The sequence below is a fragment of the Populus trichocarpa genome, chromosome 5 (genome assembly GCF_000002775.5).
Source record: "Populus trichocarpa isolate Nisqually-1 chromosome 5, P.trichocarpa_v4.1, whole genome shotgun sequence".
NCBI lineage: Eukaryota > Viridiplantae > Streptophyta > Magnoliopsida > Malpighiales > Salicaceae > Populus > Populus trichocarpa.
This window is the reverse complement of record NC_037289.2, coordinates 18,220,201-18,332,830: the sequence shown is the minus strand read 5'-3', so window position 1 is coordinate 18,332,830 and position 112,630 is coordinate 18,220,201. Positions and strand designations below refer to the sequence as shown.

At 33.4% G+C, this 112,630-nt stretch overlaps 11 protein-coding genes across 18 annotated transcripts; 4 read left to right on the top strand and 7 right to left on the bottom strand.

Moving 5' to 3' along the window:
* Positions 1–8,600: 8,600 nt before the first annotated feature.
* On the bottom strand, positions 8,601–13,499 carry LOC7460950 (uncharacterized). Of its 2 annotated transcripts, XM_024602144.2 has the most exons (10): positions 13,228–13,499; positions 12,848–13,084; positions 12,615–12,751; positions 12,403–12,469; positions 11,923–12,022; positions 11,548–11,711; positions 10,209–10,255; positions 10,086–10,136; positions 9,225–9,456; positions 8,601–9,182 (listed from the first exon to the last, which is right to left on the bottom strand). In XM_024602144.2, exons 1-10 carry the CDS (start codon positions 13,298–13,300, stop codon positions 9,052–9,054), a joined length of 1,239 nt encoding a protein of 412 aa, XP_024457912.1. In that variant the 5' UTR covers positions 13,301–13,499; the 3' UTR covers positions 8,601–9,051. The 2 variants fall into 2 exon arrangements, with proteins under 2 accessions (XP_024457912.1, XP_024457911.1); XM_024602143.2 differs by having other exon boundaries at positions 8,601–9,456; positions 13,228–13,494.
* An 18,724-nt stretch (positions 13,500–32,223) lies between these two features.
* On the top strand, positions 32,224–37,017 carry LOC7469152 (UDP-galactose transporter 1). Its single transcript, XM_002307396.4, has 5 exons — positions 32,224–32,746; positions 34,132–34,381; positions 34,494–34,701; positions 36,004–36,235; positions 36,580–37,017. Exons 1-5 carry the CDS (start codon positions 32,636–32,638, stop codon positions 36,805–36,807), a joined length of 1,029 nt encoding a protein of 342 aa, XP_002307432.1. The 5' UTR covers positions 32,224–32,635; the 3' UTR covers positions 36,808–37,017.
* Positions 37,018–37,329: 312 nt separating this feature from the next.
* Positions 37,330–39,278, bottom strand: LOC7469151 (uncharacterized). Its single transcript, XM_024601425.2, has 3 exons — positions 38,466–39,278; positions 37,780–37,901; positions 37,330–37,667 (listed from the first exon to the last, which is right to left on the bottom strand). Exons 1-3 carry the CDS (start codon positions 38,847–38,849, stop codon positions 37,517–37,519), a joined length of 657 nt encoding a protein of 218 aa, XP_024457193.1. The 5' UTR covers positions 38,850–39,278; the 3' UTR covers positions 37,330–37,516.
* Positions 39,279–43,840: 4,562 nt separating this feature from the next.
* LOC7469150 (uncharacterized) lies at positions 43,841–52,196 on the bottom strand. Of its 2 annotated transcripts, none has more exons than XM_024600544.2 (16): positions 51,709–52,196; positions 51,376–51,552; positions 51,105–51,245; positions 50,685–50,852; positions 49,983–50,300; positions 49,738–49,823; positions 48,916–49,000; positions 48,608–48,820; positions 47,980–48,039; positions 47,691–47,770; positions 47,229–47,557; positions 47,035–47,126; positions 45,614–46,954; positions 45,252–45,532; positions 44,480–44,647; positions 43,841–44,376 (listed from the first exon to the last, which is right to left on the bottom strand). In XM_024600544.2, exons 1-16 carry the CDS (start codon positions 51,970–51,972, stop codon positions 44,241–44,243), a joined length of 3,939 nt encoding a protein of 1,312 aa, XP_024456312.2. In that variant the 5' UTR covers positions 51,973–52,196; the 3' UTR covers positions 43,841–44,240. The 2 variants fall into 2 exon arrangements, with proteins under 2 accessions (XP_024456312.2, XP_024456313.2); XM_024600545.2 differs by having other exon boundaries at positions 50,037–50,300.
* A 10,902-nt stretch (positions 52,197–63,098) lies between these two features.
* On the bottom strand, positions 63,099–66,766 carry LOC7469149 (zinc finger protein zfs1). 2 transcript variants are annotated; one of them, XM_024601049.2, is made up of 5 exons: positions 66,639–66,766; positions 66,066–66,413; positions 64,009–64,068; positions 63,417–63,903; positions 63,099–63,354 (listed from the first exon to the last, which is right to left on the bottom strand). In XM_024601049.2, exons 2-4 carry the CDS (start codon positions 66,411–66,413, stop codon positions 63,424–63,426), a joined length of 888 nt encoding a protein of 295 aa, XP_024456817.2. In that variant the 5' UTR covers positions 66,639–66,766; the 3' UTR covers positions 63,099–63,354; positions 63,417–63,423. The 2 variants fall into 2 exon arrangements, with proteins under 2 accessions (XP_024456817.2, XP_002306630.3); XM_002306594.4 differs by having other exon boundaries at positions 63,099–63,903.
* A 3,671-nt stretch (positions 66,767–70,437) lies between these two features.
* Positions 70,438–73,578, top strand: LOC7460946 (lysM domain-containing GPI-anchored protein 1). Its single transcript, XM_002307395.4, has 5 exons — positions 70,438–71,618; positions 72,005–72,122; positions 72,205–72,366; positions 72,485–72,516; positions 73,026–73,578. The coding sequence occupies exons 1-5, from the start codon at positions 70,967–70,969 to the stop codon at positions 73,298–73,300; spliced, it is 1,239 nt and encodes a 412-aa protein (XP_002307431.2). The 5' UTR covers positions 70,438–70,966; the 3' UTR covers positions 73,301–73,578.
* Positions 73,579–82,726: 9,148 nt separating this feature from the next.
* On the top strand, positions 82,727–87,056 carry LOC7469148 (general transcription and DNA repair factor IIH subunit TFB4). Of its 5 annotated transcripts, none has more exons than XM_052453349.1 (12): positions 82,727–82,892; positions 82,988–83,079; positions 83,165–83,438; positions 83,534–83,580; positions 83,916–83,953; positions 84,033–84,078; positions 84,593–84,646; positions 84,733–84,801; positions 85,038–85,114; positions 85,533–85,628; positions 86,357–86,455; positions 86,744–87,056. In XM_052453349.1, exons 1-11 carry the CDS (start codon positions 82,862–82,864, stop codon positions 86,427–86,429), a joined length of 897 nt encoding a protein of 298 aa, XP_052309309.1. In that variant the 5' UTR covers positions 82,727–82,861; the 3' UTR covers positions 86,430–86,455; positions 86,744–87,056. The 5 variants fall into 5 exon arrangements, with proteins under 5 accessions (XP_052309309.1, XP_002307429.2, XP_024457460.1 ...); XM_002307393.4 differs by having other exon boundaries at positions 86,550–87,056; XM_024601692.2 differs by having other exon boundaries at positions 83,764–84,078.
* A 339-nt stretch (positions 87,057–87,395) lies between these two features.
* Positions 87,396–89,712, bottom strand: LOC7460945 (uncharacterized). Its single transcript, XM_052452686.1, has 6 exons — positions 89,199–89,712; positions 88,883–89,000; positions 88,575–88,786; positions 88,466–88,493; positions 88,204–88,312; positions 87,396–87,733 (listed from the first exon to the last, which is right to left on the bottom strand). The coding sequence occupies exons 1-6, from the start codon at positions 89,466–89,468 to the stop codon at positions 87,652–87,654; spliced, it is 819 nt and encodes a 272-aa protein (XP_052308646.1). The 5' UTR covers positions 89,469–89,712; the 3' UTR covers positions 87,396–87,651.
* A 5,441-nt stretch (positions 89,713–95,153) lies between these two features.
* Positions 95,154–99,631, top strand: LOC7469147 (uncharacterized). The gene is made up of 9 exons (XM_002307392.4): positions 95,154–95,423; positions 95,609–95,714; positions 96,563–97,101; positions 97,283–97,388; positions 97,473–97,826; positions 97,938–98,014; positions 98,096–98,220; positions 98,425–98,676; positions 99,223–99,631. Exons 1-9 carry the CDS (start codon positions 95,305–95,307, stop codon positions 99,243–99,245), a joined length of 1,701 nt encoding a protein of 566 aa, XP_002307428.2. The 5' UTR covers positions 95,154–95,304; the 3' UTR covers positions 99,246–99,631.
* A 277-nt stretch (positions 99,632–99,908) lies between these two features.
* On the bottom strand, positions 99,909–102,478 carry LOC7469146 (gamma-glutamylcyclotransferase 2-3). Its single transcript, XM_002306591.4, has 8 exons — positions 102,076–102,478; positions 101,909–101,985; positions 101,619–101,672; positions 101,073–101,129; positions 100,948–100,988; positions 100,785–100,856; positions 100,347–100,426; positions 99,909–100,243 (listed from the first exon to the last, which is right to left on the bottom strand). Exons 1-8 carry the CDS (start codon positions 102,371–102,373, stop codon positions 100,164–100,166), a joined length of 759 nt encoding a protein of 252 aa, XP_002306627.2. The 5' UTR covers positions 102,374–102,478; the 3' UTR covers positions 99,909–100,163.
* Positions 102,479–102,890: 412 nt separating this feature from the next.
* LOC7469145 (WAT1-related protein At4g08300) lies at positions 102,891–105,765 on the bottom strand. Its single transcript, XM_002306590.4, has 7 exons — positions 105,478–105,765; positions 105,301–105,363; positions 105,073–105,189; positions 104,037–104,274; positions 103,768–103,926; positions 103,514–103,665; positions 102,891–103,328 (listed from the first exon to the last, which is right to left on the bottom strand). The coding sequence occupies exons 1-7, from the start codon at positions 105,687–105,689 to the stop codon at positions 103,106–103,108; spliced, it is 1,164 nt and encodes a 387-aa protein (XP_002306626.3). The 5' UTR covers positions 105,690–105,765; the 3' UTR covers positions 102,891–103,105.
* Between the last annotated feature and the right edge of the window lie 6,865 nt (positions 105,766–112,630).

The following is a 112,630-nucleotide window of genomic DNA, read 5'->3' as shown; positions in this document are numbered from 1 at the left end:
TATTTAGAGCGAATTCATGCCAAAAAACCAGAATTTCAAATTTGATTTAATTCCAAATTGATTTGATATATAGACGCGAAACTGACGTGAATCAACCCCTTTAAAAAAACTGACGTGAATCAACTGACGTGAATCAACCCCTTTAAAACCTGAATTTGGAACCTAAACAAAACAATGTTCAAATGAGTTGAAAATTGATATATTGTGCGATTTCACCCTAAATAACCAAAATATCAATTTTGACACAATTATCATACGGTTTGATAAGTGGATGCAAACAGAAGCGAAACAAACCCTTTTGTCATAAATAATGTTTTCTGATTATTATTTTTTACTCTAAAAAGAAATTCTAGAAAGAAAGAATAATATGACACTTTTTTTTAATCCCAAAAGACTCAATTCAATGCAACTAATCAAAAATAATGTAGGAAGAAGATAATCTGACCGAAACTGATTTGAAACAAGATCAAACCCAAAACAAAGACAACACGAAGAAAAATTAACACGGAAGGTAAAAAAATACAAGAAATAAAAGGATATAACCTGATTAATGGATCCAAGCTCTGATATCAAATGATGCGAACCTCGTGATCACGTGGTCACGCAACCCACAATCAAGATTGAGATATGATATCGGAAAGCTGAAAAAATATCTGATAGGAGTGTAACACAATGGAAACTTTTTTTAAGGCACCAATATTATTAGAATGAAGTAGAATGATGCCACGAAGCCAATTAATCTTCGATAAGTCAAATTCAGTTCGTTCAAGAATTGAAAAATGCAAGAATCACTCTTACACGTTAAAAATGAAAAAATTCAGAAGTAATATTCATCAATGGCTGCCGAAATTTTGGTTACATGAGTTTAAATAGTTCTTAAAAATTAACCCTAATGAATCTACCCTTGTGGGATGAACTGACCCACATACAAAACTGACCCAAAAACCCTAAACTAAAAAGCCTACCTAATCCAAACAAGCCTTGGATCCTAGCTCAAAACAAAGTTTTAATTAAGCCCAAACATGAAAGAAAATAATAAAAATAACTAATCTATCATTAAATAGCACCAGCCTTTCTTTCCTTGTGTAACTAGGATAAATAAGGAATCGTTGTAAGAAAAGGATTATTGAACATTAATGAATCATTGCCACTCTTGAAAATTATATTTCAGCTCATTAAAGATTCTTATGGAACTAGAAAACTCCTAAAACAAGCTGCCACATTCTTTTAGAAAAAAGATTCTTGCCAAATAGGAAGTCCACAGGTCAAAAGAAAATAAATAACAAAATTCATACAGCTCATTCTGACCTATATCGCAAGTCCTTTCCAAACTCTGATTCACCTGAAAATTTACCCCAACATAGAAAATTACCTTTGGAATCTTCTGGTAAAGTTTTAGCTCAATAGAGTAAAAGTGAACGGTAGAAAATTTACACCAAAATCCGAATCTGACCTTGTTTGGGTCATATCACAAGGCTGAACCATATCAAAAGGTTATTCCTAAATTTCTAGCTCTTTTTGAGAAATGACTCGAACAGATTCTCCTAGAAAAAAAGGTATTTTGCAAAGAAAATATTGGATTCCAAAACAAGAGTTTTGACTTTTCTAAAAAAGAAGGCACCTTACATTTTGTTGTGTTGATTTTTCTCATTTAACGGTAAAAACCCAATGTTATAAAGAATGATATATAGTATATAAACAAATCATGATTTCTTTTAAGAAATTTTTTTCTTCTTTTTTAAAAGGCTGAAACTTATTAATATAAACAATTTTTTTTATCAGATATGGATTTTAAAAGCATGTAACATAGATTAAGATTCAAGTCTATGAAATAATTGGGTATATATGATGCTTAAATGATGTTTAAAGGTGAAATGACATAGAATCACTTATCCAGTACATAGATGTTCTAGGATTGTCGCCTTGATTTTGATATTTTAGTAACTAATTGCACCTCAATCCTAATTCTCTAAGTTTTATCATGTTTTTTGTTATTGAAATTTTATCTTCATTTCTGGACTTTGCAACATCATTAAGGACATTTTGGAGAGCCTTTCATTTCATTTTATTTTATTTTTTCTCTATTTTATAACACTTTTATTCTATTCTCTTCTAAAAGGCTGGAACTTATCAACGTAAACAAATTGTTTTTTTTAATCAAAAATAGCTTTTAAAAACACATAACAGAGATTAAGGTTCAGGTTTATGAAAAAATTAGGCATATATAATGCTTGAATGGTGTTTAAGGGTGAAAAGACATAGAATCACTTATTTAGTACATAAATATATAGGATCGCCACCTTGATTTTGATATTTTAGTAATTGATTACTCCTCAATCTTAATTCTCCAAGTTTTATCTCTTTTTTTATCGTTGAGATTTTATTTTCAATTCTGGACTTTGCAATATCATTAGGAAAATTTGGAGAGCCTTTCATTTTATTTTATTTTTCATTTTGCTCTTTTTTATAATACTTTTATCCTTTTCATACTCTTCATGTTTTAGTGTAAGTGGAGAATTTCATCAATCATTAAATATTAAAACATGCCCCCAATATAAGGAATTATCCTAGTCGTGGTTATTATCCAAGAAATATTTAAGGCTTAATAGGGGATGATAATGGATATATTTTAATTTGTGAAGGATACAACGAATATAGTGTTTCTTCATCTTAAATCCATACATGCTCATATTGATAAATGTTAGTCTTATTCAAATATCATTATTAATTAAGAAACCATGAGGTAAACCTCATAGAAGAAATGGTTGGATTATGACCCGTATGTGCACTGTTTATTATTATTTAATTCATAAAATTATTTGATTCTATTTTGAGCATAACTATGTCATTTTAAGCAAGCTTTTTTTTAAGGGTTTATTAGTTGTGAAAAGGTAACTTTATGATTAAAAAAAAAGGATCGTCAAGACTTTATATTTTAAGATATATCGAGGATGGAATGGAAATTTTAATATTCAAAAGGAGAGATAAGTTGGACTCTACCTTTTAAGGTTCATCAAGATCAGAAAATGAGATTTTGGAATTCAAATAAAGATTGCCCTTAACATCTGTATGATATGTTTTGGATTTTGATCGATGAATTTGTTAAATGTTACTTTCACATAAACATATCTTAATTCTCAAAACAGTAATTGAATATAAAGAAAATAGCACAATTAAAAAGATATATGATGTAGTTCTAAAATAACAAAGTTTTAAACATGCAGGATGATTATAGTTTCAAAGTTTAGGCACCTATTTCACGATAACCATGATATATTTGTTCACTAAATCAAAATTCAATTTGAACTTCTCTATTTTATAGAGTCAACTACTTGATCCACTAATCATCAAGATAACATAATACCTTGGTTGCCTGCTTCAACTATCCCAAAACCTCTATCGACTATGTTGTATTCACTGCTTTTCTCTTCAAATGATAATTACCCATGCTTAATTAAATTGTTTATATACTTCTTAAACCTTTTAAGATGATTTATGGAGTAGCCCATAACTCCTACATGATACTCATATTTAGCATTTTTGTTTATACCATTTAGGAAAAGATGGTTGGATGGGTTCGAGTGGTAGATGTACTATTTGATAGGCATTCATAAGGTGTTTATAAATATTAAAAAGAGAAACTGGGAGTGGAGAATGTTCATAGCGTTTTCTTTAATGACTTAGACTTTGTGTATTTTTAAAAGCATGATGATGAGGTTAAAATAAGGACGGTTAAGGTGTTTGGTTTTTATGGTAGAGTTTATCATTTTACACGGTTGAAAGAGGTCCATTACCGGTTAAAATTTTAGGTGCTTGATGGTGAGAAAAATATAGACTATGTGACCAAGTTCTTAGGTGATTAACTCGTAGATTTGTTCCAGCGGCATCTCTTTAACAATTTCTTATAGTGCCACCGCATCATCTTTCCTTCTCTTAGAACTCGTTCAACTCTTTCAGACACAACCATAATATCTGAGAATTGCTTTAAAGTATTGCAGATCATACATTCAAAATATAAAGCCTTGAAAGTTTTTATAAAGATGGAGATTATTTTATTTTCAAACAGAAGAGGAGTGACTTGAACAACAATTCATTGCCATCTTTGAGCATATTCTTTGACAATTTCATCTGCTCTTTTTTTTGTATTTGCGAGGTAATTCTATCATGGGCCAATTCTAGATTTAGTTGGTAATGTTTTTTAAAAGCTTTAGCCAAATGACTCAATTTCTTAATTTTAATTCTGTCAAAACCCATGTACCGATTAAGAGCAAGATCATCCAAGCTTTCATGAAAGTGATGCATCAATAATTTTTCTTCATGGATTACCTTGACAATTATGGTATGATAAAGCCTTAGATAAGTTATAGGACATTGAGATCCAATAAACTTGTTGAATTTTGACACCTTAAAGCCTTTAAGAATAACAACTTCGAGTACCAGACACATCTTAATATCTTTAAAGGACCATACCAATTTATCTTTTCAATGGCTTTCGGTCACTCTTTAATTAATGGCTTTCAATCACTCTTCAATTGAATGATACTAATTTACATTTACTTTTTCAATATTCATCTAAAAAAGACAATTTGATCTTGGAAAGGGTTCAAAGTTGCTACATATTATTTTTTAACAATAGTGTTTGATCCAGTTTGGTAGATTCAATAAGAGCTAAAAATTTATTTTTGGCAAGCCGACACATTTTGAGTGAAAGAATAAGGTACTTCTCATATGATCCCGGTTTATGAAAGATCATGAGAAGACATCCCCATAGTGAGTTATATCGAAGGAACTGGAAGTCTTGTCCTAAGGTTCATGGATTGTAAAGTCGGTTCAAGTAAACCAGCTAATTGATTCATTTCACCTCTTAGAGAGTTGGTTTATTTGGTATGTGCTCTCTCTCTCTCTCTCTTCATCTCTCATAACTGTAGGCTTTCAAAGAAAATTAAACTTTCAAAATGTGAATTGTATTTATTTCTGTTTTCTGTGTGAAAACTAGAAAATAACTTACGCAAAGATAAATATTCACATAAAAGAAAAATGATTGATTGTATATGATAATATAAGAAGACACCATAGGAAAGGTTCTAACCATTATGTGTGAGTAGATTGGCTAACCTATTGATCTCAAAAAAGGTCCCTCATCGCTCAGGTAAACAAACCTTAAAATTCTTACTCAAGGCCTCCAAGGCGTAAAGAGTACCAGGAAAATTCCATTAACTACTAATCATAATCTTGTAAGCTTTTGACAAGAGTCTTAAGTTTAATAAGTGTTAGCCCAAGATGAAATCATATCAGGACACTACCAATTCCTTTTGCTAACCGAAGACAATTTGTATGCCAAATAAGGTGTCGTGTCATGGTGTATGGGCACAATTATGTCAATTTATAAAAATAAAAACAATGGATGAGATGCATGTAAACGAGATATGTAAAACATAAGCAATGATAGACATATTGATTAATTTATTCAAATACTCATGGTATGAACATTAAAAGAAAGTCTCGTAACATAAAAAAAAACATATTATCAGATAATCAAATAGACAAAAGCTTAGCCCTAAGGTCCCTAATGGAGTCATCATTTTGTCATATGGGACATCCCTACGAACTAATTATGTAAAGGGGGGTTAAAAAAAAGTCGTCATTTAATTTTAAAGTAACTAGAAACTTTAACTGGTCTTTCAAATATTTTTAGGTAAAAGGTTGATTGTGCTAAAAAGAAGATGAAAACCACCCTAAATTATCCTACCTAAGGTAAGTTGTTTCGTGTTTGTTTTTAATGATAAAAATGACTATTGTACTTCCATTCTAAGAGTTTGAATAAATTAACACATATGTATGTGTTTTTAAAGGTAAAATTAGACCTAATCCTTACTTTTTAGAATACATGTAGAAGATCCAAAAAAAAAATGGTAAATGATAAATTAGGTTTTAGCTTGTTTCCTTTGGTTATACAATTTGTATTTTTATTTTTTATGAAATCTGATTTCATGAGGACAAAACTCGGGTTTTACTATATTCAAGTCAATTCTTTGATGAAAACAAAACCTTGTATTTTTTATTTTTTATGAAATCTGATTTCATGAGGACAAAACTCTTTTAAGGATTTTACTATACTCGGGTCAATTCTTTGATAAAAACAAAACCTTATATTTTCCTTTTGAAAACCACAAAGTTTTAACTTCTCGGGAATAAAGTCTTTTTTAAGGATTATGTCACTTAAAAAATGAAAATGAAACCACATAGGTTGACTCTTTGATTAAAATAAAAATGAAACTTTTATCTGCATATTTTTTTTAGAAAACAAGGTTATGTTTATTACTTTTTTTATAAAAAAAAAACCTCAACTTCTCGAGGACATAACCCTTTTAAGAAATATTATCCACGAGTTGGTTCTTTGATTAAAAAGACATTTTTTTGCAAAAACAAAATCACACTTTTAGATAAAAAAAAAAAAACTAATTCCTCAATAACATAATTCTTTTTAAGGATTATACCATCCTTATGTCCACGATGACCAATTGACATACGTAACGAAATCCATGTAATTGTCATCAAGACACAAGTCTCAATATAATCCAATAAAATTCCATACATGAGCAAAAATTGTCCATGTATTACAAATAATTCGACACAATCCAATTAATATAGACAAGTATAATCTAATATAAAAATCATAACATGTTGCAAATCAATCAAAACAACATAAATAACGATATACAACTAAACACATATTCATGAATAAAAAGCCAACATATACATACAAATTATTTAAATAAATAAGTAAATCACACATTGGGGTTCAAAATTGACCTTCGCGAGTTATTGGAGTCAGTTGGAACTAGACTGAAATAGCTGGAGCGAAGGATGCAATGTCGGCATGTGGGCTATATACGTGGAGGGATCGGTGGGATTCTAGGGCATCGTTTTGCATACCGACATCGTGGGGCAACTTGTGGACTTATGGATCAGTTGCTCCTCTTTTCCTTCTTGTTATCTACTTCGGCAGTGTAAACCACCACCACTTGCTCAAAGAGATCAGGGTGGAGAAAGATGGTTGTTGCTGCTGTGGAGACTAGTTTGTTGTTGTTTGATGAAGACTAGTTCAACCAGGGACATTAGGGTTATCGTTGTCGTGGTTAGTGATCAACAAAGAAGGAGAATGATACATCGAGTCTTATGGTGTTGGCTAGGAGTGGCTAGTTAACCTTTTTAAGATAGCATTTGGTTATTATCCTTAGGAAAAACCAAAAAAAAAGATAGAGGAGACAAGATAGAAAATGAGATTAAGACAGAATTATATTTGGTAGTGATGTATAAGAGAAATTGACTGTGTTTGTATCTTGTTTAGTTATGGTGGACAAGACATAATAAAATATAAAAAATCTATTTTACTCTTAATATGTATTGTTATCAAACTTACATATTTACAAAAATATATCAAATATTTTTTTTTAATTTAGTTTATATCAAGTGTTGAAATTAATAATATTATAATAATCATAGTTATAAAAACTGGATTGACTTAATGGATTGATCTGGGGCCTAAATTGGTTTGAGTTTAAGAAAAATAGAGGAAGGATTGACTCAACCTGATCCAGTCAAAAACCTAGGTCAACTTGGGATAAAAGATGGGTAAAAAACTCGTTGACATTTTTGAAAAAAAAATTAAAAATTTTAGGTCAGCCGAGGTGACCCTCCCGACCCATGACATGAACTTTATCTCAAGTCAACACCCAAGTTGGGCTTTAAAACTATGATAATAATCATTTGTATCCATATATTGACTCGGGTCAACTTTTGTTGACTCTCCCAACTTGTAACCTGAGTCTTGCCCTGGTTGACCCCCGAGACGAGTTTTAAAACTACTATAATAATAATAATTTTTATCCTTATATTGACCCTTGAATCAAGTTTTAAAACTATAATAATAATCATTTTTGTTCTTATGTTGACCCGAGTCAATGGTCAACTCTACTCGTAACTCAGGTCTTGCCCTTGATTGATCCCCGAATTGGGTTTTAAAATTATGATAATAATAATTTTTATTCTTACATTGACTTAGTTTAATGCAACTTATGACCCGTGTCTCGACCAATGACTAAAAATATTTATTTTTATATCTATATTTCTATCTTATATTTTTATCTTTTTAACTAAATATATATTTTTTTTACTGTTTATATCTTTTATATCCTGGAACAGTATCTAGAAAATATTTACGGCTGCTAGGTATCGTTTGCATGGACTAATGACTGTTTGGGTGAATAGCTGTCCTTTGCTTTCTTCTCTTCCTTGCTCGGTGGTTTCTTTGTATGAGTTTTTTTTTTTTTTTTTGGTTAATGTCTGTATTTATATCGTGCGCTTCTCTGTGTGGAAAAAGATAAAAATAATAAACTGAAAAAATAATGAATCTTTATATTATTTCAATCTGATTTTCCAATTTTACTTAATTTTTCTATTTTCTTTTCTTTTCCCTCCTTTGCATAATTTTGCTTTATAATTTTTTCCCTAATCACCTAGTTCCTTTTTTTCTTTCTTTCCTCCTAGTTCATCCCCTTTATTTTTTATATCTTTTTTATTACACAAAATAAAATAAATAAAAACAAAAAAAAGAGTTATGACATAATATGTGAGACCGAGGACACATTCGGCAACTCTGACTTGAGGACTTCAGTCCAAACAAAACAGTGCCTTCCTCTTAGAATCCACCTGCATGTGGAAAATAAATTAGCGACATTTTGTAACGATCCTTTTTTTTTTCCTCACCAAATCCTTTCGCACACTACAATTCACAATGCGAGCATATTCCAGAAATATACATGGTTCGAAAATCCAAATAAAGCTGCACTATATATATATATATACATATATATATATACATATATATATATATACACACACACACTAGCTTTTCTGTCTCAACATCGACTAAATTACCCATGGCAACTCTGTGGACATGTCGAAAAGGCAAATCTCCTATTTAGAGTGAGAAAGAGAAGAAAATGAGGAGAATGCATGTCGATAATTGATACTTATTGTATCAATGTTTTAGTTTGTCGGTGATCTTCCATTCATGGCATCTTGAGCATTTCCATGGGAAGCTGCCCCTGAGAACATTTCCATCATTGACCTGAAAGCTCCTCTTAGTTCATCCGGCATAGTTTCTGTCATATTCACACCTAGGTGGGGTTCATCCGGCATAGTTTCTGTCATATTCACACCTATGTTCCCACCTATTATTATTTCAGGTTCATCAGATCCATTAGCGCTCCCATCTTGTCCTTGCCTGTCCTGAGATTGCTCTCCCATGTGAGCAGTCATGTTCCGCAACATGCTTGAAAAGTCAACAGAAATGCCGTTAATGTCAAATTGCATTGGCATACTATGGCTCCTAGACCCTCCGGTGGATTGATTGCTAGATTCATAATTATCACGATTGGATGAACTAGAATTCTGCACAGAGAAGGATTAGAACATATGAATCCTGGTGATGAGTAAAGCAAACAAAATGAAGAATAAAGTGATGATTATTGGTGTATTCAAGACAAATTTTCAACTTCCAATGAGTGGCACAACGATATTTGGAACGTAACACAACAATCAAACTGAAGGTGAAAAGGAGGAAGAACACGCTTTTACTGTGTAAAAATTGCATCCATAAACATAGGTTGTATTTGCTAATGATAGTGAAAAACACTGGGAAGCTTGAAGACAAACGAGTTCAATAATGAAAAGACAACTTCCAAATATATGCATCCCAGGATACACTGAAGGTACATGCAGTAAATGGGGAAAAGCAAACAATAAAGATTTCTATAAAATGTTCAAGCTTCATATCGCCTACTTGAATCCTTGAAAACAAAATAATTTATGAATAGTAGCAATACTATTGCAGCAACAGCTGATTTCTTTTGATAACAAGAAGCCAGAACCATTACAGTAGTATTATAATATCAAGTTGAATAACTAAAAGATTGTTTATCATCACATACCAAATTTTTTTAAAAAAAACAAAAATCTATACCACACTGGTCCAGCAATTCAATTCTCAAATGGTGGAGAAAAATAGAAAAGTAAAATACCTGGCCTTGTTCTGTTCGTTTCTGCTGTTCTATCAATTTCTGCTCAGCTACCTACGTTCATAAGGACAATAAGCAATAACCATAAAAGAACATGAGGACAAGAGAACTAAAGAAGGCACAAACCCGAATATTTTCTTTGACCGTTTCATTACTGGGGTCCAGTTGCAAGGCTGAAGAGGGAAAAAAAATCAAAATTTGAAGTTAGATTATTTACCATAATAACGAGTCTTTAAATTCCACATGCCAAAGTTCAACATTATTGCTTCCTCGATGTAATCATTAAATTAATCATGATATTGCCAACCATGTTCTAATGGTTTAAAGCACATCTCAATGACACTAATAATGACTTAAACAATCTATTTCATAAATTCTGATATTAACCACACACAAAAAAAATATGGTGTGTTCGTATATTCTCTTTGCTTTGACTTTCATAGAAGGCAAAAACATTTATTAGTGAGGAGAAATGAACACCACAAAAAAATAACTAATAGATTAAAATTCTTGGCGGAAAAACTATTACCAGCACTAAGGATTGGAAATTTGACTGCTGGATGGCCTCCAGCAAATTAGGTTCGTCTCTCAAATGCAATTAGCATGGCGCAAGTAAAACAGATGCTGATAATTTTATATAACTATATCATATGAACTTGGACAAGGGGCAGTGGTTGCAACAAGGAAACTCAGTAGACAATTATTAACCGGTTTTTAGTGCTACGACAATAATCATTAAACACCCCAAATTCACATGCAAACAACTCATGTAATAAGTGTGCTGAAATGGAAATGTGGAGACGAGGAATAATACACAGTGAACATAGAGCATTTATCTGTCAGCCAGAGAGTATTTAGAATTGTTACTGACACCAGATTTCTCCACAGAGCATCAGTGCCATCTAACAGCACCAGCTATAATACAGAATCAGGTTAAATATCCCTTTGGAAATTGAGAACTAGGCTGCGTGTACACCCACACTACCATCCAGCAGCATTTTATGCTTGATTATTAGGGTTTTTGGGAGGTCTACTAACATCAATGGATTGCCAACTTTTCTCTTCTGATGCAAATTGATGATGGACTTGCATTTGCGAAAATATTGAAAGCTAGCTAGAATGCTACACAAACTCATCTAACTACAATCCAATATTCATATTTCTGAAACAAAACAATTGTACAGCTAAACATAAGACACAACACATCCTTATCAATTATCAAGCAAGAATGCCTATTCGAGAACATGAAATTATTAGGGCAACACCAAGATGGTAAAAAACTAAACATGTAAAAGGATACGAAAAACATAAACATAGAATTCAAGCATAGCTAAAGGATTTTACTAAACATGTATAAGGATACGAAAAACATAAACATAGAATTCAAGCATAGCTAAAGGATTTTACTAGTAGATTGTGTGACAATTACCATCTCTTAATATCCAAGAATTAGTGTTACACCCACCTTTCTTAAATCCTTTATCAATAGCATCCCTGTAGTTCCCTTGTGCATAATAGGCTAATCCAAGGCGACTGTAAGCTTTACTGTAACCTGGGTCAATTTCGACAGATTTAAGACAATCTCTGATTGCTTCGGTATATTTGTGGATCTGAGTGTAGGCAGCTGCCCTGATGTGCATGAATTATGTTAATCAATTGAAACCTTGAATGTTTGTGAAACTACATATACAGCTATAAAGGGCCCCAGTCATAGCCCTAAACAAATTGGCACAACGCACACTCTCCTAATCCTCAAACATAGGTGCAAGCAGAAGACAAATTTCCATGTGAGAGATTCATATATTGTGAGTATGCATAATACAAAGGATCAGTAGTGCACCTGTTACAGTAGTAAACAGCATTGTTTTCACAAAGTGAAATGGCGCAAGAATACAACTCTATTGCATCAGAGTAAAGTTTACACTGCACAGCCCTGTTACCTAAAAAGCAAACAAAGATTACATAAAACAATCAGCCTAAAAGCAACAACAAACTAATATATGCAACAGCTTGAACACAGTACTGATGTGAACAAGACAGCTGAGTGAATCAAGGAAATGATGAAATATGGCAACTGATAGATTGTGAAATATAGAAGCAAATATGATTTTTAAGGCTGTATATTCGGTACCAAAACCGCAAAGTTTGTCTTAGATTGATTTGCACCAAAGTTATTACCAAAAGTATGATTAAAAGAAAAAAAGAAAAAGGAGGCATTACTAGATATTTCCCAGAATCAGTACCAAACAAAGTGATGTAATCTGCATGCGATTTATAAATTAGAAGAAACCCACATCATAAAGGGACAAAACTCGTGTACCTTGTGACTTTAATGCCTCAGCTAGACTGTTGCGGCCATAGGTATGGCATCCATTTTTTTCCATTTCCTGATATGACACAGTGCTTCTCATCAGTCAAACTTTGAAGTGGAATACCATATAGTATCGTATTAGCACATACAAAAACAAAAATCAAAGCACGATAAATAAATCTACATTGAAAAGCCGCTTAGAATTAGAGTATAAAACTTACATTTAAAGCATCATGAAACAACCGTGTCGCTCTATCAAGTTGAGCAGGATCATCATTCCCATCAGGAGTTGTTCTAAAGAAGTGCATTTTCTCAAGCGCAGCAAAGAATTGCCCAAAAAGCTCATCTCTAGATAACCCTGTCATGCCAACAACAACATTTAAAATCAATCAAAACGCCTTCCAGTCAAACCCTAGAAGAGCAGAAGCAATAAACAAGAGTATAACACACACACCATCATTATTAGTATTATTATTAGAAGAAGTAGGAGCATCCACAGGAGCCGTGCCGCTGCTAGGATCCGATTTATTCTTTTGCAGCCCATTTGCTTCCAGTGAGCGAAATAAATCAATCAACAAACCAGGTTCTAAGCGATCATCATCAATATTTGGTGAATCAAGCTTGAAAGCATCACTCACACATTCTTTAGCAACTTCCAGACCTTCTAGGTCAACACCGGGAGCAGCTTCCACTGAAAAAACATGGAATTAAATAGCCACAATTCGATTACAAGGCATCGAGAGAGTGTGAAATTAGCATAGTCAGTGAAAAACAGCATAATATGAATTATGAAATGCAATCTATGGTAAAGAAGATTCTAGAGGGAGGGGTTACCGGAGTTGAGGAAATCGATGAAAGCACGAGCGATACGACGGGAGAGAGCAGAATCAGTTTTTAGTTGAGCCATTGAAGGAGATAAAGTGCTCAGTGGTGTGGGCTTGATAAGAAGAAGCGAAAATGAAGATTTAAGCGGTTTTTATTTTTCACGGAAGGGACGAGAGAGAGAGAGAGACGGTTGGTGAGTTATTAGGGAAGGTATAGAGGAGACTTGCTGGAAGGGGTTTTGAAGACCGTGTGTTTGGCTGCAATGGTAATCGTATCCTAGGCCATGGGATGTGGAACATGTTAGTTGTTACCTACAACTCAGCCTTAACCTAAACCAAGTTTTTCTTTGTTTATTTTCTTTGGAAAGGTTGCTTTTGTTCCTGAGATGTCAGCAATGGTGGAAAACAACAAGATGAAGGTTCAAGAGGACCATGGTAGGAAAGTTGATGAACAAATTCAACACCTCTGAAAGACTACAAATGAGCATGGAAAGAAGCTTAATCACTTCAACTCATACTTAGAATAATTATTTTTTGAAGGCTAACTCTGGAAGTCAATAAGTTAGATGATGGTTATTTTTATTTTAAAACATATTAAATTAATATTTTTAAAAAAAATTTATTTTTAACATCAGAACATAAAAACAATCCAAAAACACTATTTGAAGAAAAAAATTTAAATTTAAAAAAAAAAAACAGGTTAGAACTCATTCTCAAACGGTGCCTAAAAAGTTAAAAGAGTTAACATCACAATAAGAGGTATTATTCGAAGGGTGAATCCGTGAAGAGATGAACTTATGAATCAAGGAGTGGATTGTTCTTGCAACCAAGAAGTAGCACGAGTGAGGCATCATATAGCAATGCCAAAGATTGATCTTCCAAATTTCTAATGAGAGAATCCTAGAAGTTGGATATGAAAGTACAAGAAATTATTCAAGTTAAACTATGTACCAGTGCAATAGTGGGTTAAGCTTGCATCATTGTACTTGGATGGTAAGGTAGAAATTTTATACAAGGGATTCTTGTATGAAGGAGAAAATTTAGCTAAGTAAGAGGAATTCATAAAATATTTGGCAATAAAAAAAATATGGTGGAAGAATTCAATAAGTTAGCACAAGACAAAGTGTGGATGAGTATGTGGAAAGATTTGAAGAACTCGAACCTTTAATAAATGCTTCTTCTCTATGAGAATCATTTTACATTTCAAGTTTTATAAGTGGGTTAAAGGATGATATCAGATCAATGTTAAAGATCTTCAAGCCTACAATATTGTTACAAGTCTTTGAACAAGTTAAATAACAAGATGAGTCCATTAATATAGTGGCCAAGAGAAGCATATTCTTGTAGGAGAGTAATCTAGTTTACAACTTTGGAATGACAATATGTAACTCTTATACTAAGCTTTTATTCAGTCAAAGAATAGTCAATACTAAACAATAAAAAAACATTGTATGAACAAATAGGAAGATTAGGTCTGTGTTTTAAGTGTGGAGAAAAATCTATGACTGGACACCATTGCAGTGTCGAAATTTGACACATGATGGAAGGTTTGGATGAAGAGAAAAAGAAGTTCTTATAAATAACAGAAGGTGATAATAATGGAATGATAATTGAAGGTAAGAAAGTAAATGAATATGGCATGTCTCTGAATATCTTAGTTGAGAGTTATGCTAATAACACCATAAGAATTTTGGGATGTAGTATGGGAAGGAGTCTTATAATCTTGATTGATAGTGAAAGTACTCATTATTTTATTGATGAGTTAGTGGTGAATAAGATTAAAGCAGTGATTAGGAAAACTATTATCTTGGCAGTAACTATGGTAAATAAAAGTATAATGAGGTGTAATCTCCATAATCCATTATTTACCTGGTTCATATAAGGGTATAAATTCAAAGAAAACTTGAGAGTTTTGAAGCTAGTGAAATGTGACAGAGTGCTTGGTGTGGAATGATTGAAGCTTTATTTGCCTATATTGTTTAATTTTGTTAAAATGAAGTTGTCTTTTAAAACAAGAGGAAAAATGATTGAACTTAAGGGTATTGTGAAAAAATACATATTACGAATGATATCAACTGCTAAAATCTATAAGAATTTGAAAGAAACTTTATATGGTTTTATGGGGAAGTTATTTTCAATAAAAGCTACCAGCATGAAGGATAAAAAGGAACTTAAACCAAAATTCAAAGAGCTCTTGGATGAATTCCGGTCTATTTTAAAAAAACTAAAGGACTTATTATCAGTAAGAAACTTAGATCACATGATATCATTACTTCCAAGAGTGGAGCCTGTGAATATGAGACTACATAAAAGTTATTTCATGCATAAAAAAAAATTGAAAGGCTGGTTAAAGAGATATTATAGTGTGGAATCATACAACACAATTGCAGCCCTTTTGTTTCTCTAGTATTATTGGTTAAAAAGAAAAACAACACATGGAGATTTTATGTTGACTATAGACATTTAAACAATATTATTGTCAAGAACAAGTTTTTAATTCCACTTATTGATGACTTAATGGATGAGCTATATAGTTCACAATTCTTTTCTAAGTTGGATCTACGATCATGTTATCATTAAGTAAGGATATTTGAGGAGGATGTAGAGAAAACAATATTTAAAACTAATCAAGGACATTACAAATTCAAGGTGATGCCTTTTAGATTAAAAAATGCTCATGCCACATTTAAAGCTTTGATGAATAATGTGTTGAAGCCTTTCTTGAAAAAAAATTATGTTAGTATTATTTGATGATATACTAATATATAGTTTTACATTATAACTACGTATTAGTCATCTTAGAATGGTTTTTAAGACTTTGAAGATCAATTAATTATATGCAAAACGGTCCAAATATATATAATATGAACAACAAGTGGAGTATTTGGGCATATCATATCCAATATAGAAGTGTCTATAGATCTTAAAAAGATAGATGCATTAAAAAATAGCCAATTCCTCTGACAGCGAAAAAACTAAAGTGATTCTTGGGTCTAGCAAGATATTACAAGAAGTTTACTTAAAGACTTGTCATAATCAGTAAGCTATTAACATAATTATTGAAGAAGAATGGCTTTAATTGGACAACTGTAGCTCAAGAAGCTTTTCATAAACATAAAACAATCTTATGTATAACTCTTATATTAGCATTACCAAATTTTAATAAGTTATTTGTTCTATAAATAGATGCATGTGTAAATGGTTTGGGGGAGGTATTATATAAAAGGGTAGACTATTAGCTTTCTTTAGTGAAGCTTTAAATGTCAAACACTTTGGGTTATCCATATATGAAAAGGAGTACATGGTCATATTGATGGCAATTGATAAGTGAAGACAATATCTAGAGCATAATCAGTTTATAATTAAAACTAATCATAAGAGTTTAGAGCACTTATTAGAGTAGAAAATCCATACTCTAGTTTAAGGGAAGGGATTGACTAAACTAATGAGGCATAGATATCAGATCTTATATAGAAAAGGAAAATAGAATATGATAGTTAATGCCTTATCAATACAGATAAAAGAAGAGTTGAGAGCAATTACAGTAATAGTTTCAACTTAACATGAGGAAATCAATGATAGTTATAAAAAAGATTCATCCATTCGTAATATTGTCACTGAAAAGATGATCAATTCATATAACTGACCAAATTATTCATATATAGAGGGAGTTATAAGGTTTAAAAATAAGGTGGTGATTGGTGTTAAAGACCAATTAAGAAAGAAGATTATGAAGGTTGCTCTTAACTTATATATTAGAGGACATGTTAGTATCCAAAACTCTTACAAAAGGTTAAAGAACATGTTCTACTAGCCTATTATAAAAAAATTGAGGAATTTGTTAGCAAATGTAACATCTGTAAACAAGCTAAATTGGTGAGGGTGGATTATCCAAGTCTACTTCAACCTTTTCCAATTATAAAAGGGACATGGAAAGATATCATTATGAATTTCATAGAAGGATTGCCTAAGTTAGAAGGCAAAGACATTATATTGGTGATGGCTGACAGGTTTATAAAGTATTGACATCTCATTGTACTCTCACATTTATTCACGGCTCAAGATGTGGTTAAGATGTTCATGGACCATTTATATAGGTTTCATAGGTTACCAACTACCATTATGACTAACCAAGATAAATGTTTACTAGTTTTTTTTCTGAAAGGAATTATTCAATAAGTCAAAGGTCAAATTGCTCATGAGCTCTACATACAATCCATAAACAAATAGGCAGACTAAGAGATTGAATCAATGCTTGGAAACTTATCTCAGATGTGTGATAATACATCAATCTCATAAATGGAATTAATGGTTATCCAAATCTTAAATCCAGTTTAAAAAATATAGTAGCTCCAACCAATTCTTCTAGTAATTCATATGTCAAATGAATAAGGAATTAGATTTTTTGAGTTAAGATTATATAGAATTTTAAGTTCAAAAAATAAAAGAAGTTGTTAAAGTGTAGGAGACATTCTAACCTTGTTATGCTTTTTTTCTAAAGTATATGCTTAAATATCATCACAAGGGATAAATAACTAGTAGTGTTATTGTTTCTTGATGCAAATCTGATGCATATTAAGTTGTATTATATTACATTATTATTGTGTTTGTAGATTAGCCTCTGAAATATACCACAAGACATATAAAATCAGATACAATATTTCCTTTTAAGTTATAGCTAAATGTTCAAAATTCAAGTGCCATAGGCCATGAAGATTTAGATGAATTTCTTTATAGGGAGTGCGGTTAATGGAAACTGTACTATGAATAGGAACAATTATGTGTAAACAAAGTAAACTTAGTTGTATGAAAAGAAAATTAATAAAAAGAAATAAAGAAATCTGATAGTTTTATTGCAAACAAAGAATTACAGTGAATAAAAACAAGTAGCCTCACATCACTCAAAGGAATTGCTTCTATATTGGAATCACCAAATAACAAATAGGTTTTCATTATGTGTCCTGTTGAAACTACTAATCTTCCATATATAGTTTCACAATTGACAATTACTAAATATTTAGACTCATAATTGTTAATAACTAACAGATAAAGACAATAGCAGTTATTACTGCCACTTGAATGATAATCCAATAAGATTAACATTAATTATTGGATATCAATTGTCTTTTATTTCCAACATAAATAGCTGGAACTTTAGCTTGCACAAAGTACTTCAATCCACTAGAATTTGATTTAGCAAAATCCTTAGTTTTATCACCCTTTTTCACGTTGTTAGATTCAATTAGTTATTTCTGCTTAGTTCTGCTTTGGATGCTCCTGTCTTGATCACTAGAATTTGCATCAACTTCCCCACTCCCCAAGCAATTTGCCTCAAGTAATGTTGAACATAATCTTGAAGCAATTTAGGATTAAAACGATGAACTTCACCTTCATGTAACCACATTGCCTCTAAATAGGATTTGGATACCCATTGTACCAAGAACTTATTATAACCCCCTTTCTAATATGTACTAATATGTCAATATAGAATCCATAATTTTAGGAGTGGGTGAAATCTGAAAAATAGTTGAAGGAGGATCCTCTAGTTCATAAATAGAGATAGAACCATGATAAGTTGTAAGATCTTTCATAATGAAAATTAGACTAAATTGAGATTTTGTTGGTAAATCAACCAAAATAGCGTTAGCTTTTAATTTCTTAAGAATCTTGAATGGACCACCCCTCCTAGCATGTAACTTTTTATATATTACATGGGAAAACCTTTTAGGTCTTAATCTTATTAACACTAGATCACTTTCTTCAAATTGCATAATTTTCTTGTGACAGTTTGTCTGAGCACTATACTTAACAACTTTTTCTGTAATCGTTACCTAACATTCTTATGTAAAGAAGATATAAATGCTGCAAAATCTAGTCATGTCTCACTAACCTTCCGAGACTGAGGTAAGGAAGTAACATTTATGGGTACTTTGGGATGCAAACCATACACAAGTTCAAATGTTATACATCATGTTGTTTTGTTGACAGTGTTATTGAGTTTGGGGTAGAATTAAATCCCAAATATCACTATGATTATTAGTTAAACAATTGAGCAGATTGTCAAGACTTTTATTAGTGACTTTGGTTTGATCATCGGTCTATGGTGGAAGGAAATAGAAAAAAGAAGTTTGGTGATAAATTTGACATCTCTATCAAAAATAATAGAAAGTGAGATGCCATGTAGTCACACAATTTCTTTTAAAAGTATAGAAGCAATATGAAAAGCATCAAAAGTCTTTTTACATGGAATACAATAAGCCATTTTGGAAAATCGATCCACCACCATCATGATAGAATCATTACCCCGAACTGTTCTTGGAAGTCCTAATACAAAATCTATACTCAATTCAAGCCACAACCTCTATGAAATAAGTAAGGAAGTATAAAGACCAATATTGTGTTTGTTCCCCTTATTCAGTTGATAAATTCTACACCAGCTCACAATGGTGTTGACATCTTTTCTCATATTTGGCCAATAGAAACGATCAACAACCAAAGAAAATATTTTGCCTTGTCCAAAATGACCTGTTATTCCTCCTCCATGTAATTTCTAAATAATAAACTCCCATAATGAACCCCTAGGAATACAAATACACCCACCTTTAATTAAGTACACCCACCTTTAATTAAGTAACCATCTATGATGGCATAATCTATTATTGGAAAAGAAGGAATGTTATGTAAGGAACTCCATGTCTTCTGAAAATCTAGATTTGTACTATAACAATCTTTTATTGAAGCAAAACCTAACGGGTTTGTTGAGAGAATGATTAATGGATAGGGTCTACGACTAAATACATTTGTCACTTTATTCTCATGGATAATTTTGTGCTTGAAGACAAAACTAAATTATTACAGATAATTGATCCATCGAGCAAGCTTGTTACTTGTCTTGTTTTGAGAATTCAAATACTTTAAGAAGTCATGATCTATAAAAAGAATGAATTCTCGATGGATAAAATAAGGCCTCCAATGCTTCAAAGTCTAAACAAGAGCATAAAATTCTAAATCATATGTTGAATATTGCTTCCTGGTATCATTCAACTTTTCATTGTAATATGCAATGAGATGTCCTATTTGACTCAATACACCTTCAATATTACATAGAATGCATCACAAGAAATTTCAAAAACCTGAGAAAAATCTAGGAGTTTAAGAATAAGAGTTTCTGCCATCTTTTGTTTAATAATCTGAAAAGCCTTTGCTATCGTAGGAGACCACTTAAAATTTTCTTTTTTTCAAACACTTTGTGATTGGAGTCATGATGGTGTTAAAAGCTTGAATAAATCAATGATAAAAGGTGGTTAAACCATGAAAACTTCTGACCTAAAAAACGATTGTGGTTCTAGCCACTCTAAAATTATAAGAACCTTCTTTGAATCAGTTTCCACTCCTTGTTGAGATATAATAAATCCCATAAATTCACCTTGGATTGGAAGAAAAGACACTTGTTAAGATTTGTAAAAAAATTTCTCTTACCGCAGAACTTGCAAAATCTACTCTAACTGTTTTAGATGTTCTTTCATATTTTAATTGAAAATATTTCATCAAAATACAAGACAACACAGTTGCCTGGAAAAGGCTTCAAGGTCTGAATCATTACTCTCATGACATGTTTGGTGTGTTTGTTAGGCCTAAAGGCATTACCAGCCACTCATACAATTCATCTTTCATATTCAGATCTTATACAAATTTGATGATAACCACTCCTTAGATATAGTTTAGAGCAAATTTTAACACCTCTTAATTGATCAAGCATGTCATCCAACTATGGAATTGGAGAACAATACTTGATTATGATCTTATTCATTGCCCTGCTATCAATGTATATCCTCCAACTCCTATCTTTTTTGGCATGAAAAAGGTTGGTACAGCACAAAAACTTAAACTTTTTTTATGAACCCTTTATTTTCAAACTCTTGTACTAGTCGTTTTAATTCTTTACGTTCTATAGGGCTCATTAAACAATGTAAAAGATTTGGTAATGAAAAACCTGGAACCAAATCAATTGATTGTTAAATATCATGTAGGGGTGGTAATTGAGAACATAGTTCTTTTGGGAAAATGTCTTCAAACTGTTATAATAGATGTTGAAGAGCTGCTGGCAAAACTTCAATAGTTGGTTAAATTTTCTTGTCTACAGCCTTATAAATCAGTATGAACACAACTGGATTCTCATCTAGTGTTTTTTGAAACCCTTAAAGTGATAGTATTATGGTTGAATTTTGTTGAAACTCTTTAATAAGTGTCGCACCCGATATCGCGACGACCTTTAATAATTATATTTACGAAATAACAGATTTCTAGCATCTTGTTCTTAGGTGGGAAAGGTCTTAATTAAAGAGTCGTCACATATTATTATGGTCAACATAGATTCTATGATAAGGGACCGGTTATGCAAAAGAGAATATATTATCACCCCTTAAGCGTCATATCTGAGATTGGCTGCTGGTTTTGTATTAAATTACTAAGACTTCGTTGGATTGTACTCCTAATGATCTGCTTGTAATATTCCTAATTCTAGCGCCAGTAAATATTCAGATACGAATACTTCCAACTCTGGTGTTGGTAAATATTATGTAACATAAAAAAAAAAAGCATGGTATTCCTAACTCTAGCGCCAGTGAATAAATCAATAAAACTTGAATTTGAAAGCAAAGCATACATTTTTTTTTTTGTTATTTTTTTATATAAAAAAAGGATAGGAATGTATCACATACCATATTTGCATTTTATAGTAAAAATCCACAAATCAAATATACAGTGAAATCATCAAAGAAATACGAGGGACCCACAAATAAATTCAAAAGGATTCATTAATTTTTTTAGAATTTTTTGATATCACAAAAAGGCTCGTTTGGCCAAATATCAAAACAAAAGAGAATAAAATAAAGAGAATTGATAGAAGAGTGTGTTTTGCCAAACATACCCTTGACCCAAAACAAATTAGGCCAGCTAGGCCTGAGGCCCGGGCCCAGCCCGGTCTCAACTGTTTCTGGTTTTTTTTATGGCTGGATCAAGCTCAGCTGTACGGGCTGGGCTAGACTTCAGCTGGGCCAGACCCCAGCTGGGCTGGCCTGGTCACTGGCACAAGCCGGTGGGCAGCAGGCACTCATGCGTGAATTATTCACACATGCTCTGCACAGGGTGAAGGTAATGATAACTACCTTCACACGTGTAAAATGAATCAAAAGCGGGGAAGAGATGAAAGGCTAACCTGTTGCTGGAGATGGCGAAGACAATGGTCACTCTTTCCTTCTCTTTCTGTTTGTTTATTTCTGGTCGTTCTTTCTCTGGTTTTCTCTGTGTGTTTGTCTAGTTTTTCACCATCTTCGTTTTCTTTTGTTCTATGTTCCCTCTCTGTCCTCTGGTCTCTCGGTCCTCTCTTGCTTCTTTCTATGTGTATTGTTTATCTTGTGGCCTTTCGTTTGTGTTCCTCCCCTTATATTTTTTTTTTGTTCGTTCCTCTGTTCTTTGTATCTCGCCCCCTTGTTCTCTAGTTTTTTTCCTCTTTATCCCCCCTATCATGGCCTTTCTTAGAGAATGACATGCCTTCATGCCTTGGTGACGACATGCATCGTGGGGCAGCTAGCAGGCGTTCGTTGATTTGCTACCGTTTCTCTTTCCGGTTGAACTAATGTGAGTGAAGAAGATGGTGAATAGTTCTCTTTGAAACGGCGTCGTTTTCACCTGAAATGGATATTTCTAATCTGCCCCCTGAATTGTTGACATTTAGCAGTTGGGCCCTTATGTAAATCTTTTTTCTTAATTTTACCCTTGGATTAATTGCAATTAAACCCCTGGATTTCGGTGTCATTTATAAAACAGTCCTTGGTTTCCAATTTAATCAATTTGGTCCCTAATTGGCTCTAAACTTTGGTATTTCTTCAATTAAGCCCTTGATTTCATTAATTAAACTAATTTGAAGTTAAATTAAGTCCTCAAACATATCAATTCTTCAATTAAGCTGTTGATTTCTTTAATTAAACTAATCCAAAGTTTAATTAGGTCCCTAAACTTATCAAATTCTTTCAATTTCTACCAAAATTGACTTTTAAATTTATAATTTCATCTCTACTAGTCCTCAAACTTCTAATTTATAATTTCAATTTATTTTTCATTCATTCATTTTTTATTTTATTTTATTTATTTATTTAAAAAAAAAACAAAAATTAGGTTCTGATAATATAAAGAGGCTCTAAAATCAACTTTTTCTTCTTGCACATCAAGGAATAAGCATTTTCATACCCATTATAATTCACCTTAATGTCAAATAGCTATGGTCGACCTAAAAGTAAATGACATATTGTCATAGAGAGTACATTACACCAGACTTCATCTTCAAAATGGTTGCCTAAAGAAAATTATATCAAACATTGAAGTTGGACCATAATAAGATGCTTGTCAATGATCCAAATAACATTGTATAGGGCAGGATGCTTCTTTTTTTATAATTTTATTTTCTCCACTACTTCAGTAGATATGACATTAAGTTCACTACCATTGTCAATAATCACATTAAGTGTTTTGCCCTTGTATGCAACTCTAGTGTGAAAGATGTTAGCTTGCACCCTTACCTCTCCAGTCTCTTCAATATCTTCTTCCACAGTGTCTTGATCTCAATTTGATAATTATGGTGTTACTTCAAGATTTAGTTCAGAGGCATGCATAATCTTCTTCTTCTCCTTTATAGGGCACACCACTGCAAAATGTTCATGTCCTTTGCACTTATAACATTATGGTCCTATAAAACTCATACCTACTTTATTCTGATCTCTATAAGAGGCTTCACTTTTAACAGTGTTCGTGTTGCTTTTTATATTGTTTTGCATCGGTGATGGTCTACTCAATCCACACTAATCTCTCACTACTTTGATTCTTTGGAGTGCTTATTGTTTTTTAACTACAAAGCTAGTTGATAGGCTTTATCCGCTGTGAATAGTTTGGCAGTCAACATGTCATTTCTAATCTCCCCTCGTAAACCTTTTAAATAACGAGCAATGATTTATTGACTATTAGATCATGGAACTTCTCAATGTATTCATCAACTAACATAATCATCCCTTGAGTCCAACAAAGCATATCTTTATACACCATTTATTCATAATTGACTAGCAAATATTTTGTCTCCATGTGAGCCTCCATACCTGCCCAATCTTGTATGGATGGTTGGCATATGCGCCTCAACTATTCTTCCACACTTTCCCACTCTACACGGGTAACCCCTTTTAACTTTAGTTTAACAAAACTGACCCTCATGTTTTCAGGCACTGAAAATCATTCAAAGTAGTCCTCAAGAAACACCAACCAGACATGAAAAACATCAAGACCAAACTTCCCATTAAAATCAGATACTTCTACTTTTATTAGTGTAGTGAGTTCACCCATAACCCTTTTATTTTGCCTATTTCTACCTCCGCCCAAATGTTCCCCCACTTTCTCATCACTTACACCCATATCTCCCAACTGATTCTATCTTAGTCTACCCCTCCTATTATCTCCAGTATGTTTCTCTCCTCTATGACATCCAAACGACCACTAATAGTTCTCAAGGTACGAGTAACAAGTTCCATTTATTGGTATAACTAGTAAAGAACGGAGGTATGGTCATTTTGTAGAGGTGTTTGTTGTGTAGGGTTCAAGTTAGGTTAAGAAGGACCAGGATCCTGCAATCCCTAGTTTGTGGGATTGTAGAAGTGTCCACTGCGAGTACCAGGCACAAGAAGAACAATGGATTGGAAACCTGCTCTGATACCAATTAATGACAATTGTACTATGAATGAGAATAATTACGTGTAAACGAAGTAGACTTGATTGTACAAAAAAGAAAATTGATGAAAGGAAAAAAAGAAATCTCATAGTTTTATTGCAAAAAAAGAGTTACAGGGTATAAAAAAACAAGTAGCCTCACATGACTCAAGAGAATCACTCTCGTATTCCAATCATACCAAATAACAAATACGTTTTCATTGCAATGTATCCTACTGAAATTACTAATTTTTTGTATATAGTTTTACAATTAACGGTCAGTAAATAATTAGACTCCTAATTGTTAATAGCTAACAAATAAAGACAACATCAATTATTATTTCCACTTGGATGATAATCCAATAAGATAGACATCAATTATTGGATATCAATTGCCCTCTCTTTCCAACGTAAATGGCTGGAACTTTAGCCTGCACACTTCAATCCACTGGAATTTGATTTAGCAGAATCCTTAGCTTTATCACCCATGTTCACGTTGTTAAATTCAATCAATTCCTTCTGCTTAGTGCTGCTTCGAGTGCTCCTGTCTTGATCATCAGAATTTGCATCAGCGGCTCTTTACACCGAGTTATTCCAAGTAAAAGGATCGGGAACACATGGTAAGGGGATTGAAACCAGTGATGTTTTGAAGTTCAACATGCTTATTCAAATGATTCGGGGCAGATGTTCGGGGGTAAGGAGTTGGAAAATCATCAGCAAGGATGTCATTTGATTTGATTAAGAATTGTTTTGAGCTCGGTAATTAGTGCAGAGAACTGGAATTAATATTATTGAAATGCACATGAATCGCAGCCAGGCTAGCTTTTGTTGCATTGAAATTAACATCTATAGTGTATGTTGAAACGCGAGATTTTTTGTTCAAGTTCAGTAGTACTATCAAATTGCAAAATTTAGAGCATGATGCTTTACAATTATGTTACAAAAATTTAAGCTGAGCTCAACGAAACGATTCCGTTTCCAAGCAATTCTCAACTTTCTCCGTCACTTTTAATCAAATGGCACTCTTCGTATGATGGATGTGCAAGTGACTCTGACTCTGAGGCTGCGATTCATGTGCTTTTCATTTATTTTATCCCAAAACATTGAATAAGGTAATTATCGTTATTACCAGGTTATTTTTTAAATTAATTTTTATTTAGAAACATATTAAAATAATTTTTTTTTATTTTTAATATTATCAGCATATCAAAATTATTCAGAAACAAAAAAAAATTAAAACAAAAAAAAAATAATTTTTTTTAAAACATGATCTCACCGCATAAACAAAACTGCTTTGGAATGACAATTAAGACACCGTCCCAAAAAATTCAAAATTTTTTTTTGCTAAAATTTAATATGTTTTGGATCGTTTTGATGTGTTGATGTCAAAAATAATTTTTAAAAAATAAAAAAACATCAGTAGCATGCTTTTCGGCACGAAAAGTTATTTGAAAAGCAACCGCAATCACACTGCCAAACAAGCTCAAATAAGCCATTAGCTCGCTAATTGAATAGCGGCCCAGTTTTCGGGTAACATGCCTAAATAATTGACAGAAAAGGATGGAACAAGATGTCCCGGGCGTTTGAACAGGTCGCTATCGTGTTGAGTTTCAGAGGAGATCAGCCTTCCTGGGTGTTTCCGAGGAAATTTCTTCCAGTGCAGTGGATATTTGCGATGTTATTGCAGCTGCAGCAACATGTCCTTGGGTGTCCACTTGGAAAAAATGTGCTGTATATTTTTCTTCTCACGCGTAATTTTCAGTTGACCTTTGTTGAAGACCTTTCGGGTCTTCTGTCATCGCATTACTATGGAAGCTTAACGTGTTTCTCTTGAGATATTCATTCCTTCATCAACTATCCATGCTTTAGTACTTGGTCTGCCATGTGAGGACAATGTGGCGTAACAAATGGTTTGACGATTCGACGGTGGTAAAAGCATTCGTGAGTGAATGAATTTTTTCGGGAAAATGGAAGCCATGGAAACGTAGATAGAAGACAAGAGATAAGCTATAATATAGATCGTGTATAAGCGAAGAAAAGGTTCGTAACCTCATTTATTCAAAACTCGGTGTGCCAGCTGAGTTTTAGGCTTTTCCAAGTTCAACTCAACGGTTGAGTGGTCAGAGGTATAATGAAAGCCTCCCAATCAGATCACTAATGATATCGATTAAGAAGCAGAACAGGAGGGGTGCCACAGCGAGTGAAAAAAATGAAAAATCGCTTTCGTTTCTGGTTTATAAAATTTTGAATTGTATTCATGGTGAACCGAGTTTTTATCGGTGTTTCTTTGTTAAAAATTACTGAATTAAAAAAAGTTTACAAATATAAATTTTTTAAAATATAAGCACGCTTTAATGAAGACGCACTATGTCTGACGCTAGTCAAACGCAGCCATGATTGGGCTTGACAGTATGCTAAGCCTCGGGCACACTGGGCTTGGCAATGTGCCAAGCCCCGGACACACACAAAGGAATGATCATCCTTTCTAGACACGTCCATGGGAATAATCATCATCTCTAAGCACGCCCACGGGAATAACTGAACCATCTTCCCTGGGAATGAGAATCCTCCATTAGACATGTCCAAGAGGATGACTCTCCTCCCAAGGACCCAGCCTCCTTTAGGCTCACCAAGGGAAGGACCCACCTCCCTTAGATATAGCCTAGGGGAAGAGCAAGTTTTCATGGGTTCAGCTACATTTAACGTCTTGAACTATAATCTCTATACAGTACCTTTTAAGTGTGTAAAAGTCATTTAAGGACCCATCATATTTTCATCAAGTATTAATACAAATGTAAGAGATATTTATCCCTCATTAAATGTTATTAAGGGTAAAATTATACTTTAGACCTCCTCTTTACAAAAAAAAAAAAAAACAAGACTTGTGGACTATAAATACACCATGAGACCTTTAGAATAGATGTTCACAATCTTCATTCTTTACTGTATATATATTTTCAGAGCATCTCTTCCTAGAATATTATTGTATTTTCTCTCTCTAAAATGATACTTATTTAAGTATCAGAGTCTTCACCTCTATTAAAGGGGATCTTTTACAGGTACTAGTCATAAGTCATCTTGACCCACGAAGTATAAGCTATCAATCATTTGTTAGGACCAATTAATTAACAAATTATTTAACTCGAAAATTTTATTTTTAAGTTACTTGAATTTTTTGAGATATTATGAAGTATAAAATGTGAAATGAAAATTTTATGGATATAATACACTCGCTTAGCCCATCATGGTGATGCAAGGCTTTGAGAGCTTAATTAGGTTCACTGTACTCAGATGCATACACCATGTGGATCGATGGACATTGCACCAACATATAAAATGTTCACTGTATTCTGCCGTGATGGATATTATAAACTTAATCAATTCCGACGAAGAGGCTATCAGCTGTTGTACATATGTCAAAATATCACTTGCTTTCCAGCAGCTGAAATGCAAGCTTTACCCTCTCCCACCCACATCTATGAATCGCTCTGAAATGTGAAAACTGACTCTGATGTTTCTGGCTATATTGTTTGTGTGATGTTGCGTCGATTGAGAGTGATGATCAGTGCTCGGAAGCTACATTTAATCTCATAAAGACGAATGACAGACCGCGCACTGAGGAAAGTCTTCACGGATGGGTGGTTTTCAGCGACCTAACAATTAACCCGCGTAGAGTGTGTGTGTGTGTGTGTGTGTGTGTGTGTGAGAGAGAGAGAGAGAGAGAGAGAGGTCAATTTCTCCACCTATCTCTATGTTTTGTATTGTAGTGAAATGTATTTTTTAAAAAATTATTATTTTGTTTAAAAATATATTAAAATAATCTTTTTAGTTTTTAAACGCTAAAAAAAATTAATTTAATGATTTATAGAGTAAAAACAACAAATATTATTGCGTCTTAGCGTTTGTATTACTGGAGAACGTTTCCATGGATTTCTGCGTAAGTTATGCATTCCGAAGGCAACCGCTTATTTAATAAGCCATGCATGAACTTCTTTTTTACTCAAACACGTGTATAATCTTTATTGGTCCCTGTAATTGAAAATAGAAACTAGTATAATACTAAATACAGGAAAGGGTATAAATAAGTTCAATTTTGAAGAATAAATGATAAATAAGTTATATAATATTTTTCAAGAACAATAAGTTTGTTTTTCAAGTTTTTGTTCTAAATATGTTCATATTCTGTAATATCCACAAAATATATTTAAAAGTTTGGTATTTTTTTTTTCTTAAAACTAAGATAATCATTATTCTTTTTTCATATCATCTTAATTATTATTCTTTTAAAACTGGAATTCATTGTTTTGTATTTTAAAATTGTTTTGTTATTTCTTAACATTAATAGAATTACATTTTTTCATTTTTTATAATCATAATTACATTTTTTTTTTAAGTTTACAATGATAGTAATACAAGAAAAATTGATTACAACAATAAAATATTTTACCAATGAGAAAAAATAAGTATTTAAAAATTGTTATAAGTTTTTTTAGGTGAACTAAAAAAATAAATAAAATAAATAAAAACCACTTGAGTAATCTTTTTAAAAATATATATATATGAAGTATATATATCATAATTAAATATAAAATTTTCTGAAAATAGATTGTAAGAGTAATTTATTGGTTTTAAAAAATTATAATATAATAGAATTTAATAATTATTTATTTTTTAAAGGTCAACTATCTTTTCTCTATACATATATATACTATGAACTAAACCCATAGACATGCATTGTAGCACTAAATATAAATTATTATAGTTAAATTATCTTTTTCACCCCTCCACTAAATATAGGTCACTATAGTCAACTTATTTATTTTAGTCTTTATTTTTTTAATTAATCTTTGGTTGTTTTTGATTTTTTTTTATGATTTTTCTTTTCAATCTCATCCCTTAAATTTTAATTTAATTTGTTTTTTTAATCATATTTGATCATTATTTTTTTAATTGTTATTTTTTATATTATTTTTTAATTGACTTTTATTCTTTAATTTTATCCCTCATTATTTTATTTATCTTTATTTTTATGTTGAATCTGATATTCATTATTTTAATTGTTTTTTTTCATTTTTTTTTTAATTTGGTAATATTTAGCATTCGGATATGATATCGGAACCAAATTGATCATATATTTTATAATGACAATTTCGATTATTAATCATTAAGGTATGGTGTTGTATCACTAGTTTTTTCCATTTTTTTTTTAAATAAAAGCAAAGAATCACCATCACAATTTATATTTAGCTATCGGTTTTTTACGTTTCTTGAAGATGAAAGAATTAAAAACACACATCAATTAATTAGAGATATAAAAAAACCGGTTTCTTGTTTTCATGAGATTTAAAAACAAGAGCATAATAGAAGAAGAACACTATAGAATTAATAGCCCTAAATTAGGCAAAACTCACAATAATGCATTACAACTTCCTTTTCTGAGTGCTCCTTGAACGATGTGGTCACAAATTCCATCATCATAGGCTTAGGTCAGTTTCAATACCAGCATAAATGAAGCATTAAAGAAAGAAAGCCGCTTCTTGTGTTCTGTTCTTATGGAAGGAAGAAAGGGTATATTTTTTTATTTTTTAAAATTTATTTTTATTATTAGTGTATAAAAATATATAAAAAAATTAATTTAGAATTTAAAAAAAAAACAAGAAATTTTAAAAACGATTAATGTAAAAGGTTGTTTCTCCTCCCTTTTTACACACAAAAAAACCGAGACCTACAGCGAGCGTGTAACCTATCATCTGATCACATACGTTACAACCATCTCTGATCTCCCAACATGCAAACCACCACCGCGTGTCCCACAGAAAGAGCCGTGTCCCACAAACTCTTTAAATACAAAATTAAGCGTACCAGCCTACCACAAAAAAAAAAAAAAAAAAAAAAAAAAAAAAAAAAAAACCAACACAAATAGGGATGCCAAACCCTATCAGTAGAGGTATGAATTCTAGTCAACGCCACCAAAAAGTCAATGCTTTCAATGGCTGCTATTTCAATTCAATTTATCGTGGCGCAAATAATGTCATGGTAATGCGTGTTCGTGTTGTGGTTATTTTTAAATTAATTTTTATTTAAAATAATATTTTTATTTTACTTTTTAAGATTTATTTTTTATATAAAAAGATTAAAACAATAAAAAAATTACTAAAAAATTAATTTTAAATAAAAAAATATTTTTTATAATAAACAACATTTTAACTCAAATTCTTTTACTTTCCTCTTGTCTTGTTTTGGACCCGCACGGGTGATAACCATAATTCAACTGATAAGGTTCTGAATTTGCTTTTTAAATATCACATTTTTAAGTTTTACAAACCTTAAAACTACTGGAGGCTTACATGGTCGTTAACTTTAGGACCCGTGAGATTAGTCAAGATACACGCAAATTTACTCGGACAACCATGTTAATAAAAAAAATACAATATACACGACAAAAAATATATAGAGCACCTGATATTCCACGTCGGCAGCTCAGCTTATAGAGATGAACATTTTTCAATATCACCCTTGGGATTTCTCATAAGTTCCATTTTAGTTCTCTATCAATTAATAATTAAATACTAACGAAATGCTCTTGTTTTTGCAGTTCATTTATTCTCATTTGATGGTTAACTGCATTATTTTCTTAACTATATAATTAAAAAAAATGTTATTTTTAGAAGCCAATTTCATCTCCAGCATTACCTAAGGTTTTAGTATTCCCCTTTAATTCATTTTTTTTTATAACTCGGGATGTTCGGGTCAGTTTACGCGCACCACAACTAATCTCTGGACCCACTGAACATCCTGCAAATCTAGTGAACATGTAAGGCACCGCAGGGATGACAAACATGCAGAGAGAATCAAACCCGGATGCAGAGAAAAGAAACAAGTCTCTTTTCCTGATAGGCCACGACCTCGAGTGCCTTTTAATAATTCATATTTAGTTGAGAGTGCAATTGGCACATATTTAACAAATAATTATTACCAATATCATTTAAAATAAAGAATTGAAAAGTTTTAAATGACAGGGTCCAAAGTGAAATATTTGGAAACCTACATGGGTTATAATATTATTTTTATATATTAAAATAAATACTTAAGGCTTGTTTGGCAGTTTTGCTATTTTAAAAAAAAATTTGTTTTGAATTAATTTTTTTTATATTTTTAGATTATTTTAATATAATAATATTAAAAATAAATTTTAAAAAATAAAAAAATATTTTATTGCATTTTTATATAAAAGATATTTTGAAACAGAACAGCACTTAGTAGTGGATACTTGGAAAAACAGACAATGTTTGTTAGTTCATATAATAAACACGAGAGAGAGAGAGAGAGAGAGAGAGAGAGAGAGACGTTTAATATTCAACGAAGAGAAGTTTTAAAACCCAAAGAGCTTAAGCAGTAATCACATGGAAGAAGAGCTGCCTGCTCCGTTACGCCCTCATCCTCACCTTCTTATTACTTCTTCCTCACTAGTTAGGGTTTTCTAATTATTTTCCCTTTCCACCTCTCTCATTTCCCTAAAGACCGCGTCACCGTGGTTCCACTTTCTCTTTCTCTATCCTTCCTTTTGATTTTGAATTCAGCTATTTGAAAGGGAGGAGAAGTGAAATTTCTTAATTGAGGTGAATTCTGTGGTTTCTTTTTTTTTTCTGAGAGAATATACAGGTTGCGAAATGGAGGAGAGTGTGATTTTTCAGTGGAGTGTGTTTAGATCTCTGCTCGCTATTCTCCAATGGTGGGGTTTCAATGTTACTGTTATTATCATGAACAAATGGATCTTCCAGGTCTGTTCTCCCTCTTTTCCTACACATCTTCATGATTAATTAGCTTGATTCTCTTTTTAAATGTAATTAGTCTGAATTTTGTTAACTCGGCTAGCTCAATTTCCCTGTTTTATTAAGTAATCTATCGATTTCGCTTGATGGGTAAGCTGAATTCTGCAGGAATGCTAATTTTTTATAGCTTAAATCTTGATGTCAATGCTTTTTTTTTCTTCTTCTTTTAGGTATGTATCGATATTTGCATCTGATTTTAAAATAAAAAAAATTGCATTTCGGGTTTGATCAATCTAATTGTAATTATATATGTTATTAGTGAGGGATTGTATATTAAATTCCTCTATTTTTAGTTTGTTTGGTGCGTATTAATAAGCATGTATCTACAAACATTCAATTTTTTTTCTCCAGCTATTTCTGTAATTTAAATAATTGAATTCCCATGTGCACAGTCACTAAGGTAGATAATTAAATAATTAAAATTCCTGTTGTAGATTGATATGCATGTTTGGCACATACAGTTCACCAACTGATGGAAAAAGGGATAAACCCTGTTGGAACTTTTTGTAAACAGACAAACCACCTTATATTGTGGTGGGTATAATTGAGCTAGCCACTGTTTTATTAGCTTGTCTGTCCTCTTCATATTTTTTTCGAGCCTGTTTGTGATGGTGGGATATGGCTTCACTTTTTCATAATTCGATCAGTACTCCAACCTATATGGGACACTGAAAAAACAGATCTACTCTGTATGTATGTTCATTGCAGGGTTTGGAATTTATGCTAATTGATTGAAAAACCTGATTATGTTTTTCCAAATCTATGTGCAGGAAATTGTATTCATTTTTTTTCCCAGTTTTCTCTGAAAAGAAATTGGATTTTTCGGGCTCTGGTTAACTTATGATTGTATTTGTTTTGGACTGAGGGGATGGCTATCCTCTTTTTGAGCAACTATTTTATGTGACTTCAGTTTGAACAATCAGTTGATGTGACTATTATTAAATCTGATATTGAAGTTATATTCAGTAATGAATTAGCAGAATCCTTCTGTTTTGTATTTTATATATGGAGCGTAGTAGAAAGTTTCAATGCTCCACATAGACCTGAATATTACGGGAGCTCCTGGTAACTTATCTCTCCTTCACATGTATTGATTCTAAAATCAGATGACCTTTCTGACAATCCTTCTCATGACAAGTCTTCTTTAAATTATTTATCTCCCTCTTATTAAAAGCCTACTTGTCATCCTTTCTGTTCCAGTTGGTTTGACAGTCATTGGCAGAAAAAAATTCCTCAGTGTTTAGCTCAAATGTTTATGTACTAGAACCGGAGTTCGCTTGATGTTTATGGGTGTCATCAGAGGTCTTCTAATTTGAAATTGTTTCTTTTCACAGAAACTGGATTTCAAGTTTCCGCTAACAGTATCTTGCATCCATTTCATATGCTCATCCATTGGAGCATATGTGGTAATCAAGGTTCTGAAGATCAAACCATTGATAGTGGTTGAACCTGAAGATCGCTGGCGAAGGATATTTCCCATGTCGTTTGTGTTTTGCATCAACATAGTGCTGGGGAATGTGAGCTTACGATTCATTCCAGTTTCGTTTATGCAAACAATAAAGTCATTTACTCCTGCAACCACAGGTCAGGCCCAGAAATCATCAATATAAATAAGCTATTTTTTTATGTTTCCTGATCCTTAGTATTTTTTTTGTTGTCATGCAATAATTTTGTCTTATCTTCGATGGCCGGACAGTTGTTTTACAGTGGCTAGTTTGGAGAAAATATTTTGACTGGCGAATTTGGGCTTCTTTGGTACCAATTGTTGGAGGAATCCTTCTAACATCAGTTACTGAGCTTAGTTTTAATATGTTCGGATTTTGTGCTGCCTTATTTGGATGTTTGGCCACTTCAACAAAGACTATTCTTGCAGAATCTCTGCTGCACGGATATAAATTTGACAGGTAGCATCTCTGTTCTTGTCAGCCTTTCCTTTACTTGCTCTTAAAGTTTTCCGTTTCTTGTTTTATTGCATTCGTTTCTTGTTTTATCAGAAATCCTCTGATTGGAACTCTTTCATCTGGCTTTAATAGTTATTTGAGAAGCTGCAAGATAAGCATCTACAGTTACTTTATATTGCTGACTACAGGATTTCCCTGTGTAATGTGTGATGCATGTATCATTGAAATTTGAATTTTAAAATCTGTATTATGGTATGTTTCCTGTTGTAGCATACCTATATTTACAACATAGCATACTAGCAGTGAAATGCTTTGAAACATGGAAACTTCACCGTGATGGTGTCTGACTTGAATGATCTCAAAAGAACATGCTGCTGATTCTATAGGTGAAACCGGTCTTGTATATGTTTACTTGGTGACTATTTTTCATGAGGCTTAGAGATGATGCCAATCTGTAGAAATTGCAGTGTTGGTAGTCTGGCACAACCTGTCCATTTCTTTACGAGAGATTGGATTGCAATAGATCAGCCATTTCTTTTCTTTCATGTTTTTGATTGAACTCCCAGTTAAAAACTTTCTGTTTCCTCCACTTCCAATATTTGTAAGGGTTATGGGGATTATACATGCCACGCCTCATTTTAACTGTGAGCTCCCCTTTATGTTTTTTGCTATGAACACGTGATGGAAATTGGTATGGGTACAATACTTTTGTTTGGAAGTGATGCAAGTTAGGCTTGCATTTTACCTGCAATATATTGCATCCTGTGTTTATTACAGGTTAAATCACACAAGACTTGTATGCAAAACTTGCTATAGCATATATACTTCTGGCATCTATCATATTTGCAGATTTCAGGTGAGGAGCTCACCATGTGATTTTTTTTTCTAATTGAATACTTAAAAGATTGTTGGAGGTTGAAATAGGTCTCTCTCCTTATCATACCAAAAGAATTTGTGTTCATTGGTGGCTTGGCATCTCTACTCCACATTTTGACCAGTTTAAGACAATTGAAGATGGGCATCCTTTTAGATTGGTTCTGGAGCTTAATGCTCAACCACAAAACATTCCAGGATCTTGTTAATTCTCCTTTTCCTATGGTGTTTTGGTGGTGATAGTCACTTGTCTTTTGCCTGTCTTTTCTGTTTTAAGCGATTCCTAGCAAATAATGAAGCAAAATTGTTGTAAAATTGTTTCAGAAAACTGTTTAATGTGTGGGTTTGATTGCATGTGAAATTGTTTGCATGATTTATCTGTGCAAGATTCAGTCTGATCCTTTCTTATATATTTTTCCTGTACCTTCGTAGCATAAACACCGTGTACTACATGGCACCTCTTGCAACCATGATCTTGGGATTACCAGCAATCTTGGTTGAAGGTAGCGGGGTTATAAATTGGTTTTACACCCACGAAGCTGTCTGGTCTTCCCTCATCATCATTTTAAGCTCTGGGCTGCTGGCCTTTTGTCTTAACTTCTCCATCTTTTATGTGATTCATTCCACAACTGCAGTAACATTTAATGTTGCTGGAAATCTTAAGGTGAGACCAAAATTTTTCATCCCTTAACCAAATATGACCTGTCTCAAGATTTGAATCTGAACACTGTTCAGTACCTTCAAATATTTTTACAATAGAATTGATCTTGCAATCACATTAAAACTCTTCATTGTCTATGTCTTCATCAATATCTAACACCTGGATGTTGCATGCATTACAAGTTTATTGACAGTTTCTTTCGCTTTCACGTGTACTTGAATTTATATCGCATCCTTTTCCACCAAAGACTATTTTGCGTGCTCTTCCATTGGGCTTGCAGTTTTGCTACAGGAAGCAACTATGGTATTGATACGCATACACTGTGCCCCTGTCTTAATTGTGTACAGGTTGCATTTGCTGTTCTAATTTCCTGGATGATATTCCGGAACCCGATATCTGTCATGAATGCTGTTGGATGTGCCATTACACTTGTAGGGTGTACATTCTATGGGTATGTGAGGCACTTGCTCTCCCAACAGCCTCCACCACCAGGAACTCCTCGAACACCCAAGACTCCGAGGAATCGGATGGAATTACTTCCCCTTGTAAATGACAAATTGGATGATAAGGTCTAATTGAGAGGTCATGGTATTCAGGCTCTGCGCAGGTGGCATAGGAGGGGTGAATTGAAGAGAAGAATGAGAACTTCACTTTGTCGTGTGAGCCTCCATTAGATCACTCAAAATTTTTACATATGTTCTTTTCCCCGCACAGAAATAGAAATCATTCAGTTTTTGGCCAGTGGTCTAATATTTATTTATATTTGATATATCAGCCTTTATGTATCTTTCCCCTGTTAATTGATGACTGCCCAATCTGCATATAGCCTCATCATGCAAGAGCACAACAATGGCAAGCTCTGAAAAGTTTCACATTGTTTTGACCTCCATCTCATGCTGTAATGAAACTGGTTGCCGGGGACGGAATTTGCATCACCTGTAATACTTCTCACCTTACAAATCAGGAAGCTACAATTGCTTGCCATCAAGTTGCAAGCAATAACAGCTGGTGATTTGTGTGGAGTGCCTGAATTGCTTGTTTTGCCCTTCAAGATAGACGCCTTACTGGCATCGACGAGCTGAAACAATCTCGGGGGCTAAATAAAATAGAGCAACATTAAATGCTATCCACAATAAAATCACTTTCAGTAGTAGAGAGATTCTCATAGCATCACATTGAAAAGGGGGAAGAACTGGTCAGTGCTAAAGGGGTTACGGAGAGATTTGACGCTACTAGTACACATTGAATCTAACCTAGCTAGTGTTATTAACCTCTGAAATGAACCTAAGCAAGGAGCCAGAAGTCCTTCTGCCTTCTAGTGGTGATGAGGTACCCGCTCATGCCTTGGCTCTGCTTCCTTACACCGACAGTCAAGCATTCTGCATTGCTGATGCACTGCTGAACAAAATCTTCGCTGCTGCTTGTCCCACAGAGGCTGCAAGAAATCTCACCAGCGGATGTTAGAAGTCAATGATCAAACAGATTCGGAGACCAAAGGGCGGAGAATACATTATTTTGAGATATGAAGGTTAGAGTGTAAGACCCACCAGCTGATAAGTGTAGAGGGCCTTTTCTGACCCAGGACGAGCACAGAAGCCTCTAGCTTCTTCACCTGGCTCATCACCGTGCCCAGCTTGGGTCCTTGAATCACCAGTGCTTCCACTTCCACCTGAAAATTGCCCCAGATCAAACATAAGGCTGATTTAAAACGAAGGGCATGAATCGTGACATCTCTCTCTTTCCCAAATAAATAAATGAATGAAAAGAAGAGAAAAGAAGGATAAAAAGTGCCAGAAAAATCTCCCACCACATCCATCTGTGCATTTCTGGAAAGTAGAAGTGACAGATGAAAAGAAAAACCAAGCTAGTAAAAATTGCCCCCCCTACTCCCTCCAAGAAAGAGAGAGAGAGTGCAATACAAGGCTGAAGAAGGGATATCATGTAGTTAAAAAGAAAATTAAACCACGTGAAACGGACCGGAATTCCTTCTCACAAGAAGCATTCAAAGGAAAGAGAGAGTGGAATTTACTAGGCAGGATCTATCGAACACAACTAGAAGATACTCTCTTACAACAGGGGATCTATCACTCATGCAAACGAGATGAGCCAAGATAGAAACAAAACTACAAAAAAGAGATCACAATTGTGATGCAGCAGAGAACTCAAGATCAATTTTAAACCCAACAAATGGCAAAGAGGGGAGGGGGATTTCTTGAACATGAACAAAGCATACCTCAGGTCGGCTAGCCTTGCAAAGTGACCCAAGAGAACTAGCAAGATAAGGAGAGTAAGCATCAGATGTTCTTTCACCGCTGCCTATGTCGCTAGGAGGGATAATGTGAAGCAAAGTGAGCAAATCACCCTTGTTAGCAACATGAGTCAATGCCCACATCATTGCATGCTTAGAATGTGAAGTTTGATCCACCACCACCACCACTCTTTTCCTCATAACCAACCCAGCATTGTCATTACCATACATGTAAGCCCCTTCCATTTGCTTCAAACTTCTCTCACAGTTATAGCCACCTTCAACAGTGCAATACTTGCTGTTGCTAGCACTCCTCCAAGATGTTGACCTCCCACTTAGCTGCCGTAGGAAAGAACCTGAACTTGGCATCGTTTTTAGCCCAACCAAAGCGAGATAGTTCTTATAAGGAGAAATCAACTTAGACAAATACAAGCACTGGCACAACAGAAGAAACCAACAGAGGAATAGTGATGCTAGTACAATAGTATAGGCTCTAGCTAGCAAAGGAAAAGGAGAGAGACAGCTGCCATTAGACCGTGAGATTGGTTTCAATACAAGTATACAAACTAGAAAGAAAAAAAAAGATTATGTGACAGAAAAGAAAATGACGGGTGAGATTGGAGCTGAGGCTAGAGAAGGTCTCGTGGGGCTGGTGATGATGATGTAAGATCATGATTTGATTGATTTCTATCTCTTGTGCAGGCAACAAGTTAAGAGTCACGGGACACCGTGAATAAGAGAGAGGCTCCGCTTGAGAGAGGATTGATTCCTTGTACCACCATTTTTTATGTCTCTGTATCAGATTCTTTTGTACAATTTTTTTTTCCAGATCTCATGTTCGTTGTCTTATATGATAGTATGAAACCCACATCTTTTTATCTTATGTTAGGTATTTTTCATCCCACAAGGGGCACATGATATGGGAGGTAGGGGTCCATTTCCATGGAGTGAATACCTTTACTTCCTATCTTCTAGTTCCTCCAAGTTGTACAGCCGCTCGGTTAGAAAGAAAGTGCTTTTGTAAAAATTTAAATTGTTTTACTGTTTTATATTAAAAATAAATTTTAAAAGAAAAAATGTTTTTGATATATTTTCCTGCAACTACTAGAGTTCCAGTTTTCAAAATTCTAATAATGGAGCCTAGGCAAAGGCAACTCAGCTACGCACAGAAAATTTCTGCTGGCAGGTTCGAAGATTGTGAGAGAGCAAGATGTGTTATTTTGGATTGCCATGTCAATATCATTATTGATTAGATTTCTGATCGATAGTGATAAGACACGTGGATTGATTATGCGTAGAATCAACTCCATGATGATGAAAAAAACAATGAGAAGCGCAAATAGATTTTTTTCTGGAGTTTCTAACTTTTAAAATATTTTTTTATACTGAAATATATTAAAATTATATTATTTTATTTTTTAAAAAATATTTTTATGATCAACTCATTAAAACAATTCAAAATACATATAAAAAATTAATTTTTAATAAAAAAATTTAAACTTTGAAAAAACACGGTACCAAATAGTATCTTAATATAAAACTAGATAGTTTACCAATTCTTGGTCGGATAAAAACAATTTCCACAAAATAAAAATATTTGGGTATTGTCATTTTAGTTGATTTAAAAGCATCATTATTTTTTAAATTATTTTTTATATTTATATATTAAAATAATTTAAAAATACTAAAAATATTATTTTAAAATTAAAAAAATTAATTTTTTATTAAACTGACCCCAATCAAGCATTATCAATGTAATTAGTGAACTGTTTGTTTACCTGGTTATGGAGAGATAATGGAAAATCTAATCTTTGTTTCTTAGATTAAAAAATTATTTTAAATTTATTTTTATCTAACAACATTTAATAAATACCATAAAATCTCTCTCAACTCAAATAACCATTTAATTGATAAGATAATACCAATTTTAAAAAATAAGTTCTTTTTCAACTCTAGTTTTTCTTTTCTTTTCAATGATATGAAAGGTTAAAACATCTCAGTATCACTTATCTTGTCAATAAAATACTTTTGACACCAAATTTATCTCTTATTGTTCATCAAATCTAAGTCAATCACTTATTTCTCACTCCTCTGCTGTTTTTTAATGGCTTTCTTGCTTCTCTTTCAAACTTGAAGATTTAAACACAAATAAAATAAAAACATAAAAGGTTCAAATCAAAGGGACCATAAATGCAAAATAGAAAAACCCTAGGAATCAAAATGTATAGTAAAAGAAAAGAAAAATAATGTTTTTTCTTATGTTTTAGTATCAAATTTGATCCTCTAAGTTTCAATATACTTTAAATAATAAAATTTTATTTTATTTTACTAAATCAAACATTAATTTAATATCAAAATGTTTTTGACACTGCAAAAACCCAATAACAAGTTATTCGAAACAAACCAATACCTCCAATTCCCATCAACATGATATGTAATAATGAAATTAAAAGAAATTTGGTGATTAAAATATAAAAATTTTAAAGAAAAAAAAACACCATACAAATTCGCAATGAAATGTCTTGGTATATACTTTTTTTTAGTTTTTTAATTTAGTTTTAATTTAATGCTAGCTAATGATTGGTTTGGAAAGTTTTTTTTTAGTTTTTTCAACTTTTAATATGTTTGGAAGCCAATTTCGAAACTCTTTGGTAAAATTTTTAAGGGTTTTGTTTTTGAAAATCCTTAAAAAAAAAAACTATATATATATATATATATATATATAAAAAAACATTTGAAAGTGTTTCGAGGCTTTTAAAACCATTTCAAGGACATGCCTGGCGAAAATATTTCTGTATATAACACAACTCCCATCGCATCAAAGCTACCCCTGATAACTGTAGCAATGCATAAGGATTTTCAAGTGCACACGTGGCAATGGTGGCAGTGAACCGGCGGTTTGATGCGAAGAGGAGTTGAGGATGGGAAGGGGCACCATAGTAAATACACACAATCAAATTTAATGGTTGCAACTTTCAGCGAAGAAGTGCTCAGTGCTTACCTCTGCCTTTGCTTTCCTTCTTCTCATTCAAAACGTCAGTGTGGGCAGAAAAGGCAGTCATTAAAGAATCCTGACCAGAAGACAGCCTATAATGAGTTCCCTTCTTTTTATAAAAAAAATAAATAATAAATAATACTGAGAATTAATCATCAGCAGCAGTGAATAAACAAAAAAAATAAATACCAAAAAGCCAAAAAAGATCGTACTTCCAAATTATTGCTCCCGCCCAACTCGCTGATTCCTGCTTCTTTCTCTGAAATTACAACCACAGCCCTTTCTATCTATCTTTTATCCGAACCCGATTACAGGACAGGTGTCCAATTCTTTCGACTTTCTATTGTATACAATTAAGTATACCTTATATATATATATATCACTACGCTGAGCTGTTTTTTTTTTAATATTTACAGGTTGTAAGTGTGTTTTTTTTTTTAAATCAATACCTCAAGTTATATTTCTAACCATTTAAACACTAAAGGATAAAGCCAAGAGAAAATTATAATTGAAGTGAAAAAAAAATAAATAAAGCAAAGACTAACTTGTAATTTTTAGAGGAAATGAGAGAAAATAATAGAAAAAAAAGGGTTCAAAGATGATAAATACTCCAGCTTCACCGACAGTATAGTACTACACCATTAGAAAGAGAATGTGGCAGCGCATCTAAGGACATGGTGTAAAAATAATTTTTATTATTGAAAGGTGTAATACGCATCTCTTAAAATGCATAAATACCACCGCATGCTTGCATTAAAAAATTAATTAATCGGTTTTAAAAGATAAAATTGCTATCGTAACTAAGAAATTAACAAAAAAAATAAAAAAACTATGAAAAAACGTTGGGCTTATTGTTAGATATTTTTTTATACCAAGGATATCATTAAACTATATTTTTTAAAATGAAAAAGCAAAACACCTCTTTGAAAGTTTTTTAAAAATCTAGTATAAAGGATAATTACATTATTTTACTATACTAAAAATATAAAAAACACAATTATATCTCCAGTAAAACTTAAAAAAAGAAGATAAAATTATAATTACACTACTGTATTATGAATAGTGAATTGTGTGTTGCGACATTAAATCACCCTTCGGGGTGGGGGTGTGTGTGTATTAATTGCAAAATTGAATTTAAGATGAGGTCAATATAGAATCCTTTAGAGGAGGTTATTTATGTCCTCGGTCCAACAAACCATGAATAGCCTTTGACAAAATGACGATCGTTTTTAAATGGATTCTTGAACAGTGACCAAATAAACTATAAAAAGCAATCTCATAGTATTTAAGGACTAAATTTTAAATCTTTAAAAACTATCATCATAACGTGTACTACTACCACTCCCTTATTATACTGTGTGTGCTGCAGTTGATGACAAGGTTTTGCAAGCAAGAAAACTTACACGCTCACGGTATCCCCTGCCTCTTCGCTGTAGATTCCATTTTACGGGAATTTGTGCATCTGAAGAATTTCAATCCAAAATATACGGCCCAAACCCGATCCCAGAGGAGATATATTTATCAGACCTGACCAGGGGTTAGCCCGGCCAAGAAGTTAAGCCTCGAGTTATATGAGTTGATCTGGATTAATTTAAATCAACCTGAAAATATTTAAAAAAATATTTGAAATTTAAATATTTTATACGAAAAAATTAAAAAAATAATCTATGTAAATATAAATTATAAATAATAAAGTTTAAAAAATTATTTTAAAAGGTTTTTTATCCCACATTGAAAAAATATAATTATTTTCCTGTCAACATAGAATATATATACTAAAAAGTTTCAAATTTCACATTAAAAAAAATAATTTTTTTCTTATGAATTCAAATCCCACATTGAAGAAATAAAATATTTTTTTAGTATTTATATAATAAATTTTTTAAAAAATATTTTAAAAATATATAAAAAAAGAGATTTTTAGTTTTAAAAAAAATATTTAAAAAAACAAAAATAATTATAGATCTCAATCAAAATTTATCGGGTCGTACAGGTCAAGATCAACTAAATTTTACTGGAATTTATACTTATTTTAATCTTTTACCTTGTCTAGATCGTAAACATGTACGGAGATGAGTCTTCGAAATCGCAAGCGTGGATGGGGATAGAGATGTGATAATACAGACGAATTAGCATTCAGCAACACTTTTTCTTCAGTCTCGTGAATAGAGGCAGAATACGACATTATCATGACATAGCCCTACCGTGGCCGGTGCCTTATTACTTTCTGCTCGCTACTTTTAGGGCACGTGGAGTACTTGAAGGAGCCCCGTCCCAGGGCCTTTCCGACGGGGATTAGATTAGCAAAGCTCTTTGAGTTTGATGATCTTCGCAACCCCTGGGAAATTGCAAAATAAAATGAGGGTTGTTGCACACACGGCAATTGCTCAAGTTTAATTTCAAAAACAAATCGCATCTGTTTATCCTTCCACTTAGTACTTTTCTTCTATCTTTCTCTACAAATTGCCTTGATTAAATATAAAATCAAAAGGGAATCACCATTAGCTTTACAACAACAACGAATCATGCATCCAAATTAAAGGTCAAGATAACCACAATGACCAGATCAGACGTCGCCCTAAGGTGTCACTGGCACGCCTAATCTTGCGCCGTGCCATCGATACAAGTAAAATCAGCATCCACTCTATTTGTTCCTGTGATTTCGCGAAAGTAACCAATTCTTGTAGCAGCTGCATTGAGTCATGGCTAACACTAGAGTTAGTGAAGAGTCAACTGTCTATTGAGTTAGTTCCTCCACAAAAAGGTTATATAGTTCTATGTGTGGCGTCCATTGATTGGGACGGAATCTTTGAATAGATGTTAGACTGACCCAGCAATGAAATTTCTTCCGGAGACAGCATTAGTGAACCATTGCTCAAGTAGTTTCGAGAAGCTCGTGCCCTACATTATAATAAATTGTAACTAAATTAACCTTGTGGTGATGACCGGGAAAGATTACTGGTATTAAGAGGGTTTCATTAATTCTCGCATCACAGGCACATACCTCCGTCCTTTAGTCCTGACAATGCTTGCTGAAAATCGAGAAGCTTCTGATCTTGCAATGTGGCACAGCGAAGATTGATATTCATAGAATGCATCTCCTTTCATTGTCATATATGCTCGTGAAGGGACTATGGACTCGATTATATCACGAAGGCTTGACTTCATTTCACTGCTTGGAGAAAACCAAAGAGAATTGGGTTCAGAGAAAAACGCTGCAGCTAACACAGATATTAAGTTTGGTTCACAAAGCAAGAGAAATTGCATGCAATTGACAGTGCCAAAGCATAGCAAGTTTTGGTTTGGCATATAACGTGGACAGTGCAATTTAATTAATTCTTTTCTTCTATTTTTTCTATTGAGGGACAGGGAATTTAGAAAAGAGAGGATAATGCATGCTTTCATCAAAGGAAAAACTAAAATAAAGGAACAGACCTTAGAAAAGCAACGCATAAATATGCCCTGCTTGGCTAGACATTTGATAACCTATATGCCATTAGTTTCACATATTATACAGGCAATTAGGTATGCATACCTAGCTTTGCTATGTCTCTTTACAAATACCATTTTAATCCAGAAATTTAAAAGAACATGGCAATGGCATGAAACCTTTGCCACGTGCACGCAATATGGAATGATTTTTAAGATTCATTGCATGGCAGTGACTTTACATTAAATGTCAGTTTTGATCCGTAATTCAAATGTGGAAATATTCAAGCCAGTCCGCAAATGATCTAACAGTATGAGCATGAGTAGAGTTGAGTTGAGCTCTATACCTATTTGACGATGTTCCATTTTCTGGTAGGCTCATCTCAGTACTCATCCCAGAATGTGAGCTCTTACTACTCAAATTCCGTCTAACCAAGTTACCAAATTCCATCATACTAGCAGTAGACAGCATCTCCCAGGTGAAATCTACTTTGGACTCCAAACCCATTTTTAACCCGGCATTAGCAAGTTCTTTGGCATAGAAGCAAAATCCTTGCCGAGCTATTGTTGATGACATCTGCAAATGCTCATCAGACCAGCTGAACGCATCCAACACATCAGAGGAATCCTGCAAAAAATGTACCAATATGAACTAACTAGCTGAGGATAATGCAAAAGGAAAAAGTTTTAATTGTTAGTTCATACTAACCAAAGTTTGGTGCTTTGAAAGCAATAGTTCAGCTTCTGAAATCAGATTGCTCATACCATAAGCAAGTTCTATTATCCCAGTAGCATCTTTGACTTCTGAGGTGACAAAATGTCTTAGATCTATATGACGATCACGAAGTTTTCTCCAAGACTCTCGTACTAAATCAGTCATCATACAGGATTGAAATTTCTCCGCTGGCTTGGGTTTCTTATTGAAATCCATGCGGCTACATTCATCCAATACTTGATATTCTCTTGTAATAGATTCAGCATGTTCATTTTGAGAATCTTCCACCTCTTCATGAGATGATTCTGCGATTACATCACAAGTGCTTCCCAACATATCTGAATTATGTTGTAATATGGGCACAAATTTGTCAAGATTTTCAGTTTCAACTGGACATAGGTTTTGATTGAACTCATTGCTCACTGAAACTTCTTCCAAAGTGTCAGCTACTGAAGTGCAATACACCCTGCTAAATGACACCTCTGTTCCACCATTAATTTGAGTTTCTGGAACAAATGTTGATTCAGGCACACATGATACATCAACTGATATGGATGTCTCTTTTACATGCAAATCAACTGCTATATCTGGACATTGACTACAATTTTCATCTAGTTTCTCCAATCCAGAACAAAGTTGAAGGTCAGTTGATGGACTTAAGCAGTTTTGCGTGCTTGGACAGTGAGAGGGAAATGCACCATCAGCTTCAAGGGTGAATTTACTGTTAGTATCCCTGTCTCCAATTAAGGGAACTCTGTCATTGACAATCTCATCTTCAGAATCCGAAGACATTACTACATTGAGCTTCCTTCTACTTTTTCTCTGAGAGAATGAAACCGGGGTTCCTAAGGAATCAAAAACATCATATATGGCATCAAAAGGGATTTCGAAGTGATCACAATCATGATCAGAGCAGTTCTGGTTTAACATTGCTTCTTTCTTGGCCTCTATACTGTATTTGCCATAATTATGAATCTTTGAGTTATTCTGCATTTCTTTATCTTCAAAATCTTCTTCTATGACCTCCATGGAAACAGAATTTTCTTCTTCCATCATAGACAATGAATTTGTGATCTCCTTTTCAACTAGCTCAGATAAGTAAGAAGGGAAATTCCATGGCATCATCTTTGGCAATACTCGATGCCCAGCCTCAAGATCAAACTTGAGCGGGCCAAACAGTCTTGGTGCTTCTCTACCTGGAAGCAGTTTTCTAATTTGTTTGCCCTGAAACCAGAACTGAAGATGCAAAATGGTTTTTCTGATATCTCCTTGACAATATTCAACTACTTGCTCTAGAAGATGAGATTGAATGTTGACCTTCTCAGCAGAACAAACCTACAAGTCAATAAAAACACCAATTTAAGCTGGATACAAGATTAACAGCATAGGAAAGCACATAAACAGGAAGCACATACCATATATGCGTGCTGAAGAAGCTCCTTCTCAGATGGCATCATAAAAGAAACTTCTAGCCTGTCCAAACTGGCAGGAAGAACAGGATTTTCACCTGGCAATCACCACAATCACAAGTTAGTGACGACGAAGAAAAAACTACCAAAACAAATGACATGTCAAGCAGCAGAAAACAATTTTAACAAGCAAACCCTACTATTGCTGGTCAGTATCACAGGCCCTTTCGCTTTTTCAGCTATTTGTTGTATTGCAGAGACAAAGCCACGGTCTTCGGTAAAAGTAATATCCACATCTTCAAAAAGAATCAAGTGTTTAAGTTGTCCTCGACCACAGGCAATTGTACTCTCCTTGGAAGCACACTTATTAGTAGTGGCCTCAGTGGCTCCAAGAGAGTTATCCTTATTCGATATTGGCATCACCTCAATCATCTTGCTGTCGGAATCTGGTGTCAATTTACCATCAGGAAGGGCTGAGGGAAATTTTGCAATTTTGTTGCTCTGTGGTTCCACATGAATTTCCTGTGACCTGGAAGAAATACACTGTATATTGTAGAATTGAGGATTATATTCTCAATGGTTGACTAGTTTAGGTTTTAACTGCTGTATGTTGTAAGAGAAATTAAAGGAAATCTGTGCATTGCTGCTGAATATTGACAAACCATTCAAGGGAATGTGATTCTAATGCCTCTCCAAATCTTTGCTTCACCACAGCTCCATTTCGACACTCTGATGCATTGACCTGAGGATGATGACATGACAAAACATTTAGTTTTCACTTTACAGGCTACAGCGATCATGTTATGCTATCCACTCTAAGGATGAAAAACTATGTGCAGTCATGAAAAAAATTGGAAGGATGCAATGTTTATCATGGCATCTAAGATAGTCCCCGAAAATGATGTGCAGAAAACTGTAATGCAGTTCTGAATATTAGTGTTTAAGTAGCACCTCCAGAACTTTGAATCCCTCTTCCTTCGCACAAGCATAGATAGCAGCAGACTTCCCACTCTGCAACAAAAGACCATACGTTTAACTACTGGGATGGAACTAAAATTTGCATTAAACTAATACTAAAACACATAACACTATGGACATTCTTATACAATATAACAGTTCATTGTTTAGTATTGAAAAGAAACTCTTCATCAAAAACTCCAATAACAACACCTTAGCATCCTCTAAAGTGGAATGTGACCAAGAATAGGCCATACCCAAATTGTGAAACATAAAAGAGAAAAGAACCCATAATATGAACAGAATTATCAGAATGATTCCACAGAACAGTGGTAGGGCTGAAATCTTACCCTGACCTGAAGCAAACTAAAAACGATTCCAGTAAAGAATCCAAGGAGCTAATGAATAACTGTATAGCATGCTCACAAAAGCTTCCTGGAAACCTTCCCTTTTTTTTTAGATAACAAACAAAATGAAACAGAAAACTTTTTATTTCCTCCTTTATGAATTGCAACCAAGAGGAACTTTCATATGGAATTCCACAGCTAATTTCTTTCCACAAGCACCTCAAAAAAACAAGCAGTAGGAATGCATAAGGTATTGAGATGGAATTGATTCATACCCCAGTTGGTCCAGTAATCAAAAGAACATTCTTAAGGCTGGCCCCTTCATTATTATTTTCTGAATCAGAGTCACTTTGAGAACAGGTATAATCAGCATCTTGTCTATCACATACATCACCACTGAAGGTATCTGTGCTGGCTTGATGACCTCTTTGTTTCCAAGAACAAAGCCACTCGCTCAAAACTTTCACTGATTCATCATTTCCACATACCTGCAGAATTTTTGGAAGAAGTATTACAGAAAGGGAAAATGAATTCCTGTAACAAAGACTAGCAAGAAGATAGAAGTAAATTAAAAACGTCTGACCTCAGTGGCCTTCTTTGGCTGGTACTTATCCATCCACAGTCTATCCTCAAGTTGATTAGTGCAACTAAGGTATGATGAGTCAGTCCTACAATATCAGCAATATAATGAAAAGGATGTTACGTCTCTAAATGTACTAACTATCTGAAACTAGTCAGATAAAAGCAGCAGCAAAAAACTAGCATCTATGCAACAAGGTCAAAACTACTTTATGATAAGACAACCAACATGTTTGGGGCTAAGCGATGTAAGCAGCAAGTATCGAATATGACAGCTATGAGATTATCATCACTTGACCAACAACATGTTCTGCAATTTAAACCCTAAATACTGATGATGAAGGGAAATTATATCTCGTATATAATAAAGTAGAGAATGTTTGCTTATCATCATTTGAGAATGCTAAATAGGTTCAGGTACTTGGCAGTTGGTATTTTGAATTTAATGTAGTTTTCCTATGGTTATCACAATTCATGTAATCAGACTTCCATTTCTTGATTCCATTTATAAAACTATCCATTCATTAAGGACCTTTCCAGTGCTCCTTTCAGCCATAAAAATCTGAATCAGCAAACAAGAACAGGAATGCTTATACATATGATGCAGATGAAAGAACTGATCCCTTGAAGCTACAACTACAAGCATCAGCATGAATGAGTTCAAAAGCCTTACCAAAGACGTTACTCTGCAATTCAAGGACTATGTTTACAACAGTAGTACACACTGAACAAACTGTAGCTACAGTTACAGAAGTCATCAATTCACATGCAAACAACGCATGGCTAAGTGAGTAAAACAAATAGGATAGCCAATGATGATCCGAACCTTTCTTGAAGAAGGTCACTTTGCTGCTTGGCATCTGATTTTCTTGTACAGCCAGAAAAGAAACCAACTTCAACAACCTTACAGTCCTGCAAGTAACACATTTATAATCTCAAAAATGGGAATGTGAGATGCAGAGTTGCATAACAATCTGAATTACAGTGAGAACAATTTCTTCCCAAATGACTAAAAACAAAAGTGAAAATGAGGGGGGGGGGGGGGGCAAATAAAGATACAAGATGCTTAACAGGTGTTGCTTTACATATGGTTTCTGTATCCTTATCAAACTGAGAGCATCCCACCTGCACATCAGATGATGTGGAAGAGAATATTGCTGGTGCCTCGCACACAAATTCTTGTCGACAAAGGCATTGATCCAAAGATGCATTATCTTGAAGAAGTGATGTACTGGGAGGATGTGACGCACAGGGGAAGTCATTTATGTCTAGCGATCCAATGAAGCCTTCAAATTTTGATGAGACGGGGCCTTCTAGATTACAACTGCTATTGGTAAATGGTTCCTCACAAACTTTCCAATCACTCCAATCAAGAGGCCTTGCATCATCCTACATAGTAATCTTCAAGTTTCAGTTGATATGAGTTAAAAGTAAAAACAAATGCTAGCTTTGAACACCATTGATGGAACAAGAGTGATTTGAAAACTGATTTTAATGTTCAGTAATTCACGCAAGGTCAGAGCTAGAAGTGTTGCTTGCAATGGGAGAGGGGATTTTGAAAAAATAAAAAATTTAAGATTTGATGTTTTATGGACATCCATAGATAGATAAACTATAGCAAACCCTGCAAAACTTTGATACACACACATAAACAATACCCCTAAATCCCAATATGTTTATCATTTTCATCCTTACTTGGGTCCTGCAGTTAAAATTCAACATAGCCATATAGCTCTACCCTACAAGGATGCATGGCCAATGGATGATGCATACCTGATCCCTTTCAAAGACGTGAATAGGACCAATATTGATGTTTTTATCTTTTATCTTGGCCAGGCAATAGTTACTTTCTGATTCAGTTGTCTTGTTACATCTCTTACTCACTTTCCATGATGAGAAAAAGGGGTGTATTTGCTTCCCAGCTAACAATCGTGAATTTTCCTGATAAAACACAATAGAAGTTAATAGTGTTGCACACCGATTGACTTCAGCAGATATCAAAAAGAGTTTAACTTTTAGTTTTAAGCATTTTCAACTTCCAAACCAAAGTCTGATTGTAACTGAACTCCATAAGCGCCATGGAGTCTCACCAGTTAATAACTGCTAAACCCACATGGAGAAAGTGCATAAAATATATATATATATATATAAACACTTTTTTTTTCTAGAATTCATGGTAGCAAGATAACTAACCTCGGCTGTCATCTTGGCCTCTAACCTCAAATTAGGGATTGGTGGTGATGCATCCTTGTTCTCTATCAGATTACCAATACCTTTTCCATTACTGGAGCCATTCTTTTTAGGTGTACCATTCATAAGTGACTTCTCCCTTGACTGTTGAATAAAACAAATAAATAGAGCACATGAATTGACTGCAAAAATCAAAATGATTCCCACACTAAGCCAGTCAAATCACCAAAAACTTAACCACTTCATGCTTATACACAGCTAATTTTAACTGTACCTTTTTAGGAGTTATACTTTGTGGAGTTGCCTTTCCTTTCCGTGTGTCCTTCTTCTGAATCCCACAGTATTCTTCCCCTTCACTTTCGCCATCCCCACAGACAGCATTACATTCTTTACGGCGTTTCTGATCACAACTGGATTCCGTCTCCGGTGATTTGTGCGGTAACAGCTTCGACTGTTTGACAAAAGAACTCGGTATAAAAAAAATGCAACAAACTGATGGTGTAAAAACTAAGCTAAAATATTGAATAATTCTCACACTAACCAGTCATATTAACAAAGATTTAAGCAATGCATACCGTATCTAAATTACAGCCAGTTTTAATTTTACCTTTTTAGGAGTTCTGGTTTGTGGAGTTGTCTTTCCCTTACGCGTTCTCTTCTTCTTATTTTGACTCCCACGATACTCCTTGGCTTGATAATCGTCATCCTCACCGTTACATTTTTTATCGAGCTTTAGTTCGCTATTTTCTGGTGATTTATGAGGGAACAACGTGGACTGTACAAGTCTCCGGCGAACACTCCTCCGCTCCGGCTGCGGAATCTCTTCAGCTGCGACCGCCACTGGTCCGTCTCCATCGGCTGATCTGTCCATGCTAAATTACGATGCTTAAGTGAATTGATTTTAGGGTTTTTTAGGATTTGGGGGTTTTGTTGATATAGAGAGAGAGAAATGGAGGGAAAGGGGCTTTGTTGCAGCCTCTAGAGCAGGATTGTATTTGTTTGGAAATGGGCATGTACTGTAAAAAAACGAATCTAACCTCTAATCTAATCTAATGCCAGTGGATTTTTTCTTTTCTTTTCCTTTTCCTTTTCTGTTTTTTCTCTTTTGAACGTTGCCCGCCATCTTTTGCTGGGCTTTGATATAATGCCCGAAACTTTTTTCCCGCGCGCTCGGAACTTCATTGTTACGGAGTGTGATAAAAATTATTGTTGTTTTTAAAATATTTTTTTATTTAAAAATATATTAAAATAATATTTTTTATATTTTTTAATATTTGTTTTTGATTTTTATATATTAAATTAATTTAAAATAATTAATTTAAAATTAAAAATAATAATTTTTTAAAAAATTATGTTGAACCATATCCATAACCCCAAATGGATATTTAATGGGAAAATCTTAAACAGGAAATTTAGGAGCTTAATTTTAAACAGCACAGTAATAAAAAATATTTTGTAAAGTAACACAATAAAAAAATATATATATATAATACATTTTATCTGTCACTCCCAGCAACACAACTAGCTAGATCCAAACGTGCACACAATTTCACAACATGATTTTTTAGCCTTCGTTTCTATAAAATTATTTTTCAAATTTTTTTTTGTTTATTTATTATTAAAAAAATTGATCAATAAAAAATATTTTCCGATCAACGCAAAACAATTTCCAGTCAAAAAAAAATTTGACTTGATTTTCAGGAAAGTGTTTTCCCTTTATTTTAGACGGAAAACATTTTCTTAAAGTTGTGAAAAATTTGTTCCTCAAATTTTTTATTTTTATATATATTTTGTTTTGAATATTTTTTTTTCAATTTCATCCCTTGGAATTTAATTTTTATATTAATTTTGGTCATCATTTTTATAATTGTTATTTGCTTTTCCATTATCATTTTTTAATTGAAATTTTTTATCTATCAAATTTGGTCCTCATTCTTTTAATTGTTACTTATTTTATTTGAAATAATTTATGAAATTTTAATTATTATTATTTTAATTTCTTCATCTTTCAATTTTTTTATTTTTTAGATTTGATCTCTATTATTTTGATTGTTATTTATTTTATTTGAGATAATTTATGAAATTATATATTTTTTCAATTTCATTCTCATTCAACTTTTTAATTTGTAAGATTTGTTCCTTATTATTTTAATAAACTTGAAAAAAATAAAACATTAATAAGTTATTTTCCAGCTCATTTTCCATAACATAACCAAACACTGGAAAGTATTTTCCAACTTATTTTTCATTACATTACCGAACATCGGAAAATAATTCATTTTTTCCGAAATTTATTTTCTAAAATAACCTATTTTCCAGCAAATAAACAGGTAATCTTCATCCTCATTGAGTTCTTAAATATCAAATTAACCTTTTATTAATAATTAATTCTTGACACAGATCCTTTTCTTCTATTTTTTTACAGGCTGATGGGGATTATACTTTGTCCTTTTCTTTGGTGATTTCAAAGTTGCTTGACAATTACAGTTACATAAAAAAAAACCAAGTATTCTAGTGAAGTCATTCTTCACTCCTTCAATTTACTTTTTTTTATTTAACTCTTTGGCGTTGCAATAATGTTGGTTTAGTTTTCTAGGTTGTTTTGTATATCTATGAACAAGGATTTGAAGATATTGAGAAAATATTTTGTAGCTCGGTTTTGTAAAATAAAATTTAATTGATTTATAGTAATTAAAAGTTTAAGGATTGAATTTGATTCTTTGAAAACTTTTGAGCACCTATAATTTTGTCCAATTAAGGACTAATTTGTCCAGGCAAGGCGAATATTTATCTTCTTTTTTTGTTAATGTTCTTTTTTTTCTTTTAATTTGGTCCTTTCATGTTTTTATTATTTATTTTTTCCAATTTACTTGATACTTTATTCTTTTTGCTTGGATACAAGGGTCTCAATGTTGAGGGAGAGTTTCGATGTTCATTTGATGTGTAGTTTATAAAAATTTATTTAAATTATGTTAATTTATAACAGTTAAGATTAAAAGATCAAGTTTGATAATGAAACAAACAAGGGAGGATGAAGTTAATGGGCAAGTTTAAAATGGTTGGTACGTGCATCACATGTGCCAAAGAGTCAGGGAGAACGCGATGCTCTGGTGAAGTGTGCAACATCCTACAATGGCCAGAACATGCCTTTCACAATGGCAATCAATATGGCTCAACGTCCACTTCTTGTGCACTTGTTTGGTTGATTCAGGACGTTTTTGTTTTTTTCAATTTTGAACTTTTCACACTGGATTGGCTTTGAACTAGGCTCTGTTATTTTTTTTCCCTTTTTGTTTATGCTTTTTTTTTTTCAGGTCCTCGTTAAAACATTTTTTTATTTAATCCATTTACTATCATTATATTTTCTATTATCGCCCTAATTTAATAATACCAACTTATTTAACTCTATCGGATTTATGACCCGAGTTATAGATTTTATTTACTTCTTTGTACTACACCTGTGTTACCTAAGCTTCTTTTTTTTACGTTAAAAAGAATCTTATTCAACCTTGGGTGTAATGCAGGGCCACAAATCTAAGTATTTTACTATATAGTCTCCAATTCTTTTTAATATTGGCATAATTTACTTTGCTTTAACTAACTATAGACCTTTTATGCCTTCCCTTTGCATATTATTTTGTTATACTAGATAGGCAGCCTATATTATGTCGTCGACTACCTTTTAACGTGCAAAAGAAGTATCATTAATACAATTAGTGAATGCAAATTGTGAAAAAAAGATGAAGTCTTAGTCCTTAATGTTTGTGTTTGTTTGAAACGACGATAACGCTGTAAAAAAACAAAATGAAATAAATTATGAAACTCAATTTTCAATCAACCAAGTATATAAGAATAAAATTGATAAAAAAAGAGTCAATAAAAACCAACAAAAACTCCATGTTAAATGATAAGATTGAAAGAAAAATGAAAAACCTTTTCTAAATATTTTGGGAAACCTTCATGAAGTTAACCAAGACAAATCACCAACTCTAACCTTAAATCAACTAAATATAGAAAGATCAAATTAAAAAAAATTAATAAGAAAAAAAATAAAAGGACATAAAAAAAGCTAGACCAGACATGCGGGCGTGGTAGCCCAGCACGCCTAGGCTTTGAAATAAAAAATGTTGGGCATGTGGGCCCAGGGAAGGCTTGCATGCCTGGACCGTCTTATTTTTTCCTTTTTCAAGGGGCGTATAACTTTTCATCCACCCTTTTTGTTTAAAAAAGAGAGCAAATGATAAGTCATTTGTAGTGGTAGCTCGCTTGCTTGCAAAGGGAAAGTGTTTTATAGCCTAAAAATCAATTTTGACTCATTTTTATATTAAAACACCTAATAGACACCCCTAAAACCCTAAAAAAATAATCTAACAACCTAAAAAGGGTTAAAAACATAGAATCAAACTGGTAAAAAACTCTCTCCCCACTCGATTTATTTTTTCAGGTTATATGAAAGCTAAAAAAAGCCTTAATGGCACTTCTCTCATCAAGAAAAAACATTTTGACACCAAGTTTGCCATTTTTCCCAGTCGAAATCAGACCAACCGATCTCTTTTTATTTTTCATTAATTTCCAACAACACTCTCTTCTCTCTTGGGCAATTTTCATTATACGTAATGGTAATTATCCTGTCAGAAATTAATTGTTTTATATATCATGTCTCAAGCTGATATGTCTAGATTTTTCATTGTAAATCTTACTAAATGCCTTAGACATAGTTATTTGACTATCACTATGTAAGGAGATAGATGGCATCGGTTGTAGTCATAACTTAATATCCAATTATATATTTCTCAGCTATTTTGTCTCATTTCCTGCAATTGTTAGAGCTATGAACTTGGATTCTATTGTAGAATGAGTTATACATGTTTATTTCTTAGAAGCTCAAAAAACAACACCACCACCAAAAATAAATATACATCTAGAGGTTGAGTTATTATCACTTGCATTAGTTATCCAACTAGCATTAGCATAACTTTCAAGTACAACTGAGAAATTATTATAAAATAACCCAAAATGCACAGTCATTTTCAAGTACTCTTGTAATTGGTTTCCAATGATCTATACTAGAATTACTTGTATATCTGGACAATTTGCATATCGTAAAAGCAATATCTGGTATAGTACAATGCATGACATGTATTAAGTTACCAATTGCACTAACATGTTCAATCCGAGCAATTGATTTACCCGTATTTTTTGTCAATTTAAAGGAAACATCAAACGGAGTATATGATTTTTTGATATTCAAATGATTAAATTTATTTAAGACTTTCTCAATATAATAAGATTGACAAAGAGCAAAACCATCCACTATGTTTTCTTACTTTGATACCCAAAATTATATATACCTCATTTAAGTTCTTCATTTTGAACTTTTAGGTTATATATTTCTTTGTATCATTAACAACACTCATATTAGTACTAATAATGAGAATGTCATCCACATAAAAACATATTGTCACATCAAAATTATTTGTAAATCTAGAATAAATACATCTATCAGCACTATTGTATTTAAAATCATATTATAGAATCACATAATCAAATTTAGCATGCCATTACTTAGGTGTTTGTTTCAATCCATATAGAGATTTAATCAATTTACAAACTTTATGTTCATTTCCTGGTAGAACAAAGCCCTTTAGTTATTCCATATATACCTCTTCATCTAATTCACCATTGAAAAAAGTTGTCTTAACATCCATTTGATGTACATACAAATTATAGATTAATGATAAAGCTAAAAAGTACTCTTATAGATGTTATACGAGCCATTAAAGCATATGTATCAAAATAGTGTATTCTTTCTTTTTGTCCAAAGCCTTTAACTACTAACCTTACTTTAAAAGTTTGAATTGATCCATCACCATTGTATTTTCTTTTGAAAACCCATTTACATCCAACTACCTTGGAACTTGAAGGCAAATTAACAATAGTCTAAGTATTGTTATATAATAATGAATCAATCTTATCATTCACTGTCTCTTTCCAAAAACCAACATCTTGAGATATCATTGTCTCTTTGTATGTTTTAGGGTCATCTTCTAGTATTAATAAGATCGGCATCTTATTAAGCACATCAATTTTATTACCTTCAACTAAAAATACAATAGATTATGAAGATATATAATCCAGGTGTAAATTCTTTTCTTTTCTAGTATGTTGACTTGTCATAAGTTCAATAGAATGATCAATTTGAGTTCTTTTACTTTTAGAACTTGGATCAAAACTTGTATTATTTGTTGACTCTATTTAATTTTAGAATTATTGATCCATTCACTAATTGAATACGAATTAATTTGAAATTTATTTTTCAATAAAGTCAACATCTCTAGATCTCATGATAACATTAGAACTCGAATCCAATATTTTATATGCTTTTGAATTTTTAGCATAGCCAACAAATTTTTCCTTTAAAGCTCTAGGTCCCAATTCCATACCTTTAGGATCCGAAACTTTATAAAAGGCAAGGCAACCCCAAATTCTAAAATAATTTAAGTTTGATTTTCTTTTCTTCCATAATTTGCATGGAGAAACTTTTAATTTTTTAGAAGAAATTCTATTATGTATATGACAAGTAATGAGTAAAGCTCCCCCCCAACCAAACTAGTAAGCAACTTGGCATTCACTAACATAAAGTTAAGCATATCAACAAGTGTTTTATTCTTTCTTTCTGCCAAGCCTTTTTGTTGGGGTGTATATAGAGCACTAGTTTGATGTATGATTCTATTTTCTTCACAATACGAAGAAAATTCCATGGAACTCACCACCTTTGCCACTCCTTAGAATTTTATTTTTCTTTCCCTTTTGGTTTTTAACTTCTAATTTATAATTCTTAAACATTTAAAAAGCTTGATCCTTATGTTCTATTAAATAAACATAAGTATACTTTGAATAGTAATCAATAAAAGTTATAAAATATCTATTTCCTCCTCTAGTTAAGATGTCATTCAATTCATATATATCAGAATGCACAAGTTTTAATAAATTTATATTTCTTTCAACTTTAGAAAAAGCTTTTCTAGTCATATTTGCTTCAATGTAGATTTCACGTGTTTTTTTATTTTTAATTTTATAAGAAATTACATTATGTTTAGCCATATATTTTAATAATCTAAAACTAACATGTGCCAAACGATCATGCTATAAAGATAAAGATAACTCAATCATATAAACAAAAACATTAACTTTATTATTAATATCGAGTTTGAATATTCCATCACATGAGTAGCCCTTCCCCATAAAAAGTCCATTTTTGGATAGGATAATCTTATTAGATTCTAAAACAGTGTTAAAACCATTCCTACAAGGAAAATTTGCATATACAAGTTTTTCCCTTATATCTGGTATATGTAAGATATTAACCGACAACAATTTCTTTCTAGAAGTGAAATTTAGTTCAACACTTACTTTCTCATCACTTTTGCAGCATTATAATTTTATATCAGAACTTTTTGTCCATCTTCTGCAACCTTATACTTTTTGAAATAGTTTTTGTTGTTGCATGCATGGATGGTTGCATCAGAATCATACCACCGATCATTAGACATGGTACTTGCAACCATATGAAATCTAGTAATCATTCCAATATGCAAATTTGAAACTATTACAACCAATTTGGTTTCATGTTCAACCATATTTGCATTATTTAAATTCTGGACATTGTTAAGATTTTATTGCTTTTATTTCTTTTGAAACATGCACTCACGTTTGTAGTGCCCTTTATTGCCACTATTGTAACATGTCTTTTCTTTTTTTGAATTGCTTAGGTTGCCTGGATTTTTAAAGTTCTTACTTGCCTCAGCAAATTCCTCTTCTTTCCAGCATTTTTCTTTTGAACAATCTAATTTCCTTCAATATAATTCAATTTTATTGTTAATTCAATGGTGAATTTCTATACATTAATTATGATTTCCTTTTCAATCCGTAAGTGTTTTTGAATTTGTTCAAGAAAAAGTTCTTTTGTGGTATATAATAGCTTTTTTCTATAATCATTCCAACTAAGAGGAAATTTTGCAATTATTCCAACTGTTTCTAGTGCTTCGAGAACTTCCACTTTCAAGTCTTTAAGTTTAAAAATCAGGACTTGTAACTCATGAACTTGATTCATAACAGAAATATTATCAATTATTGAAAATTTAAAATATTTTATGATAAGAAATTTATCCACACCTTGTTTTTCTATATTGTATTTGTATTCTAGTGACTTCTAGATTTTCTTTAGAGACTTTGTGAATGTAAAAAAAATTATACAGACAATCTGACAGATTATTGAGGACATGGTCTCTGCAAAACAATTCATCTTTATTTCATTTTTTATGCTTGCCTTCAACTGATCATTATCTTCAAGTGTAGATGCAAAAATTTCAGACAGATTAAGATCAAGGATGTAAAAGATCTTTAAAAGAGTCAACATGAACATCATCTTGTCTTTCCAGCAAACAAAATTTGTTCTATGAAAACGATCCAGCTTCACAAACTCTTGATTCACCATAGTTTTGGACTCCATTATGGATTAACACCTTAAATTTGTTAGGGCAATCAATATAGTAAGAAGGCTTTGAGGAGTGAAGAACAATATCTTTAAGGTATTAATTGCACTTGTTGTATTTGTTACAATGTTAAAGTAATAAGCCTTTAGGATACAATAAAGCCTTGAAACTTATAAACAACAACTTCTATAAGTTTTTCAATAATTTCTGTTTTGTTTCTGATGAACGTAAACAAAGAGTTTGTAGAAAAAAAAATAGGGAGATAAGAAGATTGTTTTCTAATTGATTTATGTCAATACCAAATTGATATTTATAAGGAAAATAATACCATTTCAGTCAATGTGTCTGTAGAATTTAAAAGGCAAACCTCTACATACTAGTATGTTTGTAAAATTCAAAAATACAAGTTTTCAATCAAATTAAAAGAATAAATTGGTAGGAGGTATTATGCATAATTAATTAATTAATTTTAAAAATTAATTAATTAAATTAAACTAATTATAAAAATAAAAATTACTTATTTTTTATAATGTCAAATGCCAAGTGCCCCAATACCAAGTGTCATCATATATATAATATCTAAATTTTGATTTTCCCTCAAAATCTTTCCTCCAATAACTAAATCTATTGATTCGATATCTCTCACTTTATAAAGTAAAACAAAACCTATTTCATTTCTAACGTGGGATAGATTTCTCTTTGTTTGACATAATACTCAAGCTATTATAACACGTGTTTTGAGCTGGTTTTCTCCTAGTTCTTCTTTTTTTCCTCTATGTTTTTTAGTTTTTTATTCCTTATCTTCACATAAGCTTCACCCCTATTTATAGAAGATGAGTGAGGTGTTTGAGGTCCCTTCCAACCTTGAATCCTGACCTTTGATTTGTCTGGAAATAATCTTAACCATTGGTCATAAGCCAACAACTTGGTACTATTAAAACCAGGCTATTAAGGTTGGCTAGGTCAAGGGTTTTATCCACTTATAGCAGTGGCTATAGGGCTGTAAACTGGTGGGGACAAGGCTGAAAAGGTAATACAATGTCAGGGTAAGGGTGGTATGTTTTTTGTCTTGTTTTGTGAGGGGATGAGAAAGGACAAATGCATGAATAGTGGCATTAAAGGCAGCTTTCTCGGGTTCTTTTTGAAAAAGATGATGAATAGTGCCAGACGATGTGTTGTCTGGCTTTTATTTTTTTTTCCTTTATATTGACCTAAACAATGTCATTTTAAACCAAAACGCACCATTTCTTTTAAATGAAACGGCGTTATTTTGGCAACTTTAGATTTAATTAGGTCATTAAGCCCTTTTTTTTGTAATTTCAGCTCCCAATCTTTGAATTTGTTTAATTGAGTTCTTAATTGAATTTTTATTTTAAGAATTAATTCAATTTTATCCTTGCAAAGTTTTAAAAAGACCCTCTAATTTTAACTCGTTTTTCAACTTGGTCCTTGATTTTCAATTCCATCCTCAATTGACATTCAAACTTCTAATTTCTTCAATTTCAATCCTATTTTAGCCAAATTTGGCCCCTGGATACGCATGCCTTTTGCAAAGAGGTCTATAGGCTTGAATTTCTTCAATTTGACCCTTAATTGACCTCTAAACTTTGATGTTCTTGCAATTTTACCCCTGATTTCATCCTATTGAGTTTGGAAAAATAAAATTTGGTCCTTCAAAATTTCATTCTCAATTAAGCCTAAATCAAGCTTTCAAATTTAATTTTCACCAACTAAGTTCTTAATAAAATTAATTTGACCTATTAAAAGTTTAATTAAGTCCTTTCACTTAGTTAATTATTTTAATTTTGACCCAAATTAATACTTAAACTTAATTAAACTTTTAATTAGGCATGTAATTAAATCAAATTAGCCTATTAAAAATCTAATTAAATACCCGGGCTTAATTTTTTGCAAATTCATTTGATATTCATTTAAATTAACCTTGAATTTGCATTGTCTTTCAAACTTAGATCCTTTAGGGGTACAATTGGGTTTCCAATTTTATTCAAGGTTTTAGTTTGGTTCCTCCATGCGTTTAAATCCCTTTATAGCTTGTTTTTTTTTCCAAGTTGTTGGTCCTTTTTCATTTTGAATTGTTTTCATTTTTTTATATTTTTTTTAAAGAGAAAAGGACAATTTTAGGGGAAACCCAAAATTAAATTATGACAGATACAATGCGTGTTACGGAGGGAATGCGTGTTACAGAGGGAGAGGTTAGTGTCGATGTTATGTGGTCTAAGCGGTATGAGATGTGGAACAACCAATAATTAAAGACAGTACCTTAGTGGCATGGATGGTTGCTATCTACAAATTTAAATTATCCCTTGCCAATTAGAAAGAGTTGACCTAAGCTTTTCAAAAAATATAGTTGGTGTTTATAAGTTTTAAAGAGAAATAATGATGAGCATAATGAAGGTTGCAGCTACCGATTTCCTTAAGGTTGACAAAGGGTGGAAGTGCCGAAGAGGGATTTTCCATGAGATGTTATATGAAGGAAATGTTTTTTGAAGTAGCCATGTATGCATTCATGTGACAAGCTTGAAATAGTAGTTGTGAGATGAGGTAAAGAAAAGAGACAAATAATAAAGATTGATGCTGCAAATAAGTTCTGTTTTGATGCAAAGATTAATGATTCAAATGTTTTAGAAATCAGGCTCTGATATTATAATAGAATAAGAGAGAAAACTAATAAAGAAAAGGAGAGAAGAGATGTCAATAGCTTCAAAGAAATCCTTACAGCCTTTGATGTATGTACTAGCATATTGACCTACGCTCCGCAGCGGGTCAATAACAAAATTTTTTTTCAAATGTAAAACAAAATATGAAGAGTATAGAGAATATTTTATGTGCCTTGGGTTTGGCGGTCAGACTTAATAGTCTTGGGTCTGGCTGCGAAGCTAGCCCAAATAACGGTCAATGTTAGGCCCAAGACTCTTAGGTCTGGCAGCCCAACCAGACCCAATATCCTTGGGTCCGGTGGCCTACACGCGCCAACTACTTTTGGAATAAAAAATAGAACAGACAACGCCCTCCATGATGCTCTGAACATCTACAGTATGGTCTACAGTACAAGCACTCAATATCTACAATATGGTTCACAATGCAAACACTTTATGTACACAGTACCACCACAGTGATTTTCTCACGCGTTTTAAAGTATAGTATAATATGTGTGTGTGTGTTTATCATTTATTATGTATATGTTACGTATAAATAGAAAAAGATAGCTAAGGGACTCTATATAATGGACCATTATTATAGACACGACATGTAAACCTGGAGAAAATGCTCTAAATGCCCTTTGTTTTTATCTTCAAAGTTCAAATGCCAGCATTACTCTAGATGTAGTGCAGCACTGGCCATCCAATCAGAATAACAGCACACTTGCAGCACGTGTATCATCTTCCAATATTTGTTCTCCATTCATTGTGTGCAGTCATAAAATAAGCTATTAACCACAGACGTCAACTGAATAGCCATAAAAGAGAGAAATTGCAAGAGAAAATACAAGACCAGAAAAAGTTTTTCATTGCAGAGATATAGTGGTATAAAGCATCTATGACAATTCCATATGTATACACGATCTGTATATGGTATATTATAAGTACCTAAACAGTTAATGTAGTATCAGTAAAGATGAATGCCAGTGAATTCAACAAGCTGATGGTGTCAATCTAATCCAACTAACTAGCCATGATCAAGTCAGAGTAAAGATTAGATCCAAACCACAAAAGATAGAAGTATGGTTCTCGAACAATCTGCGGAATGATCATAATTTTCGTCTAAGTGTATACGTGTCATGAGAAAAGGGCATTTGTACCTGCAATTCATCCAGGGCAAAACTCACTGAACACAGGCAACCTCTTCTTTGTAGCTGGACCATAAAGAACACTGTGAATATAGGCATCCACTTCTGCCCTTGATATGCATTTATCAGTTTGATGAGGCAAGGCAATCTCAATGCCATCATCCTGTGGTGACCAGTAGTCCGAGCTGATGGTAGCAGTGAAAACCATTCTAGAGTCAGATTTAATGTTGGCAGCTGAGCTTTTATTGCAATGTTCTGGCCTGGTAGAGATGTAGGTTCTGAGAAAGTGATCAGGTGTGGAGAATGGGGTGGTACTATTCTTGCTGAATTTTTCAGATGAGATGGTGACGGGGCTGATGCTGGTATATCCAGGTATTTTAGAGAAGGCTGTTTGGTTTGCAGCAACCACAGCTTTTGTCATGGCAGGATGAAGAATGCGGCACTTTGGGACATATGGGCTTGATCTGGGACTGGTAACATATGAATTGCAAGTATGTACCTAAGAAATACCAAACAAACAAGCACAAAAGTCGATTGAGCAATTGATTTCTACCAAAATCCGTTTGAAGGTACTCTATAACTGAAATGCAAGGCATCTGGTTACCGCTGCTTTGTTCTTGATGGGGAAATGAGTTGGATGGAGCTCTTCTTTTCCATGTGCAAACTGCATGTAACAAATACTCTCATTAGTTGACAAAAGAATTAAAAGAGTGTAATCCTTGCATCACTGCAAATGACAATTGCAACACTCTCGGCATAATAGATTTAGGACAGAAAGCAGCAATAATCTAGATCTTGTGGTAGTGTTGTATAGAATCCAGCATGACAAAGAGAGCGTGGCCAAAAAATAGTCATTAAAGGTCATCGTATGCTGTGACCTGCCAACCATGGGCTTGGTTAGCAGGCAAACCATATAAAAAAAGCTTTTTGGTTATAGCCAGGCCCTTCCGGTTTAAAGGAATGATTTTAGGACTCGCTAGTTTGATATCCTTGGTAATTGAAAGCGGGCTAAGCAGCAGCTAGCAATTCAAGACCTACACCTTAAGTAAACTGATTTTGGAAACCCACGCATAACAAATTCGACGCTTAAAGTCAACATGGAAGAAAATGATTCACAGAAATGGTATCATTTTGCGAGTCAGAAGGCATGCATTTGTTTCCTCCATATAACAGAAAGAAGAGGAATCTCTTTTGTTGAAGACATACATATACTGGTACATTTACATGGAAGATGAATGAAAAACACAAAGGTCGCATATTTTTAGATGATTTGGTTAAAAATTACTTCAGTTGACAACAGCTGATCTCTTTATCTTTAGGGCAATTTAATTTAATAGGCTATCCAAATCCATCATTCTACCAGACAATTAACAAGTTCGTGGTACAAAAAGATAACAATGACCAAAACTGCTATATAAAATTCCTACTCTGTCTGGACAAGGATGTCAAAAGAATAGAGTTTGACATCAGAAAATACAAGAAATGAGCATAATTAAAGAGTGTTTGAGAAACTATCAAGAGAGAGCACAAGTGACCATCCTGGCTTAAACCACATTTTTATAGGCATAAAGGTCAATATAGCTGATTCATTTAACACCAAATTGAATATTTCCCTCTGTCAATTTCAGTTATATAATCTCTAAAAAACCAGCCAACCAGGGTTGCCTAATTGTATAGCTAAGGCAACCATAAATGAAGAGCACTATGTTAAACAATTCACGAGTGTCTGCATGCACCCCACTCAGTTGAAAATCATTGCGGATCATCAGGGTCTTGAAACAATGGAAGCTCAAGAAAAACCCACCTTCTCTACTGTGTAAATAAGAAAATCTTTTTATTTAGGGAGTGGATCATGAAACAACAACTTAGCAGGGAGTAACCAGAGAAACAATAGTCAGAATGAAATTATTTCCAAGCTCAAATTGGTATTTAAAGAAACCAGTAGCAACCTACAATGTGATATTGCTTCAAGCATTCCATTAAAGTGCGTGGGCATCATGAAGCAACCTTCCACTAAAAAACATTCCAATAAAGTTGCATAGAATCAGCAGGGCCTTTCCACAACTCTCTCAGGTTCCAACCAAAAATACTTTAACCCTCTAGTTTCTATTGTTCAAGTGCCATTTTCTCATGACAAATTTCAGCAATTGTTGGCAAGAAAACAAATTCCTTCCCATAACAAAAGACAGAACAGCTTTATTTTCAAGTACAGGTTTCCATAAACCAGAATCCTATAAGCAAGGCGAGTTTTGCATTCCCAAATCAACCTTCAATTTTACAAAAGAAACAGGAAACAAACAGCACCTTAAGTTTCTTGAACTAGCTGTTTGCCAACTCGGAATTTCGGAATATATGAGAGGATGAATCACGAGCAAAATGAAACGAGGTGGCGATCACTAAACAATAAGATTTTTCGAGGTTCAAAAACAATATGTTATGGAGATTAGCTCTACTTTATGCGACAGATTTTAGCTTCCAATTATTTTTCTGTTTCTAAGGACCGACTAGCTGGGGAGCAATATGTTGAAAAGAAAATGCTATTAAAAATAAAAATCATCAACGATCCTTTTTTTTTTTTTTAAATGGAGTTATATGCATGAAGAATCGGAAACTGAGAACAAGAAATTGAAGATGATAAAAGAGAGTGCGTGAGAGAGAAACCTGACAGTTGGCAGCATAGCGGCAGTGTCCAAGATCCTCCCAAACTCTGCAAAGCGCCTTCTTATGCACGCTCTTTCCCGAAGAAGAGGAAGAATTCGATGATGATCCACTTCCGACGACTGACGACACCAGAACTCCATCCATCACCAGAACTTCATCTTCTGCCATCATCGGTGCCTTCACATTCTCAAGCGGGGACAGCGGCGATCTGGAACTCCCGCTTCGGTTGCGCTGGTAATTGGAAGAGAATCTGTCGCCACCAGGCGATATAATTGGAGATCCGGCGCCACCGCGCAAGTATGTCACGAGCATGGAGTCTTTGTTTACCGACTTGTTTAGCGATTCCATCTGCAATCGGAGACTGTTACATTAGTGTTTTTTTTTTTTTTCCTTCTCTCTCTTTTCTGTTTGTAGCTTATGAATTTATTTGAATTTGAAAATATGGATTCTCTTAGAACAAATAGAAACAGACGAACGCCTAACAAAATTAAGAGATTCACACAATCCAGGAAGAAGAAAATAAATAAATAAATTGAAACGAAGGAGTCTAGGATGGATGGACGCCTCTCATACCTGAAAATATCGGAAAGCAAGCCGGACGGTGATTTCAATTCCTTTGGTGAAGCGTTTCGACTTCTCTTGAAAGGATGCTGCGCGCCACTCTTGCTTCGGAGATCTTGACTACTTCACTTGTGTATTATATACCGTTTAAAAATCCGTCTCACGGTAACTTTTAAAATTCCGCTAGACCGGGCACAGTCCAGGAGTGAGAACTGAGAAGTTATGAGATCAACAATAGCCCTTCAAGTTTGCAAAATGTCAAAATAAATCCACAATCTACTACTTTCTCTTTCTTTTCTTTTTTTCTTGACCAAGGAAGTGGTGATGAGATGCATCAGAGTTCTATTTATTAATCATGTAAATTTACGAGGTGAAGAAAATAATCACATTTTACATGTGTTTTCATGTATCGTAGTTTTTTTTCTCTAATGGATATATGACCTAATAAATCAAAAAACTAATTAAATATCAACACGGGAATGTAATTTTCATAGTATGGTGATTGTCATTTTATTTTAAATATTTTTATTTATTTTATATTTGCAGTTAAATGTTGTTGTTAATAGAAGATTATTTTTGTTTCTAGAAACACTTCGGATACAACTAATTTATATAAAATATAAGAGAGAGAAAGTCAATACAAATCAAATTAATATTGTTAAAGTACCATGCAACTAGAAAAATATAAAAATATCAATCATTATGTAAAAAAAAAACTAATTCAATTTGTTTAAGAAATAAAAGAAGTATAAAAAATATTCAGATAAAAATTAAAAAAAAATGCTCAAGCATTGATGAGCTAGGCCCACACGCTAGATGTTGATAAGCCAGACCTATATGCTTGGTCTTGATTAAAAAAAAACTAAGATCATGCCTTTTTTTATTAGAAGTTGATGATGCGTTATCTATTTTTTTTTAAAAAAAAAAGATAAGTCGCCTACAAACTGATATGTTTTCCGATCACCTAAAGTGATCGATAAATTTTGGATCCCAAAAATTCAAGTCATAGCTTCTTCTTTTTTTTTTTTTTTACTTAAAAACACAATATAAATCTCAAAAATTTACTTACCAACACCATAACATCTCAAAATCATTTTCAAGGAAGAAAATCAACTTAATAGAGAAAAACAAACAAGCATCAATCTATTTTTTTGAAAACGTTTTTTAGAAGAAAAAACTTTTTCATTAAACTCTTCCCAAAAAGAGAAATCTATTAACACAAAGATATTCATTTAATGGTAGAAATATGTCAGATTGATAACTTTCTGTCTTTCTCACAGTTTTTGGGTCACAATCTCAATCCTCTCTCGAATGAAAAAATTAAAAAATAAATAAAATAAAATTTTAAATGAAAATAACTCTTTGCGTGAATTTTAGATTAGTAACTTGACTTCTTTTTTTTATATTTGATTTTTTTTTCATAAATTAAAAAAAAAAAGCTTAAGATGAAAATGAAAACAAGAAAAAACGAGTCATTGTTTATTGTTTATATGAAGAATAACATCCCAATTTTTGTAGTTGTATTAGTGATATATTAAACATAACAAAATTCTTATAAGCCAAACGTGGGATGTTTTCTTGCTCCTTGCTAAAAGAGAAAGAAAGACTTGATAGAAAATTAGCTAAGAAATATCATGTAATCACAAGATAAAATAACGAAGACAATACAGTAAAATGAAACAAATTGTTGAGAGTAAAAGCTGGAATCTCTTCTTGGTTGTGATTGCGGCTGTAATTGTTTTTTAAAATAATTTTTATTTAAAATTATATTAAAATAATATTTTTTTTTATTTTTTAAAAGTTATTTTTAATATCAACATATCAAAATGATCTAAAAACATAAAAAAAAAAAAATTTAAACAAAAAAAAAATTTTAATTTTTTCATAAACGCTTTTGAAATGTAAAAACAAACAGAGTACATTTACTGAAAACGTAAAGGTTGAAATATTTTTAAAAGGATTAAGGTTGTGTTTTGAAAAACAGTTGAAACTATGTTTTTTTAAAATTTTATTTTTTTGTTTAAAATTAATTTTATTTTTATATTTTTAGATCATTTTGATATAGTGATATCAAAAATAATTTTTAAAAAATAAAATAAAAATTATTTTGATGTATTTTTAAATTAAATATACTTTAAATCATAATTACTACTATACTACCGAACAACCTATATAAAAAATTGATGTATTAAAAAGGGTTAAGAAACATCGATGCACCGTCGCGATTTTTAATTTTTAAAAAATTATTCATGCCAAGTTTTCAAATACAAGAACATTGGATACACTGTTTTCTATCTTCTCAAGAATTTGTTCAAGGTAACTAAGGTTCCTTGCTTACTCTTTTAGATCGTAAACCCTGTTGAAAATCTATATATTTTCTCGTGGTAAAATATGATTGTGCTTCGTGAGCTTGCAAATATTGGATTGATAATTCCATACCCGTTACTATGTTCAACGAGTCAATCATTGCAGACCCAGCTGGTAAACGACATCCGTCGCCGGAGATCGAGATAATCAAGACCCTGTTTGTTTGTGTAGTTTGAGAGCTTTTTTTTATAAAAAATTAATTTTTTTTGTTTTAATATTTTATATGTTATTAAATTATTTTGATATGTTAATATTATAAATAAATTTTATTTAAAAATTTTTATTTTAATATATTTTAAATTAAAAAAAACAGTATCAAACCGCTTTTTGATTCTGATCTTTAAATTGAATTGCCGCTTGAGGTTGCCTTTTAAATGGTGTTTCTTATCAATTTTAATTTTTTTATTATTTTTAAATTATTTTAATTTATGAATATTAAAAATAATTTTTTAAAAATAAAAAATATTATTTATATATATTTTTAAATAAAAAATATTTTTTATCAATGACAGAACACCATATTAAATGCGGGAAGGTTCACGTGCCTTGACCCCCCCTTTCTTCTTAAAAAACCAAGTAGAATTTTTCACTACACGCGCAAATGGTTCGCGTGCAACCCATGAAACGATAGTACCTTGTCCAAACCAAGAACAAAATAAAATACCAAAAATTCCTTACATGCCTGAAAAGAAAACCGAACTATAGATTAGATTTTTACGTGGGGTTTACTTGGATTCTCCTAAATCTCAAAAGCAAACTTCGGAATTACCAAATCGCCCTCATTCAACTACGGTTCCAAAAGAGCTTAAAAAAATTAAAGGAAAAAGGACCAGTGAGTGAAAAGAAATCTATTGCAATGAATAAGGTTTTTTTTTTTTGTTTTTTTTTTATCGGGTATTCTCATATCCTTTTAAAAGATGAGACTAGTCTTGTTCAGGATTTGTGACCGTCCCTTTTAATAAGTATGTTTTTTAAGAATCGAATTCGTATTCTCATTCTTGTAGAAATATAATAGTGTCTTAATCGTTAGACCAACACTTCATTTATGTAATGAATAAGATTTTGAAATAATGTTTTATAAGATATTGAGGAATATTATTTTTGTAAGAAAAATAGTATTTTGTTTAGCATTTATCTTGAAGCATGTGAAACACTATTGCAATGAATTTTTTCGGCAAGGTTTTAATAATTTTTATAAGATGTATAGAAAAAAAATTTTTGTAAAAGAAATTATATTATGACATTTTATTTAACATTTTTTTGGAGTATATAAAACAAGTATTGAAAAGTTATATTAATATATTTTTTTTATCTTTTCATTTATCACACATGACTTGACTTGGAGATGTACCAAGTAAGAAATCTACAAGGACAAATTCGTCCAGTGAAAACTTGGTGTGGTACACTAGGATCGTGAATCTGACTTCGGTCGGCTCCTCTATTCAACCCATTTGTCTTCCTCCCTTTCCTCACTCTACTATTTCCAAAAAACACTCCTTTTTTACACACTCCCTGTCTCTCTGTTCTTGCTGGAGGGCATTAGAGAAAGGTAGGGTAAAAACTCAAACCCTAAAACCCTGCAACAAACCACTAACTTGTCCCGGTACGGAGCCAAAATCCAGTGTCTGGCATCAAATCCTAACTTCAACTCTCCATGTACATCATTCATACATTCTTTTGGGGGTTAAGACTTTAGAGAGTAGCAGCTCAAAGCGTAGCAAACCAAACCCCAACACCTCAAAACCATATCGCATTCCCTTCCGGCACCAATCCAAAGCGAAAAGATTTCTTCTTTTTGTGATTTGACACTCCCCACCTGAACCCCTTTTTTCCATAAACCGTAACATTTTTTCTCCTTGAAAAGGAAAGCTCTGCTATACCCCATTTCATCGTATTCATTTCGACTTCCACTTCGTAATCCTCTTCTTTTAGTGAACCTTTAGAAAAACAGAGCAAACACCTACAGCCCCAAGATGCCAAACCCAAGATTCATAACCTTCATCTTGATTTTCGTCAATGTAGTGGCTTTAGTGACCCCCAAATCCACAATCGAACCCTGCTCTAACTCTGACTCCTGCAATGCTCTTCTTGCCTATACACTTTACACAGACCTCAAAGTCTCAGAAGTGGCTTCCCTCTTCCAAATTGATCCAGTAGCTCTCCTCACAGCCAACGCCATCGACATCTCTTACCCAGATGTCGAAAACCACATCCTCCCTTCGCAACTCTTCCTCAAAATCCCCATCACTTGCTCTTGTGTTGATGGAATCCGCAAATCCGTCTCGACCCACTACAAAACAAGACCCTCAGATACATTATCTACCATTGCAGACTCAATTTATGCAGGTTTGGTTTCTGCGGACCAGATAAAGGAGGCGAATTCAATTGATGATCCTTCAGTGCTTGATGTGGGGCAGAGCCTTGTTGTTCCTTTGCCTTGTACTTGCTTTAATGGGACGGATAATTCGTTGCCTGCTATTTATTTGTCTTATGTTGTCAAGGAGGTGGACACTCTGGCTGCCATTGCTGCACGGTATGCAACTACACTAACTGATTTGATGAATGTTAATGCTATGGGGAGTGTTGCAATCATGGCTGGCGATATACTTGCTGTACCATTGCCAGGTAATATATGTTGGTGTATAGTTTAAAGAGTTGTGTGTTATTGTCACTTTCCTTCGTGGGTTTTATCGGGAAGTGATTATTTTGTTTTTTTTTAAATTAATTTAGCTACTTGTTAGTTGCTAACATTTAGCTGTTAGGAGGCTGGCCTTAGTGAGCTTGCTTGATATTTACTGTCACTCAGTTGAATTTCATTCAATTCTTCTGAAATTTAGTTATATCAACATGTATTGAATTCGTTTGGTTACTGTGGTAAAGAAAATGGGCAAAGCCGTGATGTCTAAATTTGCAGCTGCATTTGTTTTCAATAATAGTGTCTTTTATAAGTGATCATATTGTTCATATCAATGACATGGATAAGGAGCATTTCTTTATTTCTTGCATTGCAGCCTGTGCTTCCAAGTTTCCAAGATATGCTTTTGATTTTGGTTTGATTGTGCCAAATGGTAGCTATGCTATCTCTGCAAGTCACTGTGTCCAATGCAGTTGTGGACCTGGAAACCTCAAGTAATCTGTTTCACTGACTTTAATGTTGATATTCTTGAACTGCAACTTGCCTTTTCACCTTATTAATTTGCTTTTGGTGTAGTTTGTACTGCATGCCTGCTTCCTTGGCAGTTTCTTGTTCGAGCATGCAATGTAGGAATAGCAATCTCATGCTTGGGAATGTTACATGGCAGCAGAGCAGTGCTGGATGTAAAGTAACTTCTTGTAGCTATGGTGGATATGTCAATGGAACTATTATAGCCACGTATGCTACACTTCTTACTTTTTCTAATTCTTTTGTAGTTTCCTGAGCATGTTCCTTGTGTAGTGTTGTTGCCTCCTGATGGCTGAACCCTTTCGATTCTCTTTTTATCTTCATGCAGGCTGTCAACATCTCTTCAACCTCGATGTCCAGGTAAAAGTTTGATAAATGATGTTTAATTTATGGGGAAATTGATCACCCTTGGGGGCTTGGGTGGAATATGGAAAGTTCAATATTTTTGGTAAAATGTTATTATCTCATAAGTGACTGGTTCAGTGTTAAATAACCAGTTGCTCTATTCCTTTAATCAAAATCAGATTGCTTAGTCTTTGATGATGATTGATTATGACCATGCCATGTTAGTGAGTCAAAAAGTAGATCTTCAGACAGGTATCATTAGTATTTAGCATGAAAAAACATCTCAGTAAATCTAGATGAATTCTCTTAGCACGTTATCTTTTGTCACTACCAACCTTCTGCGCTGATCCATCAACAAGGTGAACACAACTTCGAAACTTGAAATGCAGAAAGGTTGAAATTAAACAAATCTGATATTATCTTGTGTGGTGTTGCCAATTGAATCAATCTGTAAAGCTTTATTCTACTATTCCTTTTGCACAATGGTTAAACTGGTTTGGCTTTATGATAAAAAAATGTTGTAGGCCTGCAACAATTTCCTCCCCTGGTAGCACCACCTACCACAGTGATCAAGGATTCAACTTTTGCTCCGGCACCTGCACCTCAGTCAGATGGTTCTAGTACATCGACACCAACACCCAAGACAGGAATTGTGCCAACTACTAGATCACTTCCTGGATTACCTCCAGCAAGTGGCCCAAGTGGAAGTATTTCTTCTTCTTTCTCGGCCGATCCATCATCCACTCTCGTAATTGCAGCTGTGCTATTCTTGTTTGCCATGGCCTCCATTCCATTGTAGTTTTACCATGAAACTGCTTGTCCAGGTGGCATAGTTTTGGTTCGTGTGGTTTGTTTCTTTTTTAATAGGTCCTTTTTCTGTTGTATGTAACATTGTTAGTTTTACCTCTACCACTTGAAACTGAGATACGGGAAACCATGGGCTGTTTACGTGCCTGGTTGGTATTTTGATCTGCTAGCTTGCTGCATTATGTACTGCAAGGCTTGCCATGGGCAGTTGCCCTTTTGTTATTCATTCGTCGCTTAAATTATCCAGAGCTCAATGATATTTGTTCACAATTGTGTTCTATGCTGTTTATAAAAAAACCTTCAAAATTATCTTCTTAGCAGTAAAAATTTAGTGGCGTAGAGTGGCATGATTAACAAGTTTAGAATTTTTGCCCCCCCAGAAAATCAGGTTATCCGTTCATGTTTCACAATAAATTTATCTGCAATATAAATGTTTTTATTTGATTGATAGTATGAAATTAGAAGAACAAAATACCTGGAAAAAATTAGAAATCAAAACAAAATATGATGCATCTGTAAAGTATTACTCTGATATAAGGTAAGAAGAGTGGTGGCGGGGAAGAAAACAAGGTTCAGCTGAAAACCATCGGCCTCGTGTGGCCCTGGCCTTTCGACTTGCCATGATCTCGTGGAAGAAGGCCATTAAAAAGCATTTCATTTGCATCTCTATTATTTTCCTTCCAAAATTGCACCTTTTCAAACAAATTTTGGAAAGGTAGCACGTAGATAAGGTTTGTGAAAAAATAATGCAGTTAATGGGTTGCATTTAAAAAAATAGCATATTTAATGGGTTGTTTTAAATATATAGTAATAGCGCAGTTTAATAGGTCACATGTATCTTATGTTTTAAATATAATAATATGTTTTAATTATAATAATTAGATACTGATTTAATTCAGGTAAGGGTAGTTTGAGAAAATAAATTTGTAGTTTATGGTTATTTAAATGCTAGTTTCTAATCAGATATTAATGATAAAAAAATCTTAGTTCGAATATATTTTACTCTAAATTGTGTTATTGTGAGTCGAAAGAGTTTCAAACAAAAGACCATGACGGATTCTATAGCTAAAGTTGAATACACCTCTACATCTAAGGTGATAAAAAAGATTGTTTGGATCATGAAGTTAATCATTAAACTAGGTGTGAGTTCTAATATTGTTGATCCAATAGCCTTATATTGTAATAACAACTTAGAAATACACGAGTAAAGGAATCAAAGTCTCATCGACGATCCAAGTATGTAATTAAATGATTATATTTGATTAGATAAATCATTAAAAAAAAAATAAAGATAAAGTGAATACCAATTGAAAAGAATCTTCCGGATCCTCTCACTAAGGCATTGTCTCAACATAAGTATGATCATCACATGGAGAGATATTGTATTGGCTTTAATGCAAGTGACAAATTTTTAGTGTATATAGCATGTAACCAATCAGTTGGTTACGTGTGACACAAACTTTATTCATGCAAAATATATTTATAATTAATAAAGGTTTTTCCTTATCTTTAATATTTGTTTATTTTTTATTATTGTTTTATTAATGAATTTAGAGTGAAGATAAAATTCTTAGGACAAAAATGTTTTGTAAAGAAAATTATCAAAAATTTATAATTACGAGATTTCTATTGAATTAAAGCGTTGTTCTTCAATGTTCCTAATCAATGCTTCATCAAGACTGAATATTAATTTGAGTTGCGAAAATTGATATTTTTTATATTATTTCTTTTATAAAAAGAAGTAGTTATTCTTCTAAGTTAATGTATGAGAGATATATAGAAGTATTATGAAGGTACTTGTTAGATAACATATAAAATGAACTAATTGTTGTGCATACTGGACCGAAAACAAACACAAATAAAACACAACACAAGCAGATTTACGTGGTTCCCCAAAACCGGGTACGTCCACGGAGGTAGCAGATTGTATATTAATGGAGGAATGATACAAACACTCAACTCAACCCAATACAACCCACAAAAAACCAGTGTTTCACTCTTACACTCTTTTCTCTCAAATCTTCACTTGCACTCACTCTCACAGTTGCACTCACCACACTTCTCTGCACACTTACTTCTTGCACACACACTGCACTCTTCCTCTCTCGTTCTTGTCTTCAGTCTTGAATCTGTTTACATGAGAAAGGGAAGCATAAATATAGTGGTTGTAAAGGAGAGGGTGGTTGATGGTGGAGAGGGTAGTTGAAGGTGGTTGAGAGTGGTTGAGAAAAATGTTGACAATTGCAAATGTTGACAATTTGCTACAAATCTCCACCTTGGCAAGATTTTTCCATGCAATCCTCGTGATCAATCAATGCTGCCTCTAACGCGCCGTATGGCGCTGCACCCTGAAGGTGCTCAACACCGAGAGATGTTGACCAAGTCCAAACAATGTTGGAACTTGATCCCTGAGACACATTTTGTGAGCATGTCAGCTGGATTATCTGCGGTACCAATCTTCTGTAGCAGAATATCCCCTTCATCCACAATTTCTCGAACAAAATGAAATCGAACATCGATGTGCTTGGTGCGGGAATGATGAACCTGATTCTTTGCAAGACAAATAGCACTTTGACTATCACAATGGACATCCACGTGCTCTTGAACAATTCCCAAATCTTCAATCAACCCATGTAACCAAATAGCTTCCTTGAAAGCTTCTGTTACTGCCATGTACTCTGCCTCAGTTGTTGACAAAGCTATTGTTGATTGTAACGTTGACCTCCAACTTACAGGCCCTTTAGCAAGTGTGAACACATAGCCTGTTGTTGAACGACGCTTGTCTAAGTCACCAGCATAGTCCGAGTCCACATAACCAACTAAATTTTGCCCGAGTCTATCATCCCTCTCAAACTTCAAACCAATATCAGTTGTGCCATGAATGTACCGTAGAATCCACTTAACTGCCTGCCAGTGACCCTTTCCCGGATCATGCATATACCTGCTCACCATACTGACAGCATGTGAAATATCTGGTCTCGTACAAACCATTGCATACATTAATGCACCAACTGCATTTGCATAAGGAATTTGAGCCATATGCTTGCGCTCTTCCTCTGTGCGTGGAGACATTGAAGCACTTAGCTTAAAATGAGGAGCTAAAGGTGTGCTTACAGGCTTGGTCTTACCATCTACCCCAAATCTCTGTAGAATTTTCTTCAAGTATTGGGTCTGTGTCAAACAGACTGTGCCTTTTCTTCTGTCTCTCTGAATCTCCATGCCAAGAATCTTCTTAGCTTCTCCAAGGTCCTTCATTTCAAACTCAGTTCTCAGTTGAGCTTTCAGTCTATCAATCTCCACCTTGCTCTTTGATGCGATCAACATATCATCCACATATAAGAGCAAATAGATGAAAGAACCATCAAGAAGTTTGCGAAAATATACACAGTGATCAAACTGACTCCGTGTGTATCCATGTTCTGCCATGAACTTATCAAATCGCTTATACCACTAGCGAGGAGATTGTTTCAATCCGTATAATGACTTCTTCAGTTTACAAGCCCAATTCTCTTTCCCAGTGACTTTGAAACCATCTGGCTGAGACATGTAAATTTCCTCTTCCAAATCTCCATGTAGGAAGGCAGTTTTCACATCAAGTTGGGCTAACTCCAAATCAAACTGTGCAACCAAGGCTAACAGAATACGAATTGATGAATGCTTAACAACTGGAGAGAATACCTCATTATAATCTATCCCCTCCTTCTGAGCATAGCCTTTTGCTACCAATCTTGCTTTGAATCGGATGTTGTCTTTTCCAGGATTACCTTCCTTCTTGGCATATACCCACTTGCAACCAATTGTCTTCTTTCCTTTAGGGAGTTGTACCAAATCCCAAGTCTGATTCTTGTGGAGAGATTTCATCTCTTCATCCATTGCCTCTTTCCATTTTGCACTTTCTACACTCTGTACTGCTTCTTTGTAGGTGTAGGGGATTCCATCATCAATCACCGGAAGTGCATAAGCCACCATGTTACAATACCGAGCAGGTTTCTTGATAACTCTTTTCGGTTTACTCGTTGCAATGGATTCTTGTTGTGTGGTTGCTGGAGTTGTTGCATCCTCTTCGTCTGAACTTTCATCTGAATCTCCTTCAGTAGGGATTGTCTGAACAGTCTTTATAGGAATGACTGAAGTCTCCAACTCCACCTGTTGTGCATCACCAGACTGTTTTTCCTTCTCCTGTGATTTCTCTTGCTGTAACATGCCAGACTCATCAAAAGTGACATCTCTACTCAAGATCACTTTCTTTGATTCAGAACACCAGAGTCTGTAGCCTTTTACTCCTCCACTAAAGCCCAAAAATATAGCTTTCTTGGCTCTAGGATCTAGCTTGGACTCAGTAACATGATAATATGCTGAGCAACCAAATATACGCATAGAGTCATAATCATTTGCAGGAGAGCCTGACCATACCTCTAAAGGGGTTCTTCCATTTAATGCTGCTGAAGGTAACCGATTAACAATATGACGAGCATAGCTTAATGCCTCGCCCCAAAACACTTTGCTTAGTCCCGAATGTGATAGCATACATCGGACTTTCTCCACCAATGTGCGGTTCATGCGTTCCGCTACTCCATTCTGTTGTGGTGTTTTGCGAACAGTAAAATGTCGCTTGATCCCTTCATCCTGACAAACTTCAAAGAAAGGATCTGAAGTGTACTCGCCACCATTATCTGACCGAAGAGTCTTAACCCTCCTTCCAGTTTGAGTCTCCACCATTTTCTTCCATTTCAGAAAGATATCAAGGACCTCATCCTTGTGTTTCATCATGTACACCCATACTCGTCTTGAGAAATCATCAATAAAAGTAACAAACCAACGATTACCTCCAAGAGATTCATTCTTTGAAGGTCCCCATACGTCTGTGTGAACATAATCTAGGATCCCTTTTGTGTTGTGTACCGCAGTGCCAAACTTGACCCTTGTCTGTTTTCCAAGAACACAATGCTCGCAGAACCCATGCTTCCCAGTCTTGGCGCCTTTTAATAGACCTTGCTTGACTAATCCTTGCAAAGCCTTTTCACCAGCATGCCCTAAGCGCATGTGCCAAAGTCTGGAATTATCTGCTTCATCATCTTCTATACTTTTGGAAACAGCTGTTGTACCAGTAACTGTAGATCCATCCAGGAAATATAAGTTTCTTATCCTCGTGCCTCTTAAGACAACTAATGCACCACGGATTGCTCTCAAGACTCCACCATGCATGATAATCTTATAACCACTGGATTCTAGAACTCCAAGTGAGAAGAGATTTTTCTTCAAGTCAGGTACATACCGTACATCTGTTAGTGTCTTGACTACCCCATTATGCATCTTCAGATGGATAGTCCCAATCCCTTTGATCTCACTCACATCATCATTACCCATCAACACACCTCCTCCATCGAACTCCTCGAGTCTCGAGAATAAGTGCTTGTTAGGGCACATGTGATAGGAACATGCAGAATCAAGAACCCATTCACCAGAATGGTTTTCTGGTGATGAGACCATGAATGCAGAGTCTTGTTCATCCTCATCTCGTGCAACGTTCACAGTTGGTTCATCTTTTTCCTTGTTGCCCTTGATTGGACAATCTTTCTTCCAGTGCCCCTTTTTGTGACAAAAGGCACACTCATCTTTTGCAAGATATCGTCTGTTTGATGATTCTCCTCTGGATTTTGAGCGAGATCTCCCTCGCCCTCGAAATCTTCTGGGGTTTGTTCTGCCTCTAACTGTCAATGCTTCTGACGTTGACTCCTTGTGAACAATCTGGTCCTTCTTTCGGTACTCATTATTCACCAAAGCATTGGACACATCAATGAATTTAATCTTTTCTTTACCATACAGTAAAGTGGTGACGAGATGTTCATATGTGTCAGGCAGTGAATTCAATAACAATAGAGCTTTATCTTCATCATCAATTTCCACATCTAAATTCTTCAAATCAGCTATCATTTTATTGAAATCATTTAGATGCTCATTCATAGAAGTACCTTTCTTGTGCTGAAAACGGAAGATCCTTTTCTTCACGTAGAGACGATTCTCTATACTCTTCTTCATAAACTTGTCCTCCAGTGCTTGCCATAATTCCTTTGCAGAGTTTTGTTCTGAAAAGGCGTACTTCTGATCCTTTACAAGACAAAGTCGGATAGAACTGCAAGCCAGCCGATTTATCCTTTCCCAACTTTTATCATCCAGATCCTCTGGTTTATCTTCTAGAGTGAAATCTAAATTCATTTGGACAAGCATATCCATGACTTCACATTTCCACATGCCAAAATTACCTTTCCCATCAAACTTCTCCACCTCAAATTTGGTATTCGATACCGGGATGTATTGTGGAGGTATACTAGCATTCCCCGCTGATTTTTCTTCTGGAATATCACCCATTAGGACGTCTTTTGGATTACAAATGGAATCCCGAAATTGTTAAAACACACACTTTTATGCTCAAAAGTGCCAAAACAGTAACTTCGGTATGCTGTTTAACAAAACGGACACCACGGTTGCGTCCGGAATGGTTGAAAATGCTAGGAACCAACTTGACTCGGCCAAAAACGGGTCAAAAAATCACTGAGTTGGCCAAAAAACCAATCTGACCGAGTTGACTCAGGGAAGGAATATTCTGTCTCTGATAAAGAATATTCTGTCATGGGAATATTCTCTTACTGGTAACGGAATATTCTTATTCTGTCAAGAGAATATTCTGTCACTGTTAGATGACATGGCTGATGACGTGTCTGATGACAGAGCGATGTGGACCCTCTGTTGATGACGTGGATGATGACTCAGCGCCTACGTGTCGGATGACGTGGCTGTCTTCTCAGGCGAGAATTCCGGCACTGTCTGGTTTTTCCGGCAGATTTCCGGCAAAACTTCGGCGCGCTCTACAGGGCTCGTTTCAACTCCGATTTCGACAATCTTTATATCGCCGGACTCGTATGGACGAGAGGAATCTCCGCAGCTGGTCAAAAGCAAGATCTGAGAACTTTGAAAATTCTGCAACTTTGAACAGAGAGCTGAAAAACGTGTTTTTTCAGTGTTCTAGCTTCCCTAATGCTCTGATACCAATTTGTTGTGCATACTGGACCGAAAACAAACACAAATAAAACACAACACAAGCAGATTTACGTGGTTCCCCAAAACCGGGTACGTCCACGGAGGTAGCAGATTGTATATTAATGGAGGAATGATACAAACACTCAACTCAACCCAATACAACCCACAAAAAACCAGTGTTTCACTCTTACACTCTTTTCTCTCAAATCTTCACTTGCACTCACTCTCACAGTTGCACTCACCACACTTCTCTGCACACTTACTTCTTGCACACACACTGCACTCTTCCTCTCTCGTTCTTGTCTTCAGTCTTGAATCTGTTTACATGAGAAAGGGAAGCATAAATATAGTGGTTGTAAAGGAGAGGGTGGTTGATGGTGGAGAGGGTAGTTGAAGGTGGTTGAGAGTGGTTGAGAAAAATGTTGACAATTGCAAATGTTGACAATTTGCTACACTAATTTGCACAAGAATTCTATAAAATGGGCAAACATTGAGTGCAATATGACTATATATAAATATTTGAGTGATTAAGAGAGGATTTATCAATTAATTGTGAAATCAATTAATTGTGAAATCATTGTGTAAGGTGGAATGGAATTTAAAAAAAAAATTAAATTTTATTTAAGGAATCAATGACTATAAGTTTTGAGAATAAACATAATTTAATAGAATATACATACTTCATGCTATAATGTCAAAATTAAAACATTTTTTTTATGAAAGGATAACAATTACACCGGGAAACTACTCACTAAAAGGTTAAGTTAAATCCGTATGAATTTTCTAATATTTGGGACATCATGACATGTTGTTAAAATGCTACATTTGATCTTTAAAAATACTGAATGTAATTAATACATGGATTACGATTCTAGACCTATAAAGTACGTACTTGATTGAATAAATTTTTAAAATTATCATGAAATAATATATGTGATATTATTTAGGGGGCAAAATAATATTTTTTCATTTATAGGGTTAGTATAATTTTCCTATAAATAGAATAATATACCTTATATTTTTTTAGTAAAGAGAAAAACTATGTAAGTTACAAAGTATATGTATAGAGAAACACCAAAAATAAAAATACAGAGCTATAACTCAAATGTATAATGATCTATTTATTCTAGAAAGGGTTTTATAAGATTTTTTTATTATTTGTTAGTGTACATTATTATTAAAAAACCAAAAATTTGAATAACTTGTGATTTTTTAAAAAATTAATCAAAACCCGTAAAAAATATTTGATATTAACGTAATCTTGTATAAACTCCCAATATTTTTCTAATTTAATTAAGACTCCCAATTTTTTTCATACTATTTCTGCCGTGTTTACGTGCTTTCTCGAGAACTCCTCAATACTTACAATTGCTTTTACTATATCAGTTCTTGAGAAGGAGCTCTAATATACAATAACAGTGTTGATAAGCATAGCCAGTTCATTTAATTCTAGCTATATCAGAAATTTCAAGTCTTTTCATAATGGTTTCGGAGCTGGTACGTCAAATGAGGAATTTTTCCCATCTAAATGCCAATTTCCATGAAACTCTTTAATTTTTAAATCAATTTTTTAAAATAATATTTAAATGACTATATAATTATGTAATTTTTTTAAAATATTATAATTATTGCTTAAATAAATATATATTAGCTTTATATATAGAATTTTTATAATAATCTGATCATCTAATAAAAATAAAATATGTGCCTTTTATTTTAATTTTTTATGTAATTTTCTCAAATTTATTATTCTTAAACTTTTTTTATACTACCACAAAAGAATGATCGTTTTATAATTCTTTATTTTTTTAATTGTAACTTTCTTTAACAATTATAATAACCTTTTATTTTAAAAAAACACTTTACATAAAAAATATATTCTTGTTAAAATAAAAAGAATTTCAGAAATAAAAATAATTAAGTTTTTGATTAAAAATATATATTTTCTTCTTATTAATTCAAATCATTATAGTTTTTAAGAATTGTGTTTTTCATTACTTAAACTTTTTATTAAATAAACTATTTTGCTATAAAAAAACCATCTTGTTATTAAAAAAATTACATGACTTAAAAAAGACAAAAATAAATAAACATTTTTCCAAATTTTATTTGTTAATTATTTTAAATATTTATTTTTATTATTATATAATTAAATAAAAATTTGATTTCAAAAAGTTCCTGTGGAACCAAAAGTTTTGTAAAGGGACATATTGAAGTAAATTAATATTAGTAGACGTCAAGTCGTTTGATAATTAGACGACTAGGAGCAAAAGTAGAGGTGCCAGCGTGCCTTTTTTTATCCACGAAAAATGAGAGATGAAATAAATGACCAACGAACTGAAATTAATTACTAGAAATGCCATTTATTTAGACGAGGGATCTATTCGTTAAAGAAATTCCGTGATACAGAACAAAAACCTAAGAAACTGGGTTCAACGTCATAGAAGAGAAGAGAAGCCTGAAAAAAAAAAAATTATCTCCAGAACGCTGAAATCAAGAGAAGAAAATCTTTCTGATGACTTCAGTTCCTTCAAAACTCTACTCTGGTCTCTTTTCATTAGTTAGTTATCTGTATATATCTATCTCCATTGTTAATTAATTAATTAATTAAACAACTGATTTATTACGTTGTTAATTGCAGATGATGTTAGCCTTGTAGTGGTGTTATTAGACACCAATCCGTTCTTTTGGACCCCGCCTTCTTCCCTCTCATTCTCCCAATTCCTTTCTCACGTAATCTCTCTCTGAATCCCTAACTCTCCCTGATAAATAAAATTTTTAAAAGGGATTGATTCGATATAAATATTTTTTTTTGCAGGTGCTGGCGTTTGTGAACTCGATTTTGCTGCTAAATCAACTGAACCAAGTGGTGGTGATTGCTTCTGGGTATAATACTTGTGATTACATTTATGATTCTTCTTCGGATGCGAGTCAGCTGGGCTCGGAGGATGGGAGAATGCCGTCTCTTTATTCCAATTTGTTGCAGAAGTTGGAGGAGTTTATGATCAAAGACGAGAAACTGGGGAAAGAGCAGTCTCAAAGAGCGATCAAGTCTTCGTTGCTCTCAGGCTCCTTGTCCATGGCCCTTTGCTGTATCCTACATGCTTAACAATGCTGCATTTCTTAAGTCGATTTGTTATCGATTCATCTCGGTGGATTTGTGTGGTTTATTTAACTCGGTGAATAGATATACAGAGGGTTTTTCGTTCAGGACCACTCCATCCTCAACCTCGAGTGAGTATTTTTCACGTACTTGTTTTCTAAGGCAGTTAGTCGTGTTTGTCTGCGGAAATTCGACCATTACATTTGAGAAATTCTCATTGTACCATCAACCAAGCCCTTGAATATCGATCACTATGCAAATTAATGATAAATGTTATATAAATTTTGTTTTTATTGTAATCTCAAATTAATTAGCATCTGGAGCTCGGAAATCATTCTGTGTGGTCAATCCAGTTGAGGGTCGTGTGCATTGCTTTTGATCTTCTCTTGCTTTATCGTGCCACTGGGCAACTACTACATCCCTTTTTATCATTTTGTTTAACTGCGTTACTGACATCCAAGGGCAGATTTTGTGTTTGCAGGGATCCCCGGATGGGCCTGAACAGTATGTTGTTAATATTCTTTTCATTTGTCCGCTATCCTTTTCCTCAAGCTTTTACACTCACTGTTTCTGGTCTTTCCAGATATGTTGCAGTAATGAACGCAATATTCTCTGCACAACGCTCTATGGTACTCTAATGCTTCTAGTTTTTTTAGTTGTATTACATTCTGCTCATACAATCTTATATTGGCCCATTTCTGAGATGCTCTCTTCTTTTCATCTTGATCAGTTACCTTTTCCTCATCATAAAACACAAACTTTGCATCATCCAGAATGACTTGTTATATCCCCTTTTTTCCCCACAATTCATTGTTCACCTTCTCTGGAACTGATATCAGGCTTTTTTATGAGCCCTCACAATATTGAGCATAATTTCATTGAAATTGTTTTTATATATCCTGCTTTTTGTCCGTCTTCAATGTGAGCATGGTTACCCACTCAATAAAGGCTCCAAACTTCATATTAACCTGACACAGGATAAAAGTTGCGTTCACTCGGATAGATATTGTTTGGTGCTTACATGTTTCATTCCAAAGAAAAACAAAAATGAGCATCACAACAGTATTTGTAACCTACCTTCATGTACATTGCAGTTGACTTCTTTAAGACTTGTAAGCATTCTCTGGTTGCACTTTGCTGCAGGTGCCTATAGATTCCTGTTATGTTGGTGCTCATAATTCAGCCTTCTTGCAGCAGGTATTGTATCCTCATTGATGGGTTTGCCTAGCAAATTCTGAGCACATTATCTGATTTTCTAATTGCCTGTGATTCATGTCAAACAGGCCTCCTACATAACCGGAGGTGTATATGTTAAGCCCCAACATCTGGATGGGCTATTCCAATATTTGACGGTATGCTTTAATTTGTTGGTATATTATGAAAAGAAGGTACATGGTTGTTTCTAGATAAATTGAAACATCGTTTGGTTCTCTTATCTTATCTTGTTTGCACCCTCATGCGTAAGCAAGTGTATTCCATCCATTGATTGAACATGAAACTCTGTTAATTAAATTTGGTTGACAGTTTTTCACTTTCCTTTTGTTCCAGCATCTATCTTGATGTTAATTTGTATTTTTATTTCATGCAGACAGTTTTTGCAACTGATTTGCACTCTCGTAGCTTCATACAACTTCCAAGACCTGCTGGTGTTGACTTCCGTGCATCGTGAGTTTTTGAACAATTGTAGATTGTCAATTCCTATGGAATCTTTTCATGAGCCCTTGTTACCTAGATTGCGTTGTCAAAAACTTGAATAACTAGACAACGTCATACACTAGTGTCAAGGATATAATCATTTTCAAGAGGTATACCTGAGTTTTATGAGATTCTGGGGTATCAACTCATGTTATAAAGTGGTTTGCTATCCTTTTATGAGATTGAAATTGCTAGCTACAATCCCGAATAGAAAGACAACTTTATCATTTGCATGTGCCTTGTATGTTTGCATCATACTTCTGTAGTCAATAAGCCATATAAAGAAAATCTCTTTGCATGTGTACGTTTACCGGAGGAAGAATTTCTTCCTTCTTCTTGCTTTATGATTTATATTGCAGTTTATCTTATCAAATTGTGCATTTTCCAGGTGTTTTTGCCATAAAACTACAATTGATATGGGCTACATATGTTCTGTATGTTTGTCAATATTCTGCAATCATCACAAGAAGTGTTCGACTTGTGGGTGAGTAGATGCTTGGTTTTTCCTAGTTATATTACAAAATTTGACACATAGGCTGCCATTACTATTTGTGGTGTTTGATTTCGCGATAAAGGAGTAATATTAATGGGTAGTTTTAGAGGCAAGTTCTGATCCAGCTCTTTTCAAAATTTAGAAAGTATTGTCCTCATTTTTGTTTGGCTTTTTAACTGTCTGCTAGTTATTAAAATGGTCAAAGAGTTTTGTCCTGTTGCGGAAGTTTTCAAATTTTGCTTCAGGTAGCAATTAACTTTTACTTTTGTCTTCCAAGTGTATGCAAACCTATTTCTTAGTTTACTCCTTATAACATCCCTCTCTCTATTGCATTCATTTGGAGCTGGGATGATGATGCCTTCTAAACGAATGAAGTTGAAAGAGATTTTAAATGAAGTTTGAATGTAAATGCCTTTCTAACCAGTGGACGTGGTAAAAATAAATCACTAGTGGTCAAGATTTCACTCAGAAATGAAGATTATCTTCGATTGCATTGAATGTTCTTTTTTAGATTATCATCCACTGCATGAACTGTTGTTGAACTGAGCCAGAGCATGGGCTGCTCCATAGTGCGTTTTTTCTTTTCTTCATCTTTAGAATCGGATACACTGAAGTTTTAACAGAGGGGATATCCTTTTTGCCAATCACATGCCTTTTCAGTTCTTGCTTTATTGCGACTCTTCTCTTCATTTTTGGTTGTGGCTTTGGGTATAATACAGGTCAGTTTTTGGCCAAGCCCAATCAGATACTTCCTCAACATCAGATCTTAAGAGAAAGGCTCCAGAAACATAATTTCTCTTTTAGAAGCATTTGCATTGGTGAGTCTTCCTTGGCTGTTACTATGAAATTACACTACAAGTTTGTCTTCTCACTGGCAATTGATTGTATATGTTTCGATTCTTGTGGTGCCAGAACTTGAAGATCCTTTGTGAAGATGGTCTTATCTTCATTACACAATTTTTTCTTCTTTAGCATGTGGGATTGAAAGTATATTAGGAATCCTAAAGACTGGCATTTGTAATGCACGACTAAATTGATTATCAAGTTGAATTGAGATTTGGTTTTTCTTTCATGACTGATAGCATGATATGATACCTCACTTCCAGCGATGATATGCTGCACAAAATCAATATTGGAATGGACACTAGAATGCCAAAAGTCCTCTGCTAGCCATGAATGGAGAGGTTATTCCGGTGATATTTTTTTGGGAGTAATGAGAGCAAATTTAGCTGGCAGCAGTTCTTTTACTGGTGAAAACTATTTCATCCTGTTGCCTGTACGTGTCGTTTTATGAGTTTTGTATTTGTTCTTACACCAAAAACTGAGGTGGTTAACATTCTGTAGTCTTTGAGCTTCCGAATCACAAATAGCTCAAGTTTTGGTCGTTATTGCCACAAAGATTTGAGCGATTTGGATCTAGATGTGCTATCATTCAACTTAGGGCATGGTAGGAATTGTAGGCGATTTTTGAATTTAATAATGTATTAAAAAATATATATTTTTTAAAAAAATTAATTTTTAATATCAAAATGAAATTGAATTAAAATACTAAAAAAATTATTATTTTTTAAAATTTTGGACAAATGGCATTTTAACCTCACTGTCAAAGACCGCCCCCTTGGCTTTTTACAGGGCATGCGGGGTAAGATAAGGTGCGGCCATTCTCTCCATCGGACTATCACCATGTTATCATCAATCAAGAAAGAAAAGGAATAATATCAAGCTAATAACATGAAAACCGCAACAGAAGGATTCCCATTTGTCTGTGCACACAATTGGAACTTGTATTATTATATTATAATAATTAAGCATCCAATCATTTTAACTGAAAGAGTTGCAAACAGAAAGCCAAAGTTATTTACAAACATTTACAATAATAGAAGCAAGGAGGATGCGAGGTGAAGAATCAAAACAACTTGTTTTTCAATTTGCACACAGCTGAGACACTTGAAGCTCCCAAGAAATCCACATCAATTATGATACAATTTGTTCATTCGGATTGGAATGGCCATCTTTAGAGGGCCTTCAAAACAACCTTGCTGGTTGCGTGAATGCCCCCTGCTGCAAGCCTCAATACAGCTCGGCTACGATACAATCTGCGTACAGAAAATGTGTCATAAAGCAAAACAAAATTTGACAAAAAGCTGCTCAAATCCCTAACTAATTCTAAACTAAGGTAATTTATGTGGCCATCCACCAAGCTTTTGGTAACAACATGCAGTTGTGCAGATGATCTTAGCACTCTAATGTCTTCCTTGCTCAGTTAACACAACAATCATTTAGGTGAAGAAGGCATTTCAGCCTATTAAGGGTCTCAGGGACATAATCAAGGTTCATTTGCTTGGATTCCCAAACTAATTTTTCTCAACCAATCCACTAAGAATATATTTTACTTCGAAATGGTAGCAGTAAAAAAAGATTGAAAATCCATTCTTTAGAAATAAAAATAAAGTTGAGACATGCTTCTATCAGACAGCATAGCACAAATTTCTCCCCAGCCTGGAATTTGTGTTCCTAGAAGGCTAGAATTGCAAACGAAGATATTAGAAGATGATTGAATACTCACCCTGCCAAAGCCAGCCCCCAGGTCCCCAGGGTATAAAACATGGTCCCAGCATGCCAGATACCAAACACTTTTTCCAATTTGCTCACACCACCCAGAGCTTTTGCCAAAACTGCAAGTTGCAGACCATATGAAATTGAGTGACACTTCATTTTTACGAAACCCATATTACTTCATCAGAAAAGAAGTAAATTAAATGCACATAATCAGGTTTTCAGCTTAAGAATGAGAAGCACAAAAACATTAAAGTTCTATTGCAACTTACTTTTCTGCAGCTCCTCTGGTGTCAAATTCTGCAAGTACAACATAGGAAATCATGTTACATATACTATATCAAGAATCAACCCATCTTAATAAACAGAGCAAAACATCACCTGTGCCTTTGGGTTTGCTACAATGCATTTAGCCATGAAGTTAGCAACCCCATCCACCACACGTTCCTCAGTCACCACCACATAATTCTCATCATCAATACCACTCCGCTCTTCAACATTGCTAGGAACCATGTCTTCTGTCACCCAAACCCACCGACTAGGTTCTTTGCCATCAACATTGATTAGAACTTCAACTAATTGCATATCATCCCCTAATAAAAAAATAAAAGGAAACCCAAATGAACATCAAAGAAACTAGAGTACTACAAAGCTAAAAAAATCGAGAATCGTGTAAGAACTTAACAAACCTGTAGCCTCCTTAAAAGGGAATTGAATGCCGGTTTCATTAACTGATGCCTGCTGGAGGGATTTAATTTTAGTCAAGAAATTCTCAGAATCCACAGTAGCTACTAGACGGCTGTACAGCTGCAATTTTTGAAAAACAACAAACGCCCATAAAAGTTCAATATAGATTCCGTGATAAAGCTTTGAAATTTAACAATATTTTTTTTATTTGATAATGCTTATAATTGATGCCCACTAATCAGATAAACAGTGCCAGATATTTGCACAAAGGGAGAATTTAAAGATTCATGCTTATAATTAATAAAAGTAATTACATACATGAGGAGGGCAATCGTTTAATAAGCAAGGAGATTCAGATAAACTTTGAAGGAGTTTCAAGTTGTGCTCAAGCAAATCCTTCAAACGCTTATTCTCCGATCTTAAAGACTCCAATTCTTCATCTACTGAATTACTTTTGGTGTCGTGAGCTGATTCATGTTGGTGAATTTCGTGGAGGTGGTGATGTTGGGTGAATTCCATGGCTTTCCAAGCCACGTCAGCCACCTCGATGACCGTCTTCGCTACCTCAACAGCGCCGTGGCCTCCCATGGAAATTTTGGTTGGACAAGGATTTTTTCGGTGCTCAGCGTTGGATGATTTGTTGCGTGTCCCCAGAATCAAGTATAGTCGCGACTTGCGAGTTGCGACGGAGCTCGGGAGGGATAAGGACTAAGGAGGTTATTTTAACATAAATATATTTACCCCAGCCGCTGCGGGTAATGTTTTTATTTTCACATCATATGTGCCCTTCCCTTCTATTTTTAAACAATTATTATTACACAAAAATAAAATATATCAGCTTTTCGCTAGTTAGACAAGGCCCTGTTCTATAGCGCTGTTAAATGAAGATTTGTTAAAATTTATTTATTTAATTTTTTAAATTATTTTAATATATTGATATCAAAACTAAATTTTAAAAAATTAAAAAAATATATTATTTTCATATATTTTTAAATAAAAAACACTTCAAACAAAATTCCTACACTTCCAATACTTTAAATTAAATTACTTTTTTACCCTTCTATTAATCTCTTTTGGTTCATACAAATAGATTGTCCTTTTTATCGTCTTAGGTTTTTGGTTTGTGCATTGCTTCTTCATGTTTATTACGCAAGCTGTTTTTTCAAATTTATTTTGCTTGGTTGTTGTTAGGGTTCTGATGCTTATTCAGTTCCTTTTCCGTTGATGATTTTCTGCTCTCTTTTCTCTGCTCTATTTGCTTTGCCTGTTGTTTTAGCGGTGATATTTGGTCTCTTCTGATGATCTTGGTGTTTTCTGTTTCATGTTTTGCTTGATGTATTTTCGCTTCGATACGATTTCATCTTTTTCTCTCCGCAAACACAAAATCTCCATACCAAAAACCGGTAATCTTTTCAAGAAGCTTGATTCTGCAGAAAACAGAGGGAGAGAAATTGGGACCAATTCCCTTGCTCAGAAGCTGATCCCAAGCCATCACCATGTTCGGATTTCTGCTTTATCTACTCTCCTTGAAGGTCCATCCAGTTTCGATCCCATAATCCATAACATGATGTGGATTTTCCCTGTAACAGAAGTCCATCATCCCTCGGCCATCGCTAAGCTCGGAACCATGTTTGCCGAAGCCTGTCATTTTGCAACTATAAGAAAGCAATTGGAGGGTAATGAAATCCATGTTTTCTGGGTGAGTTGAGGACGATCTTTCTCAATATTACATGCTCGACATGCATGGAGAGCGTGAATTGACATGTTGCTCGCTGAAAGTGTGTTCCAATGTGAAAATTGTTACTTATGTAATCTATCCATCTTAACTCAACAATTTATGTTTAGATAATATTATTTATATTATTTTTTTAATATATTTTAACTTGAAATATGTACAACATCTTGTATTTAATTTTTTTTAAAATAAAATAAAAATAATAAGATTTAAACTTGTAACTACTTAGTTATTAATATACTGATATTATATCAAAAAATCATCTTAATTTAATATTTTAAAATTTTAAAATATAATTTATATTATTTTTTAATCGTTCTTGATTTTAAAGTTATAATATTAAACATGTAAGGGTTTATTCATTAATTTATTCATTTTTTTTTACTCACTCAAGTCGGTATGTACACTTTTATAAACATTGCAAAATTACAAGGGAAAGTATAATCACATAAAAATCTCGATTTTCATGTCATTATAAAACGATATATCTAGCATGTAAATTTAGTAAAACACAGTCTTCTTTTGCATCATCATCAAATAAATATTTTTTTGAGAAATATCTTGAAATGATTATTGAGATCCTTAACTTTATATATTATTATAGCAAGAAGACGATGAGTTGGAGTTTTATTAAAATAAAAATCAAAAGATCAATTTTTTCTAATGAAAAAAATAGTTGATTCTATAGCATTTTATTTATTTATTTATTGGAAGGCTGCAATCTTCTTTATTTTCTTGGAATTTGAAATTTTATTTTTTTATTCCATGTTTAGAATTATGTTTTTGTTCAATTTTTTTTTAAAACCTTATAAAAGATGCAATTTTTATATGAATCTAATGTATTTAAATATAATTTTAAAATTAAAATTAAAATAATTAAGAAAACGATCAAACCTAAATCATTGGACTCATTCCAGCATTGCCTTTAATTTAACATAAAACTACTTTGAATTTATAAAATAAATAAATAAAGAAACAATATATTATATTATATTATATTATTAACAAAAACTAAAGATTATACTTTTACTGTGCAACACCTCACAAATTATTATTTATTGTAACAATATTTTTTTTTTGCCTGTAGTCTTTAAATCTATGTTTTTTTTTTTAATTTTATAATACTTGATTTTTTAAAAATTGAGCTTCATGATTTGTTGTGGTTTGCTTTCTGTACGGTTATTCTAGTCTTATGACCCGTGTTCTGAGTTTAACAAGTTAACCCGATTGACTCAAGTTTTTTCTAATTGATATTTTTTTTCAATTTTATCCTTCAACATTAGATTGATTAAAAATTAGACTTCATGATTTATTTCAGTTTACTTTCTATTAGGTCATCTCAGTCTTATGACTTGGATCACGAGTTTTGTGGGTTAACATGCATTGACTTAGGTCGTTTTTGTTGTATTCTTATTTTAGACTGATTTTTTTTCCAGTTTTATTCTTCAATATTAAGTTGATTGAGAATTGTGTTTCATTAACTTGTTTCAATTTATTTTATATGTGGTTATCACAGTCTCATGACCTGAGTCATGAGTTTGACAAGTTAACTCAGGTTGACTCATATCATTTTTTTAGTTTGATTTATATGAGGTTATCTAGGTATCATGACCCAAATCATGAGATTAATAGGTTAACCCGAGCTGACTCGAGTTGATTTTTTAATTGATTTGTTTTTTCAATTTCATCATTTAAAATTGAATTAATTGAGAATTGAGTTTCATGATTTGTTTTGATTTGCTTTATATGAGTTATCATGGTTTCATAGCTCAAGTTGTGAATTTTACAAGTTAACCTAAGTTGACCAGGGTTAATCTAATATGATATTGTCTAAATATTTAAACAAAAATAATGTCGTCTTGAATTTTTTTAAGTCAAACTACGTTTTTATTTGTCGTTCGAGTTATTTTTAGACTTGTCAAGTCGATCGGGTTAACCTTCACATGATTTTGTTTTATTAGAAAAAATATGAGCAACACTTGGATATTTGTTTTGCATAAAAAATATTAATCCGATCCATAGTGTAATGCAGGGCGATGATCTAGAAAAAAAACTAATAGAAGAAGGGTTTTTATAGTTTCTTTTCATGTAGAAGTTTATTGGGTTGCGCTATTATGTGTTGTACTACAATTGAGTTAACTCCTTTTTTATTTTTAATCCTTGAAAAATTATTCAATTATAGTTACTACACTTTTTTTAAAAAAATTTTATTCTTTCATAATAATTTAGTGTGGTTTTAAGTCTCATAATTTATTTTGGTTTATGTGCTATGATATATTTGCAATGGAAAAAAAATCCCAATATTAAATTAAAGCTTGATATTACAAAATAAAATTTAATTTTATCAATTAAAAAAATTAAAACAACATGGACCAAATTTAACACTAAAATACAATCTTTTTTAATTATTATTCATAGGGCATGAAAAACTATAGTTTAGCCCTTGAAAATCTTACTTTTTCATTTTTAATTCATGTGTCTTGTGACTTTCACGTTTTAGTTTTAAACTTCATTTGTTTTAGGTTTTAATCCCTAAAATTTGAGAAGGAAAAGGAGAGAAAATGTTATGTCGACCATATTCAGATTAATCTTGGTGTCAATGAATTTATCTTTAAAGGATGAGATTAATTGAAGCAGTGATTCTCTTTGAACATGCTGTAAAAAATAGATTGGGACATGTAAAGTTGTTTTTAATTAAGATGGGTTTTGGGTTTTTAAAGTGATTATAGGTTTTTTGAGTTTCAAATGAGTTTATTGAGATTCTTATAATTTTTAGGATATTTTTCAGGTGAAAAACAAGTTAAAAATTGAGTTTTTAAAGTCACAAAACTTGGACATGGATTTTCTATCATCATAGGCGCTTGGAAAGTCAACTAGAAGAAAACACGTTGTTTGCTAAAATAGGCGATACGTCATCTGTCAAAGTAGATAACACATTATTTGTTATGAAAAAAAAACTAGGGGTATGTCATCTACACAATAAAATGAAAAAAAAAAGCAAGGTGCTTTACCTGACCTTCTAGGCCTATATCCATATAGACTTTTTTTTTTCATGAACTAGGTATGCCTAGCCTTTTTCCTAGATAATTTTTTTTTTAATTTCTTATAAGACTTCGATAAAAAAAAACTCTTTAAATCAATTTATAAAAAAAATATTTAAGAAATTATCCAATTATGTCATTGTATTTAAAAAATATTAGAGTTTTTTATGATGTTATCAATTATTTAATAAATAATTGTATATTAATCTAATATGTAGAATTTTTAAAATAATCTATTCATTAATATAAAATAAAAATAAAATATATGATAAACTAAAAATAAACCCTATAAAATCCAACCTTTATTGAACTTAACCAAGGAAATGACTCATCTCCTTTGAATTTAGCCTAGACCTTGGACTAAACCAAGGGAAAGACCCTTCTTCCGCCGGGCTTAGCTAAGGGGCAAACTCAATCTTTCTTGGGTTCAGTCAAGTGAAGGACCACCACTTTCGGTAAAGCTATATTTTAGATTTTATTCTCTCTACACATATTGATTATATAAAAATCCTCCAAGGACCAACAATATTTTTATCGATATTAATATTATATAAGAGATAATATGTAAAAGTCATTTAATAACCAATAGTATTTCCATCCATATTAATACATACGTCAAAGATTATTTTCTATCAATATTAATATATATGTCAAGGATATTTCTCATCTTTAATACTATTAAGGCAATATTACACTTTAACCACTTCTCTCCATAAAAAGATTTACAGGCTATATAAATAAACCATGAATCTTTTAAATAAATGGTTCAAAATCTCTATTTTTATTGCATATTTATTTCTAAAGTATTTTTCTGTAATGTTATTACATTTTCTCTTAAAAAATCATTGACTTAATTGTCGGAGAATCTTCAAACTCACCAAAAATGATATTTTATAGGTATCAGACACCCGTTTCCAGCTATCTTAGCTGGAAATAATAGATCAGATGACAAGAACTAAGAAATTAACTGACTATTTTCTTCGGATCCTAAAGTTAACAACCTTGTAAGTTTTCAATTAAAGAGCAAACCCAGAGTGTGACCAATTTAATTACACTTAGCTTCTTGTATTTTTTTGAACTTCATGAATATCTTTCTTGTTATTGTAATTTTTTTTTTAAAAATTTATTAGTCTTATAGATGCATAAAAATTTCACGCGACAGAGCTTCGAACAATAACGCTGTTATATTCTATTTCTTGGAATCATGATCCGCGAAAAGAAAACGAAACTGAGAACTCTTGAATTTGATATTTGACAGTAACGCCATGAAAGCAAAATATTACCGAAGGAAAGGAAAGCACGCCTCCAAATTCAAATGCACATCATGGGGTAAAAAGTAAAATGATCATTGATGGAAAGACGGAAACACTGACACGTGCAGTTGAGAGGTGTATTATTGTACACACGGACGGCCCAGATCTATGAATCATTTAATCACATAAAACACGATGTCCCATTCCTCTCCGCATTTTTTCCACTTCCCGTGTGTGTCTGTGTGAGTTGAGGTTTTAGACTTGTGTGTAAAAAAGAGCGTCACTTTTCCAAAGCACAGCTCGCGAAGTTAAATTATTAAAAGAAAAGAGGAGAAGAAGAAAAAGAAAAAGAAATTCGTATTTTTTTTATATTTTCTCTCTCTGTAGCGCCGAGAATGGCAGAGGAGATGCAAGAGCAAGGCACCGAGACGGTGAAAAAAGAAATGCTCGACATCGAGTCACAAGTCAAGGAAGCTATGGTCTCTCGCGTTAGCCACTTCAAAGAACAAGCCGAGTGAGTACCCTCTCTCTCTCTCGCTCACTTGCGAAGTTAAATGCAATTATAGGGCTAGGGTTTTTATTGCAGTTGGTGTAATGTAATTGTGTTTGGGATTTGATTGAGAAAGGAAGTGAATTATATTGTTTTGGTGGGTGAAGGATTGAGGAGAACTGTTGTTGTGACTGAATTTTAAATTGCAGCTCTTTGACGTTTGAGGGAGTGCGAAGACTGCTAGAGAAGGACTTGGGATTGGAAAAATTTGCATTGGATGTGCATAAGAGATTTGTCAAGCAGTGTTTGTTTGAGGTGTGTGTGTATATATATATATATATATTTTTAATCTTCAGACTGTCTTTGGTAATTGGTAATTTTGCTTATGTTCATCCCAATATATGCCACTTATTTGATTTTTTTTTTACTTTTATTAAAATGTAATTATTACCATTAGTTTCTTTTGTTCCCGAGCTATTCTATGTCGGTTTACTATTAAAGAAAAGTTAGTTATGCTGTGTTGTTTGTCTGCATTGCTCAGGCGGCCCAGTAAGTTAACAACCGTGTATAAAGATAAAAACCTTTTCTGGAAATCGGGGAATCCGAAAATTTTGGTGAAGTGTTTGATGTATCGGTAATTTTATAATTGTTCATGATATTGGTAGTTTTGAATTAGAGCACTGTGTGCGCGTTTTTCAATTATATTGTACTTATTTTGGATGTTTTACTGTCTAATTTGCTTATGACTGATTCTAGCAGAATGTTTAACTGTTAATCCATGTCTATCTTAGGAATTAACTTTTAACTCTTTCACTTGCTGATACTGATCTCAACCATGTCGTGGACTGTTTTATTAACACTTCCAATCTTAAGAAGTAAGGGATGTAGAGGGTGCATTGGAATCATGACGTGGACTTTAGCTGTTCATTGCTTTTGGGAATTTGAATTAGAGATGTGTGTTAATTTGACAAACTATTTTCTAGAGCTGGGATTCCCAGAAACGGTTTTTGTTATTGTTGCTGCCACTGCTGGTATCATTCCCATACATGCTTTCTGATTTGCAGTACTAGTTTTGATTGTTGATAAAAGGTTTCTGAACTCTGAAATGTTCACTCATTTTTGCTGTTTGTTTCTGACTTGATACTTGTGCCTGTCCATGTTAGTGCTTAGATGGCGCTGTTGCTGACAATGCCTCTAAGGGCTCTCGGGAAACAGGGGAAAAACATGTTGGTTCTCCAAAAGAAGGCACAGAATCACCTGAAATACTAGAGTCAAAAAACTATATAAAGGAACCTTCCTCTGAAGAAGAGGAAAAAATGGAAGAATGTCCTGTAACGGGCCTTTTGACAGGACAAAAAACAACAAAATCAAAGACCAAGGATACTCAAGCAAATGCGATTAAAGTTCCAAGTGACCATGCCTCCAAGGACTTTGGGGGAACGGGGGGAAAACATGTTGGTTCTCCAAAAGAAGGCACAGAGTCACCTGAAAGACTAGAGTCAAAAAACAATATAAAAGAACCTTCCTCTGAAGAAGAGGAAAAAATGGAAGACTCTCCTGTAATGGGCCTTATGACAGGAAAAAAGACAACAAAATCAAAAACCAAGGATGCTCAAGCAAACGAGATTAAAGAAGTTCCAAGTGAAGGCAGCATAAAGAAAGCCATGATGAAACGGGCTTCTTATATCAAAGCTAATTCCGAGTATGTTTTTGTTTCTTTCGTAATGGCTGTCAATTCCTATGGCCAGTCTGGTTCTTTTACTAACCTTTATATTTGTGTGTTGTTTCTGTGCCTATGATTTTTGGTTGAAGCAATCCTTGCCCATTATTTTTCTGTGGTATGATGTGATTTATGGAAGTTTATGTCACCTTTATCCTCTCAGGGAAATTACAATGGCTGGACTTCGTCGACTCCTAGAGGATGATCTTAAACTCGATAAATTTTCACTAGATCCCTACAAGAAGTTCATTAGCAAGCAGTTAGATGAGGTGCATATTCTTGTTTAGGTGTTACGTCTTAGCTTGCAGTCATATCTCATACCACCTAATTTTGCCATGATTATTTTTTATCAGGTATTAAAATCTTCTCGAGTTTCTGAACCTAAGAAGAAAAATCTTAAGAATAATTCTCATGCTAAAGCATCTAAAAGGGTAAGCAGTGAAGAGAGCGCAGATTCTTCAGATAAAGAGAGCGATGAGGAGGAAGAAGTAAAACCAAAGAAAAAGAAAACCGGTGCAGAACGAAAGATGCAGAACGCAGAAGGGTCCAAGAAACGGGGAAGACCTGAAAAGGAAATGAAGGTATCTGCCAAGAAGCGGATCAAGCCCTCGGAAACAGTGTCGGAGGACAATAATAATGACATGGAAGACAGCGGAAATGTTTCGGAAGACAACGATTCTCCATCATCTGCAGAAAAACCACTCAAGGTCTCGCCCCCCACACCCACTCACCTCCTGCAAGAAAAAAAACAAAGAAAAGGACCTTTGTTTAAATTGTAAAATATGGTTTAAGTAAAATATGTTTTGAACTTCTTGTAGAAGAAGGAAGCTTCTACTCCAGCATATGGGAAACGTGTGGAGCTTCTGAAATCAGTCATTAAATCCTGCGGGATGAGGTATTTCTTTTACTTGCCATTTAGACCTAAATCAGAGCGTTGTCAGGCTTGACATTCTAACATTTGCTATTTCTTTTGTAGTGTGCCTCCTGTGATTTATAAGAAGGTGAAGCAAGTGGCTGAGAACAAGCGAGAGGCTCAGCTAATAAAGGAACTTGAAGACATACTTTCTAGAGAAGGACTGTCATCAAATCCATCTGAAAAAGGTGATTTTATTATTGAAACTCTAGCTATATGAACTAGGAATAACAAAAATGCTACTCTATGAACCTAATATTGTTTACATAAAAAAAATTATTTCCAAGTTCTTGTTTTATTGATCACAAGACAGTACTTAACATAAATGCAAGTTATACCTGCTAACATGAATTAATCTAATATAGTTAACTTTTTAATTATTGTATCCTCAGAGATCAAAGAAGTTAGAAAGAGAAAGGAAAGGGCAAAAGAACTTGAGGGCATTGACTTGAGCAACATTGTGACAACTTCACGTAGAAGGTCTGCAACCAGTTTTGTAGCTCCAAAGCCAAAAGTACTAGTTGAAAGTGAGAGTGATGACACTGATGATACAGAGGAGGATGATGAAGATGGTGAGGACAACAATGAAGATGATGGAGATGACAATGGGGGTGTTGACAGCCCAAGTGAAGAGGCTGATGAGGGTAAGTGACCATATAGACAAGATTGGGTCCTTTGTTAGTGGGTGACACTTGGAGGGAAATGTGGACCTGTGACTAGTGGCCCTTTTGCAATTTTCCGTGGAAAGTGTTGCCTTGGATGTGGTCCTAGCACCATGAATTGCAGCACATGTGTTTTGCTAAGAATTATATCAGCATGTTACTTTGATTCTGATATCTAGTCTGGTCGTGTTTTGGATCTATTTGACTAGTTCTGACAGGCTGAATTTAGGTCTCCCGTGAGAGAATTTTGTTACTCAATTTCATAGATGCGGGGGTCAGCCTTCATTTGGCACAGCATACCCTGTAATAATAGACCTCTAAAGTGACTGGACTAGAATCTCTTTGAAACCAGAACAATGTCAGCTAAACTGAGGTGCCTCAATACCTTCTCAAATCAAAGCCTACTACAATGTGTGTAAGGTAGTTGGAATAGATCACTGGTTGAAATAGCTGGGAGAATTATATTGGTTGCATGCCATGAGCTTCAATATCATTTCATTTTTATAATTCTCTCTTTTGCTTATGCAGAGCAAGATGATGGCAGCGACTGAATCCGGTGCAAGCTGACTTGACATGCATGACCGAAGCTTAAACAATTAGAGTAAATGGGTGTATTAGAAGCCTCAGCCATTAGATTATGTGGGTGTGTTATGTGTACTATACTCAAATTTATTTCGTCAGACTTTTTCTGGGTGTAGGAATAGTTAGCTTTGATGGGAAATTTGCTTGCGGCTATGCCCGTTAGGATATGTTTATCGCAGCAGCCTTAGTGACTTGGGGAGGGTTCTTCTCTGGAAAACTTAGCCTGAATTATAAGCTCAGATTCTTGTATATCGATGTAGGCTAATTTCTGCTACCAAAGATTTCCGATCGAAAACATCAGAATTTGACGGCCCCAGGCTCTTTGGCTCCGAGTTGAGCTAAATTTGTTTATCAACATTCCATGAATCAAATCATGCGTGAGTCCGTGCATTTCGGGTTCCATCCAGCTCTATGCTAGACACCGTCTAAGGGATCATTGTTCGGGCGATGTGATCTTTACAGCAATTGTTTTGGGATGATTGGAATTAATTATATTATCCAGGCTGTCCATCTTAGGGCAACTCCGAGGGCTCTCGACCAGGCTAGTCTCTCTTCCAAAGATTTTGAGATCGGCAACAATTTGATTGTTCATGACAAAAGGATGAAAAACTCAAAACTCTACCCACGAGAAATGGCTCTAAAACTCAATTCATTTAAATAATCGAGTCCCATAGATGTTTCTTGGCCGCAAACAATGATTGCTCCAATTCGAGGAATACATGGATCTTTAACCATCTTAACGGCAAAAATCCAAGGACGGCATGGTATTTTTATGCCTGTTGTTCATAACTTCATATTTATCAACATCTTTTCTCTGGGAAAGTTGGCTACAAATAACCGCGCTGATTCAATTAACAAGTAGATCTTGAAGCCTGTTATCCAGGGCATCAGGAATCAGCCAGCCCTGTCTCTGGACGAATGCGCCTCACTTCATTTGCAAGATCAATTACATGCTTGTCTTTACATCCTAGGTGAAAAAGGGATTGAAATGATTTTTCCTTCGCAGTAATAACTAACAAATAAAAAAGAACCAGACTACTGGAACTAACTAATAGAAGTTAAAATGTTACCAATTTGAAGAAGAGCCGATTCAAGGTGGAAGAGGTAGTCTCTGTTGGGTCCTGAGGGGCCTTCAGCATAAAAAATCTGTCTGCAAAAGGACAGAATTTGAGAATTACTTGCAACTGAGCTTTAGATCCAAGGAGAGAACTCAAGCACCACAGCCCAGTTGAGCAACTACCAGCAGAGTAGAATTGACTAACCAGAATCAACTTTTTAGGCCACAGTAATTTAATATATGTAAGATTTTTAATAATTTCTCCGGGCTTTTGACTATTCAAATACATGATATGGGATCATAGCATTTTCTCTGAGATTTTGATCATGAGTCGGATGTGCTTGTATATACACAGGAAGGATTCAAGATTTTGTGAAATGACATGAGGATTTGATCAAAGCAAAAATGAAGCACCTTTTAGAACTGAAATGCAAAGATTGAAGATGCTTACTTGGCTATCTCTTCGAGAGGTGCAGGCCCCAAATAGTTTTGATTATGTCTCTTGTCTGGAGATCCTATATATCTGAAATAAGAAATTGTTAAATAGAACTGGTTAAATCCCAATGTGACGAGTGCGAAAAAGATAACAGTTGGTGATGGTTTTTGCCACTTACACCATTACTCCTGAAACTGCTGGAGTTGTAGCAGCAGGATCCTGAAAATAGATTTCAGAACATGCCTTTACAGCTGTAGGGCTGATGAAAATAGAATAAAACTCGCACCTAGAGTTAGAACTTACAGTGAAAAAATCAAGATATGCCTTCTCATCATACTGTTTCTCTCTTACTTCTAAATACTGTATGCCACAATGAGAAAAAGAAAAACACTCTGTTAAGATATATTAAGCAGGAGCCTAAGAAAAAGGGTTGAGATAAATAAGCTCTGAAACAACAGCTTGAAGTGAAAAAAACTATACAGATGAGACACATTAAAGCACTTTCCAGCATCGTTGGAGGGTGAGAACTGTGCAATTTGCAATTGATGGATTCAATTATTCAGGTATCAATTCCAAAATACAGATGCACCATCCATGATCCCTCTCCACCCCAATCTGAATACAAGCAAAAAAAAAAAAAAATGTCCCCATAACAATGCCACCACTGTGATATCACGGTGTATCAGTTTAGTTGATCCCAAGCTAGTGCACGATGTGAAAGAAAAAAAGACTCTGTTCAATAGCTGAAATGTCCAAGAGTACAAGTGTACAGGGACAATAGAATAAAAGGTCTCCTACGAACAAAAGAATCAGAACAGCAATTCAAGAAATTGAGTAGAAAAACCATACCGTCAGAGCTACTTCTTGATCTTCTTTCTTGGAAATCTTATATGCAACTCCCCACTATAACCTCGCAGGATAAAAACAAAAAGAACCCTCATATCATTTGATGATTTTTTTTAATCCACAACAAAAAAAGAAACATAATTGACAACAAAATGTTAAATGGCAATGGGCAAACTCAACTCTCACTGGTTTATTAATAAGAGAATCAGCAATTTCGTTTATCTTATTGCGTAGCTAGCCTTTGAAAGCAAATAGAATTGCTAAACCACCAAGAAAATGTTGAAAAAACTCACACAGACTTCCCCATCAGCAGGTTCTAAAGTCACAGTCCTTCCTGGATACTCTGGTGTGCCTCTATGGTCAGTGCTGCCTATTACCAGAACAAAAATCACCCAGCAATACATTTCACTAACAAATATTCCCTACAATATATTTGTATTTACGAGTAAGAGAAATAAACCTTGGTAAAATACACGGCGATATCCTTTGATTAAACCAACGACACGATCATCGTAGTTAAAGCCTGCTTTCCATATTAGAGACCCATATCCAAATACCCACATCGCCATTTTTTCCCTTTTCGTTCTGCCTCTCTCTAACTTCCTCTCTCTAGAACACACAGCAAGGAGGGAGATCGAGAGAGAAATTCGCGAAGCAAAATGATCCAATTGTTGAGCAACTAGAGCAAATGGGATGAGGGCTGTTTGGTGGATATCGGATCCAATAAAATCTTGCGTCTGAGGATAAATTGGATCCATTTTACTGGATGGGCTTAATTGGCCCAAAATATTTTAAAAAACAAACAACACTTCTATACTTCTCACCATCTTTTTAACCTGTCTTGAACGTGCTTCTTGTTTGATGACCAGAGGAGCTTTTGTGGGAGGGGAGGGATCTTGTCTGAAAGTCATTTCCTTGTACTTTGTTCTTGGACGACTAGGTTCTAATGCTCTTATTCTTAACAGCCAATAAAAACTTGGCTACAAAGCTTTCAAGAGGTTGATACTCATCCCATAATAAAAAGAATGTATACGGTATAAGATTCAGATTCTCGAGTGATAACGCGAGAGGTCATAATCTCTCTCTTGCCATATATGTTTATCTTCAAAGCAATCTTTACCATGTTCATACATTTTATCACATCCAAGTCACTGAGAACTCGATTCTTTTCTATTATCATATTGTTAGCTTAGCGTATGCAATTCAAGCAAGCTGGCTAGATATAGATTCTTGATGTTTCCTTTCCAGATATCTTGAAAGACTGCACCGAGAGTATATCCGAAAGTGTCATAGCAGTTGTTTATTAAAATATTTTTATTTAAAAATACATCAAAATAATCTATAACCACGTTAACGTCTCAACATACATGGACTAAAGAGTGATACATATTAATTTCGGATAGAGTTTCTTCCACTGGCAAAGGGGAGAGGGGAGAGATAGAGTGTGTGTGAGTGTGGTATCTTTTGAACGTAAATCTTTTGAAGAATCTTCAAGATTTGGGTGGAATCTTCGACATTCCATCGTCAGGTCCTTGGATGCTATTTGCAAAATTGATTGATGATGATAGCTTAGTACTACTATCTTTGATAGGCAATTCTTGGGTTCCAGTTTTCTCATTTGTCATTTGCAATTTCGATGAGTTTATCCTCTCCTTGCTTTTGCCCCACACCACTGTGTAAAGCCCCCAAACTATCAGAACGGCTCCAATTATACTGCAATGCAATAGATGCCAACAAACAAATATATATACACATTAATACAAATAATGTTGAAATCCTTGAGGTCATAGAAACATAGAGTATCACATTCACAAAAGAAAAAGATGATTATTAACTTAAATTACGTAAAAATACTGCACCCAAATTTTTTTTTTTAAAAAAGACAATTACATGTATACCTTCCAAGGTGGATTTGCTCCGCTAGAACAAGGGATCCAAGAGCTGCAGTGGTGATCATGCAAAGAGGGCTAAAAGAAGTTACAAAGACAGGGCCTCGTTCCCTTATTACCACACCTTGCACATAATATGCAATTCCAGAACAAACCACTCCCTAATTACATGATTGAAGGTGTTAAAAAAAAATAAAAAATTTGTTAAGAAACTATCCAACACTCACCTGAAACAATGAATTAAGAAAAACATATGTACTCACAGAGTAAGCAGCAGCAAGAAGCCGAGAGTCAAAGCCTATCTTCCAGGCACCCATGTCACGTTCCATAACAAGGGACACTGCTGCACCTTCCACCACGCCCATCACGCATATCAATGCTGTGAGAGAAAGCTCTGCTGGGTATTTCTTCAAAGTAAATGACTGAACCAAAATCGACACATTTCAACAAATCTTAGTATTAATTTATGTCAAAGCCTTCTACCCTCCTGTAAGAAACTATACATGAGCAGTAAAGAGAAGTTAATACTCACTTGCAATATGAAGAAACCTGCCCAGGCACAGCAACTACCTAGGAGCATTAGTGTTCCGGTAAGCAGATGCTGATTACCGGATTCATTGCTTGTTCCATGGTGAGCTGCTCCATGTGATCTTATAAAATCGATGACCGGACCTTTGTACAAGGTCATAACCATTGCTCCTGTGACCGTGATAACAGTTCCGATGGCCTTGGCTGCGCTATGTAGCTTCTTAAAGTTTACTGTCTCCAACCTATTTATAATATAGCATAGCATATTTAAACAAAACAAATTTGTTTAGCTTAATTAGCTCTTCCATTAATTTGCTCCTTGTGAATTTTATTCAATTATGCTTGAGCATGCATTATACTCTTTCCCATCGTGCATGCTAGCACGTACTATCCTTTTGTGATTTATAATTCAAACATGGATCACGCTAATTAAATTGATTAGAATGCTTTTTAGAGTCACGTAATTAACTTGTTTTAAAAATATGTGAAATCAAAAGGAGTCGTACTAATTCAAATTATGATATTTTTTTTTATTAACGTACGTGTACCTCGACTAATCCCACGGGTTCTGAAGTTAACAACCATGTAAGCCTCCAGTGACCATCATATTAGTAACCACATGGCTCGAATATGAGACCACAGGAGGAGTAAACTCCTTAATCTCAAATTCTTATCAATGAGCCATCTACTAGATAGTTAAATCATGATATTTATATGCCCATGTATGAGAGCGTCATGAATACATGTGGTAATTTTTATTTCACACAACAAATTTTGCAACATACACACACTTTTAATATTCATGATTTACCGTCTTCGTTGTTATAGCTAGCACCGATTATTTTTGCAGTACAAAAATATTTTTTTAAATAAAATTTAAAATATTTTTAGATTATTTTAATATACTATATTAAAAATAAATTTTAAAAAATAAAATATTATTTTAATATATTTTTAAATAAAAAAATATTTTAAAACACAGCTGATAACACTATATATACACGTACATGAGGAGGTAGCGATTTATGACTTCAATTCACCTGAAACAAAGCGCCATCAGAAAGGTTATAGCTGGGAGGGCATTTGTTGTAGCAGATGAAAATGTAGCTGAGGTGTATTTCATCCCCAAATAATACAAATTCTGATCAAGCACTGGCCTGGTAATTAATTTCCAGTAAAATAATATATAGTTAAACATACGTATGATATAGGTTACATTAATTATGAAGTATAAACACAAAGATCCAGGGAGCTTTTAGGAGCAGTACTCAAGAAAACCAAGCACCATTATCCTTAGGAAAATCGAGAGTGTCAACTTTGGCCTTATTTTCCTGCCAAAAAGAGAAGGAAATATGTAAAAAACAATCAGAGTTGAGCAAAATTAAAGTGAGAAAATTGGAAATGTGATTCGGGTGTGAATTGGCTTGTGGGAGCTAGAAAGAGACCTTTCAAGAACAAAGGCAAAAGGTGCAATAACAAGCGTAGCAACTACGTGACGGTACACTGCTAGTATGTAATGACTCATGCCATGTTTCAGAGAAACCATGGTGATGATGTACATTCCAGCATATCCAAATTGAAGGGAGACCATAGCCATGTAATGTTTAACTTTCTTGAGCCCTAGGCACAGCTTCTCACATGGGGTTTGGTCTCCCATCTGATCTCTATGTATCTTCCTAACTCGATCCCTCTGTATCCCTTAATCACTCAATACTTCTCTATGCAAAGACTGAAGCAAGAAATGGCCTTCTTTATAGTCAAGAAAAGCTAAAGCAACGCGATGCCAATATTTGTCCTCTACGCTTAGGGCACTTACTCTCACTCCATTTTTAAGAAGATTCCTTTATCCATTAACTAAGAACACTTGTATTCCTAGCAACTAGAATCCTCGATTTGGGGTGTGATCTAGAATCCGAACAAAAAAAAAAAAAAAAGATGAAAGTTTCTGTGGATTAATTGATTTTTATGTATAAAACATCCCCCCCCCCCCTGCTGCTTTACAAATTTGTTAATTTATAAGCAGTGGCGACTCTAGACATTGACCATCAAATGAAATCTAGGTTTAGTGCTCCAGCATGAAGCCTGCAGAGAGTTCTGTGGTATACATTGAAGAGTGAACACCATTTCTAAAAGATGTCTGATTGTATTTTGACCCTAATCATAGCACTAATTAAAAGCTAGTGGAAATTAATAACGCTGCTAGAAAATTGTATAAAATGCATAGATTATTGTATTTTTATGCACGCATCTCGTGTTTTTTTATATATGAAAAATCTTGGTTTATTGTTTTAGTTCCTGAATAATATGATATATATTTTTTTTCACGAGTTATCTGGAATGTTATATAATTCCATAAATTATTCTTATTTCGTTCCTGTTTTTGGACCCACGATCGAGTTTTAGCCCCAGACGTAATTAATAACATCAATATTCAACGATGTTTTTGGCACTGAATTTGCCTTTTAAGTTTCTCTCTTGGTTCCATCTAATTAATCTGTACTGAGTTTTATATATTAAATTAGATAGGCTTTCGGTTAAAATCATCTGAATTTAAATGAGACTTGACTTGATTTTTTTGAAAAATAATACATTTTTTAAATAATATTTTTTTATTAAAAAATTCTTGAAATAACATTATTTTAAATTAGCAAGATATTTCTTATTTAAAATCTTGCTAAGATAATTCCTGCTCCTAAAAAAAAGGCTACAAAACTCCTGTTTCTAGCTCTTTAATTCCTTTGGGAAAATTCATAAGAAAAAGAAATTAATTAATGTTGGTGCTATCGTGTTTGGATTCCAACGAAAAAACTGGTCGGTGGAATCCCACCGAAGAACACGTGAGAATGTGAGCATATCTTAAAAATCATCTTCTTCGTGGCAAAATGAAAAGATGTGGCTATGGATTATTTCCCACCGCAAAACATGGATCAAGTTTTTACTCCCTTTTGTTTAATGGGATAGTTTCTTTTCTTATCTCTCATGCTAATTATCTCTTATCGATGGATATAAAGTCATATGTATTATAAATGCATTTTTACCGATTCATGGGTACGTAAATCAAATATTTAAATCTGTTTGTTTTATCGTTTTGAAATTGTTTTTGAAAAAAATTAATTTTTTTAATTTTTTAATTAATATTTTTTTAATATTTTTAAATTTTTTTGACGTGTTAATGTTAAAATGATTTTAAAAAATAAAAAACTATTATTTTAATTTATTTTTGTGCAAAAAACCATTTTAAAAACTAACCGCTACTATATTTCTAAACAACCCTAACTAGATAGGTTTCACCGCATAAACCCAAATGATTTGGAATCGGATTGTATAATCAGAAATAAAATCTATGAAAATATAGTAGAATGGATGATTTGTGATAGTTTATTAACTTCTCTCGTCCCTCTTTTGTAAATTGGAGATTAATTAGGTTCAAATTAAATTTTTCTTAAAAATGAAGAAGAATCTCTTGCCTCCGTTTCAAGCATTGCCAACCTTCTATGTATTTCTTTCTTTTGCCTTTTTTTTCAAGCATGGTTTTGTAACAAGTGTAGGTGTTCCCTTGCTATTATTTTTTTCTCTCATTTTCATTCTAATTGTAGAATATAAACAATAACAACTAAAAAATTGATTTACTACAACATAATATTCTATCGATGTAAAAGTTCTATTTTCATTGGTATAAAAATCATCGACAGATTTCTTGATGGAAACATATTGTCGATGAGTGTCTCATTAGGGATTTCTGAACTGTTGATAATTTAGTTGGTGATTTAAATGTTGACAGATAGGCCAACAGAATATTCATGTCGGTGATAAAAATAGACGCCAACCATTTTTTATCGACCTATCTATCGGTAAATATTATCGACTGCTCATCGATGGACTAACCGTCAGTAATATATCATGTATCATCGACATAGTCAACGACAAACATGTTTCGTCAGCGAATCCATTGGTCTATATCAAAACGGTTCATAACTCTCTATAACTCTTCGAGGAAAATGGGTTTACGAAATCACCAACATATTTTTTTTTATGCCCGTCGGTATTTTAGTAATTTGTTTTTTTTGAAATACTATTAATAATTTGATATCAAATAGCATTAAACAACTAAATGAAATTGAAAAACACATTTTATATCATTAACTTAACTGTAAAAATCAATTACAAATATCTATATACATTAAAAAGTAGTTGGAGCTGCAGGTGGAGTTTGAGGGGAAGGAAAATCCCATGAAGGTCTATAAAAGGGAGGATAATGATTGGACATGTATGCCATCATCTCCTCCTATTGCCTTCTACTTTGTTCTTCATACTTTCTCTCCATTTAAGCCTTCAGGGCACCAATTTGTTCTTCAACAAACTCTTCAACGACTAGTGATGGTTGTCTTGAGTTGGATTGTGGGTGCTTATTATTGAGACATTACAACCCGATCTCATATCTCGGGTCGTAGTCATAGAGATACTATAAACTCAATTTCTATCGGGTCTATTGGTTGCTCCAACCTTCAATCATAACTCCAGATCGTATTTTAAATGGGTTGAAAAGTCCTCTTAATGTTTGACATGCATGCTGAAGTTATATTGTTCCTACAAAAAAAAAAGAAAGTAAAAAACATCAACAAAAACTTTAGTCCAAGAAATATATAAAAGATTTCAAAGTTTACTTACAACAAATGTCTCAGCTCGATTGTCCACGAACCGCTGCATATTTTTTATATGTATCCATCCTCCGTATATGTGTTTCTAGATATAACTCCATTAGAGTCGGCCCGCACCCAAGCTGTGTAATGTAAAAAATAAATAATTAGTTAAATATTGTCACAAATAATCATAATCATGGTCTTAGTAAGAGCTTTGCATGCTTAATAAAAGGAAGCGACCTGCCAACATGTTTGCTAATGGAACAACAATAAATCTCCTTGTTTATATTCGAGGATCCACTTCATGAATGCATCTAAAATTTCTCCACACCTCAAAGGCATTTGGCTAGACTCTTCTCTTAGCATAGGTGTGTGTGTCATATTAGAAATCGCGTAATCAGGTTCAAAAGTTCATTAAACTAAAAAAAAAAAGGATAAAAAAGATTATTAATTTACAAAAAATATAAACTTTACATGTTAAAACTTACGTAGTTGCGCTGTGATTTTTCCAGACTTGCTTAGCAACCCCAGACTCGCGTAACCTGGTAGATGGAGAAACTCAATATGGATCAACTAACTTATCAAGTTGAAATACATCATCTCCCCTAGCTACTTCATCGTTTTCAACAACTTGAACACGACTTCTAGTTTTGGTTTTCACAATGAATAACTAAACAACTATGTTATGATCCTTTCTAAGAGAATGAATGTATATGTAACATAGTTGTTGGTATTGTTTAGCAAATACAAAAACATTGTTAATGTTGCTAGGTCTATCTTTTTTTATTATTTTTGACCAAATAATGATAAGGGTTTACTCTAATTTCTCTATCAGTATTATATCAATAACATTTGAATAAAAAGATTCTATTTTACGCCTTGTGATATTGCAATTCAATCATCTCTTTTAACTTACTATAATAATCAACTTCAAACTCATTGAAAGTTTATCCATTAACACAAATCCCATCATCATAGATATTTCTATCATCTCCATACTCTTCAGTATGGAAGACATACTCATTAAAGAAATACTTGTTATAGCACTGAATTGTAATAATTTCAAACCTTTAACATTATCTTTTATGTTGTATATCTGGTTAAAAATAATAATTTAAAATAATAATTAAATGAACTCCACTTTTAATTTAGTATTAAATGATTCAATTGTCCATGTATTTAAAATAATTTTTTAACAATTTAAAAGAATGATAATGAAACCCAAACAGTACTGCTGGAAGGGATTAGTAAGAAAACGATGTCATCACTTTCAGCCTCATAAATTAATGGATTCAAAATAAAAAAAGGGAAGATGTTTATTGCTTGTCGTATACTATCATAGAAACGTACTTATCTTCGAATATTTACATTAAAATTCTTTTTTTTTTTCTCATCGGAAAGGCTATATTATATTCATATTCTTGCACCTACCATGAAGGAAAATGCTGGCATCCATGTTTTCCACTTGGATCCAATCAGCGTTGATATTATGATGCTGTTTTCTGTCAGGTCATTTGGGTCCACAAGCAGCATTATAGTCTACGCCTCTACGGAACCCGATTTATTTTTCTGTTTTCTTTTTCCGAACTCGGAGACGTCCGGCAGGAGAATATTGTATTGACGGATGTATTTGTTTCGGCATTTTCTAGGGAATCGGATTGCCGGGCTTATAGTATATCTACTCGGCAGTTGACGCATGCTCGGTTGTGAATAAGACTAAGATTTTTTTAACATAAAAAATGTGTAAATATTCTCAATATATTTTCCAGCATAAAAAAAGTTTAAATTGTGATAAGATAATTTAATGTATATATTTAATAAAATAAATCATAATTAAATGTTCTACTTATACTAAAAATTAAAAGATATTAATAAGGTATAACTAAATTACTTCATTATTCATATGAATAATAAATTAATTGATTTTTTTTTTCAATCGAACTTTTCTATATCCCAATTAGAATAATTAAGTTTGAAAATATGATAAAAATATAAATTTTAAAGATAGAAGACTAAAAAGTAAAACACATAGAAAATATATGTCTAACTTAGTATCAACAACAATTTTTATTTTAATTTAAAATATTTTTTTTTGTTTTTCAATCTTTGAATTAGAGAGAAGAGATAAAAACTTTTTTGAAAATGGAAAGGAGAGAAAGTGTTTTGTTGATATTGATTCTGATGATGAAAAAGATTGATCTTGGTATCAAAAAGTTCCATTCATTCATAAAAGTTTCATTGTAATGTTATTTGACCTTCACCTTGCTTGAAATAGCATAACTAGGTTTGTAAAATTTTATTAATTTGGGTTCATTTTTATTTTTTCAATCCCTTTTGGGTTATTTGATGCCATAAATAGATTTATTTAGATCTTTAAAATGTTTTTTGATGCGTTTTCTAGCAAAAATTAATTGATAAATAAATTTTTGGGTCTAAAAATATCTTTCTGGATTTTTAGGTCATTTATGTGATAGTCGGATTCTAAAAAGACAATGATAAGTCATCTGTAAAAAAATAAAAAGCAAATGATAGATCGTTCACCTCTTAAAAAAAAGGCCAGACACGCGGGTTTTGCCTGGTAGGCTCATACACCTTAGATTTTAAAAACCTTTTTGAAATATAAATACAATCGGTCGGTGGATGCTAGGAGACTAAAGCCGGTTGGGTCATTACCATTTCAATTTGATATTAAAGAAACTCCAGCAGTGAAACGTGAATTGACTTTGTTAATGTTAAGACATGCATTTATTACATTGATAAGTCGAATGAAAGAAAATAAAATGGTTTCAAACAAGGCAATTTTGATAGCAGATATTGACAAATTAACCCATCGATACAAATGAAGACTCTAATCAGCCTAATCACAAGATTAAAAGCTAAATTAATGATGCATAATTGAATGAAGTATATTTGGGCCAATACAGCCTTCAAATTAAAAGACTATAACACCTATGAGTTAACACATAATTAATTTAATTCAATGCAAGAAGAGTCTAGTTCATCCCCACCATTAGCTTAGAGCTAGCGGCTCCTATCCATACTTTACAAGAATAGTAGTTGGTGGCAATTCTTTTTCTAAAAGATCAAGGATATATTTTGCCAGGAAAGGAAGAAGTTAATTTCCTCGTCCTACAAGAAAAATGTATATGCATGTACACCTTTTCCTTTTTCCTTTATTAAAGAGGATCATTTAATTTTATAATTAATTATCCTAGCATTAAAAAGAAATAAAAAAAGCGATCCAATAAGATCTGAATCTCTTATCTTATGTGAGACTTCTTTGGATGCCAACTACTATCCATCTTAGTCTTTTTAAGATATTATTTTCAACCATAACATATTTAATCTAAAAAATTTAATCTGATTAAATTATTATTTAATCGATGACTTTGATTTTCATATTAGACTTATTATTTTTATTTTATTTTTATTAGGTTTTAGACCTATTTAATTTATTTTAGATTTATTTGTAAGTACATCCAATTCACCCATATTTTTGGGTCCATTATAGTTACATGAAAGAGTATAAATACTCTTTTTATAAAAACTATTTTAGTTTAATGATTATTATTATTTTTTTTAATCTTGTGTGTGTGCGCGAGAATTCTCATGTTTTTCGGCTCTTGAAAGAGCTGAATATCGACTTATCAAAAAATAACTGTTTTTATGATGTTTTTCTTATATTTTTTATTTGTGATTCGTTAATTTTTAAGTGAGGATTCAAATTCCAATATTGTTGATTTCTCAATTCACAATACTTGTTGGGTTACATTTTTTTTTTATTAAATTTAATTTTTATTTTTTCAGAATTATGTCAATTTTATTAGTGGGTTTCATGGTTCTCATAAGTAGCAATATTCAATAAGAGAAATGAATTAAAAACGAAAAGTAACATGACATCATGACAATTTGCAAAAAAGTAACGTGACAATTTGCAACCACCACACACTTCTTCGAC

Coding starts and splice junctions, on each gene's coding strand:
- LOC7460950 (XM_024602143.2), bottom strand. CDS start 13,300: ATGGCTCAACTAAAAACTGATTCTGCTCTCTCCCGTCGTATCGCTCGT. Junction 13,085..13,227: donor CATCGATTTCCTCAACTCCG/GTAACCCCTCCC, acceptor ATGTTTTTTCAG/TGGAAGCTGCTCCCGGTGTT. Junction 10,137..10,208: donor CGGTCAAAGAAAATATTCGG/GTTTGTGCCTTC, acceptor TTATGAACGTAG/GTAGCTGAGCAGAAATTGAT.
- LOC7469152 (XM_002307396.4), top strand. CDS start 32,636: ATGGAGGAGAGTGTGATTTTTCAGTGGAGTGTGTTTAGATCTCTGCTC. Junction 34,382..34,493: donor ATTTACTCCTGCAACCACAG/GTCAGGCCCAGA, acceptor ATGGCCGGACAG/TTGTTTTACAGTGGCTAGTT. Junction 36,236..36,579: donor ATGTTGCTGGAAATCTTAAG/GTGAGACCAAAA, acceptor AATTGTGTACAG/GTTGCATTTGCTGTTCTAAT.
- LOC7469151 (XM_024601425.2), bottom strand. CDS start 38,849: ATGCCAAGTTCAGGTTCTTTCCTACGGCAGCTAAGTGGGAGGTCAACA. Junction 37,902..38,465: donor GCAAGGCTAGCCGACCTGAG/GTATGCTTTGTT, acceptor GGCAATTTTCAG/GTGGAAGTGGAAGCACTGGT. Junction 37,668..37,779: donor CCCTCTACACTTATCAGCTG/GTGGGTCTTACA, acceptor GATTTCTTGCAG/CCTCTGTGGGACAAGCAGCA.
- LOC7469150 (XM_024600544.2), bottom strand. CDS start 51,972: ATGGACAGATCAGCCGATGGAGACGGACCAGTGGCGGTCGCAGCTGAA. Junction 48,821..48,915: donor AGCCAAAGAAGGCCACTGAG/GTCAGACGTTTT, acceptor AAAATTCTGCAG/GTATGTGGAAATGATGAATC. Junction 44,648..45,251: donor AATGGAACATCGTCAAATAG/GTATAGAGCTCA, acceptor TTCTCCAAGCAG/TGAAATGAAGTCAAGCCTTC.
- LOC7469149 (XM_002306594.4), bottom strand. CDS start 66,413: ATGGAATCGCTAAACAAGTCGGTAAACAAAGACTCCATGCTCGTGACA. Junction 64,069..66,065: donor GCTATGCTGCCAACTGTCAG/GTTTCTCTCTCA, acceptor TGTTACATGCAG/TTTGCACATGGAAAAGAAGA. Junction 63,904..64,008: donor CCATCAAGAACAAAGCAGCG/GTAACCAGATGC, acceptor GGTATTTCTTAG/GTACATACTTGCAATTCATA.
- LOC7460946 (XM_002307395.4), top strand. CDS start 70,967: ATGCCAAACCCAAGATTCATAACCTTCATCTTGATTTTCGTCAATGTA. Junction 72,123..72,204: donor TGTGGACCTGGAAACCTCAA/GTAATCTGTTTC, acceptor CTTTTGGTGTAG/TTTGTACTGCATGCCTGCTT. Junction 72,517..73,025: donor TCTTCAACCTCGATGTCCAG/GTAAAAGTTTGA, acceptor AAAATGTTGTAG/GCCTGCAACAATTTCCTCCC.
- LOC7469148 (XM_024601692.2), top strand. CDS start 82,862: ATGACTTCAGTTCCTTCAAAACTCTACTCTG. Junction 83,581..83,763: donor CACTCCATCCTCAACCTCGA/GTGAGTATTTTT, acceptor CAAATTAATTAG/CATCTGGAGCTCGGAAATCA. Junction 84,079..84,592: donor TCTCTGCACAACGCTCTATG/GTACTCTAATGC, acceptor ACTTTGCTGCAG/GTGCCTATAGATTCCTGTTA.
- LOC7460945 (XM_052452686.1), bottom strand. CDS start 89,468: ATGGGAGGCCACGGCGCTGTTGAGGTAGCGAAGACGGTCATCGAGGTG. Junction 89,001..89,198: donor TAAACGATTGCCCTCCTCAT/GTATGTAATTAC, acceptor CAAAAATTGCAG/CTGTACAGCCGTCTAGTAGC. Junction 88,494..88,574: donor TAGCAAACCCAAAGGCACAG/GTGATGTTTTGC, acceptor TTGTACTTGCAG/AATTTGACACCAGAGGAGCT.
- LOC7469147 (XM_002307392.4), top strand. CDS start 95,305: ATGGCAGAGGAGATGCAAGAGCAAGGCACCGAGACGGTGAAAAAAGAA. Junction 97,389..97,472: donor TTAGCAAGCAGTTAGATGAG/GTGCATATTCTT, acceptor ATTTTTTATCAG/GTATTAAAATCTTCTCGAGT. Junction 97,827..97,937: donor CTGCAGAAAAACCACTCAAG/GTCTCGCCCCCC, acceptor AACTTCTTGTAG/AAGAAGGAAGCTTCTACTCC.
- LOC7469146 (XM_002306591.4), bottom strand. CDS start 102,373: ATGGATCCAATTTATCCTCAGACGCAAGATTTTATTGGATCCGATATC. Junction 100,857..100,947: donor GCAGTTTCAGGAGTAATGGT/GTAAGTGGCAAA, acceptor TTCTTATTTCAG/ATATATAGGATCTCCAGACA. Junction 100,244..100,346: donor ATCGGCTCTTCTTCAAATTG/GTAACATTTTAA, acceptor TTTTTCACCTAG/GATGTAAAGACAAGCATGTA.
- LOC7469145 (XM_002306590.4), bottom strand. CDS start 105,689: ATGGGAGACCAAACCCCATGTGAGAAGCTGTGCCTAGGGCTCAAGAAA. Junction 105,364..105,477: donor TTTGCCTTTGTTCTTGAAAG/GTCTCTTTCTAG, acceptor TCTTTTTGGCAG/GAAAATAAGGCCAAAGTTGA. Junction 103,927..104,036: donor CAGGTTTCTTCATATTGCAA/GTGAGTATTAAC, acceptor ATTTTGGTTCAG/TCATTTACTTTGAAGAAATA.